The sequence below is a fragment of the Euprymna scolopes genome, chromosome 12 (genome assembly GCF_053919585.1).
Source record: "Euprymna scolopes isolate OS-2025 chromosome 12, ASM5391958v1, whole genome shotgun sequence".
NCBI classification, from domain to species: domain Eukaryota; kingdom Metazoa; phylum Mollusca; class Cephalopoda; order Sepiida; family Sepiolidae; genus Euprymna; species Euprymna scolopes.
This window is the reverse complement of record NC_136493.1, coordinates 134,912,812-135,056,990: the sequence shown is the minus strand read 5'-3', so window position 1 is coordinate 135,056,990 and position 144,179 is coordinate 134,912,812. Positions and strand designations below refer to the sequence as shown.

Below are 144,179 nucleotides of genomic sequence, written 5' to 3'. Positions count from 1 at the left end.
CTTATTCATTTTAAAGCCGGTATATCTATATATAAAATGCTTTAAATGTTATATTGTTGAATAATCCAGATTCCAGGGGATGACTTTAAAATAAAAGTTGATCAGAAGCTTGAATGCGGATGTCTGAGAATGATATCATAAAAGTGAAAATGTGAGGCATATAATCCCCAGATTGGGTCAGTGAGATTAACCCATATTTCAAGACAATTCATGTTGGAATGTTAACGTCATCTGGACCAATAAAAGAGATGGCTGGCAAGAGAGAGAGCGTGCACGACCACGGTGGTCATGCTAAACGGCACATTTTTTCTTCATTGCAAGAACACGCCAATCTCACCCCCCGAATGCTGTCATTAATGTCAAAAGCCGGAAACCGTGTGTTTTATTATCACCAACTGAAAAACACATTTGACGATCGGCTGCAACAAATATATGACAATATTAATGTTTTTGAATTGGTGATTTTGCTTGGAGTGCTGAAGAATTTGCCAACATATAATAATTTATTTACTCTTGTTTTTAAGAATTTTTTCATGTTTTTGTTTGCAGAGATTCTTACTGGCCATTTGGCTCGTTGGCTGAAAGAAGTCCTCCAAGAGATGAGAACACCAAATTAAGAACTCGGGTTGTATGTAAATCCAAAATGCTCGGCAGTATACCAGGTGGGTTTGATTCCATTCAGTTATCTTATAGATTCCCTACAAACATTTATTTCTGAAAATAGAACTTTTTTTTTTTAGTTACAGAAGATGCTAGTCTAGAAATATCCAACTATGTCACATGATGGTCTCAAAGAAATTTAGACATATAGAAAAGTTTCAAGTTTGGTATTTACTAAGGAATTGGATGAATTGCAAGAAAAAATAATCATATTTTTACACTCATACAGTATGGGGTACATACAAAAATCGCATTCCAAGTAAAACAAATCTTTGGTATACTTACATGTTAGGCAAAAATAAGTATCCTTACCAAAAATAAGGAAAAATCATCAAGTAGAAGTATAACACAGTGCATGCGAGTGCATTGGAAAATATCAGCAGCAGCAAAGGATAGCTGGCTTGCAAAGATAAGTATCCTTACCAATTAGTAGTAGCCAAAAACTTAGCAGCAGCAGTGGAAGAAAACACATATGCAAATCAGGAAGTATGCGTGAGAAGAAATAGGAAAAAAGGAGAAAAAATGCAACACGTGATCAGCAGGAGCAAAATGCAGGTTGAAGAAAATAGACGTGTAAAGTTGAAGACAAGAATGGGTCAGTGTGCGGTTGGAGGAAGGAGAAACTCAGACTAGATGGACATGTGGCAGCAAGAGACGTTTTAAGTGGTGTCAAGACTGGAGAGTAATACTAATAAAAAGTTTTGTTAAAAAAAAAAAAATGATCAACAGGTAATATACACCCACATGCATATTTCATGCATAGCTAGATAAAATTTCATGTATCTTTTTCCAATATTGACAGATTTTTATTTATTTCTTTCCAGTTTTATTTTTATGAATTACTAACGTTAAAAGTTTAATGAAAATGAAATGAGTTTTATCATATTTTGCTGAACTGTCATTAGTAAGAACAGAAATATTTGTAAATACGGAGGAGATAAGTCAGTCTGTCATTTAACCAAGTAATAATTATTTAACTAACCCTAACCTAGACCGGCAAAGTACAAAAACTGATTTTTACTTTTAACTAGCACGACCTGTTAACCGGCATTGCTCGGTGGAAGCATGACACCCATCCCCGCTGAAAACAGATTAAACTACGATTGTTGTTGGTAGTTGCTGCTGTCCCTGGAAAATAGCGGACATTGACGGCCGTGGCCCAAATGAAATAATCTGTCTTCCACTGTCAGGCATTGTTTTCCAGTGGCAGTTAGTGAAACTGTTGGTTACTGGTGATAACCTGCAGGTACTGGCAAATTTAAAAAAAAAGCATTTAAGGGAACAACATTATTGTATGCTTATTTGTCATGCCTAAATCAGTATAACTCTAAAAATATTACAACAAATTGTATTAAAAAAATAATATAAAGTAAAACAGAAGTTTTCGAAGTGTGGGATTCTCATTGTATATTAACTCTTTAGATTAATCCAAATCAGTCAATGCCGTGTTTACATTTTGAGTGTTCCATCTATACAAGGAAAGAGCAATATGTGTTTGTTAATATTTTATGGTAGTTCCATCTGCATAAGGAAAGAGTTAGCAATGCATGGTAAAATGCCAATAATTCTCAAACTTTTTTTATTAGCACTCACCGTAGTAAATTTTTAAGAGTTCCAGTATTTAATTTTTAGGTTTTTATCAGAATTGCATCATGTTTAAAAGTTGATTTAATTTTATGTTTGTGCGATTAACGAGTGTTAAGATGTTATGTATATATTTTGTATATATACATGTTAACATGCTGAATTGTTAAAAATAAGTTGCCAGTATTGATGAAACATTAGGATAATTTTAAGGTTACCAGTATTTAATTTTCTGTTTTTGTTTTACGGCATATCAACCCTTTTTCAGGTTATTTAATGCCGAATCCAGTGATTTTGAAGAACAATTTTTTAATAGTATATTTGTTTTTTTAAGTCGGTTTCTATTTAACCCATAGTTGGGACCCTAACAGGTACTACCACTCCGGGTCAGAGTGGACCTGGGAACAATGGCAATTAAAGGGTGGCTCCACACTCCCCAAAGCCTGCAAGCTGGGCCTCACCATCGGATATAGTTTAAGGTCATATACAGGACCTTTCTGTTTTTAAGCGATTATTATATTTGTATTTGTTTTTATTTTTAATCTTTTTTTTTTTTTAGCCATATTGCCTGCTGTAGAGAAATGTTGTTTTTTTTTTATGTTAGAATGTATTCTCAGAATCCACTATGCAGGTATTTTACCACAATAATCTTTAATAAGTATATTCCAATTAAAGTTAAGCTTCGTAGCATCTGTTATTAATTTGTTAGGTGCAAGTATGCAATAGTTGCAAAACACTATCCACGTATGTCATTTACATCTTGACGGTGGCAACCACAAAGAAAGAAAGAAAAGAGCTAGAAGATACCTATTGTATCGAGTAGTAAATGTATGTTTTAAACAGTCATTAGTTACTTAAAATGGATGGACATTTAGTTCGCTGTTGTTATGTTTAAAAGTAAGTACCTATTAACTGAAATTGATGCCGTGTGAATCAATATTTGTCCTAGCGACGCCATATTATAATGTTCTGAAGTGTTAGTTTAGAATGATCTAATTCTGAAATAATTAGAGGCAGCAGACTTTCCCGAGGGAGACTTTATTATTTTTTTATTCTACTATGGAAAAAAATAATGGTATATCTGTGTATGCATGATGTAGTTACAGGCAGTGTAATCGTAGAATTTGTGGAACGTGTAGACTTCCTCCAGGTGTCGACTGGTTGCGGTGGTAGGACTTAATATTTAGAGGGAAAAATAGGTACCCCTTCCTCTAAAGATGTTGCGATTGTGATGATATTGCTCCTAGGATGCAATGTATTTTATTATCACGACTGAATATGTCTAAAATGGTGTTCGGAAGCTACATAATATAATGGCTATTAGCCTATATATATTGAATTTGTAAGTGGCATCTGTTGTTGCAAACCTACAATACTTTGATCCAGAGAGAAATTTCTGCAGTCATTTTATTATAAGTGGAGATTAAAATTTTACTTGGTAATTTTTCTTCATTTTTGATGAAGATATTTACTTTTGTCTAATACGTACATGTACGGAAGAATTTTTACTTGGAGTTTGATTTTCATATGTACTCCATTCTGTATAAATGAGTATATTTCCTAAACTTTTGTAAATTTCAGTAATGTTTATTAAGAAAGATATTAACATGATCTAATTTGTTTTTTTTTTGTTTTTATTTATTTATTGGTTGCAGTTCAAGTATTGTGTAAGTTAGGATATTTTATAATTTGCAAAATTTTATATTAAAACAGAAAACGGTGTATATCAAGTTGTGTCTCATTAAATTTGGCCCCTAGTGAATATGAATAAAGTGGAAGCACTTCCAGTGAGAGATTAAACACACCCCTCCCTGATTTGACTAATCAGAAATAAAATATGGAACATGATTAAATATAAAAAGTTAAAAATTGTAAAATTATTTCTATATTATTTTTTCATCTTCAGAACATGGGTCAATATTTGTCATATCTTATTGACTAAGTACATTTTTATATATTTTCTTATCTGTGTGTGTGTGTGTACACTTCCCTACCAAACTGCTCTGTCAATTTTCGGTCTACACTCGAAATTTGACATAAGAGGTATTGAGATTTGGGAAAATCTTTTTAATTGGTTTTCGGACAAAAATTTAGTAAAAAAATAATTCATGTTGAAATATTGCTAGGAAAACAGACAAAATTATTAATTGTATTATTACTACTTCAGGTATGAAAGAAAGCTCATCCTTTTTGCAGTTTTCATATATCTATCTATATATCTATAAAAGTGAAAATGTATGTCTGTATGTCTGTCTATATGTGTACATTTCCCTACCAAATAACTCTGTCAATTTTCGGTCTACAGACTCGAGATTTGATATAAGGGTATTGAAATTTGGGAAAATTTTTGATTGGTTTTCGGCCAGAAATTTGGCTGTGAAGGGGTCAAAGTTCAATGATTTGACCTTTGAGAACTCTACCATACTCCTCCGCTAATTTTGGGTCTAAACACTTGAAATTTTAGATATAGGTTACTTGGACATGAATCTAACTTTATAATTTGATTTGAGCCCAAAACAATAAATATTAAGAGGTCATAATTGGGGTCAAAGTTTTTAAAAAATTGATCTTTGCTGTATCTACGAAATTACTCAGCCAATTTTTGATCTAAACACTTGAAATTTTACATAAAGTGTATTCAGACATAGGGCAAGCTTTTTAATCGTTTTTCTTATTGAAAATTTGGCTTCCAAGGGGTCAAAGTTCAAAAGATTTTACCTTTGCGGTCTCTAGCAAACTATTTAGCCAATTTTGGGTGTAAACATTTGAAATTTTACATAAAGACATGCAGCAAGTTTTGTAATCAGTTTTTGGGCGAAAATTAGCTGGCAAGAAGTCAAAGTTTACAGACTTGACCTTTGCAGACTCTACCAAACTCCTCCACCAATTTTGGGTCTAAACACTTGAAATTTTATATGTAGGTTACAAACAATTTCACTTTATAGATATACTAGCAGTTTTGCCCGGATTTCCTGGGGCCCTATATACTGTTCATAACTTTATGTATATATTAAAAAGTGTGAATATGTACGGTAATGCCTTTCTATATGATAGGCTTCCTTAACTACCATAGAGAAAAGTTGGTAAGGATCACAGAGGTCAAATTTTTAACTTTGACTCCAATTTTGACCCCTTAACATTTATTGTTTTGGGCTCAAATTAAATTAAAATGTTTGACTCATGTCCAGGTAACCTGCATCTAAAATTTCAAGTGTTTAGACCCAAAATTGGAGGAGAGGTTTGGTAGAGTCTGCAAAGATCAACTATTTCAACCATGACCTCTTGGCAGCAAAACTTCATCTCAAAACTGATTAAAAAGCTTGCTGCATGTCTGAGTACCTTTTATGTAAAATATCAAATATTTAGACCCAAAATTGGCTTAATAATTTGGTAGAGACCGCAAATGAAAAATCTTTTTAACTTTGACCCCTTGGCAACCAAATTTTCGGCCCAAAGCCAATTAAAACGTTTGCCCTATGTCTGAATACACTTTATGCAAAATTTCAAATGTTTAGACCAAAAATTGGCTGAGTAATTTCGTAGAGACTTCAGAGATCATTTTTTTTTTTTTTTTTAACTTTGATCCTAACTATGACACTTAGTATTTGTTTTAGACTCAAATCAAATTATAAAGTTAGATCCATATCCAAGTAATCTATATCTAAAATTTCAAGTGTTTAGACCCAAAATTAGCGAAGTAGTTTTGTAGAGTTTTCAAATCGTTGAACTTTTATCCCTTACCAACCAAATTTCTGGCCGAAACCCGATTAAAAAGATTTTCCCAAATCTCAGTACCCTGTATGTCAAATTTCAAGTCTGTAGACTGAAAATTGAGTTATTCGGTGGGGAAATGTAGACACACACACACGCACACACTTTTATTGATAGATGTATGAAAACTGCAAAAAGGATGAGCTTTCTTTCATAACTTAAGTAGTAAGGATACAATTAATAATTTTTAGTCGCGTGCAAGTGACCCTATAAGTCACTCGGTCTGTCTGTCCGTCTGTCCGTAACACTTTTGTGCTTGGCCTTTTCGGTTAAGATCAAAGGTCTGTTGTTAGTAGATGCTGTTCTTAGCTTTCTTAGCTTTTTAAGCTTTTCTTGGCTGTTTGGCCAAGATCAAAATCTCAAAGTGTAGTATCTGCTCCGGCAGATACTGCATATGTGGGAGCGACCCCACATTTAAGACATTGGTCAATGTAGTGGCAACCCTTCATACCAATTGTCACTATCCAGCTCCCCTACTCCCCGGGGAGTTGGTCCCCATTTCCCCTTCACTCCTTACATTAAAAATCGGCCTTGTGCCTAATTTGCTTGGTGGGGGAGCAAATAAATACTCTTTTCTTGGCCTTTTGGCCAAGATCAAAGTGTAGTATCTGTTCTTACTACATGCTGTACTTATTGTGATATAAAGTGGGGGATCACTTTTCTGTATTAATTTAATGTAAAATGATCACCCATTTTACAACCAGTCAGTCTCAAAGCCATTCAAGTCATTCGCCAGATCATTCAAGTTGTTTTTGAAGGATTCCAGTTATTTTTTTAGCATTCAAGTCATTCTTAAGGTCATTCAATTCATCCTTAAGTTCATTAAAGTCATTCTAAGTCATTTACTTTTTATTTAAGTCATTTCAGCCCATTTTTCAGTCATTTTAATTTATCTTTAAGAATTTCATGTCAATCCTACATTCACGCATTCATTCATTACACGAGAGCATGTGATTAATGGCTATCGGCCTTGTTTCTGTTTTCCTGGCAATATTTCAGCATGAATTATAATTTTCAGTAACTTTCTCCTAAAAAAAAACTCCAAAAAAACCATAGCTCAAATGATTATATTTTGCATTTATCATCTTAGAAAGAATTTAAATTCCAATTTTTTCATGCTTTTCCTTCCTTTTCTTTTTGTTTTTGCACAGATGAAATGCGTCACTTGATGGGGAATGAAACGATCAAGATGGGTGTCGTCCGAGTTTTTAACATGTTCCAACATAAAAACCTCAACAAGCGTTTAGTGTACGTTTTCCTCGAAGGGATGCTCGATACACTTTTTCCACAAAATAAATTCCAAGATATATTCCGCAAATTACATTCCAAATCGCCGCGGCAAAAATCCGACCATCGCAGCTCCTCGAAGGAATCCCTTCGCAGTCAGAACTCTAGCCAGCCAGGATTCAGATGACCACTTGTCTCCCCATGTTCTTCTGACCCTATCACCTGGCAATAGTACACAGCGCCGCTCTCCACGGCTGTATCTCTCCTCAGCGGAGAATACTTACAACTGACCAAGCTGAGCTGCCAGTTGTCATGGGTATGGCCCTGTCAACTGATTTTGACCTTTCAGCAGCCAATCTTGGACATTGCCTTGGTTCTTGACCATCTTCAGTTCCTTGGGACATTCTACCCCCAAAGTCTCAATACAAACACAAAAAGAAATGCAAACATTCAAAATGAAAAAAAAAAACAAAAAAAAACAATGTTCCTTGAACGATTTTTTTCTTCATTATTTCTTTTTTGTCTTGAGTTAATGAGAGAGGGAGATTAAAAAGGGATCGATTTTAAGATTTCAAAACAAGGCTGAGAGTCGGAAACCAAATCCATCATGATGACGATTCTGGTTGACAAAAAAAAAAGTATTTTAAAATGGAAAGAAATTTGATAAAACTGTGATTCTTTTTTCTTTTTTTTTTTTCTTTTTTTTCTTTTTCCTTTTTTGTCATTGATCACGAGTTGAACACAAAAGATTCACATACACACACACGTTTGTGTAGGCAAACACACTTACAAAGAAAATATGTTCATGTAAACACACACACACACATATATATATATATATATACATACATTCTAGTGTGCACATATATTTATACATACATTTATAATTATATATATATATATATATATATGAAAATCAAGTTAAAGCCAGAGCTAAACCAAATCAAGACAGCAAACCTTGCACCTGCAAAAAGCTCAATATCCTTTTAAGATAAAGCTTTACAACAATAATAAATGCAGCCCATGTTAACACTTTACTGCAGTTTCATGGATTACCCACCATCAAAAATGTATTAATAAAACCCTGAATGTTTATGCATGTTTTGAATTAGTATTCAAATAATGTGCAAGATTCTAATCATCCACTTTTTGTGATGGATGATCTATGAAACGCCATTAAAATGTTCAGATGAGCCATAAGTAATTATTGCTGTATAAAATATATGCAAAGCAATTGACATACATTGAAACATTTGTTTCATTCTTAAAGAAATTAGTCAGGATATATATATATAATGTATTATATAATCATATATATACACACATGCAGAGCAAAAACCAATATGTCTCGATTGAAAGTAAGAAATATTGTCATTTCTGAATGTTACCATTTAAGTTTTGTGGTAATTTATTTTTTATTTCTTCATCATTTTTAGTCCTATCCGTTTTTCGATATTTCTTCATTTTAAACAGTGATTGTTTGGATTTTATCATGAAAATGCCACCAGTTTTCTAGTCTTGATTTATTTTGTAAAATGTTCCTCTTTTAAAACTAGTGCAAAATATAATCAGATCTCACCCCTAAACTTAGCCGCTTTCCAAATAATAGAGAAAAAAGTAAACCGTTTTTTTTTTTTCTAAGGTCACTCATTAGTCTATTTGGTGCTGATCATAAGTATACATAATTTTCTCCTACTATTTCTTTCACTCTTTTTTCTTTTTCTCTTCATTTTTCTGCTTTTCTTTGTCTCCTTTTTCTTTTTTTCTCCTTTTTTTCTTTTTCTTTTTCTCTTTTTTCTCCTTTTTCTCTTTTTTTCTCCTTTTTCTCTCTTTTTCTCTTTTCTCTCCTTTTTCTCTTTTTTCTTTTTTTTCTTTTTTTCTCCTTTTTCTCTCTTTTTTCTCCTTTTTCTCTCTTTTTTCTCCTTTTTCTCTTTTTCTCCTTTTTCTCCTTTTTCTCCTTTTTCTCTTTTTTCTCTTACTCCTCTTTTTTCATTTACTCTCCTCTTTTTTCTTGTTCCCTTTCTCTCCTCTTTTATAGTTCCTTTTTCCTTTTTTTTGCTTGCTCTCTTTATCGCTTCCTCTCCCCTCTATTCTGCAAATGTTACATAGAAAAAAAAACTCACTTCTCCATGTCTTTCTTCATTCCTGATGTATCATTCTTTTAGCAAAAATGTAAAATGAAACATTTAGATTTTGTGTATACGTATGCACGTTTTAGTGCAGTAGTGACATTGTGCCAACTTCCTATGCTATTCTAAGTGCAAGAACTTCAGCTTATGAATTTTACAAGAATACTTCAGTAGTGCACATAAACATTTATATAATTTTTTTTTTTGTATTTCCAAGAATAGAACTTGTAACCAAATCACTCCATCTCTAAAAGTTTTGTTTTCAAAACTTTCTTAAATTCATACATAAAGGATTATCGAAATATTATTTGGATTATTCAGACTATTACTCTCATCTTGGTTTTTATATTCACAGTATTTTGTCTGATTTCAACCCCAACCTTCCTTAATACATATTTTTAAACTGAACCATGATAAAAATCGTATTCAATTATGTTTTGTAAGAGCAATATTAAGTAAAGATGATACTACACAGTGATTAACTATTTGACACTATAGGGTTCATGCCAGACAAGAATAAACAGTACTGCTCTCTCTGTCAAGCTGGCTAATGTATCACAAACTGAAATCTATGGTATATATGGCTAATCACTGTATTATTGTATACAATCACTTTTAATTAATACGTCTGGAATGAGTGGATAAGCATGTGCCTTTACTGTTGTTAGATTTGGCCTGCCGAATCTATGTCTCATTTGGGGATTTTTCATAAAGTGCAGAAACGTATTTGTAGTTTGATTTGTACCACCTTTCTTTTCTCTTAGATGTTGCTAGTCTCAGTCTTTTCTATAAATAATATTATGACATGTGTTCTTCAGAGTTGTCTTATTTATTCCCTGCTTCCTTTGTTCCAGCTCATTTAACTCACTGGTTTAGTGGTCTCCATCAATTTGCTGTTTTAATACCTCATTCTAATACAGCTTCATATTCCAGTAACTTCTTTCTAAGAACTGCAAGGTTGTGGAACTCTCTTCCTGCTCACTGTTTTCCTTCTACCTACAGCTTTGATCTTTTCAAGGCTAAGGTCAATAAGCATCTCCTGATCTGATAACCAAATGTAGACACAATTTCGTTATTTCACTAATATATGTGTAAAGAGAGAGATTAGAAGATGAACGAGTCTAAGAAACCTTCTTTATATTGAAAAATCTTATTTGTAAGAGGATAGCTGTATATTCTTTTTGTGCGGTTCTTGTTTCTTTATAGTGTCTATAACTCATCCACAAAATTGGATCCAGAGTAAAACAGAACAGCATTGACCATAGTATGGACCATGAATAGTCAAATAGCAAAATTCGCAAGCAATGAATTGATTGATTAAATAAGTCACAAGTCAGAAATTTGTAAATAACGATGTGAATAGTTCCACCAAGATCCAAATTCAATTAGTGACTGTTTCTTCAAACTTAGATCTATGTAATCGCTAACACTGATATTAAACACTCCCTTATAAATATAGCAGTATAGCAAAGAATACAACTAATCCTCTATCTTTCTCTCTTCTTTACTGTCAATTATCTCCCTTTTATCTGACACGCTTTCTGCTCTTCTCTACTCATCCCTTATTTTCTCCTGTAACATTTATCTCCCTTTATTTTCTCTTCCTTTCTTTTTTCTTAATCTTTCTTCCAAATTATCATTTTTCACTATTTAAATGCTTTCATATTTCTTCATTGTCACATTGTACTTTTGAGATTCCCTTTAAAACCGTGATTGAACTAGAAGCTCAATGCTAAATCCCATCACGAGTGAACAGCCTCAGAACAAAAGTTGAAGGTAGTCGTTCTTTTTTAACTTCAGATACAATGCAGACAGAGAGTGACAGCCTTTGATCTGAACGTTGGTTTGCTTGATAAACTCTATCTGGTCCTTTTTCTTTATTTGATGGTTGTGTAGATTGTTGATCTTTTAAACCAACACATTTCACATGCAAATATTATGTACTTATGTACCATGTCGAAATTAGTACAAATTCCGAGAATTACAAAAAATGATCCAGTAGAAAAATAATTGCAAGTAAAAATAGAATTCATCAAATCAAGTTTTATCATATGTTGAGCAGTTGTCACCAATTAAGTATGACAAACTGACGTATCCCCCTTTACTTAAATTAAGGGTCCGCCATTTTGAAACACAATATGTCAGGACATAATTGTGGGTGATTTTTTTGTTAAAAATACATCTAGCACATCTTCTAAATCATTTTACATAATTTTTAGAATTTCTACTAATTTCAATATGACATGTAACTACGTAATAATGTTTTTACCTGAAATGTGTTAGTTTAAAAGATCACCAGTCAACACAAGTACCTTCTTGTTCTCTAAATTTTCGTGCTACGTTTCCTTCCAGTATTTTTTTGTTTTATTCATTTTATTTTTTTCCACATTTCGATGGTATACTTTTAAATATTCTTTCCACTATTTTTATTGGTTGTTTTTTGTGTTGTATTGTTAGTGCTATGACTTTTTTTTATTCTAATGTATATTTCCAAATCTCACAGTGCTATTACCAAAACGAATCTATGAATTAAAAGAAAACATTTCAAAACTGTTGTCTCACCCGAAATTTAGCTGATATTTTAAGACTGATTTTATTTTCCACAAGTACATGTTATTTATTTTTAAGGAGGGATAGGGTCAAAATTTTAAAATAGAATGATCTTTGTTTGAATCCCAAAATATTTTGACCCTTGAACGCCTTTAACAGCAACAACACACATACACACTTTTATTAAATCCATAAAGTTATGTGCACAAATTTTCAGGAAAAAGAAAAACTTAAGTTTTCAAAAATACAAATTCAGCTTTCTCAAGATAATAAAAAAGAAATAAAGTTCTTTATAACTGTGTTAGGGATTATATAAAGTTGGGAATATATAAAGAATATATTAAAATTAAAAAATGAAGATAATTGTTTATTTTCTTTATGTACAACTGAAAGAGCTATAATTGCTTACATTCGAATATTTCAATATGTTCATTATATGTATATAGTGTTTTATTTAGTTATTTTAGATAACTGCATCTGACTGGTCGCAGATTATAACAACCAAAATGGAGTTAATAGTCTCTTATAGCAGGTTCAGATTTTGGACAGACATGTTTGGCTCTTGTTTGGCTTACAATCAAGCACTTTGATTTTTTTTTTTTTTTTGCCAACACAAGACAAACATATATATCAATGCCTCCGTTCAGTCTCGAATGGTTAAGTATACCCCCTGTAGGGGCAGCTGTGCGTGTAATTGTGTGGCAAGGGTTGCACAATCTCCAACCACACCTTTCCTGAATCAACACTGCTTGAGTCCAGTGGCAAGGAGAAGTCCAGAACGACTGGAAACAATGTTGAGATAAGCAGAGAGCACATACAGCACTTGGAAGTCCAAAATGGTCACCCATCAATGGTACTGGCCAGCCTCATTGTTGCTTAACTTCGATGATCTAACGGGAACCGGTGTGTCAAACATGATTATGTCGTACATATAGGCAAACATATATGATTTAAAAGAAAAGAGGATTTAAATATTTTCAGATTTTTAACTTGTTACATCTCGAAATTTATTTATAACAGTTGAAGTGAATAACATCCTGTTAGCTTTTGTTGTTACAGTCAGAGTAGGTTACGGCATTTTAGAAACTGATTTTATGTAATTCCATTAATGGTCTCAACACTAAGTTCTGGAAGAGTGTGAGATATATAAAAAAAAAAAAAAAAAAAAAAGCAATGGACACATTCTGTTTGTTCACTTTTTCTTCATTTTATGCACTATAAGGACCGTACTACAGTCAGAATCGTCTGGGTAGTTTACAGAAAACGCTGAACGAAAGTTGTTTTTTTTGTTTTGTTATTTTGGGGGGTTTTTCTGCACAAATGCTAGCCAATTGTTTCAATGAAAAATATATTTATGTCAATGTAAAGCTAATTGAATGAGAAATTAATTGAAAAATGAAAAAAATATTCTTTGAATATTTTTTTCGGAACTTTTAGAAAATTAAAATCCAAATGAAGAAAAAAAAAAAACAACACTCATTGTAAGTTTCATGAATAAATATTTATTTTTTGAATAACAAACAACTTATAGCAAAAAAGGTTTATTATATTTTTTAAATTATTTTTTCTGATATTTTTGATAAAATCAAGATAAATATTTTTTTTTTTTTTTTAATAAACCAATAATAGCAAACAAATGTTTTATTTATAATTTTCTTGTATTAAGGTTAAGGTGTTCAGTATTTCTGCACCTTCCGTAAACCATCTGGATGATTTTGATAGCACGGTCCTTATACTGCATAAGTATCAAGTTACTGTATAATCCATGTTTCCAAATCAAAGTTGTTTCAAAATTTGATGAAATTCATATTGATGTGACTTTCAAAGAATTTTGTCACTTTTGATCAAGAAACTAAAACTATATCCAGTTGATAAATGTATTTAAAACTAAACTATAAAAAATATCTTTTGTTTTTAGTCAACAGTAAAAACAGTTTTACATGAAGAGAAATGATATGAGAAGGATACTCTGGATGTATAATTTGAGTCTTAAAGAAAAGCTTAGATCTTATGACCTCAGAGAATGTAGTGTTAAAGATGGGCTTAGATCGGATGAACTCAGAGAAATATTAAATCTGGACAGTAGAGGTAGATGTGTGCAGAATAGAAGAGTTAGTTGGTTTAGTCACATTGAAGAATGGAGGAAGAGTATTTCTAATTGAGTACACGTTTTTATTAATTACATCAATAAAAAGAAAAGTATACATATAAACTAGAAATGAAACTTGACCAGCAAGGGTTGAGGACATTCGTTGCATGCAGAGAAATGGTATGAGAATAATACGCTGCATGTGTAATTTGAGTTTTAAAGACAGACTTAGTTCTGATGATCTCAGAGGAAGATTAAATCTGGACGGTATAGAAAGATGTGTGCAGACTGTGATAATATGATCATATCGAAAGAATGGATGAGAGATCTTGGGTTGAGAGGCGTAGAACAGTTGAGGTAGGAGCTTCAGTTCACAAGGGAAGGCCAAGAAAAGCATATGAGTGATAAAAATGGACCTGATAGATAAATAAAAATCTGGCCAGAGATAAGTTAGTTTGGAAGTTAATTTCTTCAAGTCATCCAACACATTCTAGCATGTAAAACAGACATTAAACCGAATATGATGCTGATGAATCCATATTCGATTAATCATCCACAGACAAACAGTTTTGCTGTATCACAGCTCTTGTGGTTAGACAAGCATTTCAAGCTGAAATCGAAATTTAACAGGCAAATATCGTATCCATTATATTATTAGTACAAGTTTATTACAGTGATGTTTTTTCTTAAATTTCCCTTTAACTTTTCCCCATTGTTCTGATGATAAAGTTATATATAACTTTTATTCCTCTTCATTCATTTTATATATATATATATATATATATATATATATATATATATATATATACAGGGTGTCCACAAAGTCTCGCTACATTATGTAGTGAGAATTTGTGGACACCCTGTATATATATATATAATGTTTAGTCTCTTGATCTACTGGATTCAAGGACAAGAATTCATCTAGTCTGGTGAAATATCCAGCTTTGTGTTACTACTTGAGATAACATAAAAACCTATGTGGGTTATTCATATCAAGGAGATCTTATTTGGGCGGCAATTTATTTTTAGTCTTTATTAAGCCATGGTCATAAAAATAGCAATAGAGATTACTAAGCTAATTAGAGAAACTTAGGATCATGATAAGCCAATACCAACCAAGTTAGCCAGTACAGAACTCCAAAAATGTGACAGTGATACATGTTCATTCACACAATTCTGAGGCAGCACATTCGCAACTGCAGAACATAATGCGAAAATAGATCACTGGTACATTTCTGAGCAAACACCAGTGTGATTTTGCAGAGGGCCTAATGTGAATGTATATCGTCACAGTTTGATCTGCGCAGCCGCAGCATGGCGGTATTTAAGCATTGCAGTGGGGCAAGAACCATGAAATAATCTGTAGGCAACAAAAACAACTGGTACATTCCAGCAAACAGACAGCAGATCTAATCAAAACAAATCATATACTCCAGAGGGAATAGGGTCGCAGCAGGGGATATGTAGTATATTTCCGATGGTACGATGCTTTAGATGCTTAAGAGAATCGGAGAACACCTTGTCAACTCTGGCAAACACTAGGAACTTGTATTCCAAGTGGGGACAAATCATACTATGTGGTTTTGAATATTTGATCAGGGTTAACTTCTAGAGAAAAGTGTCCGCATGCCAGGTTGTCTTAAACTCCTGTACAGAGAGACTTTAGACATTCGAGGATAGTGTCTAGTAGGCATTAATTATATATGTGTGTGTGTGTAATACGAGTGAATTTTCTATAACATTAGTTTTTTTAATATATATCCTCCCCCCCCCCGTTTGGTCTAGGAAAATATATATCTGTTCTGATACTACACTGTCCTTGGTCATTGAAGGATAAATTGAAATGTTTGTCTCAATCCAAAGTGCCTCTTGGGGGATGGAGAGGGGATTTTTCCTCACATAAAAAAACTATCTAATGTGTCTAACTCTGCCCTCATGCAGAGGCAAGTATATAGGAATGCTTGTAGTCCATCGCATGATATCTGAAGTTTGTGTCCAGTATTTATCATAAGTTCATGTGCATCCACATCCGATGTACATACAGTTCTGTGTGCAATATTAAAACATGTAGTTTTATTTGAAGAAACAAAAAAGTGTCAGCTGCCAATTTAAAAGAAATGTATATACACACACACACACACGAATACATATATATATACTAACACACACACACACACACACGAATACATATATATATACTAACACACACACACATACACACACACACATTCATATACATTTTATACACACATACTCATACACACTCCAATTATTTAATGGTGGTCTTATGATGGTTAATCACTGTTTTTGGAATGATTTTCAGGAAAGAGTTTGGAAGCTGACGGCATAGTCAGTCTTATTTCATTTTGATGTCTCCACCGACTGAGGTCAGACAGTCCCGATGATCCCACCATCATTCAGCCTTTCAACTTTCTGCTTCTTCTGTAATTTTTACTTTCGTTTTTCCCTCCATCCCCACCCAACTTACCTCTTTCTTGTTTTTTCTGTCTGCCGTTGTTGTGCGGTATGGACAAGATGTTTTACCTCTCAGTATTTTGGTGATGTACTTGATGACTATGATGAAGATGGTGGTGATGATGATGATGATGATGACGACGACGATGATGATGATAAATAAATACTTATCCAACCAAATCTTTTTCTCCTTCTCTGTCAGAGTAAAAAAAAAAAAAAAAGATAAATAAAATATAAGGTCTTTCTATAGCTGGGGATCCATGTTTTTTTTTCTTACCATTTTTCTCTAACTGGGAATGGGGTATCTTACCAGATGTCAGACATTCACCCATTATATTATACATTCCAACCAAGAGATCTTTTTTATAGATTCTAACCGCCTCCTTTAAGTGCAACTTTCCTGATTGTGATTTATGAATGATTGGAAATGGCCAAATCATCACCAAGCAATCAATTAGTACCAACAATAAATTGAACAACTATAAATAATATTTCCATGACTTAAGGTTAGCGGCAATGTTTTAATGTTGTCTGCCTTTTTACATTTTTCACAGCTTTCAAATTATAAACTGTTTCAACTATTTCCAGTTTGTTTCATAAACTGCAATCATAACCATTCAGACCAATATGGATCCCAGGTTATAGAAATACCAAATTTTATAAATCTTTATTTGGCGCATAATCATTGATTTTTCTGCTGTTAAGAAAAAAATAAAGCAAAGTTTCCTTTGCTTAACTTTTGGTTTTGCTGGTCTGGACACGTATCTTTCTTCGAGTGAGTGTTTTTTCCTTACAGCACATCTCATATTATTCAAACCATCGTCCTGGATAATAAAATAAACAAAGACATTTTTCTTATACTACGTGCACATATTGTGATTCCTTTTAACCACCATCATTATTTTCATGGCAGGTGCTTGACTGAGCTTCAATCTATGGTCACCCCCCCCTACTATAAATAATTCATAACAAATACTCATCTAACTAGAAAAACTATTAACAATTTCCCTTACTCTCTATCTGTGCCTTAAACTAAAAGAAAATTCCATGAACAATCCATCTGTGGAACATAATACCATGGGATTGCTTCCTAGCTGACTATAACATTGTTGTTTTCAAGTCGAAGGAGAAAGTGTCATGAGAGTATAAAATTCACAAGCAGTCCTGAGTCGCATGTATAACCCAGTTAGGGGAGATGACGATATTAGGTTTTCGCAACTCCTGCAGGGAGGTATCAACTTCCTCTTACATACAGCACCTGGAATTCCCAAATTGGTCACCCATCCGGTAATGACCAGGCTCAACATTGCTTAACTTAAGTGATCTAGTGAGAACCAGTGTGTCAAAGTGATTTTGCTGTATATATGTACTAGGAAATAAACTTTGTTCATGGAAGCTCTGTTTAGCTTCTGATGAAGAGAGTAAATTGTTTCACAACTTTTTTGTCACTACAATAACTTAATGTGATCAGAACAAACAAGACAATCTGTCACTTTTATTTTGTGTGAAACAAGTTTTTCCATCACAAAGGATGTAATAATGTTAAATAAATAAATAAATTTAAAAAAAAAAATTTTTTTTAAATGATTTAAGAGGCATTTTGGGCAATTGCTGAAATATCAACCAGATTCACTTTATAATAATTGTATAAAAAAAAAATTAGAAAGGGAGACCTGCCCAAATAACAAATTAGAACAAATAATTGGTTCACAATCCCCCCCCCACTCTAATTTTAATAACTGAAATGTGATCAGAACAAACAAAACAAAAATCTGTTGCTTTAGTTTAATGTTCTCTCATGTGTTCTTGATCAAATGTTAAAATAATTAAGATGCATCGCAACGATGCAACAGTAGAAATCCAAAGTCACTACTTATCAAGGCCCAAAGACCTCTCGAGGATTAATGTATTTAAGGTGTTAGTGTAGTAATTGTTAATGTAGATTGAGTAGAATTTAGATTATGTAAGGGGACGACTCAAAAAGAACTTGTTTACATCAGACTTGAAGGCTACAATATTGTAATCGGCCGGCAAGCAAGCCAGTGTAACAGTTCCACAGGCGGGCAGTTCTAGAAAAGAAGAGTTGTTTATGGAATCTGTATCTAGGTTTAGGCACAGATAGAGAGTGAGAGATTGTTGACAGTGATTGTAATTTGTCGAGTGTTTTTTTTTTTTGTGAAAGTTTGGTAAGAGGGGAACCATAGATTGGAGCTCAGATGAGCACTTGCTGTGAAAATGATAGAGCAGAAACAAGCTTGCAATGTTTCTTCTGTGGGAAAGAGGTTACAGGGAAGCGAAAAAAGGGCATCACCTACTAGCCAGTTTTGATCTCTATCAAGGCAAGATAGAGTGTGCCAAGCAGTTCCTGTTCAAATATGGCAACAGTACTCCATTTTAGGACATACTTTGCTCTTATACAGATTGCATGGGCAGTGGAATATCTACTGGAGTGGTAGAGTGATCCAACCATTTTTCCTGTAATCTTGGCAACAGATTTGATGTATGTGTCCCATTTCAGATCTGTTATATTTGGCCAATGGTTAGAATGGATGAACAGAAAACAAAACTTTCTCTCCAACAGTAACTTTTCAAAAGGCAGGCTAGCTTGTGGCACCATATCCTTCACCTAAAGAAACTGTCAGGTTTACTTTCTGAATGACCATCTGGATGTTGGAGTCTCTACTTTATTTTAATCTTCAAATTATATAACAGTTATCATTTTTTTTTTTTTTTTTTTTTTTTTTACATAGGCATAACCACTTATCAAGGCCCAGAGACCACTCGACGATAAGGGTGTACAGTAGTCAATTAGACAATATATTAATTGTTAGTAAGTGAAATTCGGTAAATTTTTTAACTTAAGTGGAACGGCTCATCAAGAACTTGTTTACATTGGACTTGAAGACAGATTGTAGTCAGCTGGAAAACGGAAGACGGTTCCACAGGTGTGCAGTTCTAAGAAAGAAGCTTTGTTCATGGAATCTACATTTAGGTTTAGGCACAGATAAAGAGTAGGGGGGAATTATTGATAGTGTTTTCAGCTAGACGGGTGTTTCTTGTGAAAGTTTGGCAAGGGGGGACCATAGATTGAAGCTCAGTTGAGCACTTGCCATGAAAATAACGATATCATCATTTATCATCACATTCTTGTTTTAACTAGAACGGTTGATGCATGTCCAGAATTCCTCCTATATTAAAAAACCAAAAGCAAATAAGAAAGAAAATATCGTACTCCAAAAATCACATAAATTGATCAAGTAGTTTTGTTTTTATAAAGAAAATCAAATTATATTGCCAACCGACGAATGTATGTCTTGCAATACCGTTTTAAAGACATTGATGAGCAGGGAAAATAATTCAAACTTCTGAGATTTTAGAAAGCCATTATTAACACGGAGGATGATGAAGATGAATTGAATCCAAAACGGTAGCATTCAAAGCTAGTGACCACTGTACCAATGTGACGCGCATATAAACCAATTAAAAATGCAAAATAAACTAAGATGAATGTACAAAAATGTTTAACGATTTTTTCAATTTTGACCATTTTTGACCCCTTAAAAATAATTTTAACTAAAGACCCATAAAAGAACGGCCTGTAAAAGATTCAATCATTTGAGGTCCCTACCACCACTTTGCGACTTTTAGTTTCAGAGAAAATAGTTTGAAAATATGGAGACAAACTGACAGACAGATAAACATGTAACCGTTTATATATTAGATTTAAAGTTTTTTCTTTTTTTTAATTTAAATATTTATCAAATATTTTTTATGTGCACAAAAGTTACAGATTATTCTGTATTTTTGTTTTTTAACATGGAAGGAATTTGGGACAAGCACTGAAGTCTTTTCTCTGTCTTTTTGACTTTATAATTAGTGTTAAGACTTTGACAGTGAGTGGGTTTTTGATATTTCAACATTGTGATTCATAGAGGGCCAAAACAAAAGCCCATATTATATTTGATGAAAGATAAATTTTCTGATAGACACACATAATGTCCCTACAGTGCTGAATCGACGAGGCTTTATAAAAAATAAATAAGTGCAATTCCCTTAGGACAATCTGTAGAGATAGTGAATCACTTCTACAGGGTCGAACGATAAAATTGTCGCCCTAGAAAAGACAACATTATTCCATTTCCGTTTTATGAAAACTGGTTTTCTTTTTTTGTTGCAGACCATCTATTAGTTGGCCAGTTGTGTGCAAATCCCAAGAGCGATAGGAGTCTTCTATCATGTCTGAAAGTGACACAATGTTCAGCAAGCAAGATCGGTGATGCACCACTGTACAACTCCTGCTCTCTACCAGTCCAAGTTAGGACAACAGGACCATTGCTAGCACCCTCAAAATGCATCACTGGATTACCACGAATAATAGGGATGTGCCCAGTGTGATGAAAACAAAGTTTCCAATCACGGTTATGTGTGTGGTTTCAAGTGAGGGCCACATCATGCCACCTCACATCTTCGAAGTCGGCTTGAAAGTCAACAACAAAGTCTACCTGGATGTGCTACCTGAAGAGTGTGGTGATCCCTGGTACAATTAGGTGGCCACTAGCAAACCCTGGGTGTGGCAGCAGGACTTTGTGCTGGCCCACAAGTCCAAAGAAACCCAAACTTGGCTTCAGAAGGAGTGCTAGGAGTTTGTACCCTTCTCTCACTACCCGCCTCTTCCCCAAATCTGAACCTGCTGAACTCTTTCGGTATGTCATACATCGAGACCGTTACCAACATGATCTTCCACAACACCAAAGCCAGTCTGATCACTGCCATTGACCAAGCTCTCATTGGCGCTTATGGAAAAGGCATGCTCCCAGTTGGAGACTCGAATCTAGGAGGTGATTGAGACTGAAAGCGGCTACATTGAATAGATGTCAGCTGTACTACATAACTAAGTTACCTTAATTGATTTTTTTCAATAAAAGTTTTAAAATAAAGCTGTAGTGTTGTTTTCTTAAGGGCGACAAATTTATCGTTTCACTCTGTATTAAATGTAATGTGCACATCATTCAACTCTACTAACTAAGCATGCATATGTAAACATGCACTGCACTTCATGTTTTTGGTGGTGCATAAGTGCAAATGCTGCAGGTGATAGTTGCATGGCCAAAAGACGAGAGGTGAGTACAGAGAACTGAAAATATCTCTGACCAGAGTGTGACCATCCCAGAGATATTTTCTTTGTTTAAAAAAAATAAGTAGCTTGTTGAATGTGAAATTCATGCGGGAACCAACCTTTGTGAGAGAAACAATGCACAAAGATTATTTGCAGGCACGCTACCATGAGTTGACCATCTGGATGATGGGTGGGCAAATTGTGGTTGCTAACAAAAGACCAGAATCAGTCAGAGGTGAAAAGATTCCAGGAGATAGGAAGGGGAGGCGATCAGTTGGAGTTGAATGTTTAACAGACACGGTTGATTTTCCTGAGAGCTGCCAAGCAGTAGCCAGTGTGCCTTTCTGGGCAGATTGGGCTTCTTGGGGGCTTTTGGCTGAAGGACTGTATCAATGAGACTTGTGTGTTGCTGTCTGGTCAGGCAAAACCCTCATTCTGCAAACCTGCCATTCAAGTTTGGGAAAATAAGTACCATTTGTAATATCCCCCGCCAAAATAAATATTATTTGTTTATAAATTAGTCTTGTGGTTTCTAGGGAGAATTCCTTTGTTGCAGGTCTGGTTGGAACAGACAACTTTGGACCAGCAGGACAGGTGGGGGGGATGTCACAACCAATTCAGTGAATGCACAAGAGCATGTTGATACACAGATCTAATACTTCATAAAATGATTTAGAACAGCGGAAGCATGAGTTATGGCCCTTTGTTATCCATTTGTTATCAGCATTTGGCAATTCATATTAAACCAATATGTTACGATACCTTCTGTTGTGACTTTGAAGGGGAAATCTTCTATCTATTATATAAATCTCACTTATCTATTTAAATGTGTATGTATGTATGTCTGCCTAAAACTTTCGACAGAGGCGACGGATTTTCACAAGATCGGTATTGTTTTGAAGCTCAACCCTTCAGATGACAAATATAAAAAAATTGGCTAAAAACATTAATTCCTGGGCAGTTTTATTCAAGGAGGGTCGTTTTTTTGTTTGTTTTTTTTTACGTCGTCATTTTTGCAAGTCATCATATCGGTTGGAATGACTTTACTAATTTCAACGTTCCGAACTTCTGTTTCGAAGGCATCATGGAGTAGGTTTTCTTTTACTTTCTTTTCTGCTTTTGTTATACTTTCTTATACATAATATCTGGAAGAGTCCATATATTTCCAAGATAGGGTAGATCACCATAACACCTTCCTTAGTGCAGAAGTGAATAAGCCCATACATCTACTTATTATTTTTTTTAACAAGGAAGTCGCCACAAATCAAGGCCCAGAGGTCACTCGAAAATAAGGGTCGATGAGTGTACGGTGGTCACCGGAACAACAGCATAGTAATCGTTAGTGGTTGAAATTGGGTATAATTTGACAATTTAAGGGGACAGCTCAACAAGAACTTGTTTACATTGGACTTGAAGATGACAATATCAGCTGGAAGAAGGCCAGCAGAACAAAGTTCCACAGGCAGGCAGTTCTAGTTAAAGAAGCTCTGTTCATGGAATTTGCATTTAGATTTAGGCACAGACAGGGAGTGGGTGAAATTGTTGATAAAAAATGAACTGTCTCTACAAAGTCCTTATTTACTTGCTTCCCCCATAAGGGCAGAGCCAGACACCAGATTTTAAAATCCAGCTCCTCAAAAAGAAACTCTCTGGATTGGGAGAAAAAAAAAATCCTGGTTTAGATGGATTTTTCCTTTGCTGACCGAGGACAGAAATATAAAGGGTAGTATCAAAACAGATACTACACTTTGCTCCTAGCTAAAAGACAGAAGGAACAAAAATTGCCTCAGTCTGAAGGATTTCTCCTCCACTGAACGGGATAAAAATTAAGTGTAGTACCAGAAGAGATTCTACACTTTGCTCTTAGTCATATCTCAAATTTCATAATTTTGGTGATTTGTCTATCATTTAGAAACTCTATCCTTGCTACATTGGTGTTTCTATAAGTTAATGGTCTTCATGTGTCTGTTTTCCTCAACACCTGGAACAAATAAAAAAAATTTATGATTCTCTCTCTCTCTCTCTCTCTCTCTCTCTCTCTCTCTCTCTCACTCACTCTTGTAATGGTTCAAAAGTGAGTATTTAAAGTAGTAATGAGGGGAGAGGGGGGTGTAAGACTTATCTTTGTGTTGGGTGGATATTCAGGTTGCTCAAGTCTCCTACGTTTTCGGTCTCACTTTATGAAATATCCAAGGTATGCAGGTGTGATTTAGACACTTTAAACAACCATAAAATAAACTCTTTTTTTTTATGTATATACTAACAGATGTACCAGGTGTTGCCCGGTATTAAACGTGACGTTAGATTCCTTTAAAAAAAAAAAAAAAAAAAAAGACAGAAAGACGCGCATGCAAGTATTATGTTTTTTCTAAACAGTTCACTACGTGTAAAAAAAAAAAAAAAAAAATACTCAAGCTGAGATCAAAACCAAAACCTAAAGACGAGTCAAGTACGATAACCATTAGGCCAGATTGCCACGATTTACAAAGTGTTTTCAAACCTACTTGTTCTTAACATAAGGAAGCTGTCATGTGAACGATTCACGTATGTTGACAGATAAAAATCAGATGACACCCATGTACAGATTTTTGTTATTTTGACCCTTTAGCAGCGCTTTTTTCTAGATGAAAACCCATTAAAAAGCTTTATCTGAATATGCTATGTGCCAAATTTCAAGTCTGTAGATCGAAAATCCGTTGAGTATATAGGTTGAGAAGAGTTCTCACTCACACGCACATATTCTTACTTTTAAAGATATGGGAGATTCGCATGTGAAGGCTCATGTTCTCACTAAGCAAAATTAACCATCTATATATCTATAAAAGTGAACGTGTCTGTCTGTCTGTGTGTCTGTGCGTCTGTCTGTCTGTGTACATTTCCCTAAGCAATAACTCTGTCAATTTTTAGTCTATAGACTCGAAATTTGAAATACCGGGTACTGAGATTTGGGAAAATCGATGTGACGGGTGTCAGCCAGAAATTTGGCTGTTATGGGGTCAAATTTCAACGATTTGACCTTTAAGAACTCTACCAAACTCCTCCGACAATTTTGGGTCTAGACACTTGAAATTCTAGATATAGGTTCCTTGAACCTGGATCTAACTTAATAAAGTGATTTGAGCCCGAAACAATAAATTTTAAGGGGTCATAATCGGGGTCAAAGTTTTAAAAAATTAACCATTTTTTTTTTGTTTTTTTGCTTTTTTTGCACAGCATACACCTCCAAACACCCGAACAACGCCGGGCACCCCTGCTAGTAATCTATATATCTATAAAAATTAACGTGTCTGTGTACATTTTCCTGTGCAATAACTCTGTCAATTTTCAGTCTACTGACTCGAAATTTGATATACAGGCTACTGAGATTCGGGAAAATCTTTGTAATCCATTTTCGGCCAGAAATTTGGCTGTTAAGGGGTCAAAGTTCAAGGATTTGACCTTTGAGAACTCTACCAAACTCCTCTGCCAATTTTGGGTATAAACACTTGAAATATTAGATATAGGTTCCTTGAACATGGATCTAACTTAATAAATTGATTTGAACCCAAAACAATAAATGTTTTTTTTTGTTTTTTTTTTGCTTAACATACACCTCCAAACACCCGGGCAACGCCGGACTGAAATGCTAGTATTTGATGTTTTGCTTTTAAACTTTAATTCAACACAGAAAGTAATACCTTTATACCATTTTAAAGGCTTCAAAATTACTTTCAAATGTTGAAGAGTTATGTCAACAGATGTCGGCTATTATTTGTTGGCGCTTCTACGAGATTTCAGAAATCATAATACTGAATTATGCATGAAAACAATGTATTTAATTTGAAATCTATGTATTTATCGTATTTTTAAGATGATTATATATTTTTTTTACACAGGAATCACCACATTATCAAGACCAAGAGGCCACTCAAGGATAAAGGTTAAAGAGTGTACAGTAGAAATTAGACAATATAGTAATGAAAATTCGGTAAATTTGATAACTTATATGGAACGGCTCATCAAGAACTTATTTATGTTAGACTTGAACACAACCATATTTTAGTCAGCCGGAAAGCAGGAAAACGGAAGACGCTTCCACAGGTGTGCAGTTCTAAGAAAGAAGCTTTGTTCGTGGAATCTACGTTTAGGTTTAGGTACAGATAAAGAGTGGGGGAGATTATTGATAGTGTTTTCAGCTAGACGAGTGTTTCTTGTGAAAGTTTGGCGAGGGGGGACCATAGACTTAAGCTCAGTCGAACACTTTCCACGAAAGTAACGATACATCAGAGACAAACTCGCAACATCTCTTCTGTGAGATAGAGGTTGCAGGGAAGAGAAAAGGACATCTCTTATGAGGCTACGAAGTCTATTTTGAACTCTATCAAGGCAGGGCAGCTCCTGCCCAGATGTGGCAACAGTATTCCATCCTTGGACGTACCTGGCTCTTATATAGATAGAGAATTGCATCAGCAGTGAGATATCTACTGGATCGATAGAAAGATCCCACCATTTTTCCAGCGGCCTTGGCAACAGATTTGATGTACGTGTTCCATTTCAGATCAGGAGTAAAGGTCAAACCCAGAAGCTTGTCAAAACTTGAGGCCTCCTGAAGACGAGAGCCATTCATTTCAATTGATGCCAGATGTGGATCAGAATGTTGATGATGTAAAGAGAGAAGCTTGGTTTTAGATGCATTAAAAGTAACCAGCCACTCCTTTTCCCATTGTACTACATGCTCAAGATCAGAGGAGAGAGAATCGGAGAGAACTTGGTCGTTTACTGTCTTAAATGTGCTACCATAAATGGTAGTGTCGTCAGCATAAATGTCTACAAATGATGTAAGGATGTGATTTGGAAGATCATTAATGTAGATCAGGAAAAGAGTTGGGCCCAGGATGGACCCCTGAGGGACACCAGTATTAATACTGTGAGCTTCTGATTTTTGCCTCTTAACTACTACTCTTATGAACCTATCAGAAAGAAATGATTTAATAATTGAGAAGACATTTCCAGCTATACCATAGCTAGAGATCTTGTGAAGTAAGCCTTTATGCCATACCCTATCAAAGGCCTTAGATATGTCAAGAGCAATTGCCCTAGAAAGGTTGCCTCCGTCGAGAGATTTGCTAATCCTATGAGATATAACTGTAAGCACATCTGCTGTAGATCTAGCAGAACAGAAACCATATTGAGTGTCACTAAGAAGGTTATTTTTGTTGAGATGGTTGATTACTTCTGTATTTAACACAGATTCCAGCAACTTACTCATGACGCACAGAAGACTTATTGGCCTGTACTGAGAGGGGATGAGCGATCACCTGAATTCTTAAATACAGGGCATACTGATGAAATTTTCCAGGGTGATTGGAAACTATTCTCCTTAAGACAACATTTAAACAGTTTTGTAAGTATGGGCGCTAGTTCTGGTTGAAGTTTTTTGAGTACTATAATTGGAATACCGTCAGGGCCAGTTGCTTTACTGGAATCAAGGTTTTTTATTAGCTTGGCAACATCACGTACAGATATACGTATATCACATAGCGTGTTTTCTGATACAGGAGGAAATATTGGGGGTTGGCGCCCTTGGTCGCAAAGGGTAGAATTAGCTGCAAAGTTCTTGGCAAAGAGTTTGGCTTTGTCTGATGCTGACGAGATTACCTCAGGTCCATTGATGATAGTTGGGATAGAGCACACGCTTCTGTTCAGGATTCTGTTTGCTATTTGCCAAAACTGGTGGGAACCAAGCCGCTGCTCAGCTACTTTGAACTTAACGGATTGAGCATACAACTCTCTTGCGTTCTTTATTACTTTCTTACAATAGTTGCTGGCAGTCCTGAAAGCGGCTTTAGTTTCCATACATCTATTACGTTGGAAGCAGTTGAAAAAGTGATTTCTGTGTGCAATGGCAGCAGCACATTTTGGAGAGAACCATGGCTGGCTGTTAGGTTTTTGCTGAAACTTTTTCGAGGGTATGAAACGGTCTATACCTACAATTAACCATTTGGTTAGGTCTGATACTATAGAGGACACATCCTTTTTAAACATGGAACACAGAGGTAGATCCGATATAAATGTACGGAAGCTATCCCAGTCAGCCTTAGTGTATCGATATACTGTACGATGAAGAGGTACGTCTGGGGACTTATTACATTTCATTTTTATCTTAATTGATACAACAGAGTGGTTGGAAGATCCAAGAGGACAGAACAGAAACTGAACATAGTTCAGGGTAAGTTGTGAGAAAAAGGTCTAGTAGGCTCGCATACTGGCCGTCATTGTCGGGCACACGGGTGGGTTCATGAACAATCTGAGTGAGGTCATAGGCAATGGAGAAATCATGACAGAACTTCCCCTCATCATCAGTCTTGTTTGAGTGGGTCAACCATTCGACATTGTGAACATTGAAGTCTCCACATACGTGAATGTTAGCTGAAGGATAAGCAGATAGGACTTGGTCAATTTTCTCAGATATGCTTTTAAAGATAGTAACTCTGCTGTTATGGGGGCGATAGAGAGTAAATATAAATGCAGTAGTGTGAGTTAAAGCAACCCGGAAGCACATATAGGGTAAGTTAGGATCTTCCTTGGAGATGTCCCTACCACATGGAAAGCCATCTTTAATATAGGCACATATTCCATGCCCATGGCGATCTTGGGGGTCAGATTTAGAAGTTAAGTTAGAGTATCCTTTAATTGCGAACTCTTCCAGGGAAATAGCCTGTCCAATGCCAGTTTCACTTAAAAATAAAAGGTCTGGTTTAGTCTCCTGTAATTGGGTTTCAACCTCTGGAAGGTTAGAACATAGACCCCTGATGTTGGAGAAGGAGACATGGTAGTAGGGGTCTACATTGTAAGTTGGAGAACCGGGTTTAATCGTGTATTTTTTCTTGAAACTTGTCATGATGAAATTTTGGAATTTGTGGACTAGGTCGTCAGATTTACTTAGAGCAGGACAGAGAGGGGAAATTAAGAGAGAAAAAGAAACGAAGATTTTTTTTTTTTTTGTAGCTCATGATAAGGTAAAGCCGTAACAATTACCCACTAATATGGCATCGAGAGGCCCCACTAGAAGCTACTGCATGGTCCAGAATCCATTCACCAAATGGCAATGCGAAAATTACGAAAATTGATAAGGTAGAAAATTATTTATTAAAGAAAGTAAAAATATAATTTGAAGAAAACGATCATAAAACACAGAAGAGTTCAAAAGGGAAGTAATTTTCTGTTCTGATTCAAACAAGATCGCGGCAATTTTTCACCTGCAACATGATTTTAGTTTTTTTTTTTTTGTTTTGTTTTTTTTAATAATTCAGTAATATTCAGGTAATTCCGACTGCATAATTTGGAAGATACCATATTAGAATTGACAAAAAAATCAATTGAAACCATTGTTTTTTATCTGGAAACTCTATTTATCAACTACGAAATCTCGTCCCAATAGTGTAGAGGCGCCTATTTTTTTTATTTTGATTCAATAATAAAAAAAAGCAGATGATAGTTCTACCATCCAATCAAACAGACTATTTGTGGTTGTTCAATTGCAAGAGTTGGGAGTACATAGAGTAAGTTCAAAGAATAATAATAGACAATTCAGTCGTTTTTGCATTGAATATTAATTCCTACTAATCCCTAATTGTGCATATAACGGATACCATAATACTTAGTTTGCTTCACCTTATAACAAAGTTCCATACAAAATTTCAGCCAAATCGACCCAGTATTTTCCAAGAAAATATGGAACAGACAGACTAAGAGAAATATAATATATACTAGACCTTTTAGCTTATTAAAAACAAGAAGTTTATGGCGACGCATTAGTCTGAGTTTCGCACAGCGCAAATATACGGACACCATGCAGAACACTTTCAGTTTCGAGACATATGCAATTATCGCTCTTGTTGCATATTTCAGCCGATAGTTGGCGATATCAACTTCCTTTCTGTCCCTCTCTTTTTTCTTTTCCTGTGCCGACAAAAACAGATAGGTCACTCACGCACCCTGAGTTGGTTACACGTGCAAACCGACTTGATTATGGACGAATGTGTATCGAATAGCCTTATGGAGGTAAGCTAAACTTTGCAAAAATCATGAACAATGAGCGGTACGATTACTGAATTAACTCTGTAAGCATATTAAACAAAACAGGTTATCCTCATACCATCGCAGAGATCAACAATACGCATGCACACACACATACATGGACTCTTGCATTTTTCACCACAAAACTATCGTCTATATAAAATGTACAAATATTCTTTATTTGTTTTATTATTTACGCTTGTAAATAAATAAACTTGGTATCTGTTTTCATCAATTTATGTCATCTAAACACACAAATCTACCGCAACAAGTTGACTTAAAATGAGTCCTTTATGTCAAATAATTGATGGTTAAATTTGTGATCATTTTTGCATTAAATACTAATCCCTATTAATCCTTAAATGTGCATCACACGGACACCATAATACTTAGTATGCTTCACTTTATCATAAAGGTCCATACAAAATTTCAGTCAGATCATACCAGTAGTTTCTGAGAAAACAAAAGATAAATAAAATATAGATAAAATGTCTAACATGTTTTTTACGATTCACGGTTAAATTTTGCATTCCAAAAAAAAAAAATAAAAAAAGAATTAAGATGAGATTTCATTTTCGGTTATTGGTTTGACGTCTTGCAAGCAGGACCAGTCTCAGGAAAATTCTCTAACAGAAATAAGATGGCACTCAGCATCTAGTTGACGCTTTCAATCCTCCATCAGTACACTACACTACCAAAGTTGATAAAAGGGAGTGCCAGCTAGATTCTTTTTCCGGCCATAAGACCACACAACGAGCTCTTTCCTCGGCACTTCTTTCAACTTCCAGTCTTCTCTCACTCGGACGCACGCTCCTCTCTGACCTTGGGGTTCGTTCAGGAGCTCCAAAAATTTCAACATGGCAACTACCGACACACTTAGACTAAATAATGTCACGCATACACACATACTCACATATACGTATAGACACAGCTTTACTTCCATACATGTGGACTTTCTAACCCTAAGTCCGGGATGAAAGTCGAGAAAAAAATGTCTATTAACCCTAACACTAACCCCAAGACCAGAATGACGATTGAAAAAGAAAAAAAAAAAACGTCCTTCCTTAATCTCAACATTGGATAACATTGATATATATATATATATATAGATATATATATATATATATATATATATATATATATATATATATATATATATTAGTCTGCCTGTCTGTCCGTTCCACTTTTTCTTGGAAACTACTAAGACGATCTAGCTTAAATTTTGTATGGACCTTTGTTATGATAAGCGAAATATGTATTATTGTATCCATTTGATGCTAAGTTAGGGGTTAATAAAGATTAATTTAGCACAAAAATGAGCGCAAATTTAACCAAATTTAACCATCAATTTGGCATAAAGCACTAATCTTAAGTTAACAGCCTATAACTTTTGCTATATATATATATATATATATATATATATATATATATATATATATATATATATATATATATATATGTTAATTCTGATTGAATCAATTAAATATTTTTCTGTCCGTAAAATTTTACATCAGGACCATTTTAGATTTTAACTGCCTCAAATAATTGTTTTCTAAACACTTTTTTTTCCTTTATATTTCTTCCTTCCCTCTTTTTAGTAAATAAATAAAAGTAAATAAATAAAAACACACGCCGTGTGTTTTTATTTATTTACTTTTATTTATTTACTAAAAAGAGGATGACCGTGTGACACGGTCATCCTTTTTTCTTTTTTTTTTTTTAACGCGTGTGTGAAAAACGAATAAATAGGCGCTAAGTACGCCTCCCGCTTTCAACCCAGGGAACAAAAAGAAATGGAAAGAGAGGGAGAAAAAATAAAACTTCCTTTTGTCCTTTGAATGTTTCCTGCTTTCTACAGCCCACCTGTAATTAGCAACTCAGGTGAACGTAGTTAGAGCAATATGGCGACAGAGGGAAGTCCTTATAAAGTGTTGCCGACACTCACAAACCTAAATTACAAAGAAACAAACGCCGATTGCAGCAATAATGCAAACATCGAGTCAGGCACTTTGTTGGTGAGACCTTGGACAACAATTCCAGCGGCACTTTCCGAAGACATGGACAGAGACAGTGAAGTCCGGAATCTTTTAAATGCTGACCACCAAAATAACGGGTGCTGTTCCTATCTGGATGGTCGATCAACAGTCCCAAATAACCAGCACAAATCACATAGACTTTCACCGACATTATCTTCGACAAGTAGTTATAATAATGATGATGATGATGTTGATAGTGCAACAAGTCTGAACTTCCCTAAAAGACCAGGATATTTCTTACAGAGCAATTATTCTCTTTCCCCTTCTTCTACTTCTTCTTCCCCGAAAATTGTCCACGGAAAAAGAAGGCATCGAATTTGTTCCCGGTTTCATGGACGTGGAAATGGTTTGTTAGCCGCTCTTTTTCTTCTCAGTTGTGCTTTTTTGCTGACATTTTTTTTGGGACTTCTCATCGGATATTACATGAATGTCGGGGATAAAATGGACCACCCCCATCAAGGAAAACAGGGGCCTTCTTCTTCTGCGTCTATTATTGGAGATAATAGCGACAAAGAAGAGGAAGACTTGATTTCTTCGGCTGATAAAAATTGTTATGAGAGCTACGGATTCCCCCTGGGGTGCAAACCGAACCCACGTTTGGATTCTGTCCACGGAAATATCATGTACTACGTCAATGGAGACCGGATGACTGACTACATCAGGTTAGTTAATATTGTTTTGGTGCTTAGAGTCGATAGATCGATTTGTTTTTAATCTGTCGTTTCAAGCAAAAACAATATTATGTACTTAATTGTCGTGTCGAAAATAGTAATATAACCCAAAATTACGAAAATTTATCGAGTGGAAAGTTATTTATAGTTAAAAGTATGTTTATACGGGAAATTGGGTAAATTGTATTTTTCTTAGATGTTATAAAGTAGATGCTGAAGAGTTCATACACAGGGGGCATGACTCGGGACGCAAATTTTAGATTACATTTTAATGGCGACCTTATTTTAGCCTTATAGTGATAGACTTTTAGTTGTTCTACTCGATGAATTTTCGTAATTTGGGGATATTTTACTATTTTTAACATGATAAGTACATAATATTGTTTTTGCTTTAAAATGACATACGTAAAAAAAAAAAAAAAAAAAAAAAAAAAATCGATCCGTCGACTCTGTCTTAACAAGCATCATAACATTCTCAGCTATTCCCTCCTCCTTCTATGTGATTCTACCTTTTTAGGTGACTACGTGTGAACATACTGAAAAACTTGGCGGAAAAAAAGACAAACTATATTTATTACTTTTCTATACTTTCACCTAACAATTTAACAAACCAAAGATACCGTAAAAATTAAATTAAACTTGAAAATCCTATTTAAAAAATAGCACTGTACTATTCTGCATCATTAACCAAAACAAACAATTATTTTAGAATTATTGTGGAGGATAATTAATGCAAAATACCCCCTCCCCCTCAATTTCCAGGACATTCTAATTTTTAGAGGTGTTATTTATTTTTTTTTTACTACTAAACCTAAGTCCGAGAGGCAAAGTCGTACCTCAACACGTAATAGCCCCCCCCCAAAAAAAAGAAAAGAAAAAAAAAGTACACTACACTTACCCCCCATAAAAAAAACGCACAGAATTTATTTTCCATATGAAAATTTAAAAAAAAATTAACTGTCTTAAACCACTAGAATGGCTCGAATATAAGGGATCATTTTACGTTAACTTTATATGTGAAACTGCCCTCCCCTTGCTCTAAATTTTAAAATAACTGTTTGTATTATGTTTTTGTTTGTTTGTTTTTCTGTTTTCCGACAAGTTTTTAAGATGTTTAAACGTAATCGACTAAAAATAAATCTTAGGGTGTGATTTAGCTGAGGGTGTAAATCTACCCTTAAATCTAAAGTAATTCAACTAGAAATAATAATGAACACTTAATTGAATTACCTTGGATGATGAAAATAAATAAATAAATAATTAAATAAAAGAAAACAACAAAAAATTCTTTATGAAATAAAGAAATATATTGGTATGTCTATAGAAGGGAATCCATATCGGCCCGAATGTTTCTGATTGGGCGAGCCATCATCAAGCAGTCAATTAGTAGCGCATGTAAATGAAACTTCTTTTTAATTTTCCCCTCCTATTTTAATTAGCACCTCTTTCCTATCCATATTAAGAATAGTTTTAATAATTTTCTTTAAATCATTACGTGAATCAACTTTATTTCTTTTCCCTTTTACGTGAATCAACTTTATTTCTTTTCTTTTCGTGACTATTTCCCTGCGGGCTACAACATGGTCGCCTTCAAATTTTCATAAAGCCTTCACATAAGTGATTGAACATTGTTCTTTCTATTCATTCATCATTTTCAATCCTTTCATAATATTCTTCATCATTCAATTGACAATCTATTCATCTCATTAACTGTTACCTTCGAGTGGCTTTTAGCCTTAATATGTGTAACTTGTTAGTAAAAAAAAATTGCCAAAATCCTTTTCACACTAAATAATTTCGGTGACTGAAATAGAATTTGACCCTAAGTTTTAGCTTTAGTAAAAAAAAAAAAACAGGTATTTATTTGATGCCTGTTCAGAATTTCCATAGAAAAATCTGTATAATGTATGTTATGGAATGGAAATATCGCATTCCAAAAATCGCGTAAATTGATATCTTTTGGATTCAATTGAAAACCATCTCCATAACAGGCCTAGAGATCTAACATTTCAAGTCTTTGACTGGGGACAAGATTTCCAGTCTATATCACAGATATCTTTCTTTCTTTTTTTTTGTTTTTTTTTGTTTTCATATACATATATATATAGATCACCGAAGTTAAGCAACGTTGAGCCTGGCCAGTACCAGATGGGTGACCATTTGGGAAGGTTAGTCACTGTATGTACCGCTCCGAGTTGTAGAAATTTCCAAGTTGGTATCTGGGGGCGCATTAATTCACTGAGAGAGATGCCCCCTCCAGTCTTCGTTAAGACATGCGTCTAGGAGAAAGAAACTGATGTAAAAACCTGTGGTCTACTGTATAATCTGGCACCAACAAAGGTTAACAGTAATACCAAGAAGCGCAGTTGGTTCTACACAAAGCCTTCACCACTATAAACAAATCGTGTGTGGATTTTCCAAGCAACTTAGTTGTGGCAGAACCTCATACGGTGAAATCGACGGAAGAGTCCTCACTTTGACAAACATTAAAAGGCATTTAAAAAATAAATGTTTAAATTTTAACAGTATTTCTCGCGGTTAACAGTAGCTGAATGGATTAGGTCCTTGCTAATGAAGCCAGAGATGGCTTCTGTTGCCGGGTTCGAATCTATCGACTGTTGTTAATCGTGGCACCTTGCATTGATGATTCCTGAAAGGATGAAGCACTAGTGTTTGTAGGTATTTAATAATTATTATAGTAAATAAAACCAGGACCAAACTCAAAGAAAACCAACCTGCCTCCTCCCTTGAGGCTTGCATTTACTAATATCCGCGGGCTTAGAACTAACTTAGATGATGTCATTTCTCCTTGTAAACACCCCGGATATCTTAGCATTAAGTGAAACTAACCTTCACTCCTCCATTCCCTCTAACCACTTTAACATGCCTGGTTATCTCCCACTCTACCGTAAGGACTCGGACAGACATATGCATGGACTTGGAGTCTATATTCGAAACACCCTCCCCCTAACTAGAGAAATAAAACTAGAATCAGAGGGCCAGGCCTTTATGTGCTTCAGACTAAATATGCAGCACAATATTAGCTACTTGTATTTTCTCTACCGCTCTCCCTCAAACCAAGACTGTACCCTAATAAACAAAGTCTCAGACAGCATAGATATAGCACTCTCCCTCGATACTAGCGCACAAATACATGTATTTGGTGACTTCAATGTCCACCACAGTAACTGGCTAGGATTCTCAAATCACACAGACGTAGCTGGTAGCGCAACTCATAGCTTCTCTATATCTCATTCCCTATCTCAGTTGGTTACATTTCCGACACGTTTCCCAGACCAGCACGATCAACATGCCTCACTTCTAGATCTCTTTCTGACAATGGTTCCCAATGACTGTACAACAAATGCCCACAGCCCACTCGGGAATGCTGATCACGCTGTGATAATGGTAGAAATCAGCCTAAATTCTCGCCCTAAAACTGAAGACCCACTTCTCAAAACAACGATGTATTACAAAAAGGCTGATTGGGAAGCCATCAGGGAGCTCATCAGAGATGCCCCATGGCAAAATATCTTTACTCTTCCAGCGGAACAGTGTGCAAATGAGACAACTGAATGGTTCAAAACTGCTATTGAAGCACATGTTCCCGCACGGAAATACTATAGCAAGCCCCACTCTCCCCAATGGTTTACTTCTGCTTGTGCAGCTGCCATTTGTCAAAGGCAGCATGCGTTCCGCAGATTCAACCGACATAAGTCCAGCTCAAATAAACAGAAGTTTATAGAAGCTAGAAATAATTGTAAGAGAGTGATAGACACAGCTAAGACAGATTACTCTGAAACCACCAGAAAGCGCATCGAAGCACAGAAATTAGGAACCCGGGATTTTTGGAAAATCTACAACAGCATAGTTAATAATGGACAGTCAATTATTCCCCCACTAACAAACAATCATGAGGTTGCTTGCACGGCAACTGACAAGGCTAATCTGCTTGCCAGTCGGTTTGCCTCAAACTCCACACTGAACTCGGTACACCACTCACTCCCTGATTTTCCTCTGCGAACAGACGCCACACTTGACGATTTGAAAATCACCCCTTCTCAGGTACATGCTATTATAAAAAACCTAGACACCTCAAAAGCATGTGGACCAGATCTCATCCCGGCTGTGCTATTAAAAAAATGCTCTGCCGAGGTTGCTCCAGTTCTGTCCAAACTTTACAATAAATGCCTTAACGAATCTTGTTTTCCCGACTGCTGGAAAACCGCCTCTGTGGTACCAGTCTTCAAGAATTCTGGTGAAAGAACTGACCCACTAAATTATCGCCCCATTAGCCTCCTCCCGCTTTTCGCCAAAATATTTGAGTCTTTAGTTAATCAAGCCCTAGTCCAGCACCTAACAGCTGCTAAACTCCTGACTGACAAACAATATGGATTCAGGCAAGCCCGTTCAACAGCAGATATCTTAACTGTAGTTTCTGAACGTATATACCGTTCATTGGATAAAACAGGGGAGGGTAGAGCGGTGGCCCTTGATATATCTAAGGCTTTTGACAGGGTATGGCACGATGGTCTTCTAAGGAAAATTAGATCATATGGAATCACTGGAAGAATTCATAATGTAATTAAATCCTTCTTAAGTAATAGAAAAATCAAAGTTGTCCTCGACGGACATACATCCAAACAATATGACATAAATGCGGGAGTACCTCAGGGGTCTATCCTTGGACCTCTATTATTTCTGATATTCATAAACGACCTCCCTGATAATATTGTTTCGGAGATGGGTATATTTGCCGATGACACCACTCTCTATAACAGATATGAGGGGAAAACAAATGAACACATATCCAAGGAAATGGTAGAAACACTAGAGGACGACCTCCAATCCATAGTGGAATGGGGACAAAAATGGTTGGTCACATTCAATGCTGCTAAGACTAAGCTTGTTTCCTTCAATAACTACAAGAAACCTTCTCTACCACCAATAGCAATGGCCAAGAACACATTGCCTGAAAGTACTTCTTTTAAACTCCTCGGCCTAACATTTACAGGGAATATGAACTGGAATAGATACATCGAGAGCATTGCCAAGGCTGCTGCAAGGAAGGTTGGCTCCCTCTACCGTGCTAGAAAACTACTTACGGCTGCCAGTATCCTATACCTCTATAAGGCAACCATTCGCCCATGTATGGAGTACTGTTGTCACATCTGGGCTGGTGCATCTGCTGCTTGTCTCTCGCTCCTGGACAGGGTTCAAAAAAGAGTTGCCAACCTGATAGGTCCTGAACTGGCATCTAGGCTTCAACCTCTGTCCCATCGACGAGATGTTGCATCCCTCTGCCTGTTCTAGAAATACTTTAATGGTGAATGCTCTGACGAACTGCAAACACTTGTACCTCCCCGACGTAACTACCCCCGACAAACCCGACAAGCTACTAAGTCTCATCCCTTTACAGTAGAGATCCCTAGGTGCAAGAAAGCCTTTTACTCCAATAGTTTCTTCCCCAGAACTGTGGGTCTTTGGAACTCCCTTCCGGGATTCTGCTTTCCCAACTGCACTGATATGCAGAAGTTCAAGTGTAATGTTAACAAACATCTTTCTACTCTTCTCCCCTCATAATGACCCCGCTAATTAATTCCCTAATAGTAGCTCCCTGCTTCAAAGTGGCACTGTGCCTTGTTTGGGGTGAAAATTGAATAAAGAAAAAAAAATTAAAAAAAAATATTTATATATACTAGCAGGGAGATCTGATGTTCCCTGGGATTGTATGAGGATTAACAAATGTTTCACACTTCCAATACTTTTATCGTTATCCAAATCAGTGAACTCACTCAGTTTTCAATCAAATCGATTAATTGCCTGCTCTAGTCGGGGAGCCACCATGGTGCATGAAGAGGAAACGTCACATGTCTTCCTGTAGTGACTTAGTTCATAATACATTCTAGCCTACATTGCACTGTAGAGAACCTACTGTTGATTTTATAAAATTATTTTTTTATATATAACGGCTTGAATTAAAATTTAAAATGCAAAAGTCAACTATCATGGTTCAATTGTGCTCTAAACAGAAACATTCATTTCGAATGCGTCTCTATCTTATCAGAGAACCTGCTGTTGATTTTATACACGGGCCTTTCCGCTTGTGCAGTGATAAAACTTCTCAAATGCACGTTTGATGTTTTGGTAAAAATTAGACCGTTTCTTCTTTAATGGGATTTTTTTCAATTATCGATTTTTAATACTTATTGGGGGCGGGGGGGGGGTGCATTCCGATACAAAACCTATTTAAGAACACTTGCAGACACATAAAGAACATTTGTGTGAAATTTCAAAAATATCACTCCAGTTTTGGAGAACATAAGGAACAAACACACACACACACACACACACACACACACACACACACAGTGACTTTTATATATATATATATATATATATATATATATATATATATATATATATAAATGAGCAAACAGTTAATAAAACATGTTAAAAAACATTTTGAAAAAGAGTTAAAAACATATTTAATTTGAAAAGGAAACACTTGATAAGTGGATAGTCCTTAATCCGCAGAGTTTCGAAGAAATACTTTCCTTCTCATCAGAGGGTAGGAATTAACAAAATGCTGGACCGGATTTTGCATGCAAAAGTATTTGATGAAACTACAAGTTAGTCAAAGATCTTACTTGATAACAAAAAAGTGAAGCAGAGGGAATATGGTGAAGAAAAAGGTGATTACACGTGAATGGATAGTCTTTTATGTATATATATATATATATATATATATATATATACTTACAGGGAGACCCAACGTTGTCCGGGATTGAATTTCACAGTCCAATATTTTTATTGTCATCGAAATCAGTGAAATCGCCCATTTTTCAATCAAATCGATTAATTGCCTGCTCTAGTTGAGAACTATCACAGTGCACTAGGAGGAAACTTCACATACCTCTCCGCAGTGACTTAGTCCATAATACATTGTAGTCTACATTTCACTCTAGAGAATCTACTGTTGATTTTATAAATTAGTTTTTATATATAATGGCATTTAAGTTTAAAATGCAAAGTCAAGCATCATGGTTTAACTGTGCTCTAAACAGAAACATTCGTTTCAAATGCGATCCTTACATATCAAAGAATCTACTGTTGATTTTATATGTCGGGCCTTTCAGCTTGTGTGGTTATAAAACCGTTCAAATGCATTTGTGATGTTAGGCTGTGTAAAGCGTTAACTTTGGTCAAAATCGCCTGTTTTTTCTTTCATCGGATTATTTCAATTATTGATTATCGATACTTATCGAACACATCCCGATACAAAACCTATCTAAAAATACTGCATCGTGTGAAATTTCATAAAAATCGGCACAACCGTTTTCAAGTCCATGAGGAACAAACACACACTCACACATAGACAATATTTCTTTTGTATACAGAGTGGAATGATAAGTTTGTCGCCCTAAAGAAAACAACACTATAGTTTTATTTTAAGACTTTTATTGGAAAAATCAATCCGGGTAACTTGATTATGTAGTAAAGTTGGCATCTGTTCAATGTAGCTGCCTTTAGCCTCAATCACTGCCTCGATATGAATTCGGGGCTAGCTGCATGACTTTTCCACAAGTACCAGCAGATGGTGGCGATCAAGCTGGCTTTGGTGTTGTGGGAGGTCATGTTGGTGATGTTCTCAACATATGACCAAACGAAGTAGTCCAGCAGGTTCAGGTCAGGGTAGGAGGGGTGAGCAAGTGAGAGAAGGGTACAAAGTCGTAGCAAAGCCAAGCCTGGGTCTCTTTGGACTTTTAGGCTGGCGCGGAGTCTTGCTGCCACACCCAGGGTCTGCCAGTGGCCACCTGATTGCACCAGAGGACCACCACACTCTTCAGCACATCCAGGTACACTTTCGTGTTGACTTTCAAGCCAACTTCGAAGATGTGAGGTGGTATGATGTGAAATCACACTAAAGACCATAGTCATGGCCAAAAACTTTGTTTTCATCATCATCTTGTGCATGTTCTTGTTATTCATGGAAATTCAACGCTGCATTTTGAGGTTGTTGGCAATGGTCCTGTTGTCATAACTTGGATGGGTAGAGAGCATAGGTTGTACAGCAGTGCATCTCCAATCTCGCTCGTTGAACATTGTGTCACTTTCAGACATGATAGAAGGTTCCTATCGTTTGGGATTTGTACACAACTGGGCAACTAGTAGATGATCTGTAACAAAAAAGAAAACAGTTTTTCATCAAACGGAAATGGAATCTAGTCATCTTTTCTAGGGCGACAATTTTATCGTTCACCGTGTGTGTGTGTGTGTGTGGGTATATATATATATATATATATATATATATATATATATATATATATATATATATATATATATATATAAACTAAGTAGAAAAATTGTCATACAAAACCAAAACCACATGAACTACTATTTTAATAATTTTCAATTAATAATGAAAATAGTTCATAATAAAACTCAATTTTTATGTTTTACAGTATTTTATTTACCTCGTTCCCAGGAGGCCATTACACTAGAATTAGGGCACTCTGGCCTACAAAAAATGTCTGAGTAGTCTATTGGCATTCCTCAGTAGGGACGCTTCAGACGATTAGCAATAACCTAACCCCTTCTTAAAGAGAAGGCAAAGCCTGGGAGGGTAGACCTCCTCAGTCTGAACGGGACCATACTTCAATCTGACAAAATTGAACTGATTGTTGAGGATGTATCGCCAATACAACCAGTAACTACACTTATAAACTTATAGTCCAAATGTAATTCATAATATAGATATAAAAGTGACCTTGACTGTACATGTGCGGAACAGTCTCTACCAAACTACATTAGCAATTTTTGGTTTACAAACTTGAAATTTGATATATAGGGGATTCAGAACTGTGGAACATTTGTTTTTTTAGCCGGTAAAAATAGCTGCTAAGGAGTCAAAATTAAAAAATCAGAACTTAGCAGACGTAAATCAACTTTAAGTGCTCCTCTACATATGCACAAATATATATTTATATGTTAAACTGCATTAATTTATGTTTTGATATTCATCTGTTTTTAGCTCAGATGGTTTGAAAGTTAAATGTTTTGGTTTCGATTCTAGCTGATGGCACCTAAGTCATAGATTTTTGATTTTTAACTTTTGAAATTACTATGTATTGGGTACAATATAATAATCAATAGAGAATTAGTTCTATAATGATAAATACAAAATCTGCATAAATTAAAATATCACATTTAAGCATATTTTACGGCTGGGCAACGCCGGGTGGCCTGCTAGTTAATAATCTCAACTGAAATAAATTTGATAGGTTAGAATTCCAATTCAGAATTTTCTCAGATTAATGAGATTGAAGTGTTAACAGTTAAAAAGATTTTCACTGAGAAACAGTAAACAACACCAAATGTTACATTGCTCGGCCTCTTTTAGGGATGCCCTTGAATTGACCCCAAAATAACATTTCCATGTATTCGCCTTTATATCTTGATTGTAAAACGTATGCTTAATTTGTAGAATTGAACTGGAATACCATTTTTTTTCTTTCTTTTTCTTGTTTTTTTTTTATTTTTACAAGAGAGTTACCACATTTTAAGACCTAAGGCCACTCGAGGATAAGAGATAATAAGTGTATAGTAGTTAGTGGGACAACAGTGTAATAATCGTTAGTAGTGGGAATAATCTATACATTAATACGATAGCTGTGTGTTATTTTTTGTGTCACGCTTACATCCGGGTTGTTTTATTGTTATGTACTTCCATTTCTTGTCATAAATAATTTTACTAATAATTCTTCATAAGTTTTGGTTTCGGTTTCGGTTTTGATTATAGCTGATGGCACTTAAGTCATCTATTATTTTTATAAATAATTTTATCAAGAATTCTTCATTAATTTTAGTTTCGGTTTCAATTCTAACTGATGGCACTCCAGTAATCTATTTCTTTTTTTTATAAATAATTCTTCATAAGTTTTGGTTTCAGTTTCAATTATGGCTGAAGGAACTCAAGTTATATATATATTGTTTTCATAAGTTTTTGTTTAGATTTCGATTCAAACTAATGCACCCAAGTCATGTGGATATATTTTTTTTATTTTTGAAATCGCAACTTTATAATATATAAAAATCGATAGAACATTAACTCTATAATAATACATACGAAATCTGCAAGAATTAAAATATCATATTTAAGCCTGTTTTACGACCGTGCTTTGCCGTGCGTTTGTGCTAGCTTAGATAAATACTTTTGCAGTTTTAACAAAAGAGCTACAATGAAATTAGAGTATCTCCATTTACACTGAACATCTGTAGAAGGCCAACATCAATATATTACATATGAATGAACCCCCTGTGGAATTTCCACAGAACCCGCTAGTTTGGTATAATTTGATTATTTAAGGGGACGACTCAGCAAGAACTTGTTTACATTGGACTTGAAGACAACCATATTCTAGTCAGCTGGAAAGCAGGCCAGTGGAACAAAGTTCCACAGACGGGCAGTTCTAGGAAAAAAAGTTTTGTTCATGAAATCCACGTTTAGATTTAGGCACTGATAGAGAGTAGGGGAAATTGTTGCAATCATTCGTAGACTTTATATCACTACCAAGATGAGAAAAAAAAAAACATCACATATTACATAGTTTTCTCCACACCACTTGAAATGGTTTCATGTGGAGGTTTTAAAAAAATGTTTTAATCGCGAACTTTTGTATGATAGGATGGATGTATAGTTATATATTTACATACAAATAAATACACATTTGTCCTTATTATAAGAAGGAGGACTAAAAACAAATTTAGATGCAAATGTAAATTTTATCCTCATTTAAATTTTTTATTTTTTTATTTTGCAGTATAGGCAAGGGTCTGGTGATACCTTGAGCTAACCCCTTGACTGTATGCACAAAAGACTTAAGTATAAGTACTAGTATGAAGAAATATTCTGAGAAAGGAAGATAGTTTAAATGTTGGATGCAGTTCCACCCTCCCTCAATATGGATGCCCAAGACCACAGCTTTCTCATGCCCTCTGAGCGCGCTTTTGGTGTGCTCCTGTCCGGTCCCTTAGTAGGGAAGGGAGTAATTTTCACCGAATGTCGTTTATGTTTAAATAATTTCCCGCCTTTCTTTTTGTGTAAACAACAAAAATCGAATCTCATTGTCTATCCTAGAAACAATGAGATTAATTATTAAACAAATAATGTGTGTGTGTGTGTGTGTATATATATATATATATATATATATATATATATACACAAATATATATATATATATATATATATATATATATATATATATACACAAATATATATATATATATATATATATATATATATATATATATATATATATACACAAATATATATATATATATATACACAAATATATATATATATATATATATATATATATATATATATATATATATATATATATATATATATATATATATATATCGCGTACATTATTTGATTAATAGTGCAACCGGTTAAAAACTCCGACTGTCGTTTGAGCGATCGGGTTTCGTTTCTGACTCTAGGTAGTTGCTTGTCTAGCCGCGCTGATGAGCTGCGACGCAGCAAACAGTACTGTATGTGGATGACTATATATATATATATATATATATATATATATATATATATATATATATATATATACTAGCAAGCCGCTCTGTGTTGCCCGGTCGTAAGGTACACTTAAATATCATATTTTAATTAATGCAGAATTCTTATTCATTATAAACAGAAATACTGTAGGTATTGAACGTAACGTTCAATTTCTTTAAAAAAAAATTAAGTAAAAAAAAAAAACGAAAAGAAACGGTGGCATGTGCATTGTGCATGTGAGTTTTATGTTTTTTTCTAAACACTTCACTTATTGTAAGTAAAAAGAAAAAATACTCGAGCTGAGATCGAAGCTAAAACCGAAAGGCAGTATGTCAAGTATGATAACCATTAGACCAGCTTAACACGCTCTTTAAAAAGTGTTTTCAAACCTACTTATTCTTAACATAAGGAAGCTGTCATGTGAACGATTCATGCATGCACAGTCATGAAACAGTTGACAAACAGATAAATTTCGACCCCTTTTTTTTCCAGATGAAAACCGATTAAAAAGTTTTTCACATGTCTGAATACCCTATATACTAACTTTTAAGTTTGTAGATCAAAAATTCGTTTAGTATATAGCTATAATATATATGTATATATATATATATATTCATTAAATACTTTTACATGCAAAATCCGATCCCTCATTTTGCTAATTCCTGCCCTTTGATGAGAAGGAGAGTATTTCTTCGAAACTCCGCGGATTAAGGACTATCCACTTATCTTGTGCTTCCTTTTTAAAATTAAATATGTTTTTAACTCTTTTTCAAGATGTCTTTTAACATGTTTTATTAATCATTTGTTCATATATATATATATATATATATATATATATATGCATAGTTATATATAATTATAGTAATAATAATTTTATATATATATATATATATATATATATATAGTTATTACTATAATTATTTTTAATACCTACAGACATCAGTGCATGGAGTCACGATTACCACTGGTCAGAAGATTCGAACCCAGTCACGAAGCCACCTCTGACTCCATTAGCAAGGAGCAAATCACTCAGCCAACATGAACTGCGGCGAGAATATAGTTTAAATTAACATATCAACATTAATTATATACATCGTAAATGTCATTCATGAAGGCCAAGAGGGATCATGTGATTGTAACATCACGATTTGCGCACGTGAGCTTAAGTGACCAACTTATTTCATTTCAACATTAAGTGCTCAAAATTAAGAACCGAATTCCTAAAGGGGCAGACACAAATATATATATATATATATATATATATATATATATATATATATATATATAAGGTGAAATTGTGTGTGTGTGTGTGTGTGTCTGTGTGTGTATATTTCCCTACCAAACTACTCTGTCAATTTGTCAGTCTACAGACTCAAGATTTGACATAAGGGGTATTGAGATTTGGGAAAATCTTTTTAATCAGTTTTCGGCCAGAAATTTGACTGTCAAAGGGTCAAAGTTCAACGATTTGATTGAAAACTCTACCAAACTCCTCTGCCAATGTTGAGTCTAAACAGTTGAAATTTTACATGTAGTTTACTTGACATAGATCAAACTTTTTAAATTGATTTGAGCTCAAAACAATAAATTTTAAGGGGTCAAAATTAGGGTCAAAATTTAAAAAAAAACTAACCTTTGCGGTCTCTACCAAATTACTAAGCCAATTTTTGGTCGAAACATTTGAAATTTTACATGAAGTGTATTCAGACATAGAGCAAGTTTTTAATCGATTTCTGGCCGAACATTTGGCTGCCAAGGGGTCAAAGTTCAAAAGATTTGATCTTTGCAGTCTCAAACAAACTATTCAGCCAATTTTGGGTCTAAACATTTGAAATTTTACAAAAAGCATATTCAAACATGCAGTAAGCTTTTAAATCAATTTTTGGGCGAAGATTTGGCTGCCAAGAAGTCAAAGTTGAAAGAGTTGACTTTTGCAGATTCCACCACACTCCTCTGCCAATTTTGGGTCTAAATACTTGAAATTTTAGATGTAGGTTACCTGGACATGAGTCAAACTTTTTAATATATATATATATATATATATATATATATATATATATATATATATATATATATACATAAAGTTATGAACAGTACACAGGATCCGAGCAAAGCTGGGCTGAACTGCTAGTATATATATATGTCTGCCCCTTTAGAAACTTGGTTCTTAATGTTAAATTACAATCGTTTTAAAATAATTATATCTTCTTTTCAGAATGTTGAATAAAAGATGGAAAAAAAAAGCAAATTCGAGCAATTGTCTTATTTCAATTCAAGCTAGGATGAAAAATTGCTGAAACAGCTTGCAATATCAACAAAGCGTTTGGCTCAGGAACAACTACTGAACGCACAGCACAATAGTGGTTTAAGAAATTTCATGGCAACGACAAGAGTTTTGAAAATGATGAGTGTAATTGTTTTAAAATGATTGTAATTTAAGCGATTAAATAGAGCAAAAAACGCTCTTTAAAATGATAAATAAAGTAAAGGTATTATAACCAAAACCTATTTGAAAATACATCATTTGAAATCAAAATTAAAAATTCTGCAAAAACGTTCTTCTCAACCTAATAGATATTATACCAAAGATTCGTGATACTTAGATTATAAGCCAAAGCTGTTGTTTTGTCTTTAAGAAAGATTTTAGTAGGCATGTTCTCACACCTGCCAATATCCTGTATCTCTAGAAAGCCATCATTTGCCCATATATGGATTACTGTTATCACATCTGGGCTGATGCGTCAGCCACTTAATCTTATCCTCCTAAACAAGGTCTAAAAAGGGGCCTCTAATCTAATAGGCTACACACTATCTACCAAACTCTACTCTCTGTCGCATCACCACAATGTTTGTTTTACAAGTACATCGACGGAGTATGTTTCGACGAACTAACTGCATTGATGTCCCTCAATAAAATTACCCCTGACCATCCCTATAATCAGCAAAATCCCACCCCTTTACAAATGCTAGAAGGCTTTCTACTCTAATGGTTTCATTTCTCAACTACTAGCTTTAGGAATTCTCTCCCTATTCTTTGTTTCCCTGACTGTACAAGCATCCACAAATTTAAATATACTGTTAACAAAAAAAAAATCTTGCTGCACAATTCCCCACTTAGGATACCCCTATAAATATGACCTTATTTTCCAGTTACACCTCAGTAGCAATGTGAATAAAAGTAGAAAGGTTCTGGATATGACCTTAAACTATATCCAGTGGTGAGGCCCCAGCTTGTGGGCTTTGGGGAGTGTGGAGCCACCCTTTAATTGTCATTGCTCCCAGGTCCACTCTGACCTGGAGTGGTAGTACCTGTTATGGTCCCAACTATGGGTTAAATAGAAACCGATTTGAAAACAACAAATATATGCTATTAAAAAATTTTTCTTAAAAATCTTTGGATTCGGCATTAAATAACCTGAAAAGGGTTGATATGCCGTAAAATAAAAACAACCAACAACCAACCTAAAAGTAAAAAAAAAAAAAAAAAAATGCTACCAGTTTTTCACCCCTAGACAGGATTCAGTAAAGAGTCATCAACCTAATAGGTCCCGCACTGTCAACCACACTCTAACCTCTGTCTCATCGACGAAATATTGCATCCCTGTGCCTCTTTTACAAATATTTTATCGGAAAGGATACTAGTGCATCCTTTGAACCAGACGTAACTCAGCGTTTGCTTGGCTTTGCCCGGAGCATGACGTCAACAGCTGGATAATGCCGAGCATCGCCAATGAAATCATAACAACACTACGTAAAAGAAAATAGCAAAATGTTAAATGTAGAAACGTAAGAAAAACCTACGGTAATTTTTAATTTTCATGATAAAGATGCAACATCTTTCTACCCTCACAAAATCCTTTAAAATTACCATTATTAATACAGGTTTTCGGGATGCTGAAAACGAAAATAACATTTAAAATTCCAGAAAATAAGTAGTTTCCAAGATATGAAGAAATTCTACTTTCAAAAAGTGAGGAATCACTTTTCTATATTAATTTAACGTAAAATGAGCACCTACTTTATGGCAACCTTTTTGTTGGGGGAGAGGGCGGTTGGTCAACGTCAAATGAACACAATTTAACGTAAAATGGGTAATTGTGGCCTGGTAGACCAACGCAAAACCAACCTTAAAAAATTTGTTTTCTAGGGATTTTCGGGTGTGCTGAAAACGAGTATCGCATTTAAATTTTCCACAAATAAGTAGTTTTCCAGATATTAAAGAATGTAATTCTTTGTTATAAGTAGTGGCTATTGTTATTTATGTTAAATTAATATAGAAAAGTGATCCCCCACTTTTTGAAACTATAATTTCTTCATATTTTGGAAACTATTCGTTTCCTGGAATTTTAAATGTTATATTTGTTTTCAGCACCCCCGAAAACCTTTAATATAAACAATGGCCATCACTTATAACACAAAGAATTACATTCCTTAATATCCGGAAAACTACTTATTTGCAGAAAATTTAAATGCGATATTCGTTTTCACCACATCCGAAAATCCTAGAAAACAAATTTCGTAAGGTAGGTTTTGTTTTGATCTACTAGGCCACAATTACCAAATAAACACCCCCAACTATAAAAAATTACCAGCCCCTCCCCCCACCAAAATGGTGGCCATAAAGTGGGTGCTCATATTATGTTAAATTAATATAGAAAAATGATCCTCTACTTTGCCCAATGATCCAACTATAATTTTTTCATATCTTGGAAACTACTTGTTTCCTGGAATTTTAAACATTATTTTCGTTTTCAGCACCCCCGAAAGCCTTTAATAGCGGTAATTTTAAAGGATTTTTTGAGGGTGGAAATATGCTGCGCCTTTACCATTTTTTATTAACTGTGTCAAAAAAAGGTTATAAGTACTTTTTTTTTTTGTCAAAAAATAATTCTACTTTAAGCAAATGTTTTCAAGAAAAGCTTCCAAGAAACAAGTTTGATTTTTTTTAAACAAGTTTGTTTAAAAATGTGATAATTTAATTTTTTTTAAGAAGAAAAATTGAAAAAGAACTAGCCGTCGGTAACGCTCCCTCTTTTTGCTAGGCTGCACTTGTGGTCACATGTTGCACATTGTATTATTTTTGCCAGTAGTTTCCGTTGTTGACAAAAGTCAATCACAGCGTCCCAGTGTCTGTAGTTGTTTTTTTTTTTTTACATGGTAGTCACCACTTATCAAGGCCCGGGGGGGGGGACTCTGGGATAAGGGTTATTGCGTGTACAGTAATCAATGGGATAATATTGTAGTAATCGTTAGTAATGGAGCTCTTATAAAGTGTCTTACTTAAGGGGGCGGTTTATCAGGAATTTGTTTATGTTGGGCTTGAAGACATCCAAGTTGTAGTCAGGTGGGAAACAAGCAAACGGAAGAGAGTTCCACAGGCGTGCACTTCTAAGAAAGAAGCTTTGTTCATGGAATCTGCATTTTGATTTAGGCACAGATAAAGAGTAGGGAAAATTATTGACAGTGGTTTCAGCTAGACAGGTGTTTTTCGTGAAAGATTGGCGAGGGGGGGGGATCAGAGATTGGAGCTCAGACGAGCACTTCCCATTGAAATAACGATAAAACAACAACACGCTTGCAATGTCCCTTCTGTGGGAGAGAGGTTGCAGGGAATAGAAAAGGGCATCCCTCAGTGGGCTACAAAGTCTATTTTGTACTCTGTCAAGGCAGGATAGGCTGTTTTTAGCAGCTCGTGCTCATATATGTCAGCAGTACTCCATCCTTGGACTTACTTGGCTCTTATATAGATAGAGAATTGCATCAGCAGTGAGATATCTACTGGAGCGGTAGAAGGATCCGACCATTTTTTCAGCAACCTTGGCAACAGATTTGATGTACGTTATCTATTTCAGATCAGAAGTAAAGGTCAATCCCAGAAGCTTGTTGGCCCAAGATGGTCAAATTCATGTTTTGCTCTTTTCTTCCTAACTTGCATGTAAGAAATGGTGTTTTTTTTTTCTTCTTCTAATATTTATTCAATTTCTCGTCTGCGTGTCAAGTTCAAACTAAGTGCACAGTGTTGTGATTGGCTTCTACTTTAATAGTTTCTTCCTTCAGACTGCTAGACTTTGGGATTCTCTTCCGGGTTCCTGCTTCCCTGACTGTACTGACATGCAGAAGTTCAAGTGTAATGTGAACAGAAATCTTGCTGCTCAACTCCCTACATAGTATCCCTGCAAATTTTGTCCCAAATAGTAGCCCCTTACATCCAGGTGGCGCTGTGCCTTGTTTGGAGTGAAAAGGCAGTAAAAAATAAATAAAAATCCATTTAAAATTATTAATCTGTAAAACAATCAAAAATACTTTTCATTGTTGCAGATTAATGTTTAAATAGGATTAACGCCATTAATCCCACAAAGTACACCACATTGTCTTAAATCTCTAAAAATCAGAATCCTATCCAATTCTTGGTTAGAGGAGGAGAAAAGTATTATTACCAAATTATTAGTATTATAAGCATTCAAGGATGTTTTTTCACTATTATTGGAATTAATTTTTTTAATGGATGACCTTTTTCTTTTGTTTTTTACCTTTATTTTCTTATCCTTCACGTTCCTTCCTTCCGTCCTTCCTTTCTTTATGCCTTTTCATCCATTTTTCTTCTCTATTTTAAAACAAATCTTAATCCCCATCTACCTTTTCCCGTCTTCTTCCCATATATTAAAAACCATTTCTCTTTTTATTTCTATTTTTAATAACATGTAATAGGACCTACTGATAATAATTTCTTGTGATGCTAAATACCTGAACGATTTTTATTATGGACTCAGCTTGTGTATAAGCTATATCACCTAAAGAGGTCTCTAGTTACTAGTTACTAGTTGACCGAAACATGCTCGTGAATGTGTAGCGATATTTTAATGCTTCTGTAAAAACAAAAAAATGTGTATATATATATATATATGTACATACACACATAGTAGCGTCCAAAAGTTAAGGAACGGTCGATCATTTGCTTTTAAATGGCTTCTAACTTTATCTATGAAAAAGGGGGGAAAAAAACCTTTTGGTGAATTTTCCAATGTTTAATAATGGTAGTTAAATAAAAAAAAAAAATTTTATTTTTGATTTTGAATATATATTAGTTTTTTTACATATAAACAAATTTAATTAAATTACTGGTGTCCAAAAGTTAAGGAACGAGGGAAATTATTAATGAAAAAAACAAAGAATCCTTTCAGTATTTAGTGAAAAGCCCCTTGTGTTCAATCACACTATGGCATCTTTTGCTGCAAGACAGAACTAATCGTTCAAATGTTATAGGGGAGATATTATTCCATGATTTTCTTATACATTCCCATAAATCATCAGTCTTTCTCTATTTTTTTCTTCTGACATATTAACTATCAAATATTGAACAGTTCTAAAAGCGTTGTTTTTCGGGTTATTGAAAATAGAAAAAAAAAGGTTTACCATTGACTGAAAAGAAAAAAATCGGGCCGACTCTGAATAACAACTAAGAGGGAGGATAGAAAAATCACTCGATCATCTCGTTCTGATCGCTTTAAAACTGCGGTTTCGATATCCCGGGATTTTACATTCGAAACTGGACCAAAAATTTCCAGACAAACGATCTCATGAAGATTAAACAAAGTTTGATTATTTTGAAGAAGTCCATGCTCAAAGCCTTTTTCTATTAAAAATAAAAAGGCCAGATTGTTATTCGCCAAAAAACCTTTGTTTTGAGAATAAAAAAATGGGAAAAGATTCATTTTAGTGACGAATCTAAATTCATTCTTTTCGGATCAGACAACAAACCACATGTCAGAGGAAGAAATGGAGAAAGACTGTCCCCGAAGTGCGTTAAAAGTGCAGTAAAATTTGAAGATGGTAGTATAATGATATGGGGCATGATATCTTCAAAAGGAACTAGCCCCTTTGTGAGGATTCATGGAAAAGTAAATGCTCGAATGTACAGAGAATTGATTAGAGAACATGTGGTTCTTAATCTTTCTGATTCTGATATATTTATGCAAGACAGCACACCGTGCCATAAAGCAAAAATAGTTTTAGAAGAGCTAAATTGATTCAATATTTGTGTTATGGATTGGCCAGCTCAGAGACCAGACCTTAAGCTAATTGAAAATGTTTGGAAAATTATTGGTGATAAGATCACAGAAAAAAACCCCAAAATCTTGATGATTTATGGGAATGTATAAAAAAAATCCTGGAATATCTCCCTTCTAACATGTGAACGATTGTTTTTGTTTTGCAGCAAAAGATGCCATAGTGTGATTGAACACAAGGGGCTTTTCACTAAATACTGAAAGGATTCTTTTTTTCATTAATAATTTCCCCCATTACTTAACTTTTGGACATCAGTAATTTAATTAAATTTGTTTATATGTAAAAAACTAATATGTATTCAAAATCAAAAAATAAAAATTTTTTTTTTTTTATTTAACTACCATTATTAAATATTGGAAAATTCACCAAATATTTTTATCCCCTTTTTCATAGAAAAAGGTAGAAGCCATTTAAAAGAAAATGATCGACCGTTTTTTAACTTTTGGACGCTACTGTATATATGAGAGAGAGAAAGTTTAATTAATAAGAAAAAGAATAAAGTTACATAGGAACTTTATTACATTAGCAAGTCAATAAGGGTTAAAAAAAGAGGAATAACTTTTTGAAAGCATTCAGATTAAAAATGGAAAAATTTTTTGAGATTAGAATTGGAAAAAAAAATTTATAATGGGGATGGTGATATGATGGGGATAAAAATGAGAAGAACAGAAAAAACAATAAAGGCTTAAAAATTGTGCGAAAATAAACATTTATTTGAAAGAAAAAAAATCTAAATGCATTCATTTGATTTGTTATTAAATTTAAAATCAATACTGAAAAGAAACAAATAAAAACTCGAAACTGTTATGAACTGGGACGAGAATTAAGCTATCACACCAAATCCAAACTTCCTGCTAATTACAATCAGTTAATATTTTTTTTTATTACATTTTCACCCGAAACAAAGCCCATTGCCACTTTGAAGTTGGGGACTACTATCAGGGACCCAAGTTACAGGGGTGCTATGTAGGGAGTTGGGTAGCAAGTTGTATGTTCACGTTACACTTGAACTTCTGCATGTCAATACAGTTGGGGAAGCAGGGACCCGGAAGGGAATTCCAAAGTCTAGCAGTTCTGGGGAAGAAACTACTGGAGTAGAAAGATCTCTTACATCTAGGGATCTCTACATGTGTAAGGGTGGGATTTAGCTGCTTGTCGAGTTTGTCAGAGGTATTTACATCGAGGGGGTACAAGAGCATTCACCATTAAAATACTTGTAGAACAGGCAGAGGGATGCAACATTTCGTCGATGGGACAGAAGCTGAAGCTTAGATGACAGTTCAGGACCTATCAGGTTGGCAACTCTCTTTTGAACCTTGTCTAGGAGCAAGATATGCTGAATTACCAAGAAATGTAACATTTCTCTAATTTTATTTTGCTGGAATTGATACTCTCTTATTTTTAGCTGAACAAGCGTTTGAAATTAGTCACTAAAATCAGTTTAATTCAAGAATTTAATTTTAAAAATAAAAAAGCATCTTGATCGTATCAAATTGACAGCAAAAATAAACAGAATTTGCCTAAATCATTAATGAAAATCAACAAAAGGGTTAGATCCAGCATAGAACCTTTGAGGCGCACCAGTATTGATACTTCTTCAGACTTCTGCCTGTAAACAACTATTTTTATAAAGCCTATCAGAGGGAAAGAATTTGATGGCTGAGAGGAGCCTTCTATATTCCATAGCTAGTACATGTTATGATAGTTATGTCCCCTTGTTATAACTCTGAAATTGAGAAGAGTTATTGCCCTTAGTTGTTATTTGTTCTTTGTATAATGGCGTCTTAAATAAAGCATGTGTTTACCTAGCTCTCGTCTTAGTTATCCATTTATTATTGCAGTTATCCTGACTAATGAACCTCATAAAGTAATGGTATGCTTGTGAAGCAAATTTTGTGCCAAACTCCATCAAAAGTATTTGATATGTTAAGGAATGCTATTCTATAAGTAAATTTCTCATCAATAGATTCACTAATCCTATGCAATTTTACAGTCAACTGTTGATCTTGCAGTATGAAATTCATATTGTTTTTGCTAAGATGATTGATAAGTTTTCAATTTATCTACACATTCAAACCACTTACTTATGATGCACACGAGATTTATTGGTCGGTACTGAGATGCGAAAGACTGTTACATGAAAGGGCTATCCCCTTCTCATGTAAGTAAGAAGGCAGACTAGATAAATGAAAATGATATTAGGAAAAGGCTAGAATCGAACCCTGTAGGCAAGTGGATAATTGAAATCCTAGGAATGCAGTCCATTGCTAATTCATTTAGAAATAGCTAAATATTATTTATGTCGGGAGGGGGGGAAAGCGATTGTCCATTCTTTTAGAATAACTGGATATTAAATATGTCAGTTAAAAGAATGGGCAATGCGAGTTAAAAATATTGTTTAAAAATAGGTTAGATATTAAATAATTACAATTGGGAATTCTTGTTTGCCAAAAGTGTGTGGACTGACATATGTAAATCCAGGTGAAAGTTAGTCACGTTGGGAACCACACGTCTGACGTCATAAACAAGGAAATTTCTCAATATATTGAAGCATAGGGTTCGAAGTTAAAAAGTTGATTAGGATCAGATAATCAGAGCAGATCACACACGGTGATAGAGTCAGTTGGAGAGTGGGAGCCCCTTAGAGGCGAAGGGAGAAGAGTAGACCATGTAGTCGAAAAGGCTTGAATTCCTGACATCACCAATCGGCCGGTTGAAGAATAAAGAAATCACCATTAATAATTTTGTAACTGTTAGTCTCGTGTCGTCTTTACAACCGAAAAGGTAAATGTGTTTTGTAAATTCATCTAGAAACGAACTCTTGTATAACCCCCTTACAAGTAATGTGCCTCCTCCACCATAAGTGAAGTATCTCCTCCCCTCTATAGGTGTTAACAAGAATCATCCCAGGCTGATATAAATGTCTCCCTCCATATTTATCATCATAGTCGTCATGATGTACAAAGAACTGTTATATAAATGTCTTCCCCTCAGAATTGTCATCACCATCGTTATTCATGTATTATGAATTCCTGTTATACCTGCCCTCGTTAATGTGTCCTCAATATGACCCCCCCCCCCGCAACACAACAACTGGTCTCTAGCATTTTTAAATACTGAGCAGACTGAAGTTTTGCAAGTAGATGTCAAGCATTTTTCCTTTAAGCAACAAGCCTTTTTAAGGATAGAAGATTAGTTTTGGTTGCAGATTTTAAAGTACAATGACTGGAATATTGTCAGGGTCTGCTGTCTTGCTGTTACCAAAATTCTTGATAAGTTTAGCAACATCCTAAATAGGTATACAGATGTTGCTTAAAGCAGTGACATTCAAGCTTTTTTTTATCTCAACACTGGCTTAATGTATCTCAGTCATGTGATGAAATTCTGGAGATAATTATTAGTGATAGGACGATTCCAATATTGTTCCGAATTCCGATGCAATTACCAATTCCGATTCTTTATAAATCTCTAAATATGTGACTATAAAAGTGTTATTTTGTCCCGATTACTATAAAAACACACTTTAAATGTGCTTATATTTTCTCAAATGTAAAAACACATTTGTGAGGGGGTGATCTAGAGATTTTAGTCACACTCGAAGTTTAAATCAATAAATATTTATTATTTTATTATTATTACAAGCAATGGAAGATGTTTCTTAAACCAAAATCAAATAAAAAAGATAATTTAAGGAATCAGTTTTGGCATCGGAAAATAGGCTAAGATTTTTCCGATTCCGAAACCGACTCTGATACCCCAAAATCTCCAATTTTTCTGATTCCCGATTCTGATTAATCGTCCCAATGATAATAATTATCCCTAATCACAAAGGGTGGAATTTGATGAAATGTTTTTTTTTTTTTTACAAAAAGTTGGGCTTCATTAGATCCTGAGGACCTTGTTTATTATTCTCGAAAACTCGTGGGAACCAAGCTTCTATTCAGCAACTTTAGATTTAATGGATTGGACATAGAATTCGTTTCTTCAGAGTCTAGTCTTTAGAGATCCTTAAACCTACAGCATTAAGGCAGGGCGACTAAACAATTGGCCATGTCATCACTTTTATTATTATTCTTTTATAAGCATTTTGATGAAATGTAAATGTTTCCCAAGTGGAATCGATTTAGTAATCGAATAAGAACCGATATTTTTTAAATTGGTTGTTATCAATGTGTGTGTACGGCATAATCACTTGGGCTATGACAACAGCATATTCTTTTCATTGTTTTGACTCTTGAGTATATATCCGACATGATTAGACACAGTTAATCAACTGAGAACCACATCATTCTATATAAAATCATATAAGATATAAACGGATACACACTCACAAAAGTTCATTAAAATATACGTTAAATGTTTATTGTGTATGCGAGAATTAATGTGTATTCTTTCTTACCTTGAAAAAGAAAACACTCTGTCGAGGCGTGCAGAAAAAAATTGTTTTCACATCCACGATTCGAATGAAAGAGAGAGATAGGTATAGAGAATGTAACAAGAAGCAGAGAATGCCACCAGGTGGTGTTCTCTACTTCCTGCTATGTTCTCTCCGCTATTTCTCTCTCTCTCTCTCTCTCTTTCTCATTTTTCGTAATTTTTGAATATGTTCATTACTGCGACATAACAGTTAAGTAGATACCATTGGTTTTACTTGAAATTTGAATCGGAAATCACAAGGGTAGATAACCGGTATATAATTGAGATATCTTTGTGTATGTGTGTGTGCATGATAGCATATCAGTTCGAAAAGCCTCTGCCCACAGCCGCATGTCAGTTGTCTTTTGTTAAATTAGTGTCTATCAGTGTGTGTTTGTGTGTGCACATATCAGCAGTTATGTGTGTGTAGGGGAGGAGTGCTAACAACCGGAAATATGTTCTTTACTGAAGAGGTCACACCAATGACCAATGATATATAACATTTGTATTATTATTATTATTATTATTATTATTATTATTATTATTTTATTGCGGTTTGTGTGTTGTGATTAAATCGAATTAAGATTTAGCTTGAAACGTCCGACCTTGATAAAGTGCAGTGTCATTGACTCATAAATCATAACTGTGTAGGAAAATGGCGTCAGACACTCATGGACAAACAAGGCAAAGAAAAGAATTTTGGATTCTACTTATATGTAGAGTGAGAAGAGGAGTACATTTACATTTCTTTTGCTGTGTGTGAAAGGTCATGGTGTGAAAGGTCATGATGTGAAAGGTCAGGAGGGGGGGGAGGATGTTCTTGATTATTGTTAATATTTCACAAAAATAAGAGGTATCTGAATTGCCCAACTCCATTTGCATTAGACTAAATTGGTGCTACTTTGTTATTGGACTGAAATTTAAAAATCGAAATATTGAATTTCAAGTAAAACTAATGGTACCTACTTAATTATCATGTCGTGGTAATGAACATATCCAAAAATTACAAAAAACAATAAGGTGTAAAATTAATTATAAATAAAAATAGTTTTAGAATTCAGTTTTGTAAAAACTGAGTTTTGCTAAAAAATAAAAAGAAATTGGAAAGTTTCATTTGTAAAAAGGGATGTAATTATGTTCTGAATAAAATTTTAGGCCAATTTAGCAAGACTTAATTTTTGCTAATTGTCTTCAAAATCTTTTTTCATTAATAATTAATTTTCTATCTCGTCGTTTTTTTTGATAATTTTTGGATATGTTCATTACTACGACATGACAATTAAGTAGATTACATTGGATTTACTTAGACTTCAATATTTCAATCATTAATAATGAAGAAACACCACTAAATTAATATAGCTCATAGCTTTATATAAATAGAGATTATGATAGAGAGAGAGAGACAAACCGAGAGAGAGAGAGACAAACCACGAGAGAGAGAGAGAGAGAGAGAGAGAGTGGAGAGAAGTCCAGCAGAGTGCTCAATTATTAAGAAAAATTAAAAAATAAAAGAATAATGTGACATCTTTGCCATATTTATTTATTTATACATTACAGAAGATCAGAACAACATCGCTATCGTTGGTTCCAAATCCAAACAAATGGGAACTATAGCTGGTCTCATAAGACTCTGTTAATATCTGTCTCTCCAGAAAATGTGTAAATTAGATTGAGATAAATAAAATTAGCACAATACCTATATGTTCCAGAAATTCAAACACAACAAATATTTCGTGTACGATCATTTCTAAATCGATTTGGAAGAGTTTATCTTTTTTATTATAGTTTAGATAATTCCAAAATTCTCTTCATCAGCACCCCTCATAACATCACAAGTAGAAGTCAAGCAAGAGAAACAGAAACATCAAATTTTATTATATATATATATATATATATATATATATATATATATATATATATATATATAGAGAGAGAGAGAGAGAGAGAGAGAGAGAGATAAAGAGAGTGAAAAGATTAATAATTGTAAATTATGAATCAGTTTCAAAAGGAAAAACAAACAAAATTAACTTGAGTGTACAATCGTTTCGGAAACGATATTAATTTTATTAAATTGACAATAATTATTGACAATAATTGACAAAGGTTTTGTCTTGGAATATAATCTTCTAAGCAGCAAAAAATAGAGAGGGGGAGAAGTTTAAGACACCAAAATATTGAGCTCCATTAGAAAATTTGTTTTAAGTTCAGTCAGTATATCCTTGGGCATGCTGCTGTATCTTGTCTCTGAATATGCCCAAAGATATATTGTCTGAACTTAAAACAAATTTTCTAATGAAGCGCAATAAGGAATATCCGCCTTACTTACTACAAAAATGCTAGTTTTATTTTGGTGTCTTAAACTTCTCCCCACCTCCCTTATTTTTTGTTGATTAGGAGAGTATGTTCCAAGACAAAACCTTTGTCAATTATTGTCAATAATTATTGTCAATTTTAATAAAATGAACATCGTTTCCGAAACGATTGTACACTTAAGTTGATTTTGTTTGTTTTTCCTTTTGAAACTGATTGATAATTTACAATTAATTTTTTTGCTCAATATTAATATAGCTCTAGGATGCATATACCTATTGAGCTTATTATATATCTACAGTACTATGGCCAATGTTCTTTTAAAAGTCTTAATACATTTATTAATACATTAAAATATACTCTGCTCTTTAGACTCCAGGTCTAATTCCCTCTATAAAATATATATATATATATATATATATATATATATATACTAGCATTTCAGCCCGGCGTTGCCCGGGTGTTCGGATGTGTATGGTGAGCAAAAAAAAAAAGTGGTAGTAGGAAGGCAAGCTCGAACCCATACCGCAAAGGAGGAAAAGAACGGGGTAAAACCTAACGTTAACAACCACCGCCAAACCGGAAGCAACATTTTTTTTTTAAATTAAGGCTGGACAATCTAAAGGAGAGGATAACTTTCAAAAATATCGGCGAAAAAAGTGACCCCCCTGTAGAAAAGTGCCTAGTTGAAGGGGAAGATATTAATGTTTTTAGCCAATTTTTCGATATTTGTCGTATGAAAGGTCAAACTTTAAAACGATACTGATCTTGGTAAAATCCGTCGCCTCTATTGAAAGTTTAAGGCAGACATGCAAAATACATACATACTTACATACATACATACATACATACATACATTTATATATTGGTAACTAAAAATTTTCAAACAAAACTGATGAAAAAGCTTGCCCTATCTCTGAATACCTTTTATGTAAAATTTCAAATGTTTAGACCAGAAATTGTCTGAGTAATTTGGTATAGACCGCAGACGTCAATTTTTTTTAAAATTTGACCCCTATTATGACCCCTTAACATTTATAGTTTCGGGCTCAAATCACTTTATTAAGTTAGATCCAGGTTCAAGGAACCTATATCTAAAATTTCAAGTGTCTAGACCCAAAATTGTCGGAGGAGTTTGGTAGAGTTCTTAAAGGTCAAATCGTTGAAATTTGACCCCTTAACAGCCAAATTTCTGGCTGACACCCATCACATCGATTTTCCCAAATCTCAGTACCCGGTATTTCAAATTTCGAGTCTATAGACTAAAAATTGACAGAGTTATTGCGTAGGGAAATGTACACAGACAGATAGACACACAGACAGACAGACAGACATGTTCACTTTTATAGATATAATAGATATATATATATATACACGGCATAATCACATTGACACACCGGTTCTCGTTAGATCACAAAAGTTGCCTTGTTAGTACCAGATGGGTGACCATTTGAGAATTCTAGGCGCTGTATGTGCTCTCTGCTTATCTTGGCATTGTTTCCAATTGTCCTGAGCCTCCACTTGCCATTGGTATTTAACAATGTCAGGAAAGGCGTGGTTAGAGATTGCACAACTCTTGCCACAAAAATTTTTTGTGCAGGCATCCTTACAGTAAGTATCCATAGTCAGTCAAGACTGAAGGAAGCCATCATATATATATATATATATATATATATATATATATATATATGTGTGTGTGTGTGGGCATATGTATTTATTTATGCAGACATGTAGAGGCTTTGCTACATTGGCATGACAGTGCTTCAATCTGTAGTTATTAAGAACTAAGATTTCAGCAGGTAAAAAACAATGATGAGATCTTATTTATTAATAACTACAGATCGAAACATTGTCATGTCAATGTAGCAAATCATGTACATGACTGTATGGATAAATATTAATATAAACAACTCTATTTATTTTGAGCACTATTTCATAAACTCAGTGGATATTCTTTGGATTTTATCCTATAACTATATATTTTTAATCTAGACTACTCAAAATGAGCAATTAACCGATATATATCTATAAAAGTGAAAGTGTCTGTCTGTGTGTGTCTGTCTGTTTGTGTACACCCCCCCCCCAAATAACTCCGTCAATTTTTAGTCTACAGACTCGAAATTTGATATACAGGGTACCGAGATTTGGGAAAATCTTTGTAATCGGTTTTCGGCCAGAAATTTGGCTGCTAAGGGATCAGAGTTCAACGATTTGACCTTTGAGAACTCTACCAAACTTCTCCGCTAATTTTGTGTATAAACAATTGAAATTTTAGATATAGGTTCCTTGGACATGGATCTAACTTAATAACTTGATTTGAGCCCAAAGCAATAAATGTTAAGGGGTCATAATAGGGGTAAAGAATTATTTTAAATTGACCGCTGCGGTCTCTACCAAATTACTCAGGCAATTTCTAGTCTAAACATTTGAAATTTTACATAAAGTGTATTCAGAGATAGGGCAAGTTTTTTAATCGGTTTGGGTCGGGAACTTGAGCTACCAATATATAAATGCATGTATCTATGTTTGCATGTCTGCCTAAAACTTTCGACAGAGGTGACAAATTTTCACAAGATCAGTATCGTTTTGAAGCTTGGAATTTCAGACGATAAATATCGAAAAATCGGCTCAAAACATTAATTTCTTCACCTTCAACTGGGCATTTTTCTATAGGGAGGGGTCTGTTTTTCGCTGATATTTTTGAAAGTCATCCCCTCTTTTCGATTGTCTAGTCTTAATTTAAACCTACGTCACTTCCGGTTCGGCGGTAGTTGTAACAGCAAAGACGTTACATTTTTTTCCCGTTCCTTTTCTCCTTCGCGTACGGTTTTGAGCCTACCTTCCTACTACCACTTTTTTTTTTTTTTTTGCTCAACACACCTCCAAACACCCGGGAAATGCCGGGCTCCCATGCTAGTATATCTATAAAAGTGAAATTGTCTGTGTCTGTACATTTCCCTATTAAATTACTCTGTCAATTTTCAGTCTACAGACTCGAGATTTGACATGAGGAGTATTGAGATTTGGAAAAAAATTTTAATCGGTTTTTGGCCAGAAATTTGGCTGTTAAGAGGTCAAAGTTCAACGATTTGACCTTTGAAAACTCTAGCAAACTCCTCTGCCAATTTTGGATCTAAACACTTGAAATTTTAGATGTAGGTTCCTTGGACAAGGATCAAACTTTTTAACTTAATTTGAGATCAAACAATAAATCTTAAGGGGTTAAAGTTAAACAAATTTGATCTCTCAGCCAATTTTTGGTGTAAACATTTGAAATTTGACATAAAGTGTATTCAGATTTGGACATGGATATAACTTTATAATTTAATTTGAGCCCAAAACAATGAATGCTAAGGGAGTCATAATTGGGGTCAAAGTTAAAAATGAAATTGACCTCTATGATGTCTACGAAATTACTCAGCCAATTTTTGGCCTAACATTTGAAATTTTACATAAAGTGTATTCAGACATAGGGCAAGATATTTAATCGGTTTTTGTCCGAAAATTTGACTGCCAAGGGATTGGACCTTTAGTCTCTAGCAAACTATTCAGCCAATTTTGGGTCTAAACATTTGAAATTTTGCATAAAGGGTATTCAGACATGCTGCAAGCTTTTTAATCAGATTTTGGGTGACAATTTTGCTACCAAGAAGTCAAAATTGAAAGAATTGACCCTTGCAGACTCTACCAAATTCCTCCGCCAGTTTTGGGTCTAAACAGTTGATATTTTAGATGTAGGTTACCTGGACATGAGTCAAACTTTTTAATATATATATATATATATATGCACATAAAGTTATGAACAGTGTATAGGGTCAGAGCAAAGCCAGACTGAACTGCTAGTATATATATAATATATATAACTTTAATTATGTAATGAAACGTTTTTAAAAGAGTTATATTGTGACTTATAAAGTCCTGCCTTTTTAATACAAACACATATATGTAGTTTAGTTTTCTTAACAAATATGGCCGACTTGCATAAACTCGTCATTCAAGTTCCATAGTCATAACTTCTATTCAAGAGTTTATTTTGGCTAAGGTGCAAAGAACACCTGGATTCTCATGAACTTTTGTAGGCGTTTTTATATTTGTTTTGGTTGAATCGTTCATTCCTTTACATTTATTTTTCCTTTAGTATCCAATGTGAATTGGAGAGAACTTACATTTTTTATTACCTGTTATTCCAAACTGCTGAGTCTTTATTCACTCGCCTCTTCATGAGGACAAAGTTAAACACAATGTCGTTCCTTGTATGTAAAAATATGGATATTCACTTTCCCAAAAAAGGGCGCCTGAATGAAAAAGGGACCTGATCAAGAAGTATTTCTGAGAACAAAACAGATACTACATCCGAATCCCAGCCCAAAAGCCATAATCTCCTGAGTCATTGATCCCTTTTTCTTCTATCTAGTAAGGCCTTTTCACGAACAAAACCAGCTTACCAGCCTCAACCTGGAGCCACAAGTACAAAGATCAGACAACACTGACAATCACCTACTCATCTGACTCACACAACCCGCAAGTTGCCAATTACTCTGCAACTTCACTTATCCATGGGCCCGCGTTCACCTTTCCTTAGCAGACAGACTAACACATGTTTAGCTGACAAGACATCCTATATTTTGCATATATATATATATATCTTAATACAAGTTGACAAATTTTATTCACACATTGAGTCTTGTTTTCTAACATTTTCAATAACAAATAAAAGTCTTAATACATACATGTGTCCAGTGTTTGTACGTGCTTGTCTGATGCCGCAACTTCTTTTCATTGTCACCATTTTCGTTTAATGGTTGCTGTAAAAATAAGAAAGTGGATACAAGGAGACGTCCGCCGAGTTTTTTCAAAGTTTTATTTGGAGAGAACGGACGCAGGAGAAAAGTATTGATGAAATCTTATGTTGTTTACTTTTTAACTTTATTTTCTAACTTACCGAAATGAGTGACGCAGATGGACAGAGACATTGGTAACATTTGCTGAGATTATCAATTTTCTACATCATTGGTGTTGTCTCATTTGTACGGCTTCCATAGAGAGAGTGATTTGAAAATCTTAGTTTTCTCTCAGGTCGAAAAAAACGTGATGCTATTTGTCACCGTTTGACTACTGTTTTGTCTACCGTTTGACCTGTTGCCCTTGCCTCAACTTTATGTCACCCATCTTCCATTCTACCCTGGGAATAATTCTGTTTTACAGATCTGGATTATCATCCACCCACTGTGACTTTTGTCAAAATTTACACTAGCTAACTTAATTGTCACTGATGTACGGTCCTAATTATTTAACACCTTTCTTTTTAAACATGTACTTTTCTTGCAACCATGTGTGGCATCGTTAAAATTATCATTCAAAAAAAATTTGTTATTGTCTTTATGATTTAGTTAAAATGAGTAATAAAAGATTCCAACGGAAACTATAATAAGTAGAACCTCGGGATACGGTGGCCCTAGGATACATTTTTTTTTCAAGTTACAATTTGAAATACAATGTTTTTTTGGACCCTGGTTACGGTATTTGTCCTACCTTACGGTGCTGTACATATAAAAATATAAACATATACACATACTAAACGTCATCCTAAAAGAAGCTAAATCGTTACACCAGTAAGGAGCGGATATTTATCATAGGATGATACTTTTTGTTGAATTCAAATTACATATCTGTTAGCTTATTTTGGGACATCCTATACAAATAGATGTTAAACAAATCTGATGCAGATATAAAAGTTATTTTTGAATTTTGCTGCCTTAATTTTTTGGTGAACTTACCATGCAGAGGTGTGTGTGTGTGGGGGGGCGTTTGGGCTTATGATTGCCATCAATTCAGCATACTTTCGGTGTAACATATGAACTTACAAGTCACAAATTTATAAAAAAAAAAAAAAAAGAAGAAATATGAAGAGGAGAAGGAGGAGGGTTTTTTTTTGTGTTGGAGGATCGAATCAGATTTTTGCAAAAATCCCACGATTGTCTGGTTTGCACAAATTCCTCTTTGTTGCTATTTATTCGACCTGTAAAATTACAAGTTTTTGTCTGTCAGCCAGTCGTCGCATACAAAGCTGAAAAAGGTTTGGCCAAGAACATGCAAAGCAAGAGCTCTTGCACATGTGCTAAGGCAATATTGTTATTATTCCATGGGTGTATGTTTCTGTACCTGATGCGTGCTTGCTTGTTGCATGCAAAGGTAGAGACGACCAGAGGATGGCAAACCCTGATGATGACTCATCCTGTGTTTTCACTAGAGTGCTGTTATTCAGGTAACTCTGACATTACCATTGCCCCTACCAAGATTCGGACCTTGTCGATAGAGAAGTTCTACTGTTTAGTGACTGATTCTTCAGATTCATTAACAAATAACAATACGGTTTATCTATTAATTTACAGATTGTTATTCTCATGTTCATAATTGTTTTACAACGTTTCAACCAAGTATTCCTCCGGCCTCCATCAAGTGGCTAACCGCGACAGAAATGCTGAGTCTCTTAACTGTATCCCTAATAGTTATTGCCTTCCATAGTTGTTGCCATCTCACCATGTTTTTTAAAAGGCCAGAGGAATAGTTGGCCGAAATGTTGCGAAACAACTAGGATGTTGAGGATAACAGTCCGCAAATAAATCAATAAATATACAAATTACTCATCGCAAAGAATCCAATAATAATATGACAATATGATTTTTTCCTTTTTTTGCCCGCAAAATGTGTTATTTGATGAAATGACAGGATCTTTTTTGTGAAATTTCTTTTAGATGAAGAATTCATAATTTGTATTATTTGCATGGAATTACAAGGTGTCTTTAATAAGTTTCCAGACTTTTTTGTACAGGCATTTAAAATTGTCATAGACTCTTGAAAATTCAGTATGTTATTGCTATACATCTTATGAGATGACTGACAAATTTTTATGATTTCCGGTTCAAATGAACACCTAGAGCAGTAATTGGAATACACTCTACTAAAGCCTGATTGTCACAGTTGGTGAATTCCAAAAATGCAATCTGGGCGTGAGGACACTTTAGAAGAACGATATGTAATAAAATTCTGTTTTAAACTTGAAAAAATGCCACAGAAACGTATGGGATGCTTCAGACTGCTTCTGGACCATCTTGCATGAATCAAGCATCAGTGTTTGAGTGGTATAAGAGATTCAAGGAAGGCAGGGAGTCTGCGGTTTTTGCATGGAAGTGTCAAGGTTCTCCTACATACAGCGCCTGGTATTCCCAAATGGTCACCCACCTGATATTGACCAGACTCAACGTTGCTTAACTTTGGTGATCTAACAGTCTCATGACTGACTTATGTTCTTGTTTAATAACTTATAACTGAAATTTCTTTATGGAAGAGTGATTGACAATAAACAATCTAAAAAAAGTTATAACAAATACATAATTGAACATTTAACAAAAAATATTTCAATGTTAAATTAAAAAAAAATCACTGTTCTTTGATATTATAGCAAGTTTTTATTTATTTTTTTTTTTTTTGTAACTAACATGCTGCCCGGCATTGCCCGATCATAAAATATGCTTAAATATAATATTTTGATTTATGCAAATTTTGTATTTATTATTATAGAGCCGATTCTCTATTGATTATTATATTGTAGGAGACGTGTGGTTGGAGATTGCGCAACCCTTGCCTCACAATTTCATGCACAGTTACCCTTACAGGGGGTATCTATTGTCTTTCGAGACTGAACAGAGGCTTCCATTATATTGTCCCAATATCTAGTAATGATTTCAAAAGTTAAAAAGAGTGGCTTGGATGCCATCAGATAGAATCGAAACCAAAACATATAACTCTCCAACCTTATTCGTTACATTCTGAGCCACATCCATATACATACAAAAACGTTAAAAAGTTACATTGCCTAACATATAAATGTATATTTGCACATGTATAGAAGAGCACTTTACGTCAACTTTAACCTGCCAAGTGCCTTTTTTTTTTCAATTTTGACCTCTTTGCAGCTACTTTTACCGGCTAAAGACCAAATCGAATTTGTTCCACAGGTCCAAATTCCCTATATATCAAGCTTCAAGTCTGTAGGCCAAAAATTAACAGAGGAGTTTGGTAGAGACCATTCCTCACACAGATGGACAAGATCACTTTTTTATATATATATAGAGATAAAGATTTAATTTAACTTTAAATCATTTTTACATTTACCGTTGAACTTTGGTGGATATATCTGCTCTGTTAAATGCTATTTTAGTTTTTTATTTTCTCTCTGATCAACTCCTAATAAATATTTAAAATTTTTTACAGCAAATTTCCCGTCCTCTCTGCACGACAAACCGGGGAAGAATGGGATAGTGAAATGACGGAACACCTGCGACAAGAATTTACAGTCCATGGATTGGACAAAGTCGAAGTTTTTAGTTACAACGTTGTGACTTCTTCCCCTGATTTTGATTCTCCAACACAACTGGAACTGGTCGACAGTGGGGGTCAAGTTAGGCTCAGTGTTCCATTCAAATCTTCCACCACAGAAGAAAGAGGAAACAAGTCAAAGCAATTTCACAGCATATATTATTCACAATCCGTAGAAAACATCTTAACGGTAAGTTCAATCAGAGTCATAAGACACTGTTATTCATTACTATTAGGTTATTGCAAAAATAATGTTGTAGCAAGATACTGTTATTCATTACAAAGGCTATGACAACAGAATATTCTTTTCATTGTTTTGACTCTCGAGTATATATTCGGCACAACCACAGTTGATCAACCGAGAACCACATCACTCTATATAAAAGCATATAATATCAACGGATACACACTCCAGAGTCAAAACAATGGAAAGAATAAGTTGCTGTCCGAACCCTATTCAAGACTAGTATTATTTTTTTAAATCAATTATTAGCAGTATTGATTTTATTTTGTTCCTAAGTAATAAAGATTTTAGTTCTTTCTTTCTAATGTTGATTTTAATTTATTCCTAATATTTTATTACTAACTAGAATGGGTACCCGGGTGTTTTGAGGTGTATGCTGAGCAAAGAAAAAAGGTCAATTTTTTTAACTTTGACCCCTATTATGACCCATTAACATTTATTGTTTGGGGCTCAAATCAAGTTAAGTTAGATCCATGTCCAAGGAACCTAAAATTTCGAGTGCTTAAACCCAAACTTATCAGAGAAGTTTGGTAGAGTTCTCAAAAGTCAAATCCTTGAACTTTGACCCCTTAACAGCCAAATTTCTGGCCGAAAACCGATCACAGATTTTCCCAAATCTCAGTACCCTATATATAATATTTTGAGTCTGTAGACTAAAAATTGACAGAGTTATTGAGTAGGGAAATGTACACAGACACACAGACAGACACACTCACTTTTATAGACATAGTAGCATGGGTTCCCGGCGTTGCCCGAGTATTTGGAGGTGTATGTTGAACAATAAAAAAAAAAAGCGGTAAATTTTTTTAACTTTGACCCCTATTATGACCCCTTAACATTTATTGTTTTGAGCTCAAATCAAGTTATTAAGTTAGATCCATGTCCAAGGAACCTATCTCTAAAAATTTCAAGTCTTTATACCCAAAATTGTCAGAGGAGTTTGGTAGAGTTCTCAACTGTCAAATCGTTGAACTTTGACCCCTTAATCGCAAAATTTCTGGACGAAAACTGATCACATCGATTTTCCCAAATCTCAGTACCCTGTATATCAAATTTCGAGTCTGTAACTTAAAATTGACTCATTGCGTAGGGAAATGTACACACACAGACACACAGACAGATAGATACACAGACACGTTCACTTTTATGGATATACAAGCATGGGTGCCCGGGTGTTTGGAGGTGTATGCTAAGCAAAAAAAAAAAAAACGATCAATGTTTTTAATTTTGACCCCTATTATGACTTCTTAACATTTATTGTTTTGGCTCAAATCAAGTTATTAAGTTAGATCCATGTCCAAGGAACCTATATCTAAAATTTCAAGTGTTTAGACCCCAAACTGTCGGAGGAGTTTGGTAGAGTTCTCAAAGGTCAAAGGAGGTAGTTTCTAAGAAATACTAACTTCACAAGTGGTCCTCAGCCTCATATTTATATCCCAGAAGGAGATATACAGTAAGGTTACTTGATCGAGGTATACAGGGTGGGGATGGGGACTTACCTACAGGATGTCAGAAAAATGAAATTAGTTATCAGTTAAGTAGTTTTATTCCGGCTTGTTTTTCTCAACTAAAATGAAAACATTTTGCCTCTGGTTCCCACAATCTGTACAGGCCGAGTTGGGTGGGTGGGGGTGGGGGTATAGTTTTACTCCCACCCCCTCCATTAAACTACTCTTTATGTCTTTTCATATTTATTATAGTATCGTTCCTTGAATCTCTTTTCTTCTATTCTTTTCATTTTCTTTTCTTTTATATGGATCAGTGGTGTGGAATAGGAATGCTGAATCACCGATTCAGTTTTATTTTAATTTTTATTTGTTTCCAGTTTTTTCTTTCTTTACATAAATGTCAAACTTGTACACAGACAGTTGACTCAAAGGAAGAATGGTGAAGGTAAAAACTGAAAAAAAAAAAAAAAATGGAAAGAGAAAATCTTTATATAAAGTTCGGTATGTGTGTATGTTTATATATTTGTATGTACAGAATTCATTCCTAAACTAATTAACCGATCATTAAGCATTTTGGGATACAGCTACTATATATAAGGGATCGTAATGTAGACTAGGTTTAGTTTTTTGTTTTGTTTTTTTTTACACACCACTTATCAAGGTCCGGAAGCCACTCGAGTATAAGGGTTAATAAATGTATGGTAGTCAATGGGACAATATCGTAATCATTAGTAGAGGAAATTTGGTAAATTGGATTACTTAAAGGGACAGCTCATCAAGAACTTGTTTACATTGGACTTGAAGGCAATCAGACTGTAATCAGCTGAAAAGCAGGCAATCGGAAGAGAGTTCCACAGGCGTGCAGTTTTTTGCAAAGCATTCTATCCTGCTTTGACAAAGTTCAAAACAGACTTCGCACTCTAGTGAGCGATGCCCTTTTGTCTTCTCTGCAACCTCTTTCCCACAGAAAAGACATTGCAAGCCTGTTCCTGCTCTATCACTATTTTCATAGCAAGTGTTCGACTGAGCTCCAATCTATGGTCCCCCTTCACAAAAACAGTCTAGCCAAAATCACTATCAATAAATTCCCCCACCCCCTATCGTTGCCTAAACCTAAACACCAATTCCATGAACAAAGCTTCTTCCTTAGAATTGCCCGCTTGTGGAAATTTGTTCTGCTGGTCTACTTTCCAGCTGACTACAATATCCTTATCTTCAAGTCGTAAATGATCTAATTATACCAAATTACTTCTACAAACGATTATTACGCAACTGTCGCAAATGACTACAATACACACATTAACCCTTATCCTCAAGTGGTTTCTGGGCCTTGATATGTGATGACCCTTTTGTAAAAAAAAGAAAAGTGGGGGTAAAACAATGAGTTTGGAGATCTTTGTGAAAATTCGGATACTTTGGATTTCCGTGAAATTTTGGCACTAGATATAAGACACCAATTAATAAATATTCCCCAAATTTTAGTTAGTTTTGCGTATTTTAAGCAGTTTTAAAAGACATACTATGGACAACTTCCCCATTAAAAATTCGAATATTTCAGATTTACTGTGAGTTTGGTCCATAGTTATTAAAAACAAATGGAAACGGCAGTAACCCTATGTGGATTTAACTGGCTTCCTCCAAAGGATGTCTTGCTTTTTAATCTTCATAAAAAATGGTGGCAAACTGTTGTGTTCAGAAAATGGATTTTTCCTGCCCTGGGAAAAGTATTTTTAAAAGCCTTATGAGAGCCTAACATAATTTATCATTAACTGGTCCTCCTTATATTAGGCTTGAAACCGACGGTATCAATGTTTTTTCTGACCTTCTGTACAGTTATATACATAACATATACATATAATTATTATTGGTAGGGATTGTTACACTACACTGAGGTTTGCATAAGCATGAAACACAACTGTCTGTAGGTCTAAATTAATAATTATTATATAAATATATATGTACATATATAAATTAGAAAAATACTTTCCCCAGAGCAGGTAAGATCCATTTTCTGAACACAACAGTTTAGCACCATGAAGTCAGAGATGGCTTCTGTTGCCGGGTTCGAATCTATCAACTGGTGTTAATCGTGACATCCTGCACTGATGATTCCCGAAAGGATGAAACACTAGTGTCTTTAGGTATTCAATAATTATTATAGTAAATAATTATGTCAGCTCCTTTAAGAAACTCGTTTCTTATCGTTGAGCACTTTCAGTTGAAATAAAATGTTGATCAATTTACCACTTATGCGCAGATCATCATATAATGATTAGATCACTCTAACAGACGTTAAAAAAGCATTTGAAAAATAAATGTTTAAATTTCTACAATATTTCTCGCGGTTAACGGTAGCCAAATAGATTTGGTCCTTGCTGATAAAGCCAGAGATGGCTTCTGTTGCCAAGTTTGAATCTATTGACTGATGTGAATCGTGTCACCCTGCACTGATGATTCCCAAAAGGATGAAACACTAATGTCTGTAGTATTTATTAATTATTATAGTAAATAATTATATATATAGAGATAGATAGATAGATAGATAGATAGATAGAGGGTGTCCCAAAATGATCTGACACATTTGTTAATAAAAAAAATAAATAACAATTAAAGTAAATATTGTTTTTATTTTCTAAATGCACCTAGAATTCCATTTTATTTTAATGATGTTAAAATTCATTTATATCTGTATTTATGCATTTTTTTTTACACATATTTCACATTTGGGGCTCATACTTTTACGAAAATGACAATGGTACAGTTACTTCTAAGCGATATTGTGTCATGCTAAATAATTTTTTGAGAGCCAAACTGTATAATGTATTGTTTCAACAAGGCAATGCAATATTGCATACTGCTAAACATACAATAAGAATTCTAAGAAATTTTCCTGAATCATTTGATTTATTTGCATGTTGATATTGGTTGATCCACAAAATTGCCTGATCTGAACCCGTGATTTTTTTATTGCGGGGATATTTGAAGTCAAAAGTATTCAACCAATGCCCTCGATCTCTCTTTTTTAATTCTAATTTTAATTTAATTTATTTAAATATTCCCTCCCATCCCTTTTCCTCCTTTCTTTCTCTCTCTTCTCCTCCTCTCCCCTCTCTATCCATTACTTCAACTCTTGGTTTTTAATGCCCATATATAATCAAAAATCTTTTCTTATAATTTATTTTAGCTTAAATTGTCTGACGACATGGGTTGAATAATTTGTTTATCCTGTCTATAGAAACAATCTTGTAATGATTTAAGCAAATACTCCTGAAGTTGAAATAATAAAAACATATTTAGCTCTACCAACACATCAAGCACTTTTTCCCCTGTATTTTACCAAATATACCTCTCTCTCTCTCTCTCTCTCTCTCTCTCTCTCTCTCTCTCTATATATATATATATATATATATATATATATATATATATATATATAGTTTGATATGTCAGATTAAATATTATTTAGGTCCAATATTTAAAACCTCACAAGTTTATATGTTAAAAGATACAAAGGTATCAAACGGAAAAATGATATAAGGATGAAATAAAGAAATGTAAAACAAAAATTAATGAATAAAGAAATGGTTTGATTTTGCATTTCGTCTATGAAAAACATTTTTCTGCATGTGGATGAAATATTGAATGAAATCATGTCGCTATGTTAATTTAGTTTTGTTTAATTAGTTTGTCTTTTGTTTATACCTTGCTATACATTTTGTGAAATATGTAGAGGGGACAGAATGGTCTGCTTGTGTTATAGACGATCCCGTCCCCATGTGTAGTTAAATGAATGGTATCGATTGAGAAAGCAAAAGGTTGCATAATGACGAAAACATACTGGTATATATCAGCGAAAGAATGCAGATTTACTTGCATAAATTTACATGAGAAATATTAGGATAAGATAGAAAGAATAAGAGTTCGTTGAGAATAAGAATCCGTTACTTGCAATTGATGAGAGGCTGACAGGTTAGTCAGGAGCGCTGTTGGGTGGCTGATGTCCCCACCAATAGCGACTCTTCGTTACATGTTGACTGGTCGAGGTTTCAGCAGAAAAGAGGAAGAGAAAAGAAACAAGAAGTCACATGGCTGTGTCGCTCTCTGGTTATCAGAATTAAAGGGAGACAATCGTATTAGCCTGGGAGTTTCAATTTCCACAAATATTCATCCTCTAAATATCACACACACACACACACACACACACACACACATGCACCCACACACACGCACAGTTTGAATGGCCTACTATACATCATCAGTATTAGTACAGATGGTTCTGGCTAGTCTAAATATTAATTTACTTGTCCACATCCGGCGTCACAAAAAAAAAAACACCATCGTAAACATTAAACAATGAGAAATGAATTACCTCCCTTTATAGTCATTTTGTTTCAATTAAAAATCATTAAAACCATTCCCTCCTCCAAACTTTTTATTACCATTATTAACTATTTACATGTCTTGTTGAAATTAGTGCAAATTCCAATGCATTTCAAATGATAATATTATTACCTACTTGAATGTCATGTCAAAATAAGTAAAATCATAGGGTTTTTTTCTTGATTGGAGATCTTTTAAACCTGTGCATTTCAGGTGAAAACATTATTACCTACTTAAAAGTCATGTTGAAATAAGTTAGTGCTTTTGTTGATAAAGGATCTTTTAAACCTACACATTTCAGGTGAAAACATTAATTTCTTAAATGTCATGTTAGAAATTAGTGTAAATTCCAGCGCATTTCAGGTGAAAACATTATTACCTACTAAATGTCATGTCGAAATATGTAAAATCATATAGTGCTTTTGTTGATTAGGGATCTTTTAAATCTATGCATTATTACCTACTTACATGTCATGTTGATATTAGTACAAATTCCAACGCATTTCAGGTGAAAACATTATTATTTACTTAAATGTCATGTCAAAATAAGTACAATCATAGTGCTTTTAAATCTTGATATTTACGATGAATACATTATAACCTACTTACATATCATGTTGAAATTAGTACAGATTCCAACGCATTTCAGGTGAAAACATCATTACCTACATAATATTTGAGTCCTTAGTTAATCAAGCCCTAGTCCAGCACCTAACAGCTGCTAAACTCCTGACTGACAAACAATATGGATTCAGGCAAGCCCGTTCAACAGCAGATATCTTAACTGTAGTTTCTGAACGTATATACCATTCATTGGACAAAACAGGGGAGGGTAGAGCGGTAGCCCTTGATATATCTAAGGCTTTTGATAGGGTATGGCATGATGGTCTTCTAAGGAAAATTAGATCATATGGAATCACTGGAAGAATTCATAATGTAATTAAATCCTTCTTAAGTAATAGAAAAATCAAAGTTGTCCTCGACGGTCGTACATCTAAACAATATGACATAAATGCGGGAGTACCTCAGGGGTCTATCCTTGGACCTCTATTATTCCTGATATTCATAAATGACCTCCCTGATAAAATTGTTTCGGAGATGGGTATATTTGCCGATGACACCACTCTCTATAACAGATATGAGGGGAAAACAAATGAACACATATCCAAGGAAATGGCAGAAACACTAGAGGATGACCTCCAATCTGTAGTGGAATGGGGACAAAAATGGATGGTCACATTCAATGCTGCTAAGACTAAGCTTGTTTCCTTCAATAACTACAAGAAACCTTCTCTACCACCAATAGCAATGGCCAAGAACATATTGCCTGAAAGTACTTCTTTTAAACTCCTCGGCCTCACGTTTACAGGGAATATGAACTGGAATAGATACATTGAGAGCATTGCCAAGGCTGCTGCAAGGAAGGTTGGCTCCCTCTACCGTGCTAGAAAACTACTTACGCCTGACAGCATCCTATACCTCTATAAGGCCACCATTCGCCCGTGTATGGAGTACTGTTGTCACATCAGGGCTGGTGCATCTGCTGCTTGTCTCTCACTCCTGGACAGGGTTCAAAAGAGAGTCGCCAACCTGATAGGTCCTGAACTGTCATCTAGGCTTCTGCCTCTGTCCCATCGACGAGATGTTGCATCCCTCTGCCTGTTCTACAAATACTTTAATGGTGAATGCTCTGACGAACTGCAAACACTTGTACCTCTCCAACGTAACTACCCCCGACAAACCCGACAAGCTACTAAGTCTTATCCCTTTACAGTAGAGATCCCTAGGTGCAAGAAAGCCTTTTACTCCAATAGTTTCTTCCCCAGAACTGCGGGTCTTTGGAACTCCCTTCCGGGATTCTGCTTTCTCAACTGCACTGATATGCAGAAGGTCAAGTGTAATGTTAACAAACATCTTTCTACTCATCTCCCTTCATAATGACCCTGCTAATTAAGAACCTGATAGTAGCCCCCTGCTTCAAAGTGGCACTGTGCCTTGTTTGGGGTGAAAATTGAATTTAAAAAAACAAAAAAAGGTGTTATGTTGAAATAAGTAGAATCATATTGTGCTTTTGTTGTTTAGGCATCTTTTAAATCTCCACATTTTAGGTGAAAACATTATTATATACTTACAGGTCATGTTGAAATTTATACAAATCCCAACGCATTCAGGTGAAAACATCATTACCTAATTAATGTCATGGCAAAATAAGTAAAATCGTTGGGTTCTTCTGTTGATTAGGAATCTTTTAAACCTACGCATTTCAGGTGAAAACATTATTACCAACTTACATGTCATGTTGAAATTATTACAAAGCAATTAGTAAAAAGCAGTTTTCTGTAAATATGGAAGACCAGACCTATTCTTTACATGCACGTGTAATCCAAGATGTCCTGAAATAGTAAACAACTTGTGGCCATCAAAACGTACATAAAATCGATCTTAATATCACGTGTGTATCATACACATTTAACTGAACTTTTGAAGACGTACTGGGAATTCCATATGCAAATCTTGAATTTGAATTCCAAAAAAGAGGGCTACCACACTGCCACATGATCATAATGCTGCGAGATCAGGATAAGATCAGAACAGTTCATGAAATTTATGCACTTGCTAGCAGAAAACCCAGGGCCTGAAGATCCAGTTTCGTTATTTAATTAAGTCTTCAATGGTACAAGATCCAACCCCATTGTAATTGTTTATGTGATAAGTTTCTTGCTGATGTGTGATTTTGAAATTTTCAACTACACTGGAATTTCCACAAGTTCTGTTAGTTATTATTATTAATAAAAATAGTTCTTGCTAATTATTATTAATATTAGTAAAGGTAGTTCTGGCTAATTGCTATTATTATTAGTAAAGGTAATTCTTGCTAGTTATTATTAATTTTATTAGTATTAGTAAAACTAGTTTTTGCTAGTTATTATTACTGTTCGTAAAAGTAATAACAAGTGTATTGTGTATTATAATTGTCACCAACATATTACAGACTTGGTGCTTCATGACAAATTTGACTCAATTCTATGCAGTATTTATAGAACCTATAAGTAGTAGTTATTATTGAAAATTAGTAATTCTAATTAATTAATATATAACGTTATCGCTTTGGTATTGATTCTTGAATACCTGCTCTCTGATGAAGGATGAAAAGATTGTTCAAACATTACCAAAGTAGTCTGCCATCTTTTTATTGGTGTGAGACAGAGAGAAAGAGAGAGAGAGAGAGAGAGAGAGAGAGAGAGAGAGAGAGAGAGAGAGAAGCGAGCATTAACAAGGTTTCTGACCCTGCTTGGTGTTTGGAGAAAAATGAAATAATTCTAATTTTTGCCACCTTTTCTTTCCATGTATGGTCTGGCTCCATAATTTTGACCTTTAAATCCAGTGTTTGATTTTCTGGTGTACTCTGTAACTTTATATTCATATCTGTAGTGCTACAGAGGATCAATTCTTTGATTTCAGGCTGTAACAAAAAGTTTCCATCAAGTTAAGTTTTAAATAGCATTTTATTGAACTGTCATGCTTAAGCTTGAAATAGCCATTTTTGTTGGTCTGTCAGGCTTAAGTTTTGAATAGCTTTTTTGCTGGTCTGTCATACTTAAGCTTTAAATAGCCATTTTTGCTGGTCTGTCATATTAAGCTTTAAATAGCCTTTTTGTCAGTCTTTTAGGCTTACGTTTTAAATAATCTTTTTGTTAGTCTATTACACTTAAGTTTTAAATAGGCTTTTGTTGGTCAATCACACTTAAATGTGTCACAGAAATCTAATTCTAAGCATGCAGATTGAATTGCCGTATTTTAATAATGAACCTATTTTTTGTTTAATATTTTTCCAGGCTTCGTTGTTCTTTGCAAATTATGGAACATCTGCTGATTTTGAGCATTTAAAGAATTTGCATGCCAACTTCACTGGTCAAATCATTCTATTGCGCACAGGAAAACTTTCCATTCAGGAAAAGGTATCAAAATTATGTACAATCTTTCTTCTCGTCTGTATGCATAAACTTTTTATCCTTTTCAGATCAAATCAAATTTATCAGCAAAATGCTACAAGCCATGTAAAATTACAGAATATGTGTGCATCTATATCCAGCCTGAACGTTCGCTTAATATGACTCTAAACCTGAATATGATAGGCATCATCACTACTTTTTCTGGTAGGCTGTTCTATGGAACAGAAACAGGGACAGGGAATGCTGGCTTTCTTTAATTGAGATGAAAGTGTCTATGGTATATCTTTTGTTGTGTCCCATAGAGACTACAACTTGGTGCTGGGTTAAAAAAAAAAACTCTTTAAAGGACACATCTAAATTCCTGTTACTAATGTTGTATGCCAGAATCATGTCTTCTCCAGTGACATGCAGTAAATTTTTTCAGCTCAAGTGAAAAAAAAAACAAAAAAACGGCGTCTCAGTGGGCACAGGCCTATAATACATTCCTCTGAATAGGGCACTTTTAAAACAGGAGTAAAAAGGGCAGGTGCTTGGGCACCCCTAGCATGCTCTCTCTGCACGTCCCTGGTCTTCTCACATGCTCTGCTGCTCAATTGAAAGGTAATTATCCAAAAAACCAGCAGCCATGATGCATCTTGTACCATCTTGAAGTGTTTGAATGCTACAGGTTGACTACAGTTTCTGGCAGCTTCTTTTATGGCACAGAAACTCAAACTGAAAATTAAAAAAGAAAATTTCTGATGATTTGGTCAAATCGTTCCATGTACAACTTATCTGAGTTTCTATAAAGCCCTCTCTGCAGAACCGGCCTGATGAAGAGATGATGAGGCATGTTATAGTAGTATATTATAGTTGCTATAGACAATATTAACGGCAAGGATGAGGTTGCCATGCCTACACTCCAGCAAGTACAGGTTGAGGGCTTTCAGGTTTTAGGTTGAATAAAGGTTAAGGACTTTTGTATTAAGGATAATCAAAAAGCAGTATTTGCCAGAACACAAACTGGAAGCTGAATGGAAATACTTCACATTAGAAAACGGTTGAAAAACAATTATATTCAAACGTACAATCTTTTGAATAAAACCCATGAAACAGATAAACCGTCAAGCTTTTTGTTTGTTTCTTTCCATTTTAAATCCATATATTGGATGTTTTTCTCCTTTTATTATCATATTTGCTAGTATATACAATGATACCCTACATCATGTAATGTTTAAATTCAGCTTCGAAATGACTAAAGACTATGTTCAAACTTTGTTGATTGTAAACAATGTATTTTAAAAATGAAAAACATCTTTATTAGAAATTTTGTTTATTTTAAGAAAATTTTTAAAAATATTTGCATGTTTGGAAAGAGAAAAAAAATAACAATAACATAATACTAGGGTTGTTCCAAAAGTAAGGCCTCCTATTTTTTTTAACTCAAAAACTAAAACGTTGGAGAGTTACAAAAATGGAAGTTATACAATTAAAATGGGCGACCTTTTGTGCCCCAGAATTTAATTTTCTTTGCAGTCACTTTTGTCATCCTCTTTTGATAACTCGGCTGTAAAAGTTCAGAGTATGTTTTGTCACTCACATCTCGCCACTCTGAAATCGACAAACCCATCTCCTAATTGTGCTGACATCAACTGCATCAGTTTCATAAACGTTCAACAGCCACCAATGAACATTGATCCTTGTATATTTGCATTTTTTTTTAAAATGACAAGTGCAAACTCTTTTTTTATGGCACTGTGTGCATATATATATATATATATATATATATATATATATATATATATATATATATATGTATAACTACTTCATTTACTCACATAAAATTAATATACGAAAGTATAGATTTATGCGTAAACTTTAAGTATTTACTTCAAAAATGCTCAATACGTAGGTAGAGCTATGTAGTAATTTATAAAATATATATGGCGATTAAGCTACACTGAATATTCGGCGTTTCATCCACTCTAGGATTCGTCAGGCTTATGCGCGAATTCTGTGGTTGTTTCTCGTTTTTATATGGTCCTCTTCTGTTGAGGATTTTATTTAGCCAATCAGCTTTCTAGTATCCACCGTGCCCCTTCCTATCAGCCAATGGGCATGCATTTTATCGAACAAATATATATAAAATCTAGACTCATTATTTCAGTTAAAATAAAAAAGAACTGATGTCAGTATCATATTTACATATAAGACATGACTTTGGTACGTGGTCGAGTATTAGGTGCATCATTTTTTATATTGTGTCTACAAGTTACCCAAAAGGTTCAGGGAATTAACAAACCTAGAGAGGGCTTGAGTCACGCAATGGAGATGGATTCGAGAGTTTTCAGATGATTACTCAATCGGTCTCGAAATAAAATTGAAAATAAGTCATCCTTATATACCAACCCCCATTCTGTATTATCCAATAAATGTTGTACAATTGCGGAATCTAAATTATTGTGGGTAAGGTTGAGGAGAATTTTATTTTTATTACGAAAACCTGAAGGTACATGTTGTCCAATTCTTGTTTCAAAGTGAACGCTGGTTCGCCCGACAGCATCACACTGACATTGGAATTTATATATAATATTGCTAAGTTTAGTGCAAGGCAAACTATTCTTTTTGAAAGAAGAAAATGCAGGTTTCGTATTGTAAATTATCCGAGGTAGAACTGATAGAAAACAATTGTTAATAGTCTGTTTAAGTTGGTTAATGAGAGAGAGGGACGCATTTTTCTCCAACCCATAGCAACTTAAGTTATACAGGACACTTTGCAGGGCCAAAGGTTATATATTTATTAAATTGGTTGATTTTGAATTTAATACATTTATCAATTAAGAATTCTGGGTAGCCATTATCGACGAGAATTTCCTTAATTTTAGTCATTTGAGTATCTAGCCGACAGAGGGAACAAATAATCAAGGCCTTATGTACCAACATATAAATCAACGTGAACTTGGTGGTTTTAGGTGCAAAAGAACACCATTTAGTATATAGACCGATAAAGGTAGGTTTTCTATATATAGAAGTAAGAAAACCCCCTCTGGACGTTTCAATCAGCACCTCGAGAAATAGAAGAGAGTTGTCCTTTTCTATCTCCATAGTAAAAGACAAAGCATGATGTAAAGAATTAAGATGTTTAAAGAATTCTAAAGCCAGATTCTGAGAAATGTATCATCCACATAACGAAAATATAAAGCAGGGGTGTTATGTGGTGATTTGAAAAATTTTAATTCATAAAATCCAACAAAAATATCAGTGAGGATAGGACCTAAGGAGCTACCCATGGAAACCCCATCAATTTGTTGGTACATCACATTGTCGAAACTTAACTCGATGGACTTTGCACAAAGAGAAAGAAGCTCAATAAAATATTTTTCCAGTAAAGAAGGAGGAACAAGTTCACTACGATAAAATGCATCGCAGCAAATAGTAATAGTCTCATCAATAGGCACGTTAGTAAATAAACTGGAATGGATTGGGAATAGTATCTCTAATGATTCTGGAGAAAGTAAACGAATCAGAGATGCAATAAGTAGAATAGAATGTATGGACAGGTGAAAGTAACTCAGTGAGCCATTGAGCAAGGGCATGTTGAGTAGAACCAACCATGGATAAAATCGGTCTATAGGGTATATTATCTTTATGAATTTTAGGGAGGCCATAAAGTCAGGGTCTCAAGGATCCAATGGGTCGTATTTTCTGATAAATCTCTTTGGAGAGATAATTCTTTTTAAATAAGAACTGCAAGCGTTTTTGCAATTTGTTTTCAATATTCAAAGTATTATCACATGAGTCGATCGAGCCGAGTTTAAGAAATTTAGTATATATATATATATATATATATATATATATATATATAGTCATCCACATACAGTACTGTTTCGCAGCTCATGAGTGCGGCTAGACAAGCAACTACCTTAAGCTAGGATCGAAACACGACCGCCCATATGACAGTTGGAGCTTCTAACCATTGCACCATTCGACTGCTGCTATGCAGGCAGTGAATTAACAATGTTTTGACATTGTCCAAATACCTAAGCTCAGTTTGTTTACACAGAGAGCATAGCTTTATACGCTAATGGTAATTTGCTCAACCCAAGATAGGGAGCATTATAGTCATCCACATACAGTACTGTTTCACTGTTTCACAGCTCATCAGTGCGGCTAGACAAGCAACTACCTCAAGCCAGGATCGAAGCCCAACCGCCCATATAACAGTCACACCTTTTAACTGTTGTGCCATTAAATATTTAGAATTTTATATATATATATGTATTAGTGATGGGATGATTTCAAAATTTTTCCTGATTCCGATACAATTTCTGATTCTTTAAAAATTTCTAAATATTTAATTAGAGATCTACTGCTTTTTTAAAAAAAGAAAAATTAAATGACTGTAAATCCTCCTTGTTTAATATCTGCATATATTTTGCAAAACATAAAAAATACATCCAAAATGGAGACGTATATTACAAGAATAGAGCTTTCTAAATAAATTTCTAATTTTAAATAATAATAAAAATAAATAATAATAATAATAATAATAATAATAATAATAATAATAATAATAAAATAAATAATAATAATAATAATGATAATAATAGCAGCAGCAGCAAATAGATTAACACGTTTAGCTAATCACTCTCACAAAATGAAATTCTAATTTTTTTATTTGATGATTACGTGGTGGAAAAACAACAATTATTTTAGACTTTAGTGGGAAAGCAATTTCACATTAATTTAATGTAAAACGAAAATCATTTCCGGAACATTCTAAGATTTTAATTTTATGTAATCGCTCAAAAATCGAAAATCAAACAAAATACTGGTAGAACATAACATTTTCGCTCAATTGCTGACATTTTTTTTATGTGTTTCTACCTATGCTTGCTTAATTTTCATATTGGAGAGGTTATCAAGGGTCTTTGTGTAAGGCTTATGGCAACCATTTTTTTTTTCATTCCAACTTAACAGAGTGGATACTAAGTTTGTTTTTTTTAACTAAGAACACGCTTTAAAATAAGTTTAAACACAAACTTATCCAGTCTTGCCTTTGGGTAACATTCATTTGTTGTTATAATTGATATCTCAACTATAAAATTACTTATGGATTGCATTATCGATCCATTTTCATTAAAAATTCAACACAGAAAGTGCTAGTAATATAGTTTCAGTATATATTTAAAAAGTTAACGGTGTATAACGTGCTATAAATAACCTACAATTAGTAAAACTTTTTTTTTTTTTGCTTTTTACTCTTATGACTTTAAAAGAATTCTGTTTCTTCTTCCACATTTGGTCTTTTTCTAAAAAACACTCTAGAAGTGTAAGCCATGTTTAGTTTCAGAACAGTTTCCGATGGTTCGTTGTTCTACACAAGTCCTGGGAGGTGACTGGTTTGCAGTAGACAGTTTTTGAGTTGGAATTCACAGAGCAAAAGATTCTTCCCGTGTTGACACAATGAAGTAAACATATGCGAAATTGCTACAGAAAGGTTTCATATTTATGGAGCAATTCTGGTTTCTGATTGGTTGGTAGCAGGACGTGAATTAATTTGATTCATCAGTTCCTAGCAGTATCGTTTATAAATAGAATCTGCCGAATGTGCGAGCTCATACCCATTATAGTTCTCCTATGATGGGGTGTGTCTCCTAGTGGCTTCGGCTGCAGGGCGACAGGATAGAAGTACTCATCAAGGATCCATTCTTGACACTCAGCCCGACAGGCACTGGCCTACAAGTCCAAAGAGACCTAGACTTGGCTTTAAATGGAGTGCTACGATTTTGTACCCTTCTCTCACTGCCCCCACTCCTTCCCAACCTGAATCCACTGGTCTACTTCGTTTGGTCATACATTGAGAACATTACCAGCATGACCTCCCACAACACCAAAACTAGCCTGATCGCCACCATCCGCTGAGTATTTGCTGAGCTCTTGCCAGCGCTTGTGGAAAAGGCATGCTCCTAGTTCCGGACCCATATCGTATTGCGGCTGAAGGTGACTACATTGTATAGATGTCAGCTCCACTACATAATTGTTACCTGAATTGATTTTTTCGATAAAAGTTTTAAATAAAGCTGTAGTGTTATTTTCTTTAGGACAACTACCTTGGCATATATATATATATATATATATATATATATAGTAAGTTATATAAATATATATGGCAATTAAGCTACACAGAATATTCCACGTTTCATCCATGCTAGGATTCGTCAGGCTTATATATATATATATATATATATATATATATATATATATATATACGCCAATGTAGTTTACTTGAAGCATTGTTTAGTGTGTATATAAAAGTAATTTATAGAAGGCACTACACTTATGATGAACATGAACTGAAAGAAATAAGACGTATTGATGGTTTTAAAGTTTTTCCCTTTTATTAATGTTACACATCAATTCTTTAGTTTAGATTATCTTGCACATATAAATATTTACACATACGTAGTTATATATATATAGACCTATCTATGCATCTATGCACCTATAAAGTTGAGTTTTTGCGCACTGACATTAATATTAAAAACCTATTTTTTATTCAAAAATTATTAAAATGACCTTAATATACTCAATCATGGGTATGCAAACACTTTATAAAGATTAACTAATTTGCATATTCCTTTGAAAAACGAACTTTCATTAATTAATTATTCACTTTTGTTGGTTTTTTTATTAGATGATTGATTTCATTTCACTATTATGCTCAGTTCTGTTTTTTGCATATTTTCTGCATTGTGCATAATTGCGTAGCATTTAAGATGAAAACATTCTATCACACTCACAGACTTGAAACTTGATATATAAAGAACAAATTCGATTGAGATTTTAGATGGTAAAAATAGCTGTTAAGGGATCAGAATTTAAAAGGAATTGAACTTGGCAGGAGTAAGTTCACTAAACCTGTTACTTCTGCACATGTGCAAATATACATTAATAGTTTAAAGCTGCTTAATTTTTAATGTTTTCTTATCCATCGGTCAGTAGCTCAAACAGTATCGACTAAGGCTAGAACGCTAAATGTTTTGGTATTGATTTTAGCTGATGGCACCTAAATCACTTTTTTTTTTAACTTTTAAAATCATTAATCTATATTGGGTACAATATAATAATCAATAGAGAAATAGCTTTATGATAATAAAAACGAAATCTACATGAATTAAAATATCATAGATAAGCATATTTTACAACTGGGCTATGTCGGGGGGAGGGGGGTGCACTACTATATATTGGGTACAATATAATAATCAATAGAGGATTGGTTCTATATTAATAAATACAAGATCTGCATAAATCAAAATATCATATTTAAGCATATTTTACAACTGGGCAACACTGAGTGATCTGCTAGTGTATATATGTGTGTGTGTGTGTGTGTGTGAACTATAAACAGCCGAAAAACCTTTGTATTCTAATAATTTTTTTCCACAAACTGCTGGCATTGGAATTCCCTCTCTGTTCCCTTTCCCCGACTGTACCAAAATGTAGAAATTTAAACACATTTTAACAAATATCTTGCTGCACAACCCTCTACTTAGAAGATGCCTCCGATAAAATCGATAAATCTGCCTCTTAATCACAGTAGCTCCTTTTGTCTCAATGGCAACATGCCCTCTGCAGAGAAGTGGTGATATAGATCAACAAATAATATTTATTATATATTTACAACTGGGAAAGAATTAATCATTAATTGAAAGTCGCTGTGCAACTAGCCCCGTCTAATATGTCGGCTGGTCTGTAATATGCAAGGGGCATAACTCTACTCAAAATCTCTTTTGAGGCAAGGGAGATAACGAAAAGCAAAGAGTGGCAGAGGAACGGCGGGGTTTCTTGCTAGTTTGTAAGCAAGGAATGCAAAAGACTGTGAAATTAAATCTTAAGATAAGCATTAAATCATTCAAAGCTGAAATGTGATCATATTCAATTTCAATTTATGGTCATACAAGTTGAGACAGGATTCAAGGAACAATTGTATTCTTTTATTTATGATGATTGTTCTCTTAATGACCATAAAACAAGGCCAACCAATGTATCTGCAGTGTATCACAATGAAGATTTATATCTTTCTATAGAAATCGTTATGGATGTTATATACTTATTATACTCGGGCGGGTTGGGTGAACAAGGCATGACTATAATACACTGTTGAGACGAAAGAGACACAATATAATTTAATAACAACAAAAAAATATAGACAATACAGTTATGTTTCAGAATTTTTTTAGATGATGAGTTAAATTATCTTGTCTCTTTTGTCTCAACAGTGTATTATAGTCATGCCTTGAACTCTTTGGACTACTGTTCGCATCTTGGGTAATCGACAATCTCTCAGATAATGGTTTTATTGCTGTCATGCTTTGTTATGGATTTGTTCTTTTCTAGGAGGTCCACTATCCCAGGCTTTACCTTCTCTCTGAAAAAGGTTTCATTTATTGCTGATCGCCTGAGGATGTCGATGGGGCTGCTCAGACATTTTTGTATTAGTGTGTTGACTTTTCAAAACCACACTTAACCTTATGCCTAACATCCTGAAGAAGAGATATACTTATCTTGGGCGTTACACGTTATAGCTGATGTGAGAACGTGTGAATGCTGATCAGTTCTGAGTGACAGTCTTCTGGAGGCTGAAGGTTCAATTCTCAGCAGGGGACGATGATAAGAAAAACAATGATGCATTACTTAAGATTTCTACCCAGTCATGGCTAACAGAACAAAAGCAAGTTTCCCTCATGGATTAAATAAAAGGAGTCCATTTGAAATTTTGTGCAGATTCCCAAGTTTGACAAGACTTGAAAAATGTTTTTTTTTTTTTTTGGAGGAGGTTAGTGTATCATTCTCTTAGTTATTACCATCTCCTTTTTTTGGGAAGGAGGGGGGATTGTGATATGCTAGCAAAAATAAAAGAACAAATTCTTGAGGACATGACATAATGTATTATAGCTTACAAACAAATACCATATCTCAATTAGAGTAAAATGTCTGTTTCATCTATGATCAAAATCTGATGCGGAGAATGTCGCCTCCTCTCTCTCCAATATTTGTAGAATCATGATTAACAGCAATATTTTTCCTCAGAAAATAACAGGTTTTCATAAAATAATTGTTGTCTAATTTCTTTGGTTTTGCTTGGATACATTTAAGCAATGTCCTCGTGTATAAGTTTTATGGCACAATTGTTTACAAAAAATTTATATATTTCTATAGATATTCATAAAATATCAAACATTTGAATCCATATAACGGCAGATGAAGTGCTCTTTAGCCATGGTAGGCAATCGCCTAGAATTACAGTGTGGAACGATAAAATAGTCACCCTAGAAAAGACGACATGATTCCATTTCCGTTTGATGAAAACTAGTTCTCTTTTTTTTTATTACAGACCATCTACCAGTTGGCCAGTTGTGTACAAATCCCAAGAGTAATAGGAGTCTTCTACGATGTCTGAAAGTGACACAAAGTTCAACGGGAGAGATCAGAGATGTGCCACTGTACAACTCATGCTCTCTACCGATCCAAGTTATGACAACAGGACTACTGCCAGCACCCTTAAAATGCAAATTTGAATAGTTTGACATGTGAGGGCACAGCTCAATGAAGTTTCTGGTCATGGTTATGGTCTTTGGTGTGATTTCAAGTGAGAGCCACGTCATGCCACCTCACATCTTTGAAGTCTGCTTGAAAGTCAATACCAAAGTGTACCTGGATGTGCTGAAGATTGGTGACTACTGGCAAACCCTTGGTGTGGCAGCAGGACTCAAGGCTGGCCCACAAGTCCAAAGAGACCCAGGCTTGGCTTCAGAAGTAGTGCTATGATTTTGTACACTTCTGTCACTAAACCCCTCCTCCTTCCCCGACCTGAACATGCTGGACCACTTTGTTTGGTCATATGTCAAGAACATCACCAATATGACCTCCCACAACAACACCAACCTGATCGTCACCATCCACCAGGTATTCGCCAAGCACCCGCTGGCGAATACCTGGTGCATGCTTCCAGTTCCAGACCCATATTGAGGCAGTGATTAAGGCTGAAGGCGGCTACATTGAATAGATATCAGCTCTACTACATAATCATGTTACCTGAATTGATTTTCTCAATAAAAGTTTTCAAATAAAGCTGTAGTGTTGTTTTCTCTAGGGCGAAAAATTTATCGTTCCACCTTGTAGTGTCTGATACAAATACTGGTTCCCATCACTTCACTGAATTAGTGTCAGGAAAACAATACAACGTATAAAATTCTCTTTTTTTTTTACAAAGAAGATACCATTTATCCTCAAGTGGCCTTTGGGCCTTGATAAAGGTTAATGAGTGTATGGTTGCTATCAGTACAACAGCATAGTAATTGTTAGTGGTGGAAATCAGTTATAATTTGATTATTTAAGGGAACAGCTCAACAAGAACTTGTTTACATTGGACTTGAAGACGATTATGTTGTAGTCAGCTGGAAAGCAGGCCCACAGTATAGAGTTCCACAGGCGGTTAGTTATAGGAAAGAAGCTTTGTTCATGGAATCTGCGGTTAGATTTAGGCACAGATAGAGAGTGGGGGAAATTGTTGATAGTGGTTGTAGCGAGACAAGTGTTTTTGTAAATGTTTGGTAAGGGGGGATTGTAGATTGAATATCCGATGAGCATTTGCCATGAAAATAATGATAGAGCAGAGCCACACTTGCAATGTCTCTTCTGTGGGAAAGCGGTTGCAGGGCTGAGAAAAGGGCATCACCTACTAGGTTTTGAAACTAGTTTTGAAGTTTGTCAAGGCAGGATAGGTTGCTACAAGTCAGTACAGTTGGGAAAGCAGAATCCTGGGAGAGAGTTCCAAAGTCTAGCAGTTCTGGGGAAAATACTATTGGTGTAGAAGGCTTTCTTACACCTACGGATCTCTACTGTGAAGGGGTGGGATTTTGCTGGTCAGGTTTGTTCGGGTATTCACGTCGAGGGGGTAAAAGTGCTTGTAGTTCGTCAGAGCATTCACCATGAAAGTACTTGTAGAACAGGCAGAGAGATGCAACATTTCGTCGATAGGACAGAGGCTGAAACCTAGATGACAGTTCAGGACCTATCAGGTTGGCGACTCTCTTTTGAACCCTGTCCAGGAGTGAGAGACAAATGTATCAGCCCAAATGTGACAACAGTACTCCATACATGGGCGAATGGTGGCCTTATAGAGGTACAGAATACTTTCAGGCATAAATAGTTTTCTAGTACTGCAGAAAGAGCCCACCTTCTTCACAGCAGCCTTGGCAATACTCTCAATGTATCTATTTCAATTCACGTTCGCTGTAAACATTAGGCTGAGGAGTTTAAAGGAAGTACTTTCGGGTAATGTGTTCTTGGCCATTGCTATTGGTCATAGAGAAGGTTTCTTGTAATTATTGAAGAAAACAAGCTTAGTCTTGGCAGCATTGAATGTGACCATCCATTTTTGTCCCCATTCCACTACAGATTGGAGGTCATCATCTAGTGTTTCTGCCATTTCCTTAGATCAGTATGTAAAATATATGTTAAAACGATAATGATGATGATGATGAAACGTATGTACCATAGTAAGTTTTAATAGTTAATTTTTTTTAAAACTAAATTTTAACTCTATTCTCAGATTATTAACGCTCAGCAAGAAGGTGTACGTGGCATTCTCCTTTATTCGGATCTTGATGGAAATACCAACCAGTCAACGACGGATGAATCTCAGAATAATCCTGACACTTTTTTCATCTTCCCTTACACAAAAGGTTTGTGACTATCATCTTTCTTTACTTCCGTTATTGGAGCAATTTTTATCCTCTGCCCCCAAAATCAACAGAGATCATTAGACCATTCCTGTAATCCCTATTGATTGAAGTATAGTGCTTTGCCTTCTCTCTTTGAGAAGGGGTTGATTTATTGCTAAACGCCTGAGGCGCCCTCACCGGAAAATGCTGACGGGGCTGCCCAGGCACTTTTTGCAAGTCAGAGTGTCCATCCTCGGGAGCGCTGACTTCTCAATCCAACTTTCTGACCCTGGTGTCACAGTTCTTGCAGTGGGAGAGAACTAAATACTCCTTTATGAGATTACAATCTTTGAATGGTTTCATCTACATATGAATAGAAGTTATGTTTGTCTAGATATCTATCACTTTGTCTGGATTTGTCTGCAAGCAACTTTTATGCTAGTTGACCTAAGAAGTGTCTATGTGTCTGTGCATGTCTTTGTGTGTGTGTGTGTGTGTGTGTGTGTGTGTGTGTGTGTGTGTGTGTGTGTGTGTGTGTGTGTGTAAAAGACAGAGAAAAATAAAACAAAGCAAAAAGCGAACCCCTAAAATTTGGAAGAAGAGGAAAACGAATGACAAGTGCCAATTCCAGTACAGCAAATCGGATATTCAACTTCAACATTACATCATATTTTCAAAGTTGAGTGAATGAGTATTGAATGAGTATTAAATGAGTATTATAGTCTGAACAGTATACACTCTCCATCAGAAATTATTTGAGTGTTAGTGTTTGTTATTGATTTAGATATAGTACTGAAATATTCATATAAAAAAATCAGAGAATTACATCAGCAATTTGATTTTTAATATATCATTTATATTATCATTTCTGATGACCTAAAAATTATTGACTTTTTATTATAGAGAGGAGGGTTTCTTTCCGAATTCATTTCACGTGGTTGGACAAGTCTAAGGTGGTTATCTAACTTGTTATTTGCTTTCTTGCTTCTTCTCATCACTTGAAATGGACTAGAAAAATGTGTGTGTTTTACTAGTTAAGTTTTGCATGACAGAATGGAAGTAAATATATATATATATATATATATATATATATATATATATATATATATATATATATATCAAAAATGGTAATTAGTAAAATCCTGAAGAAAGTGCTCAGTACTATTGCAGAGCAAATATATATTTTTATTGCCATTTTATCTGTTTAGTTACACATGTTTCAATTACCGAATTGTCTCGACGATCCAATAACTTCATCAGACTTTACAGAAAAGATGTATAACTAAGCAGATAAAACGGTAATAATATATATATATATATATATATATATATATATATATGATTAAAAAACCCAAGTCGGAGAATGCTTACAAAAAGCTTTATTTTAATGAGAACTATGCATGGACAAGTCCAAGTCACTACGAGTACTGGAGTTGATTTAACGAAAGAAAGAAATAAAGAAAACACAAGGGAAGTTACTCACTTCAGGCAAGCATAAGCAGAAGTTACAGAATTCTTTTTTTCAGTACAATATATTTACATATATATATATATATATATATATATATATATATATATATATATATATATATATACACAAATAAATATACATTGCTCTTTATTATAGAAGGAGGATAATACTAATACCATTATCTGTTTCTACATTACCTCTACTCTATAATTCCATCACCTTCCTCTTCCCCAAAATATCTTCGTTTTTTTTTTTACATGGCCATCACCACTTATCAAAGTCTTGAGGCCACTCGAGGATAAGGGTTAAAGAGTGTACAGTAGAAATTGGACAATATAGTAATTGTTAGTAATGGAAATTTGGTGAATTTGTTAACTTATATAGAATGGCTCATCAAAAACTTGTTTATGTTAGACTTGAAGAAAACCATATTGTAATCAGCTGGAAAGCAGGAAAACGGAAAAAAATTCCATAGGCGTGTAGTTCTAATAAAGGAGCTTTGCTCATGGAATCTACGTTTAGGTTTAGGCATAGATAAAGAGTGGGGGAAATTATTGATAGTGATTTCTGCTAGAAATTGATATTTTCCATGCTAATGAATGCAAAAGTTTTTTTTTCATTCATCATATCTATATTGTCATTAAACGGTTCACTGTTATTTAAATCAACACTAAAACATAGTACTATGATTATAGTAGAGACCAAAGATCTAAACACAGCTCTATGTATGCCTAATTTGCATACCTATTTTTAAACAATTTATAATAAACCAACCTTCAGTATTATTCATTTGTAATTTTATTATCCTATCTTGCCTATATGTGTGTAATAGTTTTGTCGTTATAAACAGTAATTAATTAAAGTGATTTTATAAAAATGGATAAAATTGCCAAAATCTTTCTTAAAATGTTATGTTCATTATTTTTCAAAGGGGGGGGGTAATTTAGACTATTAGCTTTTAAAATTATAATACATTTCTATTAAAGACTAGCTGGATGCCGGGCGTTGCTCTTAAACATAATGTTTTAATTTATGCAGATTGCATATGTATTATAATAGAATCAATTCTCTACGAGGAATAATTTTGCAAAAAAAAATTAAAAATTAAAAAGTAATAATAATAATGTCATTCACCAAATTTTGTCTGTGTTTGTTTACAATATTATGTCTGCTATGATATGACGTAATAAATAAATGTCCTGAAGAAGTCACTTCTGATTAAATGTTTAGTTTTAAAATATGCAAACAAAGAAATGATTTGCAGCAATTTTAAATGGTACATCTTCTTTTATCATGAATTGAATTCATTAATAAGAAAAAATTAAAATAAAATGGTCAGGTACACCTGGGCTTAAACAGGGGATCTGTAGTCAAATGAGTTATATCTCCAGATGGCAATGCATCTGTTTGTTTGTTTTTTAAGAAGAAATGATTTGCTGAGATTTTATTATCTCCTTTAGCCGGTGTAACATAAAACATTTCTCTGTAAAAATTATTCTTTCTTATCTATAAGAAAGAAAGACTATTTTTAAGATTGGATTTTTTTTTTTGATTTTCGATACTTATCGGATGAATTTTTGTACAAAACATATCTAAGAACACTACCAGACATATAAATTAGCTTTGTGTGAAATTTGTAGAAGATAAGTTCAACCATTTCGGAAGCCATGACGAAGAAAATCGCACGCACACACACACACACACATACATAAAATGACTTTTATATAATAGTAGAGATAGAGATATGTACTGCAAGTTATACAAAAGAGAAAAAAAAAGATATTTAGCATTTTTTTTTTTTTTTTTTACACAGTGATCACCACTTATCAAGGTCCGGAAGCCACTCAGGGATAAGGGTTATTGCAAGTACATTACGTTAGTGTGGAGATTTGATGAAGTGTTTACTTAAGGGGCGGTTCATTAGGAATTTGTTAACATTGGACTTGAAGACATCCAGGTTGTAGTCCGGTGGGAAGCAGGCAGACGGAACAGAGTTCCACAGGAGTGCAGTTCTAAGAAAGAAGCTTTGTTCATGGAATCCGCGTTTTGATTTAGGCACAGATATAGAGTGGGGGAAATTTTTCACAGTGGATTCAGCGAGACGGGTGTTTTTCGTGAAAGATTGGCGAGGGGGGACCAGAGATTGGATTTCAGACGAGCACCTGCCATGGAAATAACGATAAAACAAGGATAGGCTCGCAATGTCTCTTCTGTGGGAGAGAGGTTGCAGGGTAGAGAAAAGGGCATCCCCCACTAAGCCACGAAGTCTATTTTGTACTCTGTCAAGGCAGGATAGGCTGTTTTTAGCAGCTCCTGCCCAGATATGGCAACAGTATTCCATCCTTAGACGTACTTGGCTTTTATATAGATAGAGAATTGCATCAGTAGTGAGATATATTCTGGAGCGGTAGAAGGATCCCACCATCTTTCCAGTGACCTTGGCAACAGACTTGATGTACGTGTTCCATTTCAGATCAGGAGTAAAGGTCAAACCCAGAAGCTTGTCAAAACACGGGGCCTCACCCAGACGAGAGCCATCCATCACAATTGATGCCAGATGGGGATCAGAGCGTTGATGATGTAAGGATAGGAGTTTGGTTTTGGATGCATTAAAGGTAACCAGCCACATCTTCCCCCACTGAACCACGCGCTCGAGATCAGAGGAGAGAGAATCAGAGAGAACTTTGTCATTAGATTAATAGCTGCTTGATGGTGGGTAGTTTTTTTGCTCATCTATCTATATATCTATAAAAGTGAAAGTGTCTGTCTGTGTGTCTGTGTACATTTTCCTGCTAAATAACTCTGTCAATTTTCGGTCTACAGATTCGAGATTTGGCATAAGGGCTATTGAGATTTGGAAAAAAAATTTTAATCGGTTTCTGGCCAGAAATGTGGCTGTCAAGAGGTCAAAGTTCATCGATTTGACCTTTGAGAACTCTACCAAACTCCTCCACCAATTTTGGGTCTAAACACTTGAAATTTTAGATATAGATTACAGGGATCTAACTTTATAATTCTATTGGATCCCAAAACAATAAATGCTAAGGGGTCAAAATTGGGGTCAAAGTTAAAAAAAAATTGACATCTGCGGTGTCTACCAACTTTTCTCTATGGTAGTTAAGGAAGACTATTATATAGAAAGGCATTACTGTACATATTCACATTTTTTAATATATACATAGGCACGTAAAGTAATGAACAGTATATAGGGCCCGACAAAGCCGGGCGGAACTGCTAGTCTATCTATTATATCTATAAAAGTGAACGTGTCTGTGTATCTGTCTGTCTGTCTGTGTACATTTCCCTACGCAATAACTCTGTCAATTTGATATACAGGGTACTGAGATTTGGGAAAAGTGATATGATCGATTTTCGGCCAGACATTTGGCGATTAAGGGGTCAAAGTTCAACGATTTGACATTTGAGAACTCTACCAAACTCATCCTACAATTTGGGGTCTAAACACTTGAAATTTTAGATATAGGTTCCTTGGACATGGATATAACTTAATAACTGGATTTGAGCCCAAAACAATAAATTTTAAGGGGTCATAATAGGGGTCAAAGTTAAAAAAATTGACCGCTTTTTTTTTTTTTTTGCTCAACATACACCTCCAAATACCCAGGCAACGCCGGGCACCCATGCTAATATATCTATAAAAGTGAAAATGTCTGCCTGTCTGTCTGTGTACATTTCCCTACCAAATAACTCAATTTCCAGTCTAGAGACTTGAGATTTGACATAAGAAGTATTGAGATTTGGGAAAATCTTTGTGATCCGTTTTCGGCCAGAAATTTGGCTGTTAAGGGGTCAAAGTTCAACGATTTGACTTTTGAGAACTCTACCAAACTGCTCCGACAATTTTGAGGCTAAACACTTGAAATTTTAGATATAGGTTCCTTGGACATGGATCTAACTTAATAATTTGATGTGAGCCCCAAACAATAAATGTTAAGTAGTCATAATAGGGGTCAAAGTTAAAAAAAATTTGACCTCTGCGGTCTCTACCAAATTATTCAGACAATTTCTGGTCTAAACATTTGAAATTTTACATAATGGGTATTCAGAGATAGGGCAAGTTTTTTCATCGGTTTGTGTGGAAAATATTTAGTTACCAATATACAAATGTATCTCTGTATGTATGTATGTATGTTTGCATGTCTGCCTAAAACTTTTGACAGAGGCGACGGATTTTATGAAGATAAGTATTGTTTTGAAGATCGACCTTTCATACGACAAATATTGAAAAATTGGCTAAAAACATTAACATCTTCAACTAGGCACTTTTCTACAGGGCGGGGGGTCGCTTTGTTCACTGATATTTTTGAAAGATATCCTCTCCTTTCGATTGTCTAGCCTTAATGTAAGCATAAGTTACTACAGGTTTGCCGGTGTTCGTAACCGCAAAGACATCAGGTTTTTTCCCTGTTCTTTTCCTCCTTCGCGGTACGGATTCGAGCCTGCCTTCCTATTTTTTTTTTGCTCAACATACACATCCAAACACTCGGGCAACGCTGGGCTGAAATGCTAGTATATCTGTAAAGTGAACGTGTCTGTGTAGCTGTCCGTCTGTCCGTCTGTGTGTCTGTGTGTGTACATTTCCCTATGTAATAACTCTGTCAATTTTTAGTCTACAGACTTAAAATTTGATATACAGGGTACTGAGATTTAGGAAAATCTATGTGATCAGTTTTCAGCTAGAAATTTGGCTGTTAAAGGGTCAAAGTTCAACGATTTGACATTTGAGAACTCTACCAAACTCCTCTGATAATTTTGGGTCTAAACACTTGAAATTTTAGATATAGGTTCCTTGGACATGGATATAACTTAATAACTGGATTTGAGCCCAAAACAATAAATTTTAAGGGGTCATAATAGGGGTCAAAGTTAAAAAAAATTGACTGCTTTTTTTTTTTTCTTTTTCTTTTTTTTTTGCTCAACATACACCTTCAAATACCTGGGCAACGCCGGGCACCCATGCTAGTATATCTATAAAAGTGAAAATGTCTGCCTGTCTGTCTGTGTACATTTCCCTACCAAATAACTCAATTTTCAGTCTAAAGACTTGAGATTTGACATAAGAAGTATTGAGATTTGGGAAAATCTTTGTGATCCGTTTTCGGCCAGAAATTTGGCTGTTAAGGGGTCAAAGTTCAACGATTTGACTTTTGAAAACTCTACCAAACTCTTTCGCTAATTTGGGGTCCAAACACTTGAAATTTTAAATGTAGGTTATTTGGACATGGATCAAACTTTATAATTTGATTTGAGCCCAAAACATTAAATGTTAATGGGGTCAAAATTAGAGTCAAATTTTTTTCAAATTTGACCTCTGCGGTTTCTAGCAAATTACTCAGCCAATTTCTGGTCTAAACATTTGAAATTTTGCATAAAGTATATTCAGAGATAGAGCAAGCTTTTTAATTGGTTTTGGTCGAAAATTTGAGCTGCCAAGGGGTCAAAGTCAAAAAGATTTGATCTTTGCGGTGTCTTTTTTGTTTAAGATTTAATCAATTTACACATAAAGTTATCGTCTATTTCCCTAGCATTCTGATTGGCTTAGCTTTTTAAAATCTTCCGCCTGTTATGTAAACGGCTAGAAGATGCCAAACAAAAGTTGGTTTTGTCTAGTCCAAAAACTATGTCAGTATGAAAACAAATAGATGTTGTGTCTGCATTTAAGCATTTTCTATGTTTATTTTGCTACTTGGGCGTAATAGACTACTATTGGAATCACAGAGGACTGTGGGGAGTTGAGCAGTGAGATATCTATTTACATTACATTTAAACTTCTCTGGCTTAGTACAATCAGGGAAACAGGAAACAAGGAGGGAATTCCAAAGTCTATCAGTTTGAGGAAAAAATCTATTAGAGTAAAAGGCTTTCTAGGGACCTCATTATTGCAGGGGTATGTTTAAAAAAATGTTTGAATTCAAATAAAATATGAGCGCTCTGAAAGGATCAATTTGTCTTTTAGAATTTGTTATTATTTCCTTTGATTATTTGTTTTTTATTTCAAAATGTTATTTATTTATTTTTTAGGTCATCTTCATGAGAAATTTGACTCAATCTCAAATAACAAACCCATACCATATGTCTACAACATCTCCTCATCTTTGGCAAATCGGATACTTTCTATTCTGGAAGAAACAATACCAAAGAACCATTCAGGTGGGTTTGAAGATAAAGTCTTGCTTCCAGAGGTGATCCCTATTCTTTTTTTTTTTTTTTGTTTTTGGAGGGGTTGTACATTGAAGAAATATATGCAGGAAAGTGGAATGTTAAAAAATCAAATTGAGAATGGGGGGTATGTTACAGAAATAATTTGAGAGGCTATGCACGCTATGCATAAAAAACATCAAAAAACATTTTGGGAGAGAGAATGTTAAAGACACATTTTGAGTGGAAGAGGGATGTTAAAGAAATATTTTTTAGGAGATAGTTATGTTAAAAAAACATCGTTTTTTTGAGGGGGGCGGGGGGGGTATATGTTTAATAAACATTTTAAAAGGGAGGGAGAATGTATGTTAAGAAATATATTAAAGTAACATTTTTTGGTGGGGAGGTATGTTGTTTAAAGAAGAAAAAAAAAGTAAAGTAGTATTTTTAGTGTGAAAGGGATGCTAAATATATCTTGGAAAGTGATAGGTACTTGTATGTTACATAAGAAATTTTTTTTTTTTTTAGGTGGGATATGTTAAAAACATATTTTGGAGAGAAGGGAGAAGGTATGTTAAGAAACATATTAAAGAAACTATTAAAGACATGTTAATTAACATTTTGTTTTGGAATTAATTAAAGAATCATTTTGGAAGATGGAACTAGTTTTAAAAAATATATCAATAAAAAAAATTTGAGAAGAGAACGATAATAAAAAACATTTTTTGGTGATATGTTTAACAAAAATATTAAAGAAACATATGTTCGAGGGAAGGAAGGAGGCATATTAAAGAAACATCCAGGGGAATGTCAAAGAAAGAGAGGGAAAACTATTTTAAAGACACATATAAAAATATATACATTTGAGGAGAGGATGAGGAGTGTTAAAGAACTTTTTCGGAAAGTGGGGAGGGGGGGGCACTTAAAGAAACAAACATTTGTGTAAATGATCCAAACCTATGCATTTGGAAAATTGTATGCAGAGCCGACCTTAGTACACTGCAATCTATGTGGCCGCAGTTAGCCCACACTTTCGTAGGTCCCGCGCTGATTCTAAGTGCAAATTATTAAATTTAATTTGCATTTATCATCCCTACCCCTACCAACACAGAGTTCTATGCAATCTGTTTTACATGAAGCCCCACAATAGCTAAAGCTAGCTCTGATCATCATCATCATCATCATCATCATGCAGTCCGTCAGCCTTGATGATGACTAGTCGGGCCTCAGTGTTTTATCCTTCGGTACAGAACTTTCCACCTTCGCTCCTAACTTGTGCAGTTTAAGTGTAGTATCTGTTGCGCATCAGATAAACACCCTCTGAATCTCCAATGCTCATTTCCAGTGGAGCGAACCCACAACAACTGGTAGCAGAGGAGGCCGTGAGGTAGACAGTTGCCCTATCGTGTCCGCTACTATGCCTTTTCTTTCTGGATGAGGTTCCATAACCTTTTAAGGAAAACTGCAAAGCACCAGTGGGATTTGCAGTCAGAGTTCCTATCTCTTAGCCTTTTGCTGTGATAAGGCTCACAAAGCAGTGGTGTTTGATTTTGGGGTTGGTTCCCCTAGTCTTCACCCAACCAAGGGCACCCACAAAACAGTGGGGTTGGGGTTGGTAGTGTGCCAGGCCATGTCTACACATTGATGGACCATAACGCACTACCTCTGGGGTCCCCTACTATTCCAAGATCTCCTACACATTTAGCCTAGGGTTGCAAGGCACCCAGTTACTGTGTGTGGCCAATGTGGAGGCACTGTAGGAGTCTTGATGATAGAGAAGCTATGTACTGGCAGGGAAGTCTTATGCATAGCTGCTCCCTTTTCACCGTGAGGTTAGCCAGCAGTATTAGCTGAAAGCATGCAAGCATGAACTTAACACTAATGTATACCTAACACACTAGACGCATCACATCCCCTTGCTGGATTAAGAATCCAAACACACACACTCTGATTACATGTACATTAACTCCGAAGTTTAGTCAGTTAATAAAGATACATAGTGGGGAGACAATCCTTATCCATGTTATAATATGAAAACCTTCAATGATTTGCTGACCTGCTACTGCTACTTTTTGTCTGCTGCCGATGTTGTTTGTGTTTCTCCCTCCTCTTACACTTGCTGTGTTAACTACTGTTAATATCAATCTCTTTCTGGCTTTGGCCCCTGGGCCGTTGGATATGGCTCAAGAGGCTCTCTATCTTATATGATAGTAGAGATAGAGATAGTGTAATAATATATAACAGTATAAGCAAAGCATCATAAAAAAGAACACGTACACTTTACACGTTTCTGTAAGTGCCTCTCTCCAAAAAAAAAAACAGGTTCTTTAACGTTCCTCATCCTCTCTTCCTTTGGTTGTAAAAAAGATTTTCTTTTAGTTTTAGTTATGTAGACATATATACGGCATGATCACGTTGGCACACCGGTTCTCACCAGATCATTGAAGTTAAGCAATGATGAGCCTTCCCAGTACCAGATGGGTGACCATTTCGGAAGACTAGGCACTGTATGTATCGCGTCGAGTCGTAGAAATGTCCATTTTGGTATCTGGGGGCCCGTTTAACTCACAGAGGGAGATACACCCCTGAATCAAGATGGAAAGGAACAGGAAGCTTACCGTCTTTACTTGTCTTCCCGAGATTACCATGGCTCTACAATTTGGAGATCAGTGGTCGCTGATGTTGTTAAAATAAGCAGGGCCACTGCATGCATGTGTGGACACACAGACACAGTAGGCCATTGTACTCAACTATCTGTGGAGGTTTCATGCATATTATGTTTCTGAATTTTTGAGATGAAGATTGATAATTCATATTATTTAGATTATTCGGCTACTGTTCTCATCTTGAGTGTTACTTTCACAACGTTTTGATCGATGTAACCTCCAGCCTTCTTCAGTTATATCTTGTCGAACTTTGTAATCTTTCTGTCGAATTTGGAAATCTACACAAAATTTTGAACAGAACCCTTTATTTAATCCATAGAGGTAGCATGCTCTTGTTCTGTCAGCCACAACTGGGTAGAAGTCCTAAATAATTCACAATTGTATTTTGAGTATTGTCCGCACTGAGGGTTGAACCTCTAACTTCCAAAAGAGTACTTTATTTGTTACGTCACAAGTTCTTGCGGAAAGATTCCTGAGTTCAACAAGATACACCTGAAGAAGGTCGGAAGTTACATCGATTGAAACGTTGTGAAAATAGCACTTAAAATGAGAACAATAACCCAAATAACCCAAACAATACATTACTAGTGGGACCTGTGGAAATTCCACTGTGATATCTTTCATATGTAATATATTGCTGCTGGACATTCTGTGGACGTTCAGCGTGAATGGAGACCTCGTGATATTATTGTAGCCCTTTTGTTAAAACTGTAAAAGTATTTAAAAGTAATCTGGTTAATGTAGTGTCAAAATATATCTGGTTATTACGATTTATCTCCAATATCCTTATAGGAGTTTGTGACATATTTACATTGTATGGACGCCCGGCATGAACAGAAATCCCACGATATCATTATACCATTTTTACACAGAACAGATACTACCCTTGGATCCTAGCTAGAAGGCCAAGAAGATATATTTTAGTTTCACATTCAGCTCAAAAGTGAAATAATTTAAAAAAAATTTTTTTTTTTTTTTTTTACATTGCAGCTTTGGTGATTGGGAGATCCTATTTATTAAAAGGAGGACAAAAGACAACATACTATGAATATTAAATTAGCATCTTTATATATTAATTCGATGTTATTATGTTACTACCTTTTATCCTCCGTCCCCGATAAATAGGATCTCTTGATCAAATAATTTATAATCTGGAAACCGTGACACACATATGAACGTACATACATTAAAGGTACGACGGTATTAATATATAAATATGTTCATAAACAGCAAATGGCTGCTCTCTATGTATGACTTTTTATCTTTTTCATCTTTGTGACAAGCAAAGCAGTTCAATTCAGTTTGAATTCTGTCTTCACTCTATTATGTAGTTCTTCTATCTCTCTCTCTTCATTTAATATATCATTAGCATTACAATCACACCAAACACATTTTTTCATTTAATTTAAATTCGATATTTTTGCAAATATCAGTTTCTTTTTATGTCCAACCTGAAAACCTAATTTGTTTTTACCTCCTAAACATTCCAAATATTGAGAATCTTTCCTTTTTGGATTCCATTTGGTTTACAAAAATCCTAACGATTACTTTAGCCAAAATTTTTAACCAAATTACATTTTAATAATTATTTCAACTTTTTTTGTTCATTTTTGTGGTTTCAAGACTTTGTCAGTAATTTATGTTAAATTATCTTATGAATCGCATACAAATTACTAACTATTTGCATGTGATCTGTTTCAAATCATGTTCAATATGCATTATCTCAACTTAATCTCAAAGAAGGCAATTGTTATCCTTATTTGCTCAAGAATTATTCAGTATTTATCTCCATGTTATCTCCCTTGAATTATACTGAGATTGCACTTTCCTGTCCTTTGAAAAAAAATCTAATTTCATCCAATTGAGGATTATTGTTCTACACAGAACAATTTTCACCAAAAATCATATCAAATCATTTTCAGAATCTGCTTCAAAAAGACACAAAATTTCATTGTTTGGAATGGTTACAGTTATTCCTGCACAATGATAACAAATCTACACTAATAATTGAAAATGACCAGGGATCACAATGCTTATCAGTAATTTAACGTAACATGTTGAATAATAATAATTAACTGATTCCTATTGAGAACTCTAACCATAGCACATACAGTTTGGTAAGAGTGGATACATTTAGGTATTCTTTGTTTTATTTTTAATTTCAATTCGATATTTTTGCAAATATCAATTGTTTATATCTGATCTGAAAACCTAATTTGTTTTCTATTTTCTAACAATTTAAGATGAAGACTGTTTAAAATTTACAGATTGATTTTCTCGTGTTTATTGTTACAACATTTCGGGTGATTTGTTCTCTGGCTTTCTTCAGATGCATTGTGTACTGAAGCTAATTTATAACATCCTTGTTCAGATTCTTGTTCAGCATGGATTAAACTCACAAACCTTACGTAGAATCCAATTTATAATAAAGGAACTGAAGAATAATTAACTGATACGAGATATCTTAAATCTGGAACGAGTGCCATCTATCCTATGGTATTAAATAAAGGGTTCAACAATGCCTTTCGTTAGGATTGAACTCAGAACTTCAAGGTAACCACACACTCTAATGTCTTTGTCATCCTAAACATGAATCTCTGGAATAAGTTAAAGTAAATTTTTTAACTTATAAGAATCTATTGGGAATGTCTATGCAGTATAATGATGCATAGAAGTGAAACCTGATCGCTGAGGGTTGAGGTTATGTGTTGCATGAGTAGAAAAGTTTAAGGTGAGTCTTAAAGACGGGTTTAGATCTGATGACCTCAGAGGAAAGGTTAAATCTGGACAGTTTAGGGAGATGTGTGCAAAATAGATTTCAACGGATGAGTTTTGGGAGTGGGTAAATGTAGCGCAGATGAGCTAGCAGAGTTAACTCATGACGAAAGGCAAAGGAAAACATGTGAGAAAGTGATAAAGATGGACTGAAAGAGGGATAAATAAAGACTTGGCCACAGATAGGTTAGTTTGGAAGTTAATTTCTAAAAGCCATCCAGTACATGCCAACATGTAAAATGGATGTTAAGCCAATGATGGTGATGAACCCAATAAAGTTTTTTTCCTTTATTCCTCTGTATATTATGTTATGTTCTATACTTGGTCTACTGAATAAATTACTAAGTATTTGCATGTGATCTGTTTCAAATCATGTTCAATATGTATTATCTCAACTTAATCTCAAAGGAGGCAGTTGTTATCCTTATTTGCTCAGGAATTATTCAGTATTTATCTCCCTTGAATTATACTAATTCAAGGGAGATAACATGCACTCTCCTGTCCTTTGAAAAAATCTAATTTCATCTAATTGAGGATTATTAGAAGCCAGATATCACTCTGTCTGACTTTGACCCCTGGCCCATTAGATGCGGCTTAAGAGGCTCTCCATTTTTCCTTATAGCAACTGTATAGGCTCTCAGAAGATCATCAGCAAATTAAATGATATTTTTCTATACACTAGTTGGATGCCCAGTGTTGCCCAGTCATACAATACGCTTAAACATAATATTTTTATTTATGCAGAATGCGTGTGTATTATTATAGAATCAATCTTCTATTGATTATTATATCTTACAAGAAATGTTTTGCCCTGTCGACTAATTTGCAAAAAAAAAAATAAATAAATAAAAAAAAAAAAAATAATAATAATGTTTTTTATCAAATTCTGTCTGTGTTTGATTACAATATCACGTCAGCTGATATTTGGGCTTGATAATAAATGCCCTGGAAAAGTCACTTCTGATTAATGTTTAGTTTTAAAATATGCAAACAAAGAAATGATTTCTGACAATTTTAATAGGTACTTCTTCTTTTATCATAAATTAAACTCATTAATAAGAAAAAATTAAAATGGTAAGTTGCACTCGGTCTTGGACAGATCATTCGATCTGTAGTCAAATGTCTACCACTGAGCTATATCTCAGATGACAATAATTCTGTTGTTTTTTTTTTTAAGGAGAATTGATTTGCTGAGATTTTGTTATCTCCCTTGGCCGATGTAACGTAAAATATTTCTCTGTAAAAGTTATTGTTTTTTATCTATAAGAAATAAAGACTATTTTTAGGATTGGATTTTTGCGATTTTCGATACCTATCAGAGGAATTTCTGTACAAAACATATCTAAGAACACTGCCAGACATAAATTAGCTTTGTGTGTGATTTTCAAAAGATAGGCTCAGCCGTTTCGGAACCTATGGGAAAAGAACTCACACACACACACACGTACACATGCAGAGACTTTTATATAATAGTAGATAGATAAATAGATTGTCAATGCATCTCATTTAAATGTTAAAGTTAGAATATCACATATTCATTAGCTTAACACACATTTTCTTTCTCTGAGTTACTACTTTTCAGTGGCTTCCCAAACTTTGAGTGTAGTGCAGTTCTGTAGTTATGTGACTATCTTCCCAAACACCTCCTCCTTTTACGAAAAAGTAGTATAGTATATGTCTGTTCATCATAAAATAATCCTCCCAGTCATTACCTCCTCCTTTAAGAAGGTAGTGTACTATCTGTTCTGTTGTCATAAGCCCATCGTCCTAGACATTACCTCCTCCTTTTTTGTGGGAGAAGTTTTGTAGTATTTGTTCTGCGGTCATGATACAGTCCTCCCAGGTATTACCATCTCCTTTTTTTGGGAGGGTGGTGGTGAGAAAGAAGGTTTATTGTAGTATCTGTTCTGTGATCATGATGCCATCCTCCCTTTTGGATGAGGGTGGAGTAATGATATGTCTGGTCATACATTATTTTCTAGTGTAAATAATGAATGTTTCTTACCATTTTTTCAATACAAGTTTATCATTGTTTCATTTAACAAGAATTTTATTTTTCGATATAAAAGTTATTATTTTTTTTAATAGATCTAATCAATGTGACGCTGAAGTTTTCCTCCATTTTAAAGAGTGTGACAGTCTCAAATGTTGTTGGGACACTTTATGGCATAAATCAACCAGGTAAGAATCTGTTCTCTTTTGTTTTAACATGCTATCATCGATAGATAAAAAATTAAGGATACATGTGGGACTGTTCTGGTCCAGAGATATATCTTGCATCGAATCTTAGTTGAAGCACCATTGTGATCATATCCTGGAATAGTCTTGGCATTATTGTAGTAATATACCTTGTCTGGAGCCACAAGCATCACATTCATTTTGCCCCCATTACTTTGTCTTTAGTTTTGTAACCCAATCTCTGGGCGTTTCCTTTTTAAAGTAAGGGGTTAATCCCAACCATATGATTGACAGGTTCTTAGCAAACTTTCAGTGTCATTAATTCTCTGGAGAAAATTAATTATTTGGACTGGGACCGTTGTACTGAAACGCTAGTATAAAATCCAAAAAAGGGTGCTTATCATTATGCCACAATTTAGACTGCTTATTACTATCTTGGCCACTGTGAACTGTCGTAAATGGTCTGCATTTATTTAGGACACTGTGTGTTCTATAGGAGGAGCCAGTTCAACCCATTCTGGTTGAATGTTGTCTCAAGTCAAAGTCAAGTCACACTGTGAAATTAGATAAAATTCTTAGACCTATGCCACTGGTCCAAATGAGGGATAAACAATGGCTGAGTCTACAAGCTGGAAGAAAATAATAGTATAAGAATGAATAAGACATTTTGTTTTTTTCTTGTATGAAAAATATAATTTATTTTTAAATTTCCATTTGTTTCAGTCAAGTGCAAAGGTATGAAATACATACTGTGAGGCTAGCAGTGTGAGGCATGGATTTCCTATTTCCTTTGTGTTGGGTTTCAGATTGAATTCTCTCACTAAAGAAAAAATAAAATAAAATAAATGATTGTTGCTCGAAAGATACTCCCCTCTACTCTTTAACCACTCAACACTCGCACATATCAATAGGAGGCAGTCAATTCATCAAAAAAGGTTGCAATTTTCAATTTATCACGTCTGTTATACCAGGCTTCTCAAATTGAAGCATATGACACAATGGTGCCACACAGACATGAAAAGTAAAGAGACATGCTTATTGTTAACAATGAAGGATTCTGATCGATGAAGGTGAGATGATATTGATTATTCTCCCTATCTGGTGAATTGAATAGTTACTCAGTTAACAGTGGAAAATGGAATCCTGAAGATTAAGTCCACCACCCAAAGCATGTAATATGGTAAGAGAATAGTCTCAATTCTAGTCTTTAAGTGAACAATTAAATAGTAACAACATCCAAAAGTTTTAATACACCATTGGAATAAGGTGATACCACAGTATTGGAATTGGATAATGTCAAAGTATTGCAATGAAACGATATCAGAGTATGGGAAAGTATGGGAATGAGGTGATACCACAGTAGTGAAATAAGGTGATACCACAGTATGGGAATTACTTGATATCATATTATTGGAATGGGATAATATTAAAGTATTGGAATGAGGCAATATTTCAGTCAGGGAATGAAGTGATACTATGGTATTCCAATGAAGTGATACCACAATATTGGAATTGGGTGATACCACAATATTGGAATTGGGTGATACCACAATATTGGAATAAGTCAATATCAAATTATTAGAATGATATCAAAAACTTGGCAGAATCTATCGAATTTTTTCTTCTTTTCCAGATGAACAAGTGTTTGTTGGCAGTCGACGGCTTTATGGTTCCACTGATAAAATGAACTCCTCGCCCATTGGTCAGTCTGGCACGGCCATGTTGTTAGAACTGTTGCATAGCCTGTCACATGTACGAGATATTGAAGACTGGCATCCACAGAGGACGATCAAGTTCTTTTCTTGGGGAACAGCAACAGGCAATGACAATGCAGGTATAGAAGAATATCTTAAGGTAAGCAACACAAGAATGCTTCCTAGTAGTTAAGGTCAGTCGAGTGTCACTAATTTGATGGCTTCAAATCTATGAAAAAAGGCTTCTAATAAGAGACTAATCACTCTATATATAAAGCAAGGTTGTCTGTCACACACATACATTTTATGGTGTTTAAATTATATTTAAGTCTTGTTTATATTTAAAAAAAAAAAAGCTGTTGGAACCCTAAGTCAGTAAGTAGAAATCATGTAAACTAGTATGAATATTGGCAAGGGTCACATTAAATACATGTCAAGATAACCTGGTGGAAAATGGAAATAAATCCAGCTGCAACTGGCATGATTGAAATGGGGGAGGGGAGGTTCAAAGATTACCTCTCTAGACAAAACGCTCTAGAAATGCAGGTATCGAATGATATTACATAGAAATGACGTCACGTGTTTGGGGGAGAGAACTGAGTTTCTAGTCAGTTTTAGTCAGAAAGCAAGAGAGTAGATAAACAAATGTGCTAATACTTTTAATTTCTAAACAACTCTACTGACCTCTTCCACAAATTCTCTAACAATGGAAAGCTCCAACAAACAACTCACGAGTAAACTCAGAAACCAGTGTAGACCCCCACTACCACTATCAGGTCTCCTTCTCCAACAGCAGGGATCTATATTTCAACCATCCAAAGGTTGAAATTTAATTATGGGAGACCAAACCTGACCTGTTGTTCCTGTATGAAACTGGTATATTTCCTCAGTGCTTAAAACTAACAGTTTTTTTTCCTATAACTACCTGATTTGTGGAATTCTATACCACGGGGCTGCTTTTCAGCCAACTACAACTTGATCATTTTCAAGTCCAATGTAAACAAGTTCTTGTTGAACCGTCCTCTTAAATCAAATTCTATCCAATTCCCATCACTACTCATCATTATGGTGTTGTCTCACCAAGCTTCTGACATCTATCAGCCCTTATTCTCATCTAGCCTTTGGGCCTTGATAAAGATGACTCCCTTGTAAAAAAAAATTAAGTTATCTAGTTGTAATCAAATTTTTAGCATTTATTCAAAAATTACACATTTTCTTAGCTATACATACCCAGCATTTTAGTTTTTCATTTTTGTTTGCACCTAAGGTAGACAACACATTGTATTTTTCAATCTAAAATATGAGTTATTCCCCTTAGATGCTTATTCAAAAATATTTCATACTAGCAGTCGTCTAAGCTGGAATATATATATTTTTAAAAAATAAATTCTAGCTTAATGCGTTATTATATTGCAAATAACATGGTATAGCAATAACAAATGAAAATTGGTTAGTCTAAAGCAAAATTTGATTTGTCAGCTAACTTTGATACTATGTAGGTTTGATGAAACTTAAGTTTGAACTAGCAATCTATTTTTTAAAATATGTAATTACTGCTAACAGCAACTATATAATGTGGCTAGGTGCAAAGTGTGTTCTAATTCTACATTTCATCTGTCCTGTCCTTGATCAGGGAAGGAGAGATCCTTTTAGACAAATGCATTTTTATTTTTGCCCCAATAAAAAGTGCCACACATTAAAAATCGACCTTGTGTCTAACTTTGCCCTCATGGGGAGCCAAGTAAGTAGAAACTGGCTGTTTCTTTTTGTTTTTATTATTTTGTTTCTTTTTATAGAAAAATGTCTGGATTGTGAACAGTCGAAACGTTGGTTATGTGGAGCTTCAAGATTCGATTGGTACATCGTGTAACCATCTTTTCATCCGAGCTGATTCTGCATCTTTAGAGACAATCGTCCGTGCCGCAGAAATGGTAAGATTCTAAGGATGGAATACTGCTGCCATATCTGGGCAGGAGCTGCTAAAAACATCCTATCCTGCCTTGACAGAGTACAAAATAGACTTTGTGGCTTAGTGGGGGATGCCCTTTTCTCTACCCTGCAACCTCTCTCCCACAGAAGAGACGTTGCGAGCATATCCTTGTTTTATCATTATTTCCATGGCAGGTGCTCGTCTGAACTCCAATCTCTGGTCTCCCTTCGCCAATCTTTCACGAAAAACACTCGTCTAGCTGAATCCACTGTCAAAAATTTTCCCCACTCTTTGTCTGTGCCTAAATCAAAATGTAGATTCCATGAACAAAGCTTCTTTCTTAGAACTGCACTCCTATGGAACTCTGTTCCATGTGCCTGCTTCCCACCTGACTACAACCTGGATGTCTTCAAGTCCAACGTTAACAAATTCCTAATGAACCACCCCCTTAAGTAAACACTTGATTAAATCTCCACACTAACGTAATGTACTTGCAATAACCCTTATCCCTGAGTGGCTTCCGGGCCTTGATAAGTGATGACCACCGTGTAAAAAAAAAAAAAAAAAAAAATTAAGTTCATTTAGAATTCTGTCATTCATGCAGAAAAGTTGATTTTAAGATCTGTTCATAGTTATGATTTTTCTTTCAAATAGTGGTAACATTCTGCGGTTAGTAATGGTAGAAATTTCCTGGTGAGTTCAGGAAACTTTTGTCATTACTAACTAGCAGAGTGTTATCGCTATCGATCAGGCAAAGATTATATCAGAGATGTATACATGGTACTCATAACCATGCTGACATATTGGATCATTGAAGTTAAGTACTGGTTAGTACGAAAATGGATGACCATTTGGAAATACCTGGTGTTGTATATTAATATTAGCGATCTGTGTGAGGAGTTGCCTCCCTTTATCTCTTAACTGATGACGTATATATAAATTAATCAACTAGAGTTGTCTCCCTCTATTGACTATTTTTATATAAAAGGCACGTAATTCAACATGTCCTTCCCTTTTCGTGTATAGATGTAAAAAATAAACAGACGTGTCTCTGTGCGTCTCTCTGTGAGCTGAGAAAATGTTAAGTGTTAATTGATCTGTTTTTTTGTCATTATTGCTATACCTTCCACGATGAAGTTGTTTTTCTTTATTTACTTTGTAATTAATTTAATTAACGTTATTAATTAACCTAACAAAGGTTATGGATTAAAACAAAACTGTATACGCTCTTCTTCACCTATCTCAGCATTACTTCCAGTCGTCTTGCACTCCTCTTTGCTTGGGAATCAAGCAGTGTTGCAGAAATGGTAAGATTCTAGTAAAATTTATTTTGAATTCTGTGACTCATGCAAGAAACTCAATTTCAAAATCTGCTCATAGTTATGATTGTTCTTTCAAATAATGGTAACATTCTGCTGGTTCATAATTGTAGAAGTTCCCTGAATAAGTTCAAGAAACTTCTGTCATTACTAACCATTGTTGACCAAGGAAAAAGTTAATCAAGCATGTGTATACTGTGAATACAGCATAATTACGTTGATACACTGGTTCCCATTTGATAACAGAAGTGACGTTGAGCCTGGCAAGTATTAAAATAGATTAAATTTTTTGTATGGAAATCGCTCGAGACAAGACATGAAGCCACTTGATGTAAGGAGCTAACAAGAATGAAAGATGATTATCGCAAAGAAAGATCTTAGTTTTGAAAAGACCAAGAGTATAGGTAAGAGGAAAACAGTGAATAGGAAGCGAGTTCCACAAACTTTCAGTTCTTAGAAAAAAGCTACTGGAATATGAAGCTGTATTACAATGAGGTATAAAAACAGCGAATTGTTGGAGACCACTAGACCAACGAGTCAAACGAGCTGGAACAAAGGAAGCAGGGAATATATCAGACATTTCTGAAGATGGTTTCCAGTCGTTTTACACTTTCTTGCTACTGGAATCAAGCAGTGAGAGGCGTGATTGTACAACCCTTGCTTTACAATTATATGTACAGCAATTCTTACAGGAGGTATCTATTGTCTCTCAAGAATTAACAGAGACTATGACACAGTATGATAGTGTATGAAAGTGAAACCTGGCCTGAGGATTGAGGATAAGTATTGAATGGAGGAAAATGCTATGAGAATGATACGATGGATGTTTAATGTGTGTCTTACAGACTTAGGTTTGATAAGCTCAGAGGAAGATTAAATCTGAACAGAAGACTTTGATGGTATGGGCACATTGAAAGAATGGATAAGAGTTTTTGGATTAGTAGATGTAGAACAGCAGAGATAGTTGGTTCAGTTTGCAGGAGAAGACCAAAGAAAACATGGGAGGAATTGATAAGAATGGAGTTGAACAGGAGAGGAATCAATTAAAATCTGGCTAGAAATAGGTTAGTTAGGAATTGAAGTCAATTTTAAAAGCCATCTAATACATGCCAGCGTGTAAAAAATAAAATGTTAGTAATTTATGTCTGTAACGACCCTGGTGTCTAACTCTGTCCCGTGGGGAGACATTGTAAATAGGAACATGGTGCTTCAATTCAAGGGAGTTAATCAGCAGATGATGATGATGATGATGATGATGATGAAAAAAAGAAATGGACTGTCTTAATGCAGATAATAGTCTGTCACGAATGAAAGCACTCACCAATATCAATAAAATCAGTCTAAAATGATATGAGGCACCTACTGGATCCAATCATGGATTTTCTATTGACAGTTTATCTTTTTTTTTTTTTTTTTTTTTTTTTTTTTTGGATGTAAGAGGCTACTATTTGGGACCATGTCTAGGAAAGATTAACAAGATGTTGGTTTACATTACATTTAAACTTCTGCATATCAGTACAATCAGAGAAGCAGGTAGCAGGAAGAGAATTCCAAAGTCTAACTGTTCAAGGGAAGAAACTATTAGAGTAGAAAGCTTTCTGGCATTTAGGGAACTCAGCAGTGAAGGGGTGAGATTTTGTTGCTAAGCGGGTTTTGTCAGAAATATGTACATCGAAAGGGCATAAGTGCAGCGAGTTCATCAGAGCACATTCCATTAAAATACTTGCAAAACAGGCACAGAGATGCAACATGGTGGTGATAAGAAAGGGTTGGGGTTAGTTCTCAGCTAAAATCTATAATTACATGGATAATTCCAACAAACAGTGTAGGAATAGAATAGTTAAGAAATCCTGTCTCATGTCAAGAATGAGTTTCTACATAATAATGTTACTATTTAGAAAACCATTCTTAATATTGGGAAGGGTCTCTGTTAGCTATTCTCTAGCTTCTCTCTATAGAAAAAAATGTTAATATTTTTTCTCGCAATTATAAAGATTCAATCGGTTATTAGATTATTTGAGATACTGTAAAACAAGATACAGATGATGATGATGATGATGATGATGGCAGCAGCAACAGCAAATAGATTAACATGTTTAGCTAAACCACTCCCCCTAAATAAGATCCTTCTTTTTTTTTTTTTTTTTTTTTTAAATTTTTTTTTAGATGATTACGTGGGGGGAAAGAAAAAGAAACAATTGTTTTAGAATTTCGAACAGGAAAGCAGTTTTACACATAAATTTAATATAAAAGGATAATCATTTCCAATTCTAACTTTTTAATCTTGTCAAATCCCTCATTCTAAAATTAAGCACAATATTAGTAGAACATAACATTTTCTCTCATTTGTTGACATTTATTTGAAGTGTTTCTACAAGTGTCTGTTTAATTTTTGATTTGGAGCAGTTATCAAGGATTCTTGTGCAGGGTTTATAGAGCAGACATTTTTAATTCCAACTCAACTAAGTTTATAAACATTAAGTTTCTCTTGAACTAAACACACACTTTAAAATAAGTTTAAACACAAATAAACTTATTCAGGTAGGTAGAAGAGTCTTGCCTTTGGTAAGATTTATTTCTTGCATATTTGTTTTTCATTTTTTTTTTTTTTTTTTGTTAGTTACAGTAACAAATGCCAGAATTTTATTCTTTTTTTAGGGTATATGTAAGTTTTTTTTTAGGGTGTATGTAAGTTTGTTTTTTTTAGGGTATATGTAAGTTTTTTTTTTAGGGTGTATGTAAGTTTAAATGTAGATTTACTTTCTTTTTGAATTGGGAAAATTTCTAAATGTTTCTCATTTATGTATGCAAGAGCTTGATAAACTCATTGTGAGATTTTCATCTATATTTTTCACTTGTGTCCAAAGCGAAGAAGTACCATAAAACATTAATTGTTAGATAATAGCTGTGTTAATTGTTATCTATCTATCTATCTATATAATTATCTGTCTATCTAGCAATGAGTGGACAACAGAGATTTGAATAGTGACATGTTTTGACATGTATCAAACTTTTTGACTGGGTTAGTTTGCACCGGAAAGTATCTGAATGGGGACAGACGTGACGTGTCAAGTGTCACCTGTTCCGGTTTATGGAGTTGGATTTGAGACACTAAATAAGCAAGATGAGTTAAGAAGGGAGAGGCAGTCTCAGAATGGAGACATAGAAGAACCCTCCCCTCAAGCTGAGAGTCCATCGATCACTCCCTTCTGCTGTGACGAATACCTGGAAGTGAATAAAATATATAAAATCCTACAACGTCTTGGTCTATGTCTTGTGAAGCATCTTCCTTAAAACAGGTCTGGCTCTCCAAGATGGTTGGAGAATCTCTCAGAAACGACCAGCAGTAGAAGAAGGTATGTCATCATGTGTATATGTATATATGTTGACATGCAACCATGAATTAATAACACTAGCCATTAAGATAGACACTTAGGGCGAGGACAACAGTTCGTTATACCACAAACACAACGTACATACATATTAATACGTTATTAATCAAGGAAATATAAGTATGATTTAGATGACAGCAACACAACATAATTATTTCAACAAAAGTCAATGACAGACAACAACAGTGACAAGTCAACACCAATGAAATTGAAAAACTTTGTTGGGAGTATTTTAAATCTTTTCAATAATCAAGTGTAACTTCCTGATAGAAGGCGTGTAGACGTTTAGTGAATAGGTGTGAAGACGTTTAGTGAATAGGTGTGTAGACGTTTAGTGAATAGGCGTGTAGACGTTTAGTGAATAGGCGTGTAGACGTTTAGTGAATAGACGTGTAGATGTTTAGTGAATAGGCGTGTAGACGTTTAGTGAATAGGTGTGAAGACGTTTAGTGAATAGGCGTGAAGACGTTTAGTGAATAGACGTGTAGACGTTTAGTGAATAGGCGTGAAGACGTTTAGTGAATAGGCGTGTAGACATTTAGTGAATAGCTGCGAAAAGGTTTACAAAGTGCATAAGCAAATTAGTTCGTTTTTCTCAAGTTTACTTTGTTTACGGTAACTGATCAATAAAAGAAATAAATTAGTAAACGACCAAGATCTCTCTGATTCTCCCTCCTCTGATCTTGAGCATATGGTACAATGGAGAAAGAGGTGGCTTGTTACTTTTAATGCATCTAAAACGAAGCTTCTATCTTTACATCATCAACGGTATGCTCACCATCTGACATCAATTGAAATGATTGGCTCTCGTCTTGGGGAAGCTCCATGTTTTGACAAGCTTCTGGGCTTGACCTTTAATCCTGATCTAAAAAGAAACACGTACATCAAATCCATTACCAAAGTTGCTGGAAAAATGGTCGGATCCTTATATCGATCCAGTAGATATCTACATGCTGATGCAATTCTCTACCTCTATAAGAGCCAGGTATGTCCAAGGATGGAGTACTGTTGCCACATCTGGCCAGGAAGATCTTATTCTGTTTGACAGAGTTCAGAATAGACTTCATAGCCTAGTGGGGGGATGCCCTTTTCTCTTCCCTGCAACCTCTTTCTCACAGAAGAGACGTTGCGAGCCTGTCTCTGTTTTATCGTTATCTTCATGGCAGGTGCTTGTCTGACCTCCAATCTATGGTCCCTCCTCGCCAAACATTCTGAGAAACACACATTTGGCTGAAAACACTATCAATAATTTCCCCCACTCCTTATCAGTGCCTAAACCTAAACGTAGATTCCATGAACAAAGCTTCTTTCTCAGAACTGCACACCTGTGGAACTCTCTTCCGTTTACCGGCTTTCTAGCTGACTACAATATGGCTGTCTTCAAGTCTGACATAAACAAGTTCTTGATGAGTCGTTCCCCTTAAGTAATCCAATTTACACTTCTAACTACTATATTGGCCTTTTGACAGCTGTACGTTCTTTAACCCTTATCCTCGAGTGGCCTCTGAGCTTTGATAAGTGATGATTCTCTTGTAAAAATAACAAAAAAACTCTGAGAATCAATGTTAAATCTGGAAGTTGAATTTATCACCATACTTAGAAGTTGTTAATTTACAACATGAGACTAATAAGTAAGTAAATTTGTGTTTGTTTCATTTTTTTTTTTTTTTTGTCAAGAAAAATATTACAAGAATCGTTTTGGAATCGGTAATTAGGTTAAAATTTTTCTGATACCTCCCAAAAGTGCTGGATTCCAATAATCATCCCAACATTGATATACTGGAATTAAAATCAATATATATATATATATATAAAATATATTTTAGTCATCGACATACAGACCTGTTTCGTTGTTTCACAACTCATCAGTGCCGCTAGACTAACACCTCTCCCAAGCCGAGGATCGAACCTAGAACCGTCGTGATGACAGTCGGCAGTCCTACCCCTTGACTACGGAATCGGTGGCCGAAATTAACCTGTCCGAACGATTATTTAAATAAACATCCGTCCGCTATATATATATATATAAATTGATCAGACACCGTAGTGTTTGTTAAATATATGGTTAAGTGTTAGTTTTACTCATTTTGAATTGCTTAAAGCTTTACTGCTCACTCATTTGCGACCAAATTTAAAACAATTTTTACAGTTCATAGGTCATCTTCTCAGTTATATATTGAAATAAAAATTTCAATTTTCGTTCATTAAATCAAAAGTTATAAAATTACTAGTGTTCCAAATGAGTTAGCATTTTCTTTCCACGGAAATGTTGATAAAAAATATATCAATTTTATACATTGTATGATGTTAAAAAAGAATATATCAATTTTGTACATTATATGATGTTAGAAAAGAATATATCAATTTTGTAAATTGTACAATGTTAAAAAAGAATATATCAATTTTGTACATTGTACGATGTTAAAAAAGAATATATCAATTTTGTACATTGTACGATGTTAAAAAAGAATATATCAATTTTGTACATTGTACGATGTTAAAAAAGAATATATCAATTTTGTACATTGTACGATGTTAAAAAAGAATATATCAATTTTGTACATTGTATGATGTTAAAAAAGAATATATCAATTTTGTACATTATACGATGTTAAAAAAGAATATATCAATTTTGTACATTATATGATGTTAAAAAAGAATATATCAATTTTGTACATTATACGATGTTAAAAAAGAATATATCAATTTTGTACATTGTATGATGTTAAAAAAGAATATATCAATTTTGTACATTGTATGATGTTAAAAAAGAATATATCAATTTTGTACATAATAGCATAAAATATGCTACTAAGCATTTGTGTGAGAGAGTAAGTATGATGAATATATTCTCATACTCTTTTTATTGGCAACAAAACATCACTTTGTTTAAAAAAGTAAAAACAATTATTTATTTTTTTAAGTAGTTCCTAATCGATAATAATTCAGAAATGTTTTTGCTTTTTTTGTCTAGGTGCCTGACCCTGTAAATCCTGAATCGAGTATCTCAATGCGATATAAATATACAAAATCTGAACGTCCAATGTCTGCTACATCGGATGCTGCGCCAGGGAGTCTCTCATCTCAGTTGGTTGACACGCACACATTACAAATGAGTCACTGGGTCCCAACTGCACAGTTCAGCTGCATTTACTCTGCTCAAAATGAACAGGTTTGTTATTGGGATCCATTTTAAAAATTGTTTTTTTTTTTTTGTTTTTTAATATTCTAGAGAGCTGTAATAACAGTTTTGTTCCTGCATTTAATACAGCATTATAACTAGTTACTTCCTATTTGGAATTATGGACTTGCCTATATACATATATATATATATATATATATATATATATATATATATATATATATTGATTCACACTGAGGAAGACCAAAGGATTGGTAAAAAATTATGTGCTTTGGAAGGAAACATTCTTGTTTTTTTCAAAAGACTTTTTTGTATTTCTACACGTCAACACACAGGAAATAAATACAGAAAAGATATAAACATTTATATATTTTTCGTATTGATTTTTTATTCATACATATTTAAATATATATAAATATATATATATAACTCAAATAACCTTGTAACGAGTGATGTAACCCACTTTCCGGTTTATGACATCGGGATGCACATGCATACATAAACATTAACCCATAACAACGTAAACAAATAAACACAAATTGCTTCTTTTCGAGATTTTGATCTGCATACTGAAATATTAACGTTATTATTTCGAAATTATTATTTAACATGGGAAGAGTGGGGATGTTTTGCAACTATTCTTTATTACAACTATACTGTCGCTATTTTCTTACAACTAAACAACTTTAACCCGTTGACAAACATAAGAACAATTGTAGTAAAGCCAAGACTACTACTACTCCTCCTCCTCTCTATCCGTCCCTTTTCCTTCCTTCCTTCTTTTTTTTTTTGTTTACATTTCTAGATACAAAATAGTTGTGTGAGAACGGTGAATTTGTTGACACATTTACTAATCTGTTTCAATATTAGTTTTATTTTATTTTATTTATTTAGGTTTTATTTTTTTGCTTCAGGTTTTATCATTTTTTTTTAGATTTTAAGTTTCTATAACTTGGTTGAAGAATTCCAATATAGGTTTTTCATTCTTATATTTCTCATCGGTAGGTTCATGTGCGTTTTTGCTGCTAAATGACTTTCGGAGGCGTTCGATTCATAGGAAAATCATGTTTAATTTTCGATTTTTGAGCGATTATTCGGAAAACGAGGTCACTTTACACGAATAGGGAGGATTTTCTTTTACATATTTGAGTGATCCGTCCGTGATTTTTCATTTTAATATACTTTCATAGAAATGTTTCTGTTATGTCACAAGTGTCACGCTCATACATGAATTCCATAGCTAATATAACATACTGGCACAACGAGTCACAGGTAGTTTAGTATATATATATATTTAACCTATTAAAATTGATAAGCCTTGGAGGTTGATTTGTGTGACTAAACCATCTTGCAGATATTGCTCTCTGCAAGAAAAAAGAAATGTTAATGTTTATAACTGCGACAGTTCTTTTTTTTTTTCATAGGAGTCACAACTTATCAAGGCTCAGAGGCCACTCGAGGATAAGGATTACAGTAGTCAATGGGACAATATCATAGTAATTGTTAGTAGTGTAAATTTGGTAAATTGGATTACTTAAGGAGAACGGCTCATCAAGAACTTGTTTACGTTAGACTTGAAGATGACCAAACTGTAGTCAGCTGAAAGAGATTTTCACAGGCGTGCAGTTCTAAGAAAGAAACTTTGTTCATGGAATCTATGTTTGGGTTTAGGCACAGATAAAGAGTGGGGGAAATTATTGATAGTGTTTTCAGCTAGACGAGTGTTTCTCATGAAAGTTTGGTGAAGGAGTACCATAGATTGAAGCTCAAATAGCACTTGCCATGAAAATAATGAAAAAGCAGAGACAGGCTCACAATGTCTCTTCTTGCTGTATTTACTGAGGTTAACAGCCCTAAGCATGATTGTGATGTGGAGTTTAAAAAGAAAATACGTCCAAAGAGGAAGAAAGGCAGGTTTTTGAGTTTTTATATTACATAGGGAATTAGTTAAATGTAAATATGAAATAGGATAGTCAAGGATTCGAACTTGCGAAGCTAGATTTGGAATTGAAAATTCCAATCATAAGTTAAAATAAATACAGAATGTTATTGAAATAAGGAATTGCAATTGTTTAGCTTACATATCTGTATATGGAAAAGGAATGTAATAATGAAATTTGTTTCTGTTAAGGAATTTAATCGTCAATTGAAACTGTAAACATATTTTGTAAAGAAGTTATTTGAAAAATAGGTTACTGAACTCGGGGTCATGTCAAGTTTGGCAACGTGACACATGTCATCCAACGTGCTTTATGAGCACATGTTTAATCATGCGATGACAGTGACGAGTTCTCAATATAGATAGAGTTTTTAGATGCAGTCGGGGAGAAGAGTCGGAGAGAAGCAGAGAGGTTCAGACTGATTCTCCGTTAGAATCAAGGCACCCTCTAGAAGTGAGAGGGTTTTAGAAATAACCATGTAACAACTTTGAATCCCTGAGATAAAATCATGTCCGACTGGTCGAAGATGAAATAAAGGACGTCAACATGTGTTTTTGTATCTGCGTCTCCGTGTTGTTATTCAACAGAAAAGGTATTGTCCATTTATATTATAAGAACTTTGTGAAAATCATCATCTCAAAAATAGGTAAGAAATATATGTATCTATTTTTATAGAAACACTCCCGTTCATACAGAACTGTCTGTCTCTTTATATATACCTGTTTATGTCTCCAATACACTATCTCTTACAACATGAACATCTTAAGACATATGAACACTCAACACATAAACACTCCTAAGACAACCTCTAGATAAAACACTAAGACTCGCCTAATACTAACATGAACAACAATACAAATATATACGCCATCTTAAAATACCACCAATTACATAAACCTCACCTCCCTGTTTTTTGTGTATAAAAATATGGTTTTATTAAAGGCAACTCTATTTTTCTAATAAATAAAAATAAAATTAAATAAAAGAACAAAAAATATGAGGCCTCCAGATTTCTGCGGAAATATCCCTTTCACATCATTTTCGGAGTTAAGAGGTAGATAACCCTGGTTTTTAATCAACTGTTCTTTATTTCTTATTCTTTTCTTTTAACTTAGTTTACTAATTTTATATGTGAAATTAATTTTCCCTGGCAACGCCAAGTATCCCTGCTAATCTTTATCTTTAATCTTAAATGAGGTTTATTCTTTGTCGATAATGTTTGTCCAATTCTCTTTTAAAGCCAGAGAAATTTGAGTCATCTGATCGCAGCCATCATTATCGTCATCACATGGCAGTGACTAGAGTTGCCTCCCTTGTGCTGTTAGCCTTAGCTGATAAAGAACGACATGCCTACAGCGTGGAACAGTTAATTTCAGCTGTCCAACATGAAGTTTCTCGCTTTCTGAATCGATGCCATGGGGTTTCTTTCAGTAAGTTAAAAATATTTTCTTTTTTTATTATTTTTGGTAATATATCGTATTTGTTTCATTTTACCTCAATCAAACTTCTCAGAAATTAAGGAATAATACTTAATTTCTGTATGAGATACATAGATATCCGAATATTCATCAAAGTTCTCCTTTACTTCTCAAATATTGAGTTCGTAAAGAAGTTGGTAACATAATTTTCTCTTCCCAATTGACCATTTAAATATGTTATAGTATATCTTTCTTGTGGTTTCTTGGTTTTACTGGATTTCAGGACAAGAATTCATTTAATCTGTTGAAGTATCAAGCTTTGTGTGGTTACTTAAGGCAACATCACTTGAAGAAAGTAGACTATTCATCATATATGCCGGTGTTATATAGCTATACTGATGAGATTTTATTTAGACTGTGAATACTATGTGATTTTGAATATTTAGTCATACCAGGTTATCCTGACCTTAAACACTCAGGGATAGTGTTTAGTAGACATTCAAGTTCTTTTGTGTGTGTATATATATATATATATATATATATATATATATATAATATGAGCAAACAGTTAATAAAATATGTTAAAAAACACTTTGAAATGAGTTAAAAACATATTTAATCTGAAAAGGAAACACTAGATAAATGGATAGTCCTTAATCCGCGGAGTTTTGAAGAAATACTTTCCTTCTCATCAGAGGGTAGGAATTAGCAAAATGCGGGATCGGATTTTGCATGCTAAAGTATTTGATGAAACAACAAGTAAGTCAAAGATCTTACTTGATAACAAAAAAAGTGAAGCAGAGGGAATATGGAGAAGAAAAAGGTGATTACACATGAATGGATGGATAGTCTGGTGGAAGATAAATAATCCAGTGATGGTAAAATCCAAATGTATAACTTCAAGAAAGTTAATTGAATTTCCATTTACACAAGTAAAATCCAAGGAAATCCCGTAATTGGAAGAAGATGGTCTATAATAATCCAAAGACAGAAATCCATGGAATAATTCACAAAATTTTATTTTATATATATATATATAGAGAGAGAGAGAGAGAGTAATATGTAGTAATAACTAGTTATATTTATATCTAGAAACAAAGTATGTTAGTATTTTATTCAAATGTTAATGCAGTACATCTTACACATGTTAGTTTGAACAGTGGAAATTCACCAAACAACCTATCAGAGAGAGATATGTGTTCCTTGAAAAAAAAAGTTGAAGAGTTTTTTTCTTTGAAATAAAAAGGATATGATGAAAGAAAAATTTTGATAAAAGGAAATAGAAATGTTTTAAAGTTTGCAAAGTCATAAGAATAAAACAAATTCTTACTTGTTATAGAATATATAGGCACCTTCTGAAAAGCAAAAAAAAGCTATTGGATTCACAGTCCACAAAGAGACATTATTTTACAGTGCCATATTTGATTTACCAGATCTCAATCATACTTCTGAAAGTTTCGTATTTATGTACAAAAAGCAAGAAGTTATTCACAAACTCTATGAGATTCTATTTGTAAATACGAATAATAAAGAAAGCACCTTAAATTTAATAGCATTTAATTAGCCAATCAAAGTTTTCATATATTAATTTACGAAACTAAAGTTACTTACATAACATACTCGACTATCAACAATACATATTTAATTCCTTTTGTAAATAAATGTTCATTTTAAAATAGATGTAATCTTATAAATTCCTGTCTTATATATATATATATATATATATATATATATATATATAAACTAGGTTTTTATCATTGAGCACTTTCAGTTGAATTAAGTCGGTCAGTTTAGCTCTTATGCATAGATCATCGTATAACAATTAGATCACTGTCTGACTGACGTAAAGAACATTTAAAATTAAAATGTTTAAATTTAACGTTATTTCACGCGGTTAATGGTAGCCGAATGGATACGGTCTTTGCTAATCGAGCCAGAGATGGCTCGTGTTGCTGAGTTTGAATCTGTCGACTAGTGTTAATCATGACACCTTGCACTGAAGATTCCCGAAAGGATGAAACACTAGTCTCTGTCGGTATTTAATTATAATTTAATTAATTATTGTAGTAAAATAAAAAATAATATATATTTATAATATAAAGCTGAACGTCTGTGTGTGTGTCACGAATAGGTTCCTATATGCTTGACTATTACAGAAAATTGATCACATATAATGATAGATGTATCGAGACACAGGAATGTGTATGTTTGATCTGGCATAATGATGATTCATTAAAATTGTGGGGTCTGCATATGCGCCTGGTCCACAAAGTATAAATAAAAAAATTTAAAAATTATAAAAAAACGTTTACAAGTGTTTTTGATATAGATGTACATAATACTTTGATAAGTATGTTTCAACTTAAATAGAGATGGTATAATAAACCTGTGGGGTCTGCGTTCGCGCCTGGAAATAGGCACAAACTTTAATAAAGACTTTTCATATCTATCTGCGTAAGTATACTTTGATAATTATGTTTCAGTTTGAAGAAATATGGTATAATAAAATTATGGAGTGTTCGTTCGCGCCTGACCTCCATAGAATGGAAATATGTCACAAAGTTTAACAAGGTTTTTTAATATAGATTCACAGAATATTGTGATAAGTGTTTCAGTGTGAACAGGTATGGTATAATAAATTATGAAGTTTATCTATTTTATTTTTAATTTCATCATATTTTGCTTGGGTTTGATACCCCCAAATTCGAAGCTATCTCTTTACAACCCTTCCTTTTCATAACCTATCATACTTTTATAAACCAGAGTCCATTTTCTGTAGGCTGTTTTTGAACCCAGTCAACAACGGGTACTTTTGCTAGTATATATATATGTGTGTGTGTGTGTGTGTGTGTGTGTGTGTGTGTGTGTGTGTGTGTGTAAGATTAGTGGGAGTGAACCCCAGCAAAATGTTCAATTATTAAAGCAAAATCAAAAATAACAGCATAATAGTTAGTTATATATGTATTAAAGAAGATCAGAATAGCATCAGTACCGTCTGTTTCAGATCCAAAGAGGTTGAAGGGAGTCCGGTAAAGGAGAGCAAATATAGTCATGTGTTTGAGCTTGAAACCGATGGTATCGATCTTACTTTTATCTTCTGTAATACATGCATATCCATCATATTTAATTGATATAATGGATGTCATTATTAACACTAATCTGACTCTGGAGCCAAACAATTTCTCCTGGATTGTGTATTAACCCCCCCCCCCCCAAAAAAAAAAAATGTCAAAAAAGAAAGAAAGGGTAAAAATAATGGTGTTTCCTTTTTTCCACTTATGTTTTTTTTCTTTTTAGAATCTGTTGATAAAGCGATGTCATCCTTGCTTGAAATAATGGTTGGAAGTCAACATTCAAAGATTTGGCAAGGTTTAACCCAATCCTCTTCTGCCAATCCAAATTTATACTGGTTTATCCACAACTGTCAGAATCAACTCCTCCTTCTGCACAGAATACTTGCACCACTCACAAGGTAAATATGATGCACTTTGCTGATAGATTTCAGTCACAACATTTTACGAATTCTGTTAGCTTTAATTTCCAAGCTGAAAAGTTTCTTACCAGTTATGGTGATGAGAGTGAGTGTACTAATTTTTAAGAATAGGTATCCAAGAAAATTTCAATACTTAATCATTGATTCCAAGTTTCACTGGCGAGTTCTGAGACTGGCAAACAGTAATAAACTTAACTGGATAAACTAAAATATATTATTATTAATTTTTTTTTTTTTTTTTTTTGCAAAGAAGTTATTTCATGAAAGAAATCTACAGTTAATAAGGAACCGTGTATTTGTTCGTTTAGCTGTGCTATTATAATTTTCAGTACTTTTTTAAGAATAGGTAAAAAAAAAACGTCATTAATTTCAAACTTTCATCATAGAGTTCTGAGATCTATGAATGTTAAAATTCACTGAAAAAACTGAATCTACTGCAGTAGAACCTCGGGATATGGTGGCCCTAGGATACGCTTTTTTCAGGTTACGCTGTGGAATACAATGTTTTTTTGGACCCTGGTTATGCTATTTGTCCCACCTTACAATATTATTTATAATGTTATTTGATTATATACATATTATATGCTGTACTGTATTTTGTTACTAATTTTTAATGCCATATCCCGGGGTCCTACTCCATTGGCCTTTTTGAAGAAAATAAACAAATTATTTCACAAAAGAAACTTGATTTATCTTGTACTTAAGTGTATTCTGTGATATAGTTTTGGTACTTCTACACAATACAAACAAAACTGTGATTTTTTTTTACTTAACCCTAAATGAAACACTAAATTGAACCTTAAACTAATCTTTTTTGTAAAGGTAAATCAAAAGGTATCCCAAAAATTTCAAATGAAAAGTGCAAAAGTAATAAAGGGTATCAGAAAATTACAGAAACGTCAGAACTTAATCTTTCTAATTAAGTGAAAAAAAAAAAGTCGTCTGCCAAGTAGTTGCGCCTTTTTTATTTGTATATTTCGCTAAGGTTGGAACTTGAGTTGTCTTTCTCCATTCGTAGTCGGAACTGCTTATGTCATGACTGCAAAATGTAAATGAATACTTAGTCCTAAAAATCATCATTTTTTTTTACTTTAGTTATGGAAGGTGCTAATAATCTATTTAATAATAATAAAATTCTATTTTACCTTTTACTATTATGGTAACTAGCAGACCTGTGGAAATTACACAGGGGATTCATTCATATGTAATATATTGATGTTGCCATTCTATAGATGTTCAGCGTAAATGGAGACGCTCTGATATTATTGTAGCTTTTTTGTTAAAACTGCAAAAAGTATTTATCTAAGCTAGCAGGGACGTCTGGCATAGCCCGGTCGTAAAATACGCTTAAATATGATATTTTAATTCTTGCAGATTTCATACATATTATTATATAGTTAATGTTCTATCGATTTTTATATGTTATAAAGTTGCGATTTTAAAAATAAAAAAAATATATCCACATGATTTGGGTGCATCAGCTTGAATCACAACCGAAATCAAAACTTATGAAAATATATATATATATATATATATTTTTTTTTTTTTTTTTTTACATAGGTGTCACAACTTATCAAGGCCGATAGGCCACTCAAGGATAAGGGTTAAAGAGTGTAGAGTAGTCAAAAGGACAATATAGTAATCAATAGTAATGGAAGTTTGGTAAATTTGTTAACTTAAGTGGAACGGCTCATCAGAAACTTGTTCACGTTGGACTTTAAGACAACCATATTATAGACAGCTGGAAAGCAGGAAAACGGAAGACAATTCCACAGGCATGCAGTTCTAAGAAAGAAGCTTTGATCATGAAATCTATGTTTAGGTTTAGGTATAGATAAAGAGTGGGGAAAATTATTGATAATGTTTTCAGCTAGTCTAGTGTTTCTTGTGAAAGTTTGGCGAGGGGTGACCATAGATTGAAGCTCAGTTGAACACTTTCCATGAAAATAACGATAAAGCAGAGACAAACTCGCAACATCTCTTCTGTGAGATAGAGGTTGCAGCGAAGAGAAAAGGACATCTCCCACCAGGCCACGAAGTCTATTTTGAACCCTATCAAGGCAGGACAAGTCTTTTCTAGCAGCTCTTGCCCATATGTGGCAACAGTATTCCATCCTTGGACGTATCTGGCTCTTATATAGATCAGCAGTGAGATATCTACTGGATCGATAGAAGGATCCGACCATTTTTCCAGCGGCCTTGGCAACAGATTTTATGTACGTATTCCATTTAAGATCAGGAGTAAAGGTCAAGCCCAGAAGCCTGTCAAAACTTGAGGCCTCCCCAAGACGAGAGCCATTCATTTTAATTGATGCCAGATGGGGATCAGAACGTTGATGATGTAAAGATAGAAGCTTGGTTTTAGATGCATTAAAAGTAACCAGCCACTCGTTTCCCCATTGTACAACATGATCAAGATCAGAGGAGAGAGAATCGGAGAGAACTTGGTCGTTTACTGTCTTAGATGTGCTACCATAGATGGTAGAGTAATTTAAGGAGAGTAGAGAACGTTTTGTGGAAGCGTTGTCGTCCAAGGATGGAATACTGTTGCCATATCTGGGCAGGAGCTGCTAAAAATAGCCTATCCTGCCTTGACAGAGTACAAAATAGACTTCGTGGCTTAGTGGGGGATGCCCTTTTCTCTACCCTGCAACCTCTCTCCCACAGAAGAGACGTTGCGAGCCTATCCTTGTTTTATCGTTATTTCCATGGCAGGTGCTCGTCTGAACTCCAATCTCTGGTCCCCCCTCGCCAATCTTTCACGAAAAACACCCGTCTAGCTGAATCCACTGTGAAAAATTTCCTCCACTCTATATCTGTGCCTAAATCAAAACATGGATTCCATGAACAAAGCTTCTTTCTTAGAACTGCACGCCTGTGGAACTCTGTTCCGTCTGCCTGCTTCCCACCGGACTACAACTTGGATGTCTTCAAGTCCAACGTTAACAAATTCCTAATGAACCACCCCCTTAAGTAAACACTTCATAAAATCTCCACACTAACGTAATGTACTTGCAATAATCCTTATCCCTGAGTGGCTTCCGGGCCTTCATAAGTGGTGATCACTGTGTAAAAAAAAAAAAAAAAAAAGCTCCCGTTACTCTCGCTTCTCTTTATTTGTCACTCAGTCCTCATTTTTTTAATGAGTGATTTTTCTGACAAAGGGAGAAGAAAAAGCTGTATTCTACGTTGGCAGTATTTTTCGTGAACAGTCGACAGAGATGGCGGAAATTTTCTGTTCTATGTCTATCCTTGTAGCCATGTCACTAGTAAGGGTGCTGGAGGTAAACGTTTTATCTGGGCTGACGTTATCCGCCTGATAGTCAGGGACCCGAACCTTGGATTAACCACTAATGAGGCTGTCCTATCAGCAAGCGCAAAGTACTGGGGCTGCTGTATTGCCATTTGGTGAATGGATTCTGGACTATGCAGTAGTCTCTGGTGAGGCCTCTCGATTCCATACTAGTGGGTAATTGTTACGGCTTTACCTTATCATGTGCTACAAAAAAAAAAAAAAAATTCTTCGTTACTTTTCTCTCTTTGTTTCCCCTCTCTGTCCTGCTCTAAGCAAGTCTGACGACCTAGTCCACAAACTCCAAAATTCCATCATGACAAGTTTCAATAAAAAATACACGATTAAACCCGGATCTGAAACTTCCAACGTAGACCCCCCACTACCATGTCTCCTTCTCCAACATCAGGGGTCTACGTTCTAACCTTCCAGAGGTTGAAGCCCAATTACAGGAGACTAAACCAGACCTTTTATTTTTAAGCAAAACTGGAATTGGACAGACTATTTCCCTAAATGAGTTCGTAATTAAAGGATACTCTAACCTAACTTCCAAATCTGACCCCCAAGGTCGCCATGGGCATGGAATATGTGCCTATATAAAAGATGGCTTTCCATGTGGTAGGGACATCTCCAGAGAAGATCCTAACTTACCCTATATGTGCTTCCGAGTAGCACTAGCTCACACTGCAGCATTTATATTTACTCTCTATCGCCCCCATAACAGCAGAGTTACTATCTTTAAAAGCATATCTGAGAAAATTGACCAAGTTCTATCAGCATATCCTTCAGCTAACATTCACGTACGTGGAGACTTCAATGTTCACAATGTGGAATGGTTGACCCACTCAAACAAGACCGATGATGAGGGGAGATTCTGTCATGATTTCTCCATTGCTTATGACCTCACTCAGATTGTTCACGAACCCACCCGTGTGCCCGACAATGACGGCCAGTATGCAAGTCTCCTAGACCTTTTTCTCACAACTTGCCCTGAACTATGTTCAGTTTCCGTTCTGTCTCGTCTTGGATCTTCGGACCACTCAGTTGTATCAATTAAGATAAAAATGAAATGTAATAAGTCCCCAGACGTACCTCTCCATCGTACAGCATATCGATACACTATGGCTGACTGGGATAGTTTCCGTACATTTATATCGGATCTTCCTCTGCGTTCCATGTTTAAAAAGGATGTGTCGTCTATAGTATATATATATATATATATATATATATATATATATTGAATTCCTTCAGCTATAATCAAAACCAAAACTTATGAAGAATTCTTGGTAAAATTATTTATAAAAAGAAATAGATGACTTAAGTGCCATCAACTATAATCGAAACAGAAAACAAAACTTTTTGAAGAATTCTTAGTAAACTTATTTATTACAAGAAATGGAAGTCCATAACAATTTAACGACAATCACTCGGATGTAAATGTGACACGAAATAAATAACACACGTTATCCTACTGATATATAGATACTTTATATAAATCACAAAATCTATCTCTAATAGGTGAGGGATGTATGAGTGGATATGAAGAAAGAAATTAATTGATTTTGCATTCTTTTAAATAAAATACATGGCGGCGCAGAGCAACTTGCTTATTTGAAATATCAATTGAAACAAAAAAGTAAGTTGCTCTGCCCCACCCTGGATTTTATTAAATTAGATTGTCCTAAAGGGAGCTAATTCAGAATTTACATCCATTAAAAACATTTGTGAATTGTCTCCCTGCTATCAAAATTGTGTGATTTCTTTTTCAGGGGGGTTTTGTAATTTTATTTTAGATAATCCCATACAAGCTGTTTTGATTGATACCCAATCCAAAAGGAGGCGCTTCTTTTATTATTTAAATATTTTTTAGTTTTTTAAATTTTTAAAAAAACTTTAAAGATCTGAATGTATTTTACACATCTTTCAGTAAGTGTCAGGCCTTAGTAATAAAACAAACTTTTAGGCAAAAACTGCCGATAACTGTTAAAAGTAAAGGTTTATTTACTTTATATCTTCCCAGTAGTATTATATGATCTTGATTGTATCACATGACTAAACAACTAGCCAATCGCATTCAAGTGTTTCAAAATCACATAATGCGTTTCATTACGGGACATCGCCTGATCGAATAAAAAACAAAATATCCACCCTCTGTCAAACTACTTCCTTACCCCCTCAATTTGATAAACTCAAAAGTAAAACCCTTAAACTTTTTTGCAATGTCAAACGATTAATAACTGACCTGTCAAAGTCATATTAGAAGGCAAAAGAGGCACCAAGGAAAAGGTGGAGAGAAAATGTTTTTGATTGGACATCTCTCAACAGTTGGGCGTCCATCAACCAACTTGCCCTGGATCGAAAGGAATGGCAGAGAGTAAATCACATGGGTTCACAATCCGAACCATGCGGAAGATGCGACTCATGATCAGGCAAAAATTAGATTCCATTAACATAGTTTCCTTTTAGAGTGATACACTGATTCCAACGTTTTGCTAACAGTTTGATGACATTTGATAAAACGGTTTGTCTTTAGCCTTGAAAAAATATACCACAATTTCTGATATCATATTTTTTTAGTTTGTATGATACTTATTTGCAACTAAATATATTGGAACATTCTTTTGAGGTCTGCAAACAGCCAGTAGTCGTTGGAGCTAGGCCTGAAGATTAGGGTGGGTGTGGAAGCAATTTGAAGTTCAATTTGTGCATTTTTTTCCATCGTTGCGATCGATTTGTGATATGGTGCAATGTTTTGTTTAAATAATACATTTTTTATTTCTCGTTTGTTGCCGGTTTTTTCTTTTGTGATTTCTTCTTGCAAATGCATAAATATTGCTATAAAACATTCACTATTGATCATTCTTCCATTCTCAACTTAATTGGTGAAGAAAATATCTTGTGGATCCCAAAACCTTGCCTGCTGATGTTTGCATCTTTGGACGGGTTGAAGAACTTTCTTCTGCTGCTACCCACTCAGCTGACTCCAGAGTGAAATTGTTGATACATGTTTCATGCATTGTCACATATTAATGCAATGACTCCTTTCAGTTGCATTGAAAAATTGCAAACTCTGAATCATTAACGTGTTGTTGTTTTTGATCGACTGTGAGCAAACATGGGATCTACTTTGAACACAGCTTTTATCATTAAAAATTTTTAATGCAAAATGATGAATATTGATATTTTTTTTATATTTTCACCTTTTCTGCTATCTTGTGCAACTTCAATTTACAACTGGCCAAAAGGAGTTTATGAACTCTTGTTTTTCAGGGCAACATGAAAATTTGAGCGACCTGAGCGTTCAACATCATTTGTATCTATTGTTTCCAACGGACACTTATGAAGCTATTGCTTTGCTTGAATAGTATTTTTCCCCATCAGAAAGCGATGCTTCACCAATACATCATGCATTTAGAAGTTCAAGTGTAATGTAAATAGACACCTTGCTGCTCAACTTCCTGCATAATATCTCTGTGAATGATTTCCCAGATAGTAGCCCCCTACATCAAAGTGGCACGACATGAAATCCAGATTTTTCTTGTTTTATAAATTTGCAACAATATCTTTATTTGAATAACTGTAATTTGTAAACTAATAATTCGATTGGAATCAAATTTTGATACATGCCATTTGAAGGTTAGTACTTAAAAAAGAAAATGCATATATTTTATTAGTGGCATCATCTATAATATGGTCCGGGTCTTATTGAGTGAGGTGTTAAAGGTACGGATGTTTTTGTTTCTTCAATATTTCTGATAACTCATCTTTTTTTTTTTTTTTTTTGCATAGGCGTCACCACGTATCAAGGCTCAGAGGCTACGCGAGGATAAGGTTAAAGAGTGTGCAGTAATCAATGGGACAATATCATAGAAGTGGAAATTCGGTAAATTTATTAACTTAAGTGGAACGGCTCATCAAGAACTTGTTTACGTTGGACTTGAAGATGACCATATTGTAGTCAGCTGGAAAGCAGGCAAACAGAAAACAGTTCCACAGGTGTGCAGTTAATACGCTAAAATCCCATTGACTAATGTATACCCATTAACCCTTATACTAGAGTGTGACTCCTTTATAAAAAAAAAAAAAAAAGAAAGTGTTTCCTGTTATCGTGAAGTTGTTCTAGGACAAATATCAAAGCTAGTTCTCAAATTGTTCTGTTATTTTCTATATTTCAGATTGAATTCTTCTGCAATATTTTTAGAATCCCTTCAACTTGAGCAAATCAGTTTGCATCCAAATTCAACAAAGATGCCTCTCTCCGGGATCCGATGTTCCTCGCCAGTGTTGACTGCCATAGCACAGAGATTGGAACAAGCGTTCAATTCTCTTTCAGATTGAATCATCAATATCCTCCCCCTCATCCCCATCATCTTCGCCTTCATCTTTAACTGAATGATTTTTCAATGAGACTTATTATTTTTACAAATCCAATTTGCACTCGGCTAGCCAATGAAATTGCAACACCATCAAAGAAAAACAACTGTCAATACTGACTTTGTCCAAATATGTGTGAGACTATTAAAGAGAAGTTGTTAGTGGATGGGATGTTTTAAAGTGTACAACTGTATTTTAACACTCGGATCAGTGCATTATCCAAGTCTGCAGTAGAGAGTACAAAACTACAAAATGATTATATTGAAGCAATATACCTTATTTTTGAACCTGTGCTTATATATATAAATGGTCTGGTAAGGCTACAGGGGAGACAACCGCAGAAGCAAAACTGGAGCTGGCTTGCAGGACACTATATATTCAAATGTAGGCAAATTTGGGCATATTTTATTGGTTTGAAAATATAGGTTCTTTCTTACTAATTGTCACAAATTAGAGGTTTTGGAACTATATATATATATATATATATATATATATATAAATGAACAATCTAGATCCATGTACATCCAGCAGATAGCACACGATGCCAACTGTGAACCTGAGACAGCTGATGGAAGACAGAAAACTCTGGAGAGGAAGAGTCAGATTGGTCCGGGCAAGGAGCCCGTCCTGATGATGATGATATAAATGAACAACAATTTTGCTATATTCTAAAGTCCAAGCTTTTTTTTCCAAAATAACAAACTTTGCTACATTTTTACAGATCTGTTTCGTTCACAGGAAACAATCAATAATTGTATGCCAAGATTGAATATTTCCTTCTGTGGACTCGTCAGAAAAAAACAGAATGTTCTTAAAAAGAAAAATTCATAATGATGTAATGTGGAAGATTCATGAAAAAGCAGAGAAAACTTACATCACCTATATTCTGTGGTCGGTCATCTTTGTTTTATGGGAAAAAGCTATCATATCAGTATTACCGTGTCGAGTTAAATTGTACAAGATTTCTTTTTGGTTACAAGTTACAAAAAACTTATATATAAAAAACGTTTAATCTATTCAAAAATAATGATTAGTATGGTAATTGGGATTAAAATTGTGGAACATTTTCAAGTTGTGACTACTAAACTAATCCTATATATATTAAGTATATTTTTTTCATGCTCTGAGTGCAGCCATCTTGTTTTTTGGACTTTGGAATATAACAAAATTGTTGTTCATATGTATGTGCTCTGTTGTTATATTTAACAAATGTTGAGCTTCTAATTTAAAACAAAAAAGGTAATGGTATACACAAAGAGGGAAAAATAGTCACAAAAGCATATTTTTTACAAAGTATATATATATATATATTATTTATTTCATTGGTTGAATAACAGCTTCCACTTCTGACAGCAATCGCCATATTTTCCAATCCTTCTGGATTCATCATCAGCGATAGATTAATCTAACTGGTTTTGAACAATTTATATAATTTACAGTCAGAAGTGAAGATCGTTATTCAACCAATGAAAAAAATATACACATTATTAAAAAAAACAGTTAGATTAATCTATCTCTGATGATGAATCTAAAAGGATTGGAAACTCAAACTTACAACAAATATGGCAATTACATCAGCCAGTTCCTGCCAGAAGTTAATACCATTATTCAACCAATAAAATAAATATACACATTATTAAAACAAAAATTACATATATATTTTCAGAGCCAAATATCACATGAGCCATGCAAGCCAATAAACCTGGTCTAAGACCTGAGTTTCACCCTCATTTGGGCTCATTACTTGAGCACACCCAAACTCTGGATTCGAAACCCAAATCTTTTGCATGTGAGGCGAGTGCCCTGCCACTTGAGCAACCGCGCCACACATGAGAAAATATCAGCTAACATAGATCAAGCAAACTACAACAAAATTCGACTATAGAACGTACCTACTTTGTCTCAAACAAGGGGTGTAGTCATCCAACCAGAGAACCCAAACCAATGTCTCACAATTCAGATTTATTATTACTGGTTGGTTTAAATTAGATTAACAGATACTACATGTCATGTTGCCCAAGAGTGACCTGGGACTGTGCAAGGCAGGAGTGTTTATTTACCTGAGATATTATACATACCCATTTATCTGAATATATGCAGCGTCTAGTATTCCTGTATATATAAATATATATATACACTGGTCAGAATCGACATTGCTTAACTTTAGTGATCTAATGAAAACTGGTTTGTCAATGTGATAATGACATGTAATGTATATATTATAGCCTTCAGGATTATGTTCTATAGTTCTATGTTATATAATATGTAACAATAATACTTCATTATTAGTTTAATTTCTTTGGTGTATGAGTTTTGCATGTGCGGATCATATTTATTTACTCTATTTGGTCTATTGTATTCTGTTACCTGAAATAAGAAGGACCAGCATTCACAAGATGCCCAAATACAGCATAAATCACGTTAACACACCGGTTCTTGTTAGATCACCAAAGTTAAGCAACGGAGAGCTTGGTCAGTACCGGATAGATAACTATTTGAGAATACCAGGTGCTGTATGTAGAAAGATGTTGACACCTTCCTTCAAGAACTGCATAAGCCTAAAAATGCTGTCATCTCCCGTGATGGGAATATACATGCAACTGGGGGAGGCGGCTTGTGAATTTCATACTCTCAGGAAACTTCCTCTTTTGGAGTAAGCCGGTTCAACCCACTTAGTGTTAGTGTCGCTTCATTACGGTTGGTAATTTGTTTACTAGTTCAGACTGGGTCTCTCATATTGGTTATCAAAGAAGCTCTTACCGATCATGTCGCTCAAATTTTTCTTCAGAACTCTACACCTTTTATTTATATATATATATATATATATATATATATATATATATAGTAATGTGATTGACAATTTAAAATTCAAATTAGAATTAAAAATTAAAAATCTGTTTCATAAGAAGGAACAACAACAAAGGCAATAATTATATATATTATTATAATATCCATATAATAATTATTATTATATATAATAATTATTATATATAATAATTATTATATATCTGAATTACAACGAGCACTGTTCTTTGTATTTTAATTAAATTAGTAATTTTACTATCACATTAAAATACACTCTGCTCTTTAGACTGCTTTTCTAATCCCCTTATATATATATATATATATATATATATATATAATTTCATAGTTTTGTTAGCATATGTGGCAACACCAGACCCAGGTTTGTTTCATCTATGATCCGGTCGCATCTTTATCTCATTATGAAAATTTGTTCCTTATATTCGCTAATATCAAAATTTATATATATATTATTTAATTTTAATTATATATTTCATTAAATAAAATAGATATTTTTTGTCTATTAATTCTATTTCTGATCATTTTCAACTTCTGAATAACAGTCTTCACTTCTAGCAGAAACTGGCTGATGTAATTGCCATATTTATCATAAGTCTGAGTACTTAACTTCCGGCCGGGTAGTATCTGTTCTGTAATTTGTGCTTGGTCAATGTAGGGGAAACTCTTCGTACTGAGACAATTACTATTTATTTGGCAGAGTGACCCCTTTTTTGGGGGAAGCTTGTCCCCCCCCCCAACATTAAAAACGACCTTGTATCTAATTCGCTTTCGTAGGGAAGCAAATAATTAAACCGAATACTTTCCAATGCTTCTGGATTCATCGGCTGGGATAGATTAATCTAACTGGTTATGAACAATTTATAAACATGCTTCTCTTTTTCATCGGTTAATTATTGCTACGATAAGGATTCATTTTAACGGCGGGTGTCACGAATGTTGCGATACCTATAGTAACGAGGAATGTCCGATGTCCATCTATGCCAGCATCATATCAACGATGTAAACAAGAATCACGATCACTCACACCGCAAACGAAAAAAAAAAAAAAAAAAAAAAAAAAAAAAGGAAAAAAAATGTCAGAAATCTGCATAATAGTCAAACGCATTTTAAAAGTTTAAAACATGGTTTTATTTAACTATAGAAATAAATCAGATCATTTTTGTGCATTTTATTTTGATATACGTGTGTGGTGTCGACATGCAAGGGAAAGATTAAATCATTAAATGTCTTACGAGATGTTCGTAGTTCATGGATTTAAGTGTTTAGATTTTTTGAATCGTGTATAGTTGTGAAGACTTTACATGTATTTCTTACACAGAGTCAGATAGAACTTGAATAAAAACTCTAACAAAAAAGGAGAAAAAAGAAATACTTCTCCGACTGAGGAAAAAATTTAGAGAAAAATGTTTCTTCTTTTTTAACAAAAAAGGAAATAAAATTTGTTGTATTAATTAGTTCCATAAATGTGTCTGATGCGGCAAAAGGTTATTTTGGGGGGAATTAATCCAGTAGGATTTAAGCGTTATATTAGCTGCAAAAAATTTTTTCTTCTTGTGTTTGCACCACATGCTTAGCTTGGGGTCAAAGTACTCAAGCGGTTTGCTGATAACCCGCAGAGAAAAAATAGACAAAGAGAAAACGACGAGCGAAGTCATGCTGGTGGATTAACGTCAAGAGAGTGGCTTACTTGTGATATTATGTGTGGAACTAATTTGGATTTCACTCACAGTGCCTTTTATATGCTTTGATCAGCTCCAGAAGAAGAAATTTAATAAGTGTTTCCTTTGAGCGTTGATTGAATAAAAAGTGGACACCCTGTCACGTGGTATAGTCTTGAACTACGTCCGTGCGAAAAGGTACCGTTTTACATTTTACTTTGACAGAATTTGTGTGGGTGGATATAACAAATGTATGCATAACTGAAAAGTTCCGTATCCATCCATTTTAATGTCTCTGGTGTGTCGCTATAAGTATTTTATTTTCTCATTGGTTAATTATTTTAATAAACTTTGCAAACATTCCAGGATGTTATCAATAAAATAAACTTTACCCATAGTAGTAACATCTTAAAATAAAATAGTTAACCAATGATTGATTTTTTTTTTTTGGTTAATTATTTATCCTTCCATCTATATATATAAAAGCCAAACGTCTGTGTGTATGTATGTATGTTTGTTTGTAACGCTAAAACTTTTGAAAGACAGAACCAAACTTGACAAATTTGGTATCATATCGAAGCCCAATCACCTGGATGACAAATATCGAAATTTCACATCAAACAGACCACTAGAAGTTGGTCAACTGATCAGTTATCTTCGAGGGGGGCCCCAAAAAAACCTGTCATTATCTATATATATAAAAGACAAATGTTTGTTTGTAACGCTAAAACTTGAGATGAAAGATTCCTCTCCCCTAAGAATAAAACATATTTTCAATATCTGCTTTTGTTTTTTCATTGTTTATACGGTCCCGAGCAATGCCGGGTAGTCCTGCTAGTCTTCTATATATATAAATCTCAAACGTCTGTGTGTATGTATGTTTGTTTGTAACGCTAAAACTTTTGACAGACACAACCAGAGTTGACAAATGTGGTATCATATTGAAGCCCCATCACCCGGATGACAAATATCGAAATTTCACGTCAAACGGACCACTAGAAGTTGGTCAACTGATCAGTTATCTTCGAGGGGGGCCCCAAAAAACCTGTCATTATCTATATATATAAAAGACAAATGTTTGTTTGTAACGCTAAAACTTGAGATGAAAGATTCCTCTCCCCTAAGAATAAAACATATGTTCAATATCTGCTTTTGTTTTTTCATTGTTTATACGGTCCCGAGCAACGCCGGGTAGCCCTGCTAGTCTATATATATAAGAGCGAAAATGTATGTTCGCTTTTTGTGTATGTCCAAGAAAGGCTTTTTTCAGAGAAGCGGTCAGTCGGTTCACAACTTCTTAAAACTTTTTATATCACATATAAATCATAATATCTCCGAGTTAATAACGGAGCTCACCTGTCTATTTAATTTGCTCGACTTCGGAAAGATAAATATTCAGCATTTGTTGCTCGCCGCATGTGGGTTAGGCTTTTTTCTATAATAAAAGCGACACTAATTCTGGCGGTATTTTTCTGGTCACGATTGCCGGAAATGTCCGAAAGCAATGAGCTTTACTCAATGTGGAAATATTATTTCCTTAATTGCTATTCAATTTCGACAAGTGGAGCTGTTTCCCCCTACCCCCAACATCTTGGAAAAAAAAAAAAAGCGTTCCGCACTAAATGCTACCCCGCAGTCAAAAGTTGACCTCATTAAGTCATTAAAACGTGCACCTGCTAATTTAAGTAATTAAATGAATTCAAACGTTTTTCAGTTAGCATCTCGTGGTGGCCCAATGGTTAACGTCGCACTCTTTTTTTTTTCACACTTTAATTTCCAACTTTGCCTCAAGGGTTCAGGTTCGATCCTCATACTTACCTACCAAAACATTTTTTTCATTTTACCCCCCCACCCCGAGTTTTGATTTACCCAAAACCACACACACCTCCAAACACCCGGGCAACGCCGGGTACCCCTCGCTAGTCCTGTATAAAAGAAGCCATTCCCCATGACATTTTTTTGTACTCTATCTTCTCAACGCTTCTTAAGAATGTATCTGTTTTTTTAATTAAATTAAGTATTATTAATTTTTTTTGTTCTTTTGGTTTATTTTTCCCGTCAGTTTAATTTATTAAAGAAAGCATTCCAAAAATAAATATCTTTATTAAATTAGTCTTTAATCTGTTAATCTATGTACTATTGTACTATTGGTAAAAATTATGGTGTTTTTTATTTGTTTGTTTGTTTGTATGCAAATAGAAACATATGATTGGTTAACATGTTATAGTCATCTGGAAAATATCCCCATGTTATTGTGTTCCAAAGACGAGTAATTCATAGAAAGAAACTTTGTTCATGGACGTTCTATTTAGTTTTAGGTACACAGGAAGAAAGGAACATTCTTTACAGTGGTTATAGATAGATAAGTTTTTTGTGACATTTTTACATGAAGGGAACCATATATATTGGAGCTCAGTTGAGCACCTACTATTGAAATAACAATAGAGTAGAGAAAGACTAGCAATGTTTCTTTTGTGAGAAAGAGAAAGAGACAATAGGGAAGAGAAGAGGACATCCCCCCATTAGATTTCAAAGTCTATTTTATACTTTATCAAGTCAGGAAAGAGTACTTTAAGTTACACCTCCCCAAATATGTCAAAAATACTCCAACTTAGAATGTATTTGACTTATATAAGTAGAGGTGGCTCACTCCTGATGAAATCATGAGCAAGCCATTCATTTCAATTGGGGCATCTGAGCATTGATTGTGAAAGGAGAGAAGCTTGTTTTTATATCTTTGTACAGATAGAAGCTAGTTCCGGTTGCAGCTTTTTAAGCACTATGTTTGAAATGTTGTCAGGTCCTGTTGATTTGCTGGCATCAAAGTTCTTGGTAAGTTTGGCAACATCCCAAACAGATGGATGTCGTTTACAGTATTTACAGTCAAAGAGGGAAATTCTGGAGGTAGGTGAGTCCAATGTTTTTAAGACATATTAAAAGTAAGCAGCCACATTTTTCCTCAATGTACAATGTCGGGTTAGTTCTTAAGAGAGAATCAGAAAAAACTTGATCGTTGATATTCTAGAAAATGTTACCATCGATAGTTGTGCTATCTGCATAAATGTCAATGAATGATCTTTGAATCTGATTTTCGAGATCAGGAAGAAGGTTGGATCCAGATCGATATTGATATTCCGTGTTTTAGACTTCTGTTCACATCAAAGAGAAAAGATTTGATGGTTGCGAAGGCATTTTACACATAGTCCATAAGTTAGCGAGCTTGTAAAATAAACCTTTGTGCCAAACACTATCACAGGCTTTTAAGAGCTTTTGTTCTAGAAATCTAAATGCAAATTCTTTTCTAGAACTGCCCACCTCTGGAACACTGTTCCATTGGCCTGCTTCCTAGTTGACTACAATATGGTCGTCTTCAAATCCAATGTGAGCAAGTTCTTGATAAATTGTTAAATTCTACCCAATTCCCACCAAAAACAATCATCAAGCTGTTATCTCACTGACCATCTAACACTCATTAATCCTTATCCTCCAGTGGCCTCTGAGCTTGACAAGTGATGATTTCATTGTATTTAAAAAAAAGAAAAAGAAAGTGAAACCCCAGTCAACAGATTTACTGATTTCGTGTGATATTACAGTTAGCACATCAGCTGTTGATCTTGTAGAATAAAACCCATATTCCTTGTCACTGAATAGACAGTTTTTTTACTGAGGTGGACGACAATTCCTTAATTCATCACAGATTCAAATAACTTATGATGCACAGGAAACTGATTGATATGTAATCAGATGAAAAGACTATTTTTTTATACAGGGTGAACGTTCCCAAGGTGATGGGAGCATTTCTCCTTTAAGCAACAATTGAACAACTTTGTACAGATAGGAGCTAGTTCCAGTTGTAGCTTTTTAAGCACTATGTTTGGAATGTTGTCAGGTCCTGCTGTTTTTCTGGCATTAAAGTTCTTGGTAAGTTTGTCAACATCCCAGACAGATGTATAGATATTGTTCGGGGTATTTTCAAGTCAAAGGGGGAAATTCTAGAGGCAAAATCACAACTGGTAAAATTTGATGCAAAGTCATTTACAAATGATTTATTTTGTCGGATGTTGAGGAAGTCACCTCTGGTCCATTGATGATGGTTAGAATAGAGGTCTCACATCTGTTCAGAACCTTGTTTGTTATTCACCAAAACTCATGGGAACTAAACTTCTGCTCAGCCACTCTAGACGTAAATGATTGGGTATAAGACTGTTGTTTGTTTTATGACCTTTTTGTAGACAATCCTAAAGGCAGCTTTGATTTCAGGACATTTATTTCGTTGAAAGAATTTGAAATAGTGATTTCTGTGAGCAGCATATTCATGGGTGTACCATGGCTAGCAGTTTGGTTTCTATTGGAATTCTTTGGAGGGTATGAAACTCTACCAACAATTAAATAATCATTTTTTTCAAACATGAAATACAGAGGAATTTCTGATATCAAAGATCTAAGTTTGTTTCAGTCAGCCATCGAGTATCAAACACTGATGGAAAAGGACATCCAAGGTTTCATTGCGCTTTGTGTTGACATTGAGACAACTAAGTGATCAGAAAATTGCGGATGATCACTGTTCAAGATAAGTTGTCAGGAAAAGACCAAGAAGACTTAGCTCATAAGGAAATATTGTGGTAAAATCTTTCTTCGTCATCAGTCGTCATCAAATGCTATTCAACATTGTGAACAGTAAAATCATCACAAACATTAATGCTGGCTGAACAATAACCCGACACGATGTGGGTAATTTTCTCAGAGATAGTCTGAAAGATAAATGCGGTGCTCTAAGTGCTACTTAAAAACACATATAGAACAATTTAGGGTCTGTTTCAGAAATGTTCATAATCTAGTCACAAATTTTCTGTCCATCACAATCTCGAGATTTGATGTCATGTTCGAGTAACCTTTAATCACAAAATTGGTAGAAACTGATAGACCAGTGACAATTTCATGCAGAAACAATTTGGTCTCTTGTAAGTCAATTTAGTTCTCTTAATGTTGTAAAATTTTCACACCTGATAGTAAGGATCTACGTTAGAAGTTAGAGAACTGGGTTAAAGCTTTGTTTTAGAACATTTCACATTGGGATCGTAATTTTGAAAAAGATCCGTAGATAGTTTGAGAGAGAAAACCACAAAGAAAATGAGTAAACACATTATCTTTGTAAACGATTGTTGCAGTTTCCACTAATATGTGATCGAAGCACCACTGAAACTACTGTATGGACTAAACTCCATTCACCAAGTGACAATACAACAACAGTATTTTTTTTTTTTTTATATAGGAGTCACCACTTATCAAGGCCCAGAGGACACTCGAGGATAAAAGTCAATGGGTATACAGTAGTCAATGGGATTATAGTGTAGTAATCGTAAGTAGTAGAAATTTTGTAAATTGAATTACTTAAGGGGACGGTTCATCAAGAACTTGTTTACATTGGACTTGATGACAGTCAAATTGTAGTCAGCTGGAAATCAGGCAAACGGAAGAGTTCCACAGGCGTGCAGTTCTAAGAAAGAAACTTTGTTCATGGAATCTACGTTTAGGTTTAGGCACAGATAAAGAGTAGGGGAAATTATTGGTAGTGGTTTTGGCTAGACGAGTGTTGTTCCAGCTGATAGGACAACCGTCTTGGGAGTTACAAGGTTTCATTCCATGGACTCTCACGCAGATAACGTTTACCTTCAGCACTCTTACTAGTGACATGGGAACAAAGATCGAGGAAAACGTATTTATTTAAGTCCTCTCCATGTATGACTAATACTAACCAACAACTGACTCAAGAAACAGCATTTTATTCCCCTTTGTCAGAAACATTGTTCTTGGAAGGTGAGAACAAATTGACAGCATAGGGGAAGCAAGAATTGCATGGCTGTCGAAAACATATCCATGGTGCATTTTCTACCGTCCATCAGTGTAGGTGTACAAATAGATTGCAGTGCTGTGCACTTGTACCAAACACACATCATTCACTCTTTCTGATTTCAGAAGGATTGAAACAGGCACAATGTAGAGTGCAGGTTTTAAATCAGAATTTCATTTTTCTTTGATCTAACAAGTTCTATGGGTGCATCTTGCTGACTGAGGAGGTAACTACATGCTTGGGTATTTCTATGTCCCCATGCGTAATGAAAAACATGTTTACACTTAAGTTTTTTCTTGTCTGTTCCGGAGAGAAAAAAAAAAATATAATATAGTTTTTCACTTTCATTTTAGGTAGAAAGGTGATCAATTTTAAGACGTGAGGAACATACCAATTTGAATTCTTTCGAATTCCTTTTGTTGGATACAAGAATTTGGAGATCGTCCCACGCACAAATTCCAGGCTAGCAAAGAACAAAGAAAATGAGGATAGACAGACTTGGAAATAAATTGTAGACAGAACATGAGAAAATAAAGCAACATATATGCATACATATTTTCACTTGAGGCAAGAAAAATAACAAAGCTGCCATAATATGGATTGAATCCTGTGATACACTTTTCCTTCTAAACAAGGAGAAGACAACCAAATATTCTTTTTGTTCATGTTGTTCAAAAAGGTTGTACAGAATCTTGGGTATAAGACTCCTGTTTGTTCTATGACCTTTTTGCGGTTGCAGACAATCCTAAAAGCAAATTTGGTTTTAGGTCATTTATTTCGATGAAAGAATTTGAAATATTGATTTCTGGGAGTTCTGGGGGCAGCACATTCAGAGGTGTACCATGTCCCCATGTGTAATGAAAAACATTTTTAAAAAAAAGCTGATGCGTATGTTTGTGCCTTTGGTAATTTGTACAACTATCCCTGCTGTAATCATCTCATGTATGATGAAGATGAAATTACTTTAAATAAAAGATGATTTATTTATGCATACATTTATTAAACAATCTGAGAAAAAAATTGGGAATTTTAAATAAAATGACCCCTCGAGTAAATGTGGTATTATGGTGATTGAGGATTTTAGCCAGGTATAGCATAGACAAATCTTAGGTTAAGTGGCAAGGAAGAGGCTTTCTTGTTATATATTACTGTTAAACAATTTTTCCAATACTTGCTGTTAATTGTAAATTTGTTTTCTGGTTTTCAGGCTGTCGCTCAGACCGATCAAGTCACTATTTTTTTTTTAACTAATAGTCAGGTATGTTATTACACTTATAAAGGTTAAAGCCACTTAAGTATAAGGGTTCATCAGATAGATTGATAGTTAAATGAATGCTATGATGGGATTAAAAATCTTCCCATATCACTTATTTGAAACAACCAATTCAGAAAACAACAATTCTTCCCCCTTTTTCATAAACATTCTTCATGGAATGAGAGGACTTAAAAAAAAAAAGGTTTGTTTGTTTTGGGTGAAAGCCTCTTGTTTTGTTTTGGGTGAAAGCCTCTTGTTTTGTTTTGCGTGAAAGCCTCTTGTTTTGTTTTGCGTGAAAGCCTCTTGTTTTGTTTTGCGTGAAAGCCTCTTGTTTTGTTTTGGGTGAACAAGCAGAGCAAACAGAAGTGTTTTTAGGTTTTAACAAAATTGCACAATTTTGAATTTGTTGAAAAACTGAGTTAATTTTTGACTCCCATTTTTTTGGCCATGCAACCATTGTCTTTGATATAGGGTCTTTTAGGGCACTGTGGTAATAAACATGGACATGGAATTTTGTCGTAGTCTAAATCCATTTCTGTAGACATCAAACAACATGATGGCAACCATAATTATATCATGCAATAAATACCATTTAAAATTACCCAAAATGCAATAATTATTTGTTATCAAAATGTATTGAGATTCCAAGTTTAGAACTACTGGAATATTCACTCAAAAAGATAGGCACATAAGGAAAGACAATTTGATGGTGTGATTTGAAAGAAACGCTACATATTCACATAGAATGGCAAAAATCCAGACAAGAAATAATTCTAAAGGAGTAATAAAAAGATTACTTTTAGTTTATTTAAATGCAGTGTTTGTAGAGTTGCTACTTTATAGGTGTTTATATTGCAAATCACCATGTTAATAAGGCAGTCTTCATTAGCAATTAAAGTCGTAAATAGAAGGAGTTTGGTCACATCTTTGAAAACATTTCGTATAGTTAATTTGCAAATATTAGAAAACCAAATGTTATAAAATATTTTCTGAAACTTTCAGTATAAGACATCTTTTTTTAAAGAATGGTTTGTTTGGTTTTCTAACATTTTCAGATTAATCTTACGAAATAATGTTTTCAAAGATGTAACCAAACTCCTATTTAAGATTTGTGCCAGCCATGCAAACATGCACATCGCTTCAGACTGACAGCAACTGTCAGTATACCAGATGTATCGTTTTCTCTCTCCACAAGGGCTGACCTATTTGGGGTTAATATCACCAGAAAAAATGAACAGATTAAAAAAAAATTAAAAAGAAAAAATAAATTAATAACAGCAGTCTTTTCTAAAAAAAAAGGTATCTTACACTGAAAGTCTTAGAAAAAAAAATGATTTTAATTATTTAATAAAATATTTTATACATTATTTGGTTTTTCTAAAATTTTCAAATTAAGTGGAGTTGTATTTTAGCATAAAATCTTGTGCAAACATTTTGTCACAACCCAAACATAAAATACAAGAAAATAATAACATGTAATTTACATAAATTCAGCTAATTAATAATAATGAGGAGGAAACAGAAACCAGGAAACAGGGAAAAGATACAAAAGGAAAATTGCCCAGTATCTTTCACTCAACACACCTATTTATAACTGTGACATTTGCATCCGACCGTACAAATCCAGGATCGGCCTATTCAGCCACCATCAACAACGTTTCTCATCAAACACTTCTCCATAGTCTCCAAAATTGAAGGATGTCCTAACTAATGATGGGTTGATAATATCAGTAATGACTAGTTCTAAGATGAAAAATCTATTAGGTTGGCAACTAAGTCCTTGCCGTTTTTTAAATGCACATTTTCAAAAGCAAAATAAGAACTAAAAAAATATTTAATCAATGATGTATTCTCCATTCACATTCACAACCTTTTTCTCAACGTTCAACAAGATTCTCAATAATAGTAGTAAGCTACTCAGAAACATTGGTGTTTCATTCTCTAGGGAAATCATCAGGATAACTGTCTGGATTTACATTGTCAAACGTTTTTAAAGTGAAGTTATGTCTACTTTAATGAGAACCCTTGATTTTAGTTTCACTGGTAGTTTAAAATCAGTAAATATTTATCATCAGTACTAGCAATGGAAAATTATTTTGAAACACATATAAACTAATTAATTAAAAGAATCCTTTGTGGCATCAGAAAATAAGCTCAAATTTTTCCAATTCCAATACCCCCAAAAGGTCCAATTTTTCTGATTACCAATTCTGATTAATCATACCAACATTACTATAAAATGAAAAAAAATACTATAAAATAATAAAAAAAAGATACGTAAGGCACAATACCATCGATAGTGTGAGGAAAATGGGAGTTGTTGATCATCCTTGATCTAAAGTAATAAAAGTGACTTCCATACTTTTGGCTAGAATCATTTCAGTTACCAAAATACCGCATTTATTCTTTAGGAGAGGGGGAAAATCCTACTTAAAATATCCTTGACTGTTAGACATTAAATTATATTTTTGTGTATTATTAATCTCTTACTTTTAGACAGGATCCA

The 144,179-nt window shown here is 34.4% G+C and overlaps 2 protein-coding genes, 1 long non-coding RNA gene and 1 pseudogene across 18 annotated transcripts in view; 3 read left to right on the top strand and 1 right to left on the bottom strand.

Moving 5' to 3' along the window:
- The window catches only part of LOC145291500 (sorting nexin-13-like), a 289,540-nt gene extending 281,613 nt beyond the window's left edge, over nucleotides 1-7,927 (top strand). For all 16 annotated transcript variants that reach the window (XM_080137419.1, XM_080137418.1, XM_080137420.1 and 13 more), the window contains 2 exons: nucleotides 550-662; nucleotides 7,167-7,927. In XM_080137419.1, the coding sequence (XP_079993545.1) occupies nucleotides 550-662; nucleotides 7,167-7,429 (376 nt within the window). In that variant the 3' untranslated portion in view covers nucleotides 7,430-7,927. The remainder of the gene's footprint in view (nucleotides 1-549; nucleotides 663-7,166) is intronic.
- On the top strand, nucleotides 6,584-6,709 carry LOC145291696 (U2 spliceosomal RNA; annotated as a pseudogene).
- A 23,421-nt stretch (nucleotides 7,928-31,348) lies between the features above and the next one.
- On the top strand, nucleotides 31,349-130,188 carry LOC145291497 (aminopeptidase NAALADL1-like). The gene is made up of 12 exons (XM_080137401.1): nucleotides 31,349-32,357; nucleotides 67,009-67,303; nucleotides 77,019-77,141; nucleotides 88,732-88,864; nucleotides 96,357-96,485; nucleotides 104,003-104,095; nucleotides 105,726-105,946; nucleotides 107,583-107,717; nucleotides 115,402-115,599; nucleotides 118,750-118,939; nucleotides 122,225-122,399; nucleotides 129,888-130,188. Exons 1-12 carry the CDS (start codon nucleotides 31,561-31,563, stop codon nucleotides 130,048-130,050), a joined length of 2,652 nt encoding a protein of 883 aa, XP_079993527.1. The 5' UTR covers nucleotides 31,349-31,560; the 3' UTR covers nucleotides 130,051-130,188.
- On the bottom strand, nucleotides 40,413-72,846 carry LOC145291498 (uncharacterized). Its single transcript, XR_013869428.1, has 3 exons — nucleotides 72,748-72,846; nucleotides 63,465-63,539; nucleotides 40,413-40,546 (listed from the first exon to the last, which is right to left on the bottom strand). It is a non-coding gene; the product is annotated as an uncharacterized LOC145291498 (long non-coding RNA).
- Nucleotides 130,189-144,179: the final 13,991 nt, after the last annotated feature.

Coding starts and splice junctions, on each gene's coding strand:
- LOC145291497 (XM_080137401.1), top strand. CDS start 31,561: ATGGCGACAGAGGGAAGTCCTTATAAAGTGTTGCCGACACTCACAAAC. Junction 107,718..115,401: donor TCGTCCGTGCCGCAGAAATG/GTAAGATTCTAA, acceptor TTTTTTGTCTAG/GTGCCTGACCCTGTAAATCC. Junction 115,600..118,749: donor ACTCTGCTCAAAATGAACAG/GTTTGTTATTGG, acceptor TCTCTTTTAAAG/CCAGAGAAATTTGAGTCATC.